General features: G+C 39.1%; 5 protein-coding genes across 11 annotated transcripts; 1 reads left to right on the top strand and 4 right to left on the bottom strand.

Annotated features, from left to right (window-relative positions):
* Positions 1-3,683: 3,683 nt before the first annotated feature.
* Positions 3,684-18,000, bottom strand: skor1b (SKI family transcriptional corepressor 1b). 6 transcript variants are annotated; one of them, XM_056254372.1, is made up of 9 exons: positions 17,930-18,000; positions 7,819-9,565; positions 7,106-7,193; positions 6,891-7,001; positions 6,736-6,810; positions 6,420-6,494; positions 5,687-5,728; positions 5,112-5,186; positions 3,684-4,127 (listed from the first exon to the last, which is right to left on the bottom strand). In XM_056254372.1, the coding sequence occupies exons 2-9, from the start codon at positions 9,553-9,555 to the stop codon at positions 4,030-4,032; spliced, it is 2,301 nt and encodes a 766-aa protein (XP_056110347.1). In that variant the 5' UTR covers positions 9,556-9,565; positions 17,930-18,000; the 3' UTR covers positions 3,684-4,029. The 6 variants fall into 6 exon arrangements, 4 of the variants coding, with proteins under 4 accessions (XP_056110347.1, XP_056110356.1, XP_056110363.1 ...); XM_056254381.1 differs by having other exon boundaries at positions 3,684-4,124; XM_056254388.1 differs by lacking the exon at positions 5,687-5,728.
* Positions 18,001-60,803: 42,803 nt separating this feature from the next.
* cunh15orf61 (chromosome unknown C15orf61 homolog) lies at positions 60,804-61,785 on the bottom strand. Its single transcript, XM_056254452.1, has 2 exons — positions 61,063-61,785; positions 60,804-60,982 (listed from the first exon to the last, which is right to left on the bottom strand). Exons 1-2 carry the CDS (start codon positions 61,403-61,405, stop codon positions 60,855-60,857), a joined length of 471 nt encoding a protein of 156 aa, XP_056110427.1. The 5' UTR covers positions 61,406-61,785; the 3' UTR covers positions 60,804-60,854.
* A 221-nt stretch (positions 61,786-62,006) lies between these two features.
* iqch (IQ motif containing H) lies at positions 62,007-97,680 on the bottom strand. Of its 2 annotated transcripts, none has more exons than XM_056254347.1 (21): positions 97,514-97,680; positions 97,240-97,362; positions 94,809-94,912; positions 94,619-94,694; positions 94,412-94,531; positions 91,640-91,757; positions 90,839-90,940; positions 88,682-88,869; positions 87,317-87,868; positions 85,970-86,036; positions 85,461-85,544; positions 85,201-85,379; positions 75,601-75,873; positions 75,330-75,524; positions 70,922-71,042; positions 70,289-70,575; positions 66,027-66,197; positions 64,104-64,229; positions 63,962-64,023; positions 63,443-63,551; positions 62,007-62,516 (listed from the first exon to the last, which is right to left on the bottom strand). In XM_056254347.1, exons 1-21 carry the CDS (start codon positions 97,562-97,564, stop codon positions 62,370-62,372), a joined length of 3,255 nt encoding a protein of 1,084 aa, XP_056110322.1. In that variant the 5' UTR covers positions 97,565-97,680; the 3' UTR covers positions 62,007-62,369. The 2 variants fall into 2 exon arrangements, with proteins under 2 accessions (XP_056110322.1, XP_056110332.1); XM_056254357.1 differs by having other exon boundaries at positions 90,848-90,940.
* Positions 97,681-97,853: 173 nt separating this feature from the next.
* On the top strand, positions 97,854-101,953 carry aagab (alpha and gamma adaptin binding protein). The gene is made up of 10 exons (XM_056254440.1): positions 97,854-98,054; positions 98,880-99,070; positions 99,160-99,256; positions 99,331-99,420; positions 99,518-99,601; positions 99,900-99,979; positions 100,405-100,495; positions 100,648-100,752; positions 101,263-101,312; positions 101,394-101,953. Exons 1-10 carry the CDS (start codon positions 97,961-97,963, stop codon positions 101,469-101,471), a joined length of 960 nt encoding a protein of 319 aa, XP_056110415.1. The 5' UTR covers positions 97,854-97,960; the 3' UTR covers positions 101,472-101,953.
* Positions 101,954-104,071: 2,118 nt separating this feature from the next.
* On the bottom strand, positions 104,072-124,123 carry smad3b (SMAD family member 3b). Its single transcript, XM_056254426.1, has 9 exons — positions 123,794-124,123; positions 110,251-110,444; positions 109,972-110,100; positions 109,040-109,114; positions 108,899-108,949; positions 106,727-106,939; positions 106,492-106,629; positions 106,181-106,325; positions 104,072-104,294 (listed from the first exon to the last, which is right to left on the bottom strand). The coding sequence occupies exons 1-9, from the start codon at positions 123,994-123,996 to the stop codon at positions 104,171-104,173; spliced, it is 1,272 nt and encodes a 423-aa protein (XP_056110401.1). The 5' UTR covers positions 123,997-124,123; the 3' UTR covers positions 104,072-104,170.
* Positions 124,124-129,873: the final 5,750 nt, after the last annotated feature.

The following is a 129,873-nucleotide window of genomic DNA, read 5'->3' as shown; positions in this document are numbered from 1 at the left end:
ACTTTTCATTGTCGATTGTGCGATTTTTGTAAACAGGCTCAAATGAGTTATTCGATGAAAAGATCCGACGACTCAAAGGAACTATTTGCTCACCAACATTGTTACATAGGCTACAGTGTAATTATATATTTAAATACTCAGTAATATTAATTAGCAACATAGGGTTAGGGTTTGGTTGAGGGTTAGCTGCTTGTAATTAAGCATAATTTACATGTACATGTAGTCTTACATATGTAACAAGGACACTGTAGAATATATTTGTTTCAGCGTGTAATAACATGAACAAAACTAGGCACTTATTACAAATAGGCTATGAAAAAGGTGTCCACTAGATGGCAGACTCGCACCTTTTTTGCAACTCCGTCTCCTTTAGTGGACGATTTCTTTATTTTTTCTTTCTTTCATTCTTGTAGTAAACTGCAGACAATTTGGGAGGGCATTTATTATTTTACGTCGTTTCTTTTTTAAGTTTTATCATTATTATATATTTTTGTAAAGTTTTTTTATTGTGCATTTATTTATTTATTTTAAATAAAGTCATATTGGGCACCTATAATTCTGCTCATCTGTGCTGGATAATTGCAACAAAAAAAATTTGGGGGAACACAGCTGGGTTCGATAGACTTCCAGATGCAGAAGTCTACAGAATTGGCTTGAAAATGTGACTTGAACACTAATAATAGGCATAACTGCACTGTTAGCAATTGATGTAATTTTTACAATAAATTTTACAACAACATATTGTATTCATGTTTTTATTGTAAATGCAAATGCATGATGGGAAATGTATGGACAGTCCTGTAATTTTATTGTAACTACACTGTAGAAGCATTATTTTACAGCCACCGCATAGCATTGTGGGATTGCTGCTGTTTGAATTTTGAAATTGCCCGGCGGCTGCCAACGGTACCAGAATCAAACATTTTAGGAAGAATCAGGTATGAAACATTACCATGAAATCTATTTTATAAGTCTATGGATATCCAGTCACAGCCTTAAAATCAGATAAAGATAAAAAGAAGACATTAAATCTCTGAAGATCTCAGCAGAGGAGGATTAAACAACTCCACAAACAGCATTACCAGCTTCACTTATTACTAACCAGACTGACTTTAATTCAGTCATAAGTCTATGTACGGAGGTTAGATGTCGATGTTTTAAAAGGTTTGCTCACCATTATGGTGATCAGTGTTTACTTTAGTTGGGCAGTTTGACTCTTAGCATTTTAAGTTAAATTTTGGTCTTTGTAACAGTGTTTACCAAAGCACATAATTTGTTACATAGGAAAACAAAACCAAAGGTGTTCAGGTGTTATAGTTTTCATTATTAAAAAAGGAGAATGAATCACTAATCTTATCCTGAACCCTGACCAAAAGTTGTAATTTGTTATTAATAAATAACTTTGACCTTACTTGACACAGGGTATTTTTGTATACATTTTTTGATTTAAAAAAAAAAAAAAATCATTATAATTTTTTTTATAGAAACAAACAGACATCAAGAATCACCATATGAATCTCAACAATGGTGACATGCTTCATGCTACAATGCATGCTGGGAGTTTTAAACTATGTAGCCTCCCGGAATGCATTGTGGCATAAAGCATGTCACCGTTGTTGAGATTCATATGTAGATTCTTGATGTCTGTGTGTCTGCCCAAATATTACATTCCCAATTTTAGAAAAAATATCAGCTTGATGTCTGATCTGTATAAAAAAATGTATTAATGACAAATGACCACTTTCGGTTGTTTTTTGTATTTTATTATGTTGTAAACTATACGCCTATCACTAGACCACTTTTGTTTCTGACTTTCTTTGCAACAAATGATGTATGATGACCATAAATTCACATAAGAAGTCTAGAGTCAAATTGCCCAACTAAAGGCAACACTGTTCACCATAATGGTGGCAAAAATTGTACAATGGTAAATTTTTACCATCGTTGTGTTTTTAATTGGCTAATACGGAACTTAGTAAATGTACAGTAAATTGTAATAAATTACAGCATTTTACTGTAATAATGCTACTATAATCACAGTAGCACTGCTGTATAAATACAGTACTTTATTGTAACAGTAAACAGTAAAAATCCTGTATATTACTTGCTGTAAATTTACTGCAATTAGTTGCCAGGAATTTCCTGTAAAATTACAATAAATTGTTAACAGTGTGCTCAAATCAATTTATGTGACCTATCAACATCCTGATGGGTTAAAAAATAGTAAGGTTCTAGAAACCTTTAATATTGAATACAACTGACTATAAAATATGAAGGCAGAACATTTATTTTTACCATTACTAAACAACTTGAGCTGATATGGGGCCGCCGCATATCTTGAAGTAGGCTACATGTTTTATGGAAGTTGATGGGCTAAGCGAAAAGAATCAAACAGAATCTCATCTCCAAGGTTGTTTTCAGACCCGCCACAAACCAGCTGAACCAAAACATTGAGATAAAAACTAAAAGAGCTATGTATATGTGGTGCTTCATTGACCTAGTTGGCCTTTAGAGACACAGTGATGCACACTCACAAAACACTGCTTAACAAAAAGCATAAAATGATGAGAACTAAAAACTATTTCTACTCTAAAAGTAGCTAATAATTTTGAATGTGTACAAATCAATAAATCAAATATAGGTCATCCGGTACTTTTCGCCTACTGTTTTTCGAATACTATGAATTCGGACATGCTACTCTGCTCGCGTACTGTTTTTCACATAGGCCTAGTAGGGAAGTATTCGATTCCGGACGCAGCTGAAGTGTATGAGTATTGCAATTGCCTTGATACCTACCAAATATAAAACCAAACAAAAGGCATGAAAAAATGCAAAATCTGATTAACTATTGATTATATAATCATTTTTGTAAGTAAATATATTCAACTCAAAGTCTTCCTGTAGCTCAATAGCATGGAGCTTGCAACACCAAGGTCACGGTTTCGATGGATAGCAAGAACTGATAAATATATATATCCTAAACGTAAAAATGTTAAATGTAAACATCACCAACACTCAAAATTTTGTGATTTTTGTTGCCATTAGGCTACTCAAAAACCCACACAAAAAAAGTTAATTAAATTCTAAGGCAGAACGAACAGTTTTAAAAAAAGTATGATATTATTAGTTATTGTAATGTAATTTTAAGTTATGGAAACTAATTGCAGCAGTAGTATTTTTTTACAGGGAATGGACCAAAATTAAAGGGAATAAAATGGAGAAAATTGTAAATCCACTCATATTAATACAGTATGAACAAAATAAATGATAGAAATTCAGAAAAGTATGATGATATTAGTGGTTGTATTGGTTTCCTCAAAACCCTGAATTTCAGAATATAGTTTCTAAACCTTTTGGATTTCTGCAAAACTGTCATAATGATAAATATTAAGGAATATATTAAGATTTTGATATAATTTATCATGTTGTTCTTTGTGACTCACACATATGCAAATGTAGCTCATTGTTATGGAAATAGATGAAATAAAGACAAACTCAAACAAGATCATTTAATCCACATTTCAGGGCTGCCAATTTAAAGTGCTTTACATCAATAATATACAAATATGCAGATGAGAATAAACAACCGACATGGACTTGGAATAAATAATATATACAAAAACATTAATTATCGTTGCATCTAATTGAACAAAATGTCCTAACCGATCACTAACAAAAAAAAAAAAAGGTATCACAGGATACATAACAAATATATGCATTGCACATAGCCACTTATTACCAGTGATTTCTACAGCTGATGATAATAATGTTTAAGTGGGATGACATTTTTTTTTTAATAATGCAATTTTCTAGAACTTTATATAAATTATACAGTACATACAGTGACTCTGAAAACACTCCTTTGCAAATGAAAATGACTTCATTACAGTGTATAAGCTAAAATACTACAATACACACTTGCTTATTCCAGGTCTAAAGGTTGACAGTGTTTTGCAGAGGAAGAAAAGTAAAGTTTTATTTGACACAGCAGTATTTCTAAAGAACGTGTACGTCTTGAATAGGTGTCCATCAAGGTGGTAGAAGAGGAGACTTGAAGGTGCAGGTCCCAGAGCAGTGACGGGGAGTCAGCATCTTACACGAGAAATGGTGTAGTGCGTCGTGAGCTTCTGGGAAAAAAGTGAATGAGTCGTTTAAAATAGAAGCGGCATACCATTATGTGTTGGTGTGTGTGTGTATAGAGAGGGAAATCATGTGTTCTAGGACGATAATTGCTACAATTCAGTACGGCCCAAATCTGAAATCATATATAAATGGTCTACAAGTGAACAAGAGTCATCAAGGTCGCACTTTTGAATATGGTCACACTGACCCCATTTACACCTGGTATTAAAATGCCATCTGTATCCAGATAAGTTATCCGGATAATAAAAAACGCATGTTAATGCAAGGTGTAAATACGTTGTGAACGGATCTTCCTGACCACATCTGGAGGTAGTCTGGCTCGCATTGTGTTCGGATCTTTACTAGGTGTAAACGCAATCCGTACGACGTGATGGCATTCGTACCTGCCAAACGTCTTTTTTTTTTTCTGGAGGACAGAGATCCGAACTCAATGTGGATAACGAGAACGCATTAAAAATACAAGGTGTAAACGCAAAGGTAAGATCAGAACGCTTATTATCCGGATAACTTATCTTGATACAGATCTCATTTTAATACCAGGTGTAAATGGGGTCACTGTGCCTGGATACTTCCTTTAGTCTTCTGAACGCTAATATTTGCTTGCCTTTGCCAGAATCGGTTAACTTCTGCTGAATAGCATATCGTGTCTTTCTCTCATGGTCCAACTCGCTGCACAAAGTGTCTGTGCAGGAGACATCTCAGGTGTGGATTTCCCCCCTCTCATCTAAACTGGTTCAGTTTTATGCATGGCCTTTTCTGGAATCCAAAGCTGACAAAAACCACCAGTTCCCTGTCTATGCAACTCTCTTACACGGCAAGGGAAAACTGCAGAAACATCCTGCTTAGTAGCTTATAAAAAGACTGAACAAACTCTTGTGAACTCCAAAAAGGACCACAGAAGGTGATCAGTTCTGATAGAAACAACAGTTTAGTGTTTTGTGTTTTGTCGTGTGAAGTCGAACGCTTACCTCGAACAATCTGGAGTTGCTGCACCATTTCCTCTCTGTAGGAAAGCTCTCTTTTCATTTGGTCTTGAAAACTGTCTAAGAAGAAAATGTGACCTAAATTAAATATCAAAATACATATCGCTATGTATACACGAAATCAAAAATGATACAGTGCTTTTGTCTGATTTACCCTGCATTTTATTTCTTTATGATTTATATGTGTACATATTTATATGTGAAGCTGTTTTATGTATTTTGTTTCTTTAAAAATAATACACAAAAATGTACTTTTTGCAAACATGTCCAGTCATGACATCTTTTGGGGTAATAACATTTAATAGCATTTTCCCCTGCGTTTAAATCAATGTCATTCTAAACTTTATCATGAGCTTCAGTATTTTGTTTCTGTTGCAGTATTTCAGCGTTTTCTGTAGCATCCATATCAATTTTTCAAAAGATGCCCAGTTTGTGCGGATTAAAAGCCATCCAACAGCAAGAATTATTCCCAAGCATTACATTCAACCAACTGACTACAAAATTTTTTCAATGTCATGAATTTTGTCAGAATTGTCCGTGTAATGCAGAACTCTTCTTACTGAGCTTTGATGGACTCTTTGATGCAGCTCTTGATAGACTCCCTACACATGACAAAATGATTCGTTAACTGTGAGGTTTTTAATATAGCTATAGCTATTTAATTTCAAATGGACAACTAATCAGCATTTTAAAGGTAATTCGTAATCCATAGTTGTTAAAAATGAATGATATTCAAATATATAGTATTTTTTTATTGCTCACAAAGTTACAGTTCTTAAACAGGCTACATTAACTAACAATAACTAACAATAAGCAAGACATTTGTTAGTGTGTATTAATCATTAGTTCATTATCATTATCATTAATGTTATTAAACATTAGTTAATAAAAATACAGCTGCTCATTGTTAGTTCTCATAAGCTCAGGTCTATTAAATCATATAAACAGATACTACTTTTGATTGTAACAATGTTGAAATTAACATTATATACAAATGCTTTAGAAATATCTTTCCTTATTCACGGTAACTAATGCAGTTAAATAATGATAACAAATGTAAAGTGTTACCTTCAATTTATTATTACTTATATTGTAGCTAATTATAGCTTATTTGACCAACTTGTAAGTTGGTAAAAAAAAAAAAAAAAAACTGAATAAAACAACTCATCTGTTTAGAACATTACGGCAAATGAACACTAGAGAATTAGTCAATGATCTGATCTTATTTTTGATAGCCTTGTATATGTTTAGGAAAGAATACATAAGAAAGAAAATTAACATAAAACAACCTACCTTTTAGATTCTGGAATTCCCGTTCTAACTTTTTTCTAAGCTCGACTTGTTCCACGAGTTGTTTCTGCAATTCCTCTGTTAAAATAAATAAAAGAGGCATTTATTCAAATGTTTCAAAATGACTTTGAATTACAAAATAATAACCATAATAAAAAAAAAAACATGCTCTATCATGGAAACAATAATTTCCAGAAACAACAAATTAAGGTTCTATTATGTGCCATAATTTTCCACATGATGTCATGATTTTCTCATCAGTTCTGCTAAATGTGTTGACTATGGTAATGTTCAGTCATGTATTGTTTTGTTTTGTTACCTTTGGCCATGTTCTCTATGTTTTTCTCAATCAAGGAGCCCCTGCTGCCAGTGTCATTGCGCATTGCTTCCTCGTCTGAACACACAACAAATACAGCATGAAGAAAATCAACAGACTGGTGTTGAATATCAGGAGGTCCAGTAAACGGTACGTACCATCATTTGGTTCCTTCAGGCGCTCCTCGTTGACGTTGGTTTGATCCTGTTGAGTTTTGGGTTCAGTCTCCTCCACTGTAGATGAAGGTTCTTCTTCGTGCACGTCTTTAACTATAAGTAAATATATTTATAACACAAATGCCGTACGCTATCTTTTTGTTTCTAAAAAATGAAGAAAGAAATGTAAATGTCCACATGAATGAAAATAGGCCTACCACTCTGTTCGCGTTGATAGGAGGTCGTTGAACCAAAATAAGATGTGCTCATTTGATGCACGTGCTCGTCTCTTTCACGCGCATAGACCTGTAAAATTGAGCAGACAATTATTGGCAATTTTTCAATTTTTATTTTTGAATGTGATTAGCACAATCCGAGTAGAACATTACTATATTTATATAATCACATTTTTAATGAACTAAGAAGAGCCATTATACCACTCACGACAAATTACCACAATTCATTATTACGTTTTAAAAGCATCGCGACGATTTGGATGCATTCACCTTGTTCACAAATTCGATTAGCTACATTAACAATAATTACCCGAATAATGTAAATTTGATTAAAAATTAAAATACACTGAATAAAATTTAGAAATCGAAAAGATTTACTGAAGAGAGAGAGAAAAAATTGCCTATTAAAAATAGATTAGTGTTTTTTAAAGACCTTTTTACTATGCCAATTTTTACCTGACAATTTTGTCCTTTATCTTATTATATGTTTTTATCTTTTAAAAAAACAGGGAATATTAATTATAAATGTCTAGAATGAATAGCCTATAATCATGAATAACTTCCTAAAAACAACTTATTTAGTAGGCCACCTTGCTTTTTAAATTAATGAGAGAATTTAAATAAAAAAAAAAAAAATCCGCAGGAATTATGCGCGGTCCTGTAGCCTATGTATTTAGTTAGGCTAGCCTACTCACTTCAAAGCGCGTCGTGTGTTTATTGCCGTTGCTCTCCAAATCAGACGGCCGCGTTTCACTTGGATTTGTCGAGTGTAGATCACCTATAGTGTGGATCTGGCTATTCTCTTGGTCTTGACCTTTAACCCCGTCACTCAGCGCTTCGGCCGAACTGTGAGGACTCCGCCGGTCATCCACAGACAGCTGCACACACTCCTCATCCTCGTGCGCTTTATGCGACTCCACATCCACATCCGGATCGTCCACGCTGTCCACGTCCGGAGACACCGACCTATAACTAGAACTTTCACTCAAGAAATCTGGTGACATATAGCCGGATCGAGGACCAGAATACGGGCCCCTATTGCCGTAAAGTTTCGCGATGCTCTCAACATCTTTAACAACAGGCCTGAATGCAGATATGTAGCTTATTTTTCTGGTGGCGGCTGGCATTCCCTCTATAGACCTGCTCTCATCCCCAGATTTATCCTCCTCGTTCCGGGTAGACTGAGTGCTGGAACACCGTTCATTATCAAGTAAACTGTCTTTAGGGGTGCTCGTGCTTCGGTCACTTTGCTCTGACGCGTCTAGATCACCATGTCTGGTGCATAACACGTCAGAAGGAGGTTTAGGTTGGGCATGGTGGTATGTCGGCATGGCCAAGCTGCCTGTCGTAGGCCAAAACATCGGAAAGGAGGGATATGCACTGTCCTTAGCGCTCGGCCAGAACACACCTGACAGGTTTGTCTTGTTTGGCTCTCCCATCACCACGCCGTCGTCCTTCTTTTGACACAATCCAAAAGCCGGGAAACCGTATGGATGTGGAAAGAGCGGTGGTGGAATTTTCTGTAACATCCCAAAACTCTTACTGGGCACCGGAATAACAGGGTAACTGCGGATGCTGCTCGGCATGGCCACGTTCCCCCGGTCATCCTCACATCGGAGAGTTTTGTGGGGCACCTCAGACGGTTCCCCCTGGGTCTGACCTCCCGCTCGTTGTGTACCATGCGAGGACGAACTTTCAGACCCACCGATTGGCAGCGTCCTCTTGCGGCTGCCCCCGTTAAACATGGCTTTGACATCTTCCCAGGCATGGGCCACGTCATCTGGTGAGTTCTTATCGCTCAGTTTTAAGTGTCTTCTCCACGAGTTGAAGTTTGCTGCGTCGGGTTGCGTGTATTTGGACTCCGGCGTGCGATGAGAGTGAAATATGAACTTGTTTGGAGAGAAATACATGTTGCAGAACGAACACTTAATGCACTTCGCTCTCGAGCTGTTGTATCTGGCTGGGATGAAATTGCCCCTGCTGCCCCACGCGCATTCGTGCGACACGTCAAAAGCGAAATTTTCGGGTAATTTCGGCGGGCTGTGGGCGCCCAGGAACGACTTGCAGAGCCTCTCGGCCTCTCGCTTTGTAATCATCCCGCAGCGTCTCGAGGAAATGGGCATTGCCCCCGCGCGCCTGAGAATCTCCAGCTGGACCGGGGTGCACTGCACACATGTGATGCCCAGGGCCACGCGCCGGTTGTGGATTTCGTTGTAGCTGTAGTGCTTCAGAAGGGTGTTGGATATTTGGGCTAGGCAAAGTCTCTCTTGACCGTCTATGACTAGTGAAACGATCGGTATTCCGTATAAAGAGGTCTCACTGACTTGGTTCGGCTTGAGTGTTGGACCAGAGTAAGACTGCAAGTCTTGTTTGGAGTTCGGCGAACAGCTGGAGTCTCTTCCAGCCGGCAGCTGATTTGGGATAGATTCCATTCCTGGAAATCTGCGAAGAGGGACAAAAATAATATTTTAGGGACACTATATTAAAGGCTATAGCCTAGGCTATTACAAACGGGGTGGAAAACTAAAACAACAACAACAACGATGCCTATTATTGTCTTTATTTCACAGAATTCTATAGCGATCAAAAATAATAATAACAATGAGAAGGAGAGAAGAATAAGATTGTCTCATGCTGAAAATTCAAAAGACTGCTACTTATGCCTCGATGGCCGCCAGGTTTAATTAATCCATATGAAAATAATTGATCTGTTTTCAAATCTGAGATACCGAGATGATCGTTTTAAGAGTATTAAATTTGACGTCCTTTTATTGCATCGAAATTCTGGACGTTCATCATATTTAGCCAATATTTAATTTATTTATGTTTGTTTAGGATACAAGTTTACTTTTTGTGTGCAATACAATAGACCGTTTTGAAATTCCAATAAAAGTTCCAATAAATTCCTTGAGCTTTGTCAAAGAGCTTAACAAAGGTGTAAGAAGCTTTAAGCCACTTTTATTGTATACTAAAAGATGAGCTTTACGTCTTGGATCTGTTGTTAAAAACCAAGTGAACGAGCCTATAATTAAGACAGGCTCCTTGTTTGCATTCTAACCTCTTTTTCCATTTACAATTTTAGTTACATTTAAAAATGCGCCTTCTTTTTTTTTTTTACAAATTGACTAATACATTTTATTTTATGTCTATATTGTAAAGAGGCTAGCCTATATATTGCAATAGATTTTACATATTTAGCCTGATGTTTTATTATCATACGCATGCATTTCACTTACAGTGTTCAATACACAAAGCAGTAGCCTATTATTAAGTAGCCTACGCTTTTGGATAAAATTGGATAGAGACACAGGCAGCGCAGCGTTCTTCGCGGTAATTTCTACCTCTGAACAAATAAAGAAACAACAATTTACATTGCAAAAATGGACAAATCTCACCTTTTTTTCCCAGAAGAACGCGAAGTGCCTTTTATATGTGGATGAAAATGCGTATTCGAAAATGCGTCTTGGAGTCCTTTGGATAAATGCGCTGTCCTCTATAGAGCGTTCTGGTAATCAGACGCCTTGGAATCCCGCCGAGCTGATATAAAATGTCCACGAGCGATTGTTTTTTGGTTTTCTTTCAGGCCTATTAGAGCGCGTGGACTTGCATCATACTCGGCTCTCCCGCGACTACTGTAGAGGTGCGCGCGGAGGGTGACCACATGCTAGTGCGGACCTCAACGACACAACCACTGAAGACATTCGACAGCGCTCAAGTGACAGCTAAACTAATGGCGAGGCACTCCCACTTAGCGCCAGCATATTTACATTAACTATTTGCCTTCGGGACCAATGGGGACGACAGTCAGTGCTGTCACCGAGGCCTGGAGACGTTTAAAGTTCACCACGTGATCTTTTAACACATGAAAGTGATTGCTTGTCTGCCAGTGTGCGCGGGGGCGTGCGTGGCATTTAGGAAGACTTTAGATTAGTCAACCCTGGTAGTCGTCTAAATGCTGTATGTAGGCTACGAAAAGGTTTGTTTAATGTGAAATACCATTTCTATGATGCGTTCTGAGAAAACGGGTAGCCAGTGTGTTGTTGTAGTAGCCTAAGTTTTTTTTTAATATAAAATAAAATATTTTCTCAAATGTATCTGCATAACGGTTAATATTTTTGCTGTCCCATGATTCTTTTTAAATCGCACCAAAACTTAACAGGCTACATAAAAATACAAAATAAGAAAAGAAAGAAAAGAATAGAAAAAAATCGAAGCAAGTGTCAGCTGATGAAAAGTCTCTTGGATTAAACCTATTGTTTACAAATAAAAAGGATTCACTGATTTGTTTTAATGTCTTTTACCAGGTAGACGGACACACACACACACACACACACACACAGACACACACGTTCTAGATAAAATAAATAATTTATTTTGTGCATAATTCACGATTTATAGGCTAGTTTGTTATGAAATGGAACGTGTTGGGAATTATATGAAAAAGAATAAAGTAAAAGAGTGCATAAACAAAAATTAAAAAGGGGATGGCCTCGAGCCTTTTCATCTATATTCAGTGTCTTTAAAAAAATAAACTATACTACTGTTATTGAAACTGCATGGTGCCGGGGGACTTATAGGCTAAGCAATGATTGTCTCCGGGGGCTATTTGGATCGGTGTGGGTTAGGGGTGTGCTGTTGCCCGCATATGTTTAAGTTCCCACGGGTTAGTTTAACTTTTAGGAGCAATCATTCTTATGAAGACAAAGCGCAATTTACAACGTTACGCTTTAAAGCCAGTTTAAAAGCCGCGTCTGCATTAAATATTTCAGATATAACGCAAAATCAAGTGGATTCTGCAGAAGCAATAATTAATAGGATAGCCTACTACTAATAAAAAATTATCACAATAAGAACTCTAATAAACTCTTAAATTGCGACTACAAAATTAAAATCGGGGTCCCCGTTACTTTAGAAATGCTTGGCACAAATGATTATCAATCAAATAAATAAAATGAAACCAACATATCTTATTTGCAATGCTTTTAAAGCGATTCCATGATTAAAGTGAAGAGAGAATTTGATCTATATTTCCAGCTTTTAACCGTTACCTCGCTAAGTTGAACTGTTCATGATAGTCTCTCCAGAACTCTTGTGATGTGAAAACGAGCGCTATAGCTTTCTGCAATATTGATAGCGGAGGGAGGTCCTGGGGAGGGAGTTTGGAGTAATGCGACCCAGCCCAGTGCTATTGACTTTCACAGGCAAGAGACTTTCTTTCTCGCCAACAATAATTACCATTTTGGACTGTAATTATTCACTTCTTTTAAATTATTCAGGGACCAAGCTGAATGCCATATTGTTATCCATCCATTATTTCTTTTACTCACCCATCATGGTTAAATTCAGGGCAGGTAGGCTACGGGAATCCGACACCTCACACGATATTTAATTTAGCCCTTTTGTTAATCCTTAAGAAATTAGAGACCCCATTCTAGAACAAAGAACACTTCATATGTCAGACGTATATCTTGTTGTAGGCCTACTGATAAATATATATAAAAAAAACCTGCTTAAAATACAACGTTAATAGCAATTAAATTAATAACAATCAAACCAAATAAATCAACAAAAATATGTTAATAATAATCATTAAATTAATAGCCTATTATTTATTATTATTTTAAATGGAAAATAACTGAGAAGTTCTTATAGGTTATTGAATGTCATCAACCAGATTTAATCGGTTAATGGAAGGGAAATAGTTTATTACAGTTTCTCTATTTAGCATTTCAATAGGCCTATACAAGTTTCAGTCAGTTAGGCGAGCATTGTTAGATTAATAGAGCATTAAACACGCAAATTCGTGTCCTTCCAAAACAGCTATTTAAACTAAGATTTGCCTAAATCACTAAAAGTCGAAGACGATATACATCAATAATATCAATAACGTATACATTCATAAAAGTCAAAGAATGAATAACCCTTAGGCTAAATATCAATCTAAAAATATTTAGGCCGTTTAAAATTAAAATGTTCAAATTTATGATTTTTTCTTTTCTCAAAATATCGGAGTAGGCTAATGCAACAAAAAACAAAACAAAAAAAAAGATGAAAAAAAGGAAAAGATGAAAAGCCCGAAAAAGCCAAACGCAATATTTCAATCTTAATTACTATTGGATTGCACGTGCTGGCATTTCGACAGATTAGAACAAGAACACGGAGCAACCGTGTTGTGTTGCTGTATAAAGCGGCAGGGAGTTTCCAGTGACCCCTATTCATTCCTGTTAGACAGCTCGTTTGGACAAGTTAATGGCCTTTGAAATAAAAGTGGACAAAATAAAACTTTCTTTAAAAGTTACATACCAAAACATATAAAATAACCATTAAATAAAATTCGCCTCAGAATGGAGCTTGGCGAGTAAACACTATATTTCTACAAGGTATCAGCATAAAACCATGACCCCACTAAATTTAATTTTAGGGACAAATCAATCCTCTTCTCCTTTATCGATCGCCACACTTGGGCTGCGTTTCATCGCCTTTTTGTTTCACTTCGAAATAGCATTTCGATTAGATCCTTTATTAAGAGCGGATTGCTCCAAAAGGATCGGTGTGGCCAGAAAATTAAATGGTGACATTTTAATTACTGGACATTGTTAAAGGCGGACGCGACGGTAATAGTTGTGTATGAGGACGCTGTGTGTCGACCCAGGTGGACTGAAAAGTGAAGGCTGTGCTTGTGCAGAACAGACCGCACAATACAAACGAGAAAACGCGCAACAGCTGCACTACAAATGAGCGAATGAAAAGGCTGTGCGCCTGCGTGAATGGCCAAGCAGAGACTCAGTGCGGGTTCATTATTTATATATAGTTATAAGTTGGATGTTTTAAAAGTAGATATTCATTTTACAAATATGCTATGTATAGGTTATATGTGTTTCAACATCATTTCAGTAACCACAGAAATTATATTAGGCCTTGCCAGAATTTGCTAAATACGCTCGCCTTTGCGATTGGTTAGCCTACAAACGCTAATAATAGCCGTCTAATTGGAAGGCTATCGACAAGACATTAGTAGGCTGCTGTCATTATTTGCACATATAGGCTATGTAAGACTAATAGCTATATATAAGCTAGCTAAATAAATAAATAATTCATTAAAAAGTTGCTGCCTTAAAGTACAATCAACTTGGATGTTTAAGTCATTCCAACTTAAATTACATTAAACTGACTTGAATGAGCTGAATCTTGTATAACTTATAAAAAAAGGTTGAAAATTGCTTAACTTATTTTGATGAGTTAAAGCAATGTAAAAACATATGTTGTCATAACTTATTGATCATATCATTTTTTACAGTGTATATATAGCATATATTCACTAAATATTGACAAATAGGCCTATATCAAATATATGGCTGTCACTGGCTGACACATTCTTACAATCTACATAGAAAATGAAGAAAATTAATGGAACGTGTAAGTGCACACAAACATAAGTTTGTATGCTACCTTGTGTCTGTCCTCTATAAGGGTCAGGGTAGGGTCACCTGATGATGTAATGAGGCTGCCCATTTGTGACTGGCAGCTGCGGTAATTTTACTTGTCAACTCAGAAAATTAGGTACAAAACAAACAAGGCTTTTAAAACGAACTTGTCACTCTTGGTTCCCTTGACACAGGGTCACTGTGCTTAGACTCCACTAGAAGATTTTAAATTGCAGAGACAAAAAAAAATACAAAAAAATACAAAAAATACAAAAATAAAACCCAGCAAGGTTAATAGTATCTACTTGGTTCACTAATTGGGTTGGTCAATCCTTGACAGTATCAAAACAGAAATAAACAAATGAGTAAATGAAGAGTGGTCTCATTCTTAACATTTTCAAACACACTAGTGTTGAATTATGAACTTAAATTCAATTATTAAATTAAAAGCTTTTTGGACAGAAAACTGAACTTTTAAAACGTTTTAAAGGAAAATCTACACTAAGCCCAAAAAAGCCAGCCTCTATTATCGCACAACGACAGCAAGAAAAAGAGAACGTTATTAAGAGATGAATCAGGAGGGTCATTATGTGGATCATGCTTACCTTTACAAGACTGAAGGAAAGAAAAACTCATTTAAGTGTTCCTACATTAATCACAGCCTGCACATCAAACTGCGATAATCACCTGAACACTCCATTAAAATAAAACTGCCAGCCCTAGGGAAATCTCACCTTACTCTTTAATTGTTTTGAGGCTTTGATCGGCTTTTTAATCCAAGATTAATTTATGCATTTTTAAATAACTCTACATATGATTAATAAGCTTGAAAATTAAAAGGAGTCTGAAGCAATTATAACAAGTGGTTGGTCATCACCTCATTAGATGGTGTTGGGAGAGAAAAGCGTGTGTTTGTGTGTGCGTGTGTCTAAAAGAGAAAAGCACGTAGATTTACATAAGACTGTCCGTACTCATATATTACAGACCGGAAGAATAGCAATGCAGCTGTTTATGTGCATTGCATAATGCATTACCGGGCTGTATGAATTAAGATATGACATGCACTCGATGAAAGGCACAAGCGGTGCTAAGTGGGGAAATAGAAGAGAGAGTAGATTGGCAGAATGAGAGTGGTAGCTAAAAGGGTCAGTATAATAATGGGGACTTTACAGATTTACATACTAATAGTTTTATTCCCAAGAAAGTAAAACACAGCTCAGAGCTCCCAGACTGCCGGCCATGGCCAATTTCAGTTCCACAGCACCGGGCTCGATTATTTTGGGAATAATGTCTCTTTTTAACTAATTGTGCTGTGGAGTAGCTTCTCCAAGTGTAGATTTACACCAGCCCTTCTTGAGCCATACAGTCTGTCAAGGTCAAACAGGAGACCAAAGCAGCTTCGGCCATGTGTGTGTATGTGTGTATGAGTGTCACGCTTGAAAGAAACAGCAGCAGACAGGGATGTTAGGGAAATCTTTGGAGTGTGATGGAGAGAGAGAATTTTGAGAGTAAAAGCAGGGTTTTTTTTCACACTGCTAATGTGTAAACAAGACATCACTCCACTCCTTGCCTGATGCTCATCTTCTTCCTTCTAGAAACCTTCCTTGCGCAGCTCTCAAACACACACATACACACACCTGCTGCAAGTAATAACACGTTATCTTGCTGTGTGTTTGAAACAGACTTGTGTCATTTTGTAAAATGCGTTTGTAGCATGCATTTATCTTGGCGATTTTTGAATTGATACCCCCGTATGGAAGTGGAAGGCATTATAGAGGTTATCTGCGACGTGCGTATGCGTGTCTGAGTCTGTTCACGACAGCCAAGAGCACAAGAACCCTTTTGTCACAAACGGGCCTCATCTGTCACAGCGGGGACCTGTTCTCAGGAGAGAAGATGGGAACAAAGGTGCTAAAAGGCAGTGTGACAGTGAGGGCATCCTGAGGAAAGGGGAACCCTTTCACACACAACCACAGCTGTCAATCATTCTTCAAATCACAAACATGCGCACAGCACGCTTGTCCAGAGTCCAGCCCGGATTGACTGACAAAGCTGACTAAAAGAAGCGTTTTACAACAGCTACAAAGGTTTTATAAGAGGGGTTTCACAGCAATCCCATAGACATAGAAGAACCATTTTGGGTTCTCCAAAGAACCTTTTAGTGAACAGTTCTTGAGAATATTGAATATGGTTATTTATTTATTCATGTCTTTCATCAAAATAACTTCACCTCCCTCTTGCAGCAACATGTCTTCTCTTCTCTGATGATGTGTTTACTGGCGCGTGGGCGGGACAACCTGTCACTCACATGACATCACAGCAATCAATTCATGATAGACAAAATCAAGTCCCACCCTACATTTGTTCTTGTTTGAGAAGCAGTTTCACTCGAATCCCTCACACTAGGGAATAAAAGTCGATCGCAACTTCCATTTCATGTCAACTTTAAAATACATTTTTTTTTATTAGTGAACAAGAAACAATTGAATAATGTGAAGAGCCTTTTATGCAATGGAAAGGAATTCCATGGATGTTAAAGATTCTTCATGGAACCATAGATGCCAATAAAGAACCTTTGTTTTTCTGGAGTGGAGTGTAGAAGTTAAAGAGGGAAGAAAGTACCGCCTGACCTCATTTCGACCGATTTTTGCAGGCCGCAGAAAATGCTTATTACATCCGAAAAAAGAGCATCACCTCAAAAAGGCAGTTCCATCACCTCAGCGTGTTAGCCAATAGTGCCAATCACAGAACGAGCCTCAGCCTGTGATAATGGGAATTATAGTAATGAAATCCGGCGCCTGGGCCCGTGCGCCACCTGAGGCGCTGGTATACTATAGCAGGGCATTAACATAAAGATGCGACTTGCTTGTTTTGCAAGGTCTATCAGAGGGATAGTCCACAGAGATAATAACTATTAGTAAAAGGACAGTGCTTTGCTGGATTCCAGCTGTGGAGGCTACATTTCCATACAGATGGAAAGGCTCTAGGGGGGTTATATGTATGCAGAAAGGAGCAACTGTGTGGGGTGATGCCATCGGCTATCTTCTCCGAGAGCCTTGATCTGATCTCCATCCTCATCATCTTTCTCTGTAGGAGTAGCAGTGAATTAACTCCTGCTATTAGAATAGTAAAAGTTCTGCTGGAAGAGGTGGGATTGAAGATATTTGGGGCTCTTTGGGGCCAATGTCCGAAGTGCTGAATTCAATAGTCTCAGAGGTACCAAGTGCAAACATCTTGAGCGATCTAGGTGTGACCATGTGCTTGACATCTCTAACAGGTTGGAAATGTGAGAAGCGAATTTCAGTGGCAAAGTCAAAGTTCTCTAACTCGTGTTAAAGGGAAAGTTCACCTATAAATTAAAATACAGTCGTCATTTACTCACCCTCATGTAATTCCAAACTTGTATGACTTTCTTGTTTTTCTTCTGAGGAACACAAAAGACGACATTTTAAAGAACGTTTCAGCTTTTTGTCCATACAGTGAAAGTAAACAGAGTCCAAAGCATAACATCAGACATTTTTTAAATGTTTTCTTCTGTGATCCTCATAAAAGTGGTATTTTTTTCCCCCTGTGCTGAGCCAGTATTAAATGTTATAATACTAATTGTTCATGAAACACAAAACGCTGACTGTAGCATGTATGGATCTTGAATCTTTTTATCACTGACCCTGATAAAAGGGTAATGTGATATGATGAAGAAGAGAGGATGAGATTTTAGGGTATATCCTGTTAGCATTTGATTAATTATGGATGTGAGGGCTACACTATAAATAGCTATGGAGAGATGGGTATTGGTCCTCTAATGATCAGGCCAATGTCATGCTTAAGGCAAGCCGTTTGTGTAAATAAGGCCAGCGGTCTACAAACAGCAGATGTTTCACATGCACACAATGACCTTCTTTGGTGCCTCACATTCCCCTGATGTCTAAATTCTAGTAATAAATAAATTTACACCAATCTTTTTTTAAACCATACTTTCAGTCCTCTCTTCTCATTCCACATTCAGTAGAGCAATATTCACCTCTTAACAGGTGGGTAACAGAAACTAATAATGGCAGTATTTAAATTTGCCCTTGATTAAGAGCTTAGAGTTAGTCAGAAACCATTATGTCCCTTCTGGGTTATAATCGCAGTCGTCTACATAATGTTTTTTTTCCAGCACCTGAACCCCCTTTGTTACTTGCAGACAATGGATGTAAAGTGTGCTACTGTAGAGAACAGAAGACAGCCAGACTGATTCCATCAGGAATATTCTGTGTTTAAGAGGCCTCAATAAGTAAGCAGTACTACATGAGTAAGAGTGCTGCTGTAGTGAACATCGGAACTTAATATCAAATAACAATTTTCGCTATTTCAGTTATATTTCCTCCGCCAAAGAAGAACCATTTCAAAACCAAAGCATGATCAACCTTTGCATATGCACTGTATAACTCCAAAACAAAAGCACCAGAGGATGTTTCTTTAATATGGCCCCATAAAGTCAGTTAGATGACGCTTCCGTTATGGGTAGGTTTAGGTCTGTGGTAGGGTTAGGGTTAGACCACTAGGAGGCGCGTCTCATATTGACGCTTAAGGGGTACCATGTGCATCGGCATGTTGACGCATGGTCAAAAGCGTCAGTTAGATGACGCCTTGGGATGAGAACGGGCTGTCCAGACGGGAAATAAGAATGTCATGGTCAATCATATCAAAAGCTGCGCTTAGATCAAGCAGCACTAAAACATCAACATGTTAATGATAACTGAAAATATAAAGTTTCAAAAACATGTGTATGTGAGGCAATGCACTCAGGATTCCATGAACATGATTCTTAGTAATCAGTGTTGGGGGTAATTGTTTATAGTAGTTATGTAATCAGATTACATTTTCAAGTAACTAGTAAAGTAACACATTACTTTTAAAATTGACAATAAAATATCTGAGTAACTTTTTCAAATAAGAAACGCAAGTTACTTTGTTTTCCTATGTATTGACTGACAACTCTCCGGTCCAAATGTTGAGAGAAATTGGGAGTGAGGGAGTGAGGTTATTGTAGTTGTGAGCATGTATTTACTCATCTCACTTGCACAAAAACAGGTTCAGTATTCCTCAAAATGAATAAAAACAGTGAAATGCAAACTCACTGAATATTACGCAAACCTGCAATACTTAAATGTTAAATAATACACTTTATGTACTTAATCTCACTTTGTTAAGCAATGTCGTTGCCGCTGACCTTAGATGATCAAATTCAAGCATATTAATAAGTAAAAATTACTTTAGATAAACATCACATTTGTGTTACGTTTTTGCTGTTTTTATTGCTTAAGTAAGAGTGTTGAACTTTCTTCTTCTGTGTCCTATTAGCTACACCATCTACTGTACAGGCGTGACTTTGCATTTCGTTTTGCATTTGCATATTTGGTTTGGAAGGGCCTTCACATTGGCCAAAAATAGAACTATTTTGTTATTAAAAAACAAACAAGAAAGCCTAGCACATGTGAGAAAAAGTAACACAACAATTACTTTCCATAAAAAGTAACTAAATAAAAAGTAACTAAAAGTAACACAATAAGCTACTTTTTTTTAGGAGTAATGCGATATTGTAACTCGTTACTTTTAGAAGTAACTTTCCCCAACACTGTTAGTAATTAACAGAAAAGAACTGATCTGAGGTGGCCAAGAGTAAACAACTCGCCTTCCAATTCAAAGCAAATTACGATCATGGCAGAGAGAGCTGTTCAATTCTGCTGTATAGCGAATACAGCGAGAATTCACCCGTGACATCAATCTCATTCATGTTACATACCAAAACAATCCAGGAGATGCTGTGAACAAAGCAACAATCACAACAACACAAGCGAAACACAGGGGCAATAAGTGCAAGCTATCAACCCTCACATGCGCAATCTAATTGAAGCTCACCAAACACCTCTCGGCTGCTTTGCCTGAGCCAGTAACCTGCCATAATGCATTCGGCCATTTAAATTAACTCACAACATTTCTCCTCTTTCTTTTTTTTTTTTAAGGTGAGAGGGGGTGGAAAAGCTGTGGCTGCTCAGATGAGCAATGTATCATTATCCAGAGTCCTGCATCCCCTCGTAACTGCAGCACCGCAGGCTAGGCAGTCTTGCGTGAGCTCCATCTACTGAGCCAGGCAATCTGGCCAGCAGACATGCATGTATTCATAATGGCAGCAGCCTTTCCTGTAGCAGAGAGAAATCGAGAGCGGGATGAAAGCTCTTTTGGAGGACACTAATGCTCATCATTACTAAATGCTACACACATAACAGCTTATCCCACCCACAGAATGTGACTAGTAAATACATATTACTACAGCGCTTCAATTGGATTTAAAGCAAAGAGGCTAAGAAGTAATTACTGTAAAGATGGTTAAATGCAAGGTACTTGTAATGTTTCCTCATTATTTGTTGTCTGTGTCATGACAGACAAAAGGAGGAGTGGATAACTGCAGGGACCGACACCCACAACATATTAGAAAAGTTTTTGGCTGAACATAATTCGATTGGACATTCGTTTCACACATTGTTTTTCTTCACTTTTACATTAAACTGCTTGAATACTGCACTGCAAAAAATGATTTGGTTCACTTTAATGACTGAGTAATAATAATTAACTAGGGTTATGATTAGGTTTTTATTTAGGGTTAGTTGCAGGTAATTATGCATCATTTTTAGTTTCTACAGTAATTGCATGTAACGTGAAGGACAATGTAAAATTAAATGTTACCAATGATTTTTTTCAGTACAGTTATCTAAACATTCTTAAATCAAGATGTATTCACTTTAGAAGCAAAGTGATATAAGTTTTGTTTTCTGAAAACATTTATTAAAATTGAGTGATTTTATGCTTAAAACAAGGAAAAATATCTGCCAATGAGGTACACCGTAGAAAATGATATGATCGATAAGTTATGACAACATGTTTTCACATTGCTTTAACTCGTCAAAATAAGTTAAGCAATTTTGAAGCAACTTATTTTATAAGTCATACAAGATTCAACTTATTTTTTTCACATAAGTCATTTTAATGTCATTTAAGTTGATTGTACTCCAAAATTTAAGGTAGCAACTTTTTTTTTACAGTGTTAGAATAATCTTAATTCAAAGGGAAAACAATACTTAATATCTTATGTCACTATAGCTTTTAAAGTGATTGCATCTTGATTTAAGAATGTTTAGATACTATTTATACATGGGGGGAAAACACTGTGGGTAAGTACATCTTGCTCAAAAATACATAAAATAATTTCTCTCTTCATCCAGTCCCATGCAAAATATGCTGAGAAATGAAAATTCCTTGTCCAGTTTTTGTAATACTTTAAAGTCAACAACAAATAATTTATGTATTCCCAAAAAGAATGGATTAGGTATGCACAATATATCGCTACCATATAATAATACTAATAATTTGATAATCTTTTTTCATACTATACAAAGGTATTTTTTACGAACTTAGCAAACGTATTCAACAATTGTTTACTGCTCTCTTTAAGTAAACAGAAGCTGCAGAAATCATTTTGAGTGTAACTGTTCTGTGTGACTCTCACCTCACACATTCAGGCTTACATTTTTCTCTTTTGTCTCTTTTTCCCCCGTCTCCGTACCAGAGAGTAAAAGCTGAACAGGATTATGACAGGAAGCTGTTCAGTGGGATTTAGAGGCTTTTCGTCCTCAGTGGAACTGAGAGTTTTAATTCAGTCCAGACCCATATTAGGCCGCTGGTCAGCTGAATATAGATGCTGAAATAGGTGTTCTCTAGCCAAGGGGGAAAGAGAGGGGCGGCGGCGCAGCGACTGATTTTGAATGATGCCTTTGCCGTCTGAGTAATGAACAGGTCAGAGAGGTCAACCCATTACAAGTGCAGCTACTTAATTATTAATTACACACTTCTATAAAGCAAAGGACAACTTCACTATGCTGTGTGTGTGTTGTGTAACCAGGGCCGTCGCTTGCAGGGCGAAAGGTTGGTGACGATTCCAGGGGCCCCGGGAACAGAAACAACCTGCACTGGGGCTCCAGATACCCCAGCGTGTAACCTGTACAAATGTCTGAGACCACAATAAATATCTGCGATTCAAAGCCTAATAGGATTTTGAAACATTTAAAATGAGGAATCATTATGATATACAATGATATATTTAAATTCTGCGCTATTTCTAGGTCACTAATTATCAAATAAGCAAATTAGTGACATTGATCATGTGACTTTTTGTGCAGAAGGTCAGATGATCTTGCTCCCAATGAAGCAACACACACACACACACACACATATATATATATATATACTGTATATATAAACAAATGCAAAACAGAAGTATTGTAAATGCTTGCAAATGCATACTGTAAATGCATGCAAAAGTGTGCACATAAGTTTACTTGTTTTCCAACTCTTTCATATACATTCACAGAAACTAACAGCAGATGAAAATATTTTATTAACACCATGTAGAAATGTTTCATGTTCAACAAGAGCTACATGAGAAGAGATGGATTTAACTTAATAATTACACGTGGTGACGGAAAACCACACTTGGCTCACACAGTTACTGTATGCAATTAAAATATTATTCATTACCTTTTAAATACAACACTGGTGCCGGAATCCCATTAAATTTGGGATAATTGAGTGTGTTTAATTATCAGCTGTGGCATGAAGTTAGTTTAGGAGAAAGTCGGTAAGAGAGAGAGAGAGAGAGAGAGAGAGAGAGAGAGAGAGAGAGAGAGAGAGAGAGAGAGAGAGAGAGAGAGAGAGAGAGAGAGAGAGAGAGAGAGAGAGAGAAACACGAGTGAATGGTGACCTAGTTAATGTCAGAAACATTGTGTTTTAAAAATGACCTTGCTCTTGAAGCTGGGCTCAGAATAACTCAGAATAACTCTTCTCTTAGACACTCAGGGCATATGAGAGTAATAATGTTCAAATGCTGTATCTTTTTTCTCTCACCTAGCAAAATTGTGTATTGTAATAATATTATCGTCTCAGGGCAGGCCATGGACAGTCTTTTCTGTAAGTGTTGCACTGCATGAAATGTCGCTGAGTAAAGGCTTTTTTTTGGCTCATAACCGAGAATTATTTTTCATGGAGATGACTTATGAGCTGTAAACTAAGCTTTGAGCAAACTGAGGGGTCACAACCCAAGAAAGAGGGTCGCAGGTCTGTTGGAATTGGAAAAAAACAATGCTAAATGCAAACAATAAAATACAACTAACCATGTAATAAAATCGAGTTCACTTTTTTCCGGCACAACTTCGTCACGTGGAAACAGCCAACCAAATCAGGTAGATGCCAACATGGACAAGCAGCGTGACATCCTTGAGAAAAACTGCAAAAAATACACAATATAAAAGAGAATGACTCAGCTTACATTAAACACTTGCAAAATGAGGGATCAATATTGGTCCTAAAGCAAAACCAGCTGAGAACCACCGCTGCATGTAATGACCAATTCATAAAATCAGCTGTTAAATATTTACATTAAGCCACAAATGAAAGTTTCTACCTATTTGTCTGCATGTTTTGTCTTGTCTGAAAGTGCCTCCGGGTAACACGCTGGGCACTGCCAGCCGAGCTCCCCTTCTCCTTAGGCCGGCTGTGCGGTTCTGCCTGGCCTGCCCGGTTCAAGCTCAGAGCAGGATGGCTGGGGGCAGTTGAGTCTGGTGTTACTGAGCGAGATGGAGTCGCTCTGCCTGCAACTCCACCGTGCTTCATTAGGAAACAAAATATAAGCTTTCCACCCCATTACCAATGACTTTAGGAGTGAAAGCACATAAGACGGCGACTCACCTCATCAGCAATGCATTGCAATAAACGCGCAGGCTTGAACAGGCTACAGAGACAAGGAGAGAGAGAGAGAGAGAGAGAGAGAGAGAGAGGGGAGGGAGAGCGGGGGCACAAAACAGCATTAGCCTACATATGATGTCTTTACAGTGGAACAGCGAGGAAAAATCATTAATGCAATAAAATGTGCCCAGATTAATCAAACGCATCAAACTCTTATGAAAATATCACAGGGGTAGAAATGTTCTATTACGTCTAATGGTGTCTAATCTAATACAGGCAGTTAAGGGCTTGGGTATTTCTTCATTGTGAAATGCAATTTGGGAAGTTTAAAGGGAGCCAGTGAAGCGTGGGTCTCACACTGCCGACAGGAACATGGGGCATGATGATATATTTTTTTTCCCCCTCTCTCTCTCTTTCTCTCTCTCTTCCCCTTTCCTTCAAACTCATAAAAGCTCACTATTAAAGATCCCTGGATGGAGTGAATTTGAAGAGCTGAAAAAAAAAAAACAGAGAAAAGATGAGAGGCAATATGTAATTAGCATGTCATAATCAAAACGACTCATTCGGACACATTATGATCACAGGGAGGAAATTATTGCATCGCTAGTGGCAATCTGTGGGCATGTGTTAACACCATTTCCATAATGAAAATACACAAATGTTAATAGCCCGCGCCTTGATTTGGAGGGGGAATACGGAAAAGAACGTTAATTTCACACTGCACTTTCACTAGCCCTTAGGTTGTTGGAGAATTGCAGGGTTGAAGAAACACACATATAGGCTCAAACCATTCGCAAATGTTGTTTTTCCCGATTTCTCTCTTACGACAACGTTCTTCTCAGGCTGAAAAGAAAAGAAAAAAAACAGCATCGCTCCCATGCCACACTTTTCCAGAGAGGCCCCACACAAAAATTCTCATTTTCAATTAAAAGCTCATTTAATTTGAAGTTGACATGAAACCATAAATGGGAATTTGCATATCTAGGAGCGTGCCGGAGTGTATGTTGTATATTTGACTTTAAAAATTGATTTTTAGCTCTATCCATTTACTTCAGAATGGCAATGATTGATGAGAACGCATATTTCTTTCTCAACACAAACAAAAAGTAACAAGTCCTGGCAGTTTTTTGTTATTTTTTTTTAGGATTGAACAACTCTTTAACTTCACAACAAACAATCATTTGCATGTCCAAAGATCATGCTCAAATGAAGTATCAAGGCAAAATGAGACAGGCAGAGGAAAGAGTGCAAATGCAATAACACAATGACATGTTTCCTCAGGGTTAAAAGACACACAAAAAAGAGGAGATGACTATATCCAATTTGTTTTTTCCTCAAAGAATAGATATGGTTAAATTAACAACATATTACTTTATGAAGTCAAGGTTTGCGCATGCTGAATCACTCTGCCCTCTATTTTGTACAGGCTATGACTATGTATGAAAAAAAATGTCTATGAAAGAAGAAAGTTAAGGACATGTCAAAATCTTCAAAACATTCGGTAATAATAATAATAAATGATATATATGAAATAAAATAATTAGGGCTGTCAAATGATTAATCACGATTAATAACATCCAAAATAAAAGTTTTTTTTACATAATATATGTGGGTGCACTGTGTATAATTATTTTGTATATATATAAACACACACACACGCATGTATATTTAAGAAAAAAATATTATTTATATATAAAATATTTATATTTATATATAATATAAATTATATATAAATCTTTATACAGTATATACATGAAAATATTTAAATATATAAAATTGAAATATTATTTAAATATATACAAGCATGTGTCTGTATTTATATATATAAAATAATTATACACAGTGCACCCACATATATTATGTAAAAAAAACTTTTATTTTGGATGTGATTAATCATGATTAATCATTTGACAGCCCTAAAAATAATAAATAATAAAATAAAGTAAAATAAAAGAAATAAAAAGATTTGTAATCTCACACAAAAGACTACAGACAGGAGTCAGAAGACACATTCGTAATACCTGGTGCATTTCCTGCTAAAAACATTAATGGGAGACATTAGCGATAAGCGCATTTCCTAATAAATTGTCCTCAGTATGTATAAAACAAGCAGGCCAGCAGAAGACGAGCTGTCCCTCTGCCAACCGCCAATGAAATCTTAGAATACTGAGGAATCAACTTGATGCGATTACGTAAGAATACAGAAAACAACTTTCAACAGAGTTAGGAATTCAGAAACTTTTGTTGTGTCTTGACTCAATCTATCAGAGGACAGGCCTGAGACACCACAGAGTGCCCTCTCTCCCCGATTGGGGCTCTCTTCAATGCCCTATTTCTGGGACAGGACACAGTAAATTACTTGCTCATTTTACAGGGCCTCTTTGACAAATCCACAATGCATTTATTGATTCATTCTCTAAATCAAATAAGCCCCCCCGTCCCCCTCGCATTAATACCTAGAGACCCCCTACCTGACACAATATCCATTCTGCTGCTGGAAAATGAAGTTTCAGTCGACATGGATAATGAATTCATCCTGCATTGCTAAAATAACTCTAATTGCCAACCACATGCCGGAGCAATTGGAAAATAATATTAATGCGCATTTGCTAGGTGTATTATCCATTTGTCCAAGTCAATAAGAACTGTCATTAAAAGCGGCAATAAAACTCACATTTCGCCTGCTTATTTATCTCACAGGGAATTCAAACTTGCATTTAGCACATTTTGCAGACTGATTACTTATCACATTACAATGCTTTTTGCATGTTAAAATTCAAATGAGATGTTTCTGGAATGAATGGTACAGTTTAATTTGCATATTTATTATCTTTATGGGTAAGGTTCCAGAGTAGAGTTTGAAAGTAATCATAAAAGCGCATATTTCCTCCTCATCGCACCATTTCTCATCAGCCGTATTGGCCCATTTCGACACTTTGGTTCTAATAAATGATTCTTTGCATTATTTTGTGAGCTGCATGTAAAAAGTTATAAATACATTACGTTTAGCAACTCTACGATGTGTGTCAGGCAGGGCGAAGTTGGAAAAAACAACTGATGTTGTCTTGGGTCCCTTTCAAATAATCCACAAACAGCCCTCCAAAATAGACCAAATCAACCTCAAGACCCGTCTAAATGACAGACCTTGGGGTCTCTGAAAAAAAAAGGGCGACTACCTGTGATCAACAGCTGCTTTTGAGCCCCTAATTCACTTCAGAAGGGAATAAGCTGAAGGAGGACGTTGGGTGCTGAGCAAGGGCATTTTGGCTTTGGTCTCCATGGAGATAAGAGTAAAGGAGGATGTAAGATGAGAGAGGGGGAGAGGAAAGCCCTCCGTGTCTCTCTTCACTCTGCCTCATTGTTATCAAAATGACAGTCCTGTGGGTGAAATGAAATCCAGGCGAGTTAGCTCCGTCTGGACAGAGGTTAGCACTCTGTTCATCTGTATGGGAATTATAGGCCGGCCCGATGCCGGCGGCACATGGGTTTAGCTGTGACCTCAGACACGGCCTCTCTCAGCAGAGGACACATTCTTTATCACGCCCACTTTCCGAGGACCCTACCCCAAACCCCAGCTTCTGGCACACACACACACACACACACACACACACAGTCAAATGCCAAGACACAAACACACGCACACACACCAGTATCAACAAATGCTGTGTAGTTCTTAAAGACCAGATAGACAACTTAATGTAATTATAACCACTAAACAGAACTTTGGCTGTGAAATATTCCCATTTTTACTGTCCTTCATATCACACATCTTTCAGGGCAAAACAATTCTATGAGTTCAAAGGAAAATTTTAGCCAAACACACAAATAAACTCAGTGGAACGTTTCCCTGAGAGCATGAGTGTTTGTACTTGTGTGTTTATCACTGTAAAAAGATCTTGCTGAAATTAACGTATTAAAGCAATTCTGAATAAAACGCAGTCTTTGTATTTTAATGTCATTTAGCAGAGAATCAGGCCTCGTTACTAAGTGCAACTTGCATTCAATGAAAAAATGAGGGGACTTATTGGGATAAATATGGATATGAAATTTTAAATGAAATGAACGTTTTTTTCCCCGGTGAAAATAAAAAAGACTGGAGTGATATGAGAGACATGAACCTAACAAAGCTATATAGCAAAGTGGTTGCATGAGACAATCAATTAAAACTTTAGGGAACATTATACAAAAATATCTACAATTACAAAATACAAGTACATCTGTGAAAGGGGCTAGTTGTCACATGGGGAGGTTGTTACACAAATACTTTTACTTTAAAACTATTAAAAACGTTTAATCAGCAAAGATGGATTATATAAATCAGTGACATTTGCAATGTTACAAAATATTTCTATTTCAAATAAATGCTGTTCAGGTGAACATTTTCAACATTGATAATAATAAGAAATGTTTCTTGAGCACCAAATCAGCATATTAGAATGATTTCTGAAGGATCATAATGACACTGAAAACTGGGGTAAGACTGGAGTAAAATATAAATAAAAACAAAAAACAGTTTAAATTGTAATAATATTTCACAATATTACTGTTTTTATTCCTGTATTTTCTGTTTTCTTGTAGCCTTTGTGAGCATTATATATATATATATATATATATATATATACACACACACACCCGTGCACGCACACACACACACACACACACACACACACACACACACACACACACACACACACACACACACACACACACACACACATAACTGCAGACAAGTGCTGAACTTCCTGTTCTCAGCTCATCCAGATGATTTACATACAACATATATAAAGGTGTCACTCTTTCCAAACACATCTTCATATTTATACATCATATATGCAACATCAAAACAATATTGGTATATGCAGATAGCACGCGCATAACGCTCTCAAAGTTGTATCATACTATGACAAATACTTTCAAACATAAAGAAAAAAAAAATGAGGGAGAAGAGGAAAAGGCAAAGAGAGAAAGCGAAAGAAACAATCAATCAGAAGGCAATTCGCTGGCGGCTGCATATGCATCAGATCATGTCTCATGTCTTCAAGGATTTTCAGAGCGAATCGTAAAACAAAACTCCATTACCTCCTGCCAGAGCATGCAAATGAATCACACCATGGGGTGAGAGGGAATTAAAGAGCCTTCTCTAATCAATGACAAGCCAGGATGAAACCCTCCCATCCATTCCTCTACTCTCCAGTAACAAAGAAAAGCTTCCCACATCTTCCCTATGTATCCGTCCCTCTGCCACAGGGCACACAAACACACACACTGAGCCTCAGATCCAGTGCAACATGCCTGTGTCACCTGACAAACAGGGTGCAGGGGCAACATAGCTCAACTGACCCCTGACATTTCAGAATCTGCTGCACTCAAACGTACGTTTACGCCATGTGTGAGTATGTTTGCGCACAGGGGAGGCCGGTCGGCACACACACAGATGTATAAATGACAGGCTGGGCCTGAGGACGTCTGTTGGCGTTTCCCGCTCCAGCCTGTCTCTCCTCTCCTCTCTTTTCCGGTCCTCTCCACCCGCTTCCCACTGCCAGCCTGCTACAGCCCGCAGGTGAGGAGTCTGTGGCGCCATATGGAGCGAGGAAAATTAACAACGAGGAGAAAATCTCCACAGCAGCAGGAGGCCTCTATACCCTCTCTCACGCTTTGGCTCTCTGCTCTACCTCTCCTCCAAACAAAATTCAAAGATGTAGAGAGAGAGAGAGAGAGAGAAAGGAGGGGGGTGATAAAATTAATGGGGTTCAACACTTTAACACAACACCGGCGGCAATATTTGCACAGAATGAAAAAAAAAACCCGAAAGAGAGAGATTTCTTCTTACAGTTCGGTCATATTGTGGTATTATAAATCAGACCCTGGCTTAAGTATTTTACGCCCCTGTTTTATAAATGTACATTAACCCCATTTGCCCCCCTCTACCTCCGGTAGATAGTCCTGAACGCAGGCAGATCATGCTGAGGGAGATTCCATTGTCCCTGGTGTGTCCTCATGTTTGATACCATCATGGAGGAAAGGTCCCCCATGGAGCCTCTCCCGGTCTGGGTCATTGATTACAAAGAGCCTCCTGGTTTTGTCTGACAGATGTGAATCTGTGCTATTTAATTTGGAGCGTTCCCCTCAAAGGGAGACCATTAGCCCATCCAATAGGAGCACAAATAGGATTCCATTAACAACTAGTGTTTCCGTAGAGCCAAGAAATGGGGGGGAAAGCTGCACTTTATGCTCCCGGAAAGATGAGGAGGCCATTTGCGTGGGGCGACCTGCATAAAGTGCGTAAACAATATAAAGCATAATCTGTGTAAAACATGACGTCGGGCGACTGACAAACGGCCTCTCATCGCGGGGGTACGACTGCCACGTGTTGGTGGGGAGAGTGTCCTTGTTTGGCACCGGAGGAAGGTGGGGTTGCTAGTTAAAATGTTAATAAGTGTGATACAATTTTAATTTAACAGCCTTCTGCATTTCTAATTAGATCAGTGTCTGTGACTAAATGAGAAATAGAGAGAATCTTTGGCTTCTTACACTCGAGCTACAGTTTGTTATGCTTCTGTTTGTTGTTTAGAACTCTGTTTACTGGTAAACTTTTCCTAAATATGATGATCCCACTTTAATATGCACGATATTATAAATGCACGTTGCTTCCAAAATTAAATGATTGACTTTTACTTTTCGTAATACATAAGCCAAAACAAATTAAAATCATTACTTGTACCCTTTTCTACAATATTAGGACATTTTTCATTGATATTTTTTGTGAAGTGCAACTTTTATATAGCACATAACAGATTGATATTTACACTTTAATTAATGAATATATAATAAATAAATATAGTTGTTTCCCACCAGTTTGAAAACCACTGATGTATTGATTTCTCAGCACGATAAAAGACACACTTTAAAATTAAAGTTAGCTCTGTCCACAATTAAACTGAGCGATAAAAAGATGTGGACAGCGAAAAGAGGCATTTTCCTACACGTTTCTGCAGTAGAGAAGCATCTCTGTGTGTAGCCTTGCAATAAAAGTGTGCATAAATTACTTTATGTAATCATACAATGTAGATTAGCATGATAATGGTGGTGTTAATAGATGCTGGGAAGCAGGGAGTGACAGCACTCTGAAACGAGACATGCCGGGGGCAGAGCGCACACGTACACACACGTACACACATGCACACGCACGCACACAGACACACCGCGACTGGGAATAGCCAGTCGCACAGGCCTCAACGCCATCTCTATGACTATGAGTGACAGAGTGTGGAGCCACTTCATCTGTTTTCCCTGAGGCAGGCACAGTGCTTTCACTCTGCCACAGGCTACGGGCCGCAGGGGAGAAGATGTTAATGTGGGCAAGTCAACAACTATCACTTATTCATTCAGGACGGAAGGTATTCAGTGGCAACATTGAGTTGCCACAGAATACCTTCTGAATAAGCTACCCACTGAGTTTTTTTAAGGTAAAGATTAAAGTCGGCATGATACAGAAGTTGCGATAATCTTTTTTTCCTTATTGTCACGTATATTCAATGCTTCTCGGACAAGAAAAAACGTAGGGCAGGAATTTTGTGTCGTTCGGTATTGCTGCGAATCTCAAGTGAGTGACAGGTTATCCCGCACTCGCACTGAAAAACACGCCATCAGAGAAGAGAATAAGTATCGCTGCAAGTGGGAGGAAGTTATTTTTGATTAAAGATTACGAGAGCACGTGTTTGCACGGATAAATCATTTATACTGCAATATTCTTTAAAAAAACAAGATGATTTCATGGTGACTTGAAGTGACACAGAAGACCACTTCCTGGTTATAATTGCGATATCTGGTTTCGGGATTGAACGGACCATGCCTTCTCTGCTCTTGGAAGGACTTTTTTTTGGGCTTTCAGTTTGAATATGTTACTGTTATCTATAAGCTAGTGTGCTCCAAAACAATGACGGAATTTACATTTACGGACATAAGCATTAACAACTTACAGTCTCTCACGTCCGCCAATATGGATAAATGATTTTGATGACATCACTCTGCACTTCAGTTTCTCATCAGATTTTCTGTCCAATCAAATGCTCCTAGAATCTAAAGCGCCCCGCCCCCTATTATAAAAAGACACGGAAGCTGCGGCTAAAATATGCCACTTGTTCACACATTTACTATTTTCTTGGTGAATGGCATATAGTGCACTATATAGGGGAATAGGGAATGATTCAGACAGTGTAAATATAGGCTATATAAAAAATAATCATTCGAAAACCTTCAGTAACCATTGACAAAATCGGCAGGTGTATGATGCCTAGTGTTTTCAAATCTGTTCCGATTTGAAGTCGTGTAGTATTCCGGCCTTTACTCAGCTCTGATGATTTAGTGAGCTTACACGTCAGCTTCCCATTCTGGGAGGTATGATGGTGTTGACCATTCTCTATTGGGTGTCAGGCTACCTGCTGCTGGGCGGACTGGCTCAGAGGCATGAAGAAGGACAGCTGGTTTAATCTTCTAATAGGCGTCCAATGGCTTTGAACAGACCTCTGCTCCCACGACCAGATTTCTCTTCTTAAAGCGCCACCACCATTAGTTAATCACCTTTTTATGGCCTCCTGCGGTGTGACTCAACGCAGTGACTACAATGAGCATTGGTCGGGCACTACATATATTAAAGCTAACATGAGCATTGGACCACTTCAGAGACAACATACAGTTCAAGCCCTGTTTCATCCTACAAAGACCCAGCAGGCCATTTCAGTATATCCAACACTCAAACAGCATGAAGGAGAAAAGACTTACTCACCAAGAGGATCCACTTCTCCACTTCCTGGGGCTTAATCTGAGTCGGGCAAAGTTCAAGACCCCTGCAATTTTGTAAGTCTCACGATCGGGCTTATCCACAGATGTCTAGGAATCAAAGTAGGCACAAATGTGGCCAAGAGGAACGCAGCTTAATCAGTGCAAAATCAAGTCATGTGGAATTTATTTCTCAAATGGTTCTATCAATTACCAATAAAATCAAGATTATGTCCCAAACTATCAATAAACGGCAACGGGAGGGATGCAAAGCCATTTGCGGTGGCCACAGGAAGTCCGTACAGACCAGATGTAGAATCAATAGTCTTAATCAGCTGAACACGGCTGCCATATTGAAGTGTAAAACGAGACTGTTATTTCAAAAATGGACTGCAGTGATGCATTGAAACACACATTCACTCAAGCTAAAGACAATACGCAGTCTCAGGGGGCCGGTTTCTTGAAACGGAGAACCAGAACCTGCCCTTCTGACAGCCATAGATGGGTAGATGGTTCCTTTCAGACTGAGATGTGGGGGTCTGCATCACTGAAACATCAGGAGATAGACGAATGAAAATTAATTAAAGTTGGTGCGTGTAGTGAATGACGCGTGGCTCGGGCAGCATTCAGAAAGAAGGCAGCTCTGCCCCGTGTCCCTGGTGCAAACAGCCCCCTCTACGCCCAGGCTATTGTGTGCCAGCCCGCCACTTGCCCAGCCACCAACAGCATATCAATGAAGCTGCTCTCTTGTTTGTGCTAATGGTAATTACAACATGGGCAGTTTTGTGCTGAGAGACAATGGGTGTGTGGCCATGAGGGAAAGCAGGGTGATGCAGTGTGGAGTCTTAATGACTGCAGGACTGATGGGACCACAGAGGGCAGGGAAAAGAATAGAGAGGAAGGTCTCTCGGTGAGATAGAATGGGAGGATATGCAGTAATGCTGTGAGAACAAGGCGTTACTAAATCTAACCGTACCAAATAATTACTCAAACCTTGCTACACTTATAATTAAGCAGTAAGGTGGCGATTGTCAGGAGTTTGTTAGTTCCTTTGAGTTCTAGTTTGGTTTTGTTCCTGTTTTCCTTTTCCCAGTCATTTCCTTTTCCCAGTCATTAAGTTTCCTAGATGACTGATAATGCCCTAGTTTGTTTCCATAGTTACCAATTAGTTTCACCTGCTTTTCATTTAGCTCCCTTTGTTTGCTCAGTGTATTTAATCCCTATGTTTCTGTTACTCCTTGTCGGTTCTCATTAATATATGGTGTCATTTTAGTGTCTGAGATTATTAGTGTGATTATTACTACTACTTCCACTACTACTAATAATACTCTAAAAAAAATGCTGGGTTGTTTTAACCCAACTTTGGGTCAAATATGGACAAGCCGTTGGGTTACATTTTTTAACTACATTTTTAACCCAATGTTTGGGTTTGTCCATATTTGACCCAAAGTTGGGTTAAAACAATCCAGCATTTTTAGAGTGTAATAGTAAAACACAGATGGAATGCTGTTTTGACCAATCAGAAGCCTGGGACTAGACTTTAACTATCCAAATTATAATTTCCAATAGTTCACTAAAGTCAACATTTTTACTACAACTGTGAGAGCCATTAGCCGTTACTGGTTTTACACCACTTCAGTTAATGCAAACATCATATTCTTCAGAAAAGAACAGAGGAGAGAGGTGTCAGAGGTCTTAAGCAGTCTTTATAGATGGAGAGTCAGACAATGCATTAGTAAGGCAAAAAGGCAATTTGGTTGCACTCAAAAATGTGCAACTATTAAGTCACTGTCAGGAGCCACAGGGGACTAAATGATCCCAGCATTTCTCGATGTTAACTACTGCCATTCCCCTGGTTCCCCACTCATTAAAAGCAGACTGCATCTGCCCATGTAGCTTTTAACACACACAAACTGACCAACGGTACATCTAACAGCTCTTAACACAGACATGTTCAAGCCGAGAGGTGTGAATGGATGGATGCCTGTGGATTTGTTAAACTGTTTCACATTTAGACTGGCCTTATCCTTGCACTAAAGGAAACTCCTTTTACTAAAGGCAAATCAAAGAAAAAGAGATAAAAAAGGCACACAAAAGCTGTCAGCTGGCTTGGCAATACCTTGCTTGAAAATACTATTTAATTAATAACCATGAAGTAGAAAAATATTTATGACTGACCTTGTGAAATTCTTGGATATTATATTTCATGCTGACATCTCCAGATAGAGGTAATAAAACTTGATACAAGAGACAAACGTTCTCTCATTGGAGTTCACTCTACAGGAGAAGACGTCGTGTCTACCTGTTGATTGGTCAAATCTCGCATGACGGTTCGTGTGGGATTCCAGTCAACAGGTAGACAGGAAGAGATGGGTTGAATTGTATAGTTAAGACTAAACGGGACGTCCAAAATCATCATACAGCATAAAAAAAAGATTAAAAACAGTATTTTTTAAACTCTTACTTTGAATTGCAATTATATTTCACAATATTACTGTTTTACTGTATTTTTGATAAATGCAGCCTTGGTGAGTATAAGAGAGACTTCTTCAAAACCATCTTACCGACCCCCCAACCTTTGATGAATTATATTCCAAAGCCATAATCCTTATTGGTATACTTTTTTTTATGGTTTTGGAAAGTAAGCATAATAAAGTATATAAATAAATTAGTAAGATACTGTATGTACATTTTTATAGACAAGACTGCAACACTCAATTGTATGCAATAACAACAAGGGATACCGGCTCAGTCTATGTATACTAAGGGGTCCTTAGAACTATATCAGCACTATGGACAGCACTATGGACAGCACACAAAGCAATAGAGTAGGAGAAACAATTGGACAGAGACAGAGAAAGAGAGAAAGAAGGTAAGGTACAGAGGTCATTCTAGGGACAAAATAGCTCTCTCAGCTCAATACCAACAGTTAAACAGTTCAATTACAAAACGTGCCTTTTGTGCTCACCTAACAATTAGAGAAGGACAATTACAATCCCCCCACTGAACACAGTAATTCATCACCCACCCTCTGCTGTATCTCTCTCCCCCAGTGGACCACACGACACCAGGGGCACGAATCACGATGACCATCACTGGCCACTACAACCTCGCAGAGCTGACTCGGCTCTCATGCGGTACCACTGATGCTTGTTTCCACAGAACCACGCTGAGCGCTCCGTGTTTTTTATCGACATTTTTATATAGGCCTATAGAATATCCACGGAAGTGTTACTAGTATCTCATACCACAGATAGCTTGTTTATGTTTTGTTTCTATATAAAAATGTCGATACGATTTAAAGTATTTGCCTTGGCTCTTGTTTTAAAATATTTTGTTCCGTTATTATCGTCTGTTGACGTTGTTTGTACAAGGAGAATGTGGCGGTTGGTCGGTGTTGTATTTTTTCCCGCTCCTCCTACACTGAGATCGGACGGCTGGGTAAAAAGTAACAGTGATGAGCGCTGCATTTTACCATTTTACTCTGAACATTAAAGAAAACACAAAAAAACTAAAACGGAAATAAATAAAAAAATTAATGCCAAAAATAAATATATCAAAAAAAAAAAAAAAAAAATCACAGTCGCATATATCAAAATTACTCAAACTTAAACTAAAATTAAAATATGAAAATAAAAGCCAATTCAAAATATTAATAAATAATTGAACACAATTTAACATATTTGTGTATTATTTGACTACATAATACACAAGTATGTTAAATATTGTTGAATATATTTAATATTCAACAATATTATTGAATTGTGTTGTACTACTTTCATGTTATCACTGTGAAGCTGCTTTGATGCAATCTGTATTGTGAAAAGCGCTATATAAATAAATGTGACTTGACTTGACTTGACAAGTTTGTGTTACTTTCTGATTTCATCACTTTATTATTATTATTCTAACAACATTTTGAAAAAGTAATAATCAAAAATGAATAGATGTGTCCAAGCTTTTTACTGGTAAAGTTGTATATGACATAACATTGCAGATTTATTCCAGCCAGACAGCTTAAGAGAATGAATGAGAGTGAGAAGCAGTAAATAAGGCAGTAAATAAAGGTGCTCCAGCAGTAAGTAAGCCTCACGGTTCAGAGATGTTCAGATAAGCACTGTCCGGGTGTTAGGTGGGCCAGCTTGGGTCTATGGGCAAGCTTCGCTGATCTATTCAGAGGGCAACATGGGCCCATCAGTTTGTCAGCACACGGGCCTCACTCAGTGTACTCTTACAAGATCCCAGAGTGCATCAGGTTACACGCCGATTAAAAGAGAGGGGCTGATGATTAAATTATAATGCTGGCTCACTCAGACTCTCAGATCAGATATCTGATAGAGTACAAAGAGTGACACACAGAGGGGGAGAGAGAGGGAGAAACACTACACAGACATTTACAGAATCCATGATGATCATTTAACATTTAACAAGCATTGGGGAGTGGAATACACCAGACAGGACATATCCTGTCTCACTGAAACTATATTGCTCTAAAAAACTTTATTATTGACACATCAGTAAAGTCCCAACTCTACCCGCATTCAAAGATGGCGTTTCTTCAGACAACTGTGATTAAAAGAATAGTTCAAACACTGACAATTCTGTCATCATTTGCATCATCATTTAAATTACACTGGCTACTCTTTTCTGTAAAATGAAAGTGAATTAGAACCATGTCATGAAAATGGTGCACATGACTTGCACTGTAAACCCAAATAATGTGGCAAATTATTTTTCTTTTTAGGTAATGACAAGTTGCATCAACATTTTTAAGGTAAGAAATTCAAAGTTTAAGTGGGCAGAACTGGCAGATTTGTATCTTATACTCAAATATGTCAAGTTGATTAATTCAAATGTATGAGTAGGCTAATTCTCTCTCTCTCACACACACACACACACACACACACACACACACACACACACACACATATATATATATATATATATATATATATATATATATATATATATATATAACTTAAAATTATCATGTAATCTCAACACATTTTTGTAGTGGAAACTAGGCTAACTTTAACTAACTGATTCAGTAAATGCTAACTTGCTAATTGGAAACACAATGCTTTGAAAGCATTAGCATTGCAAAACAATTGCTGAATGAATATGGCAATATAGAATATTTAGCAAAAATCTGGGTTTCACTTTATTTGGATGGTCCCTTTAACACATTCAGTTGACTATAAGTAACGTTGCACCTACAGGTCTACTAACTCTCACTATTAGGGTAAGGGATAGAATAAGTTGACATGTAGTTGCAAAGTTACTTATAGTCAGTAGAATGTCCGTTGGAGGAGCAACACAATAAAGAGTTGGCAGATATTAAGCAGAGTCTACTAATACTAATGAGAGTTAGTAGACATGTAGTTGCAAAGTTACTCCACTCGTCACCATTATGGTAACCCCCAAAAACCCCACATGACAGAAACTCTTCTAAATTGGCATAGCAAAACATTAAACACTACTAAATCTCACACTTGACATTTATCTTGCACAAAAAACCATTATAACACTTAATTTTAGCATTTACTCTCCATTTCGAGTGTCATGGCAAAGCATGCTGGGAAATAGAAATCCCAGCCCAGTTTCAGTTAATTTTAAGTTTGTCTGAATTAAACGAAACAAGTTCATAAACTCGAAACAATTCAGATTACATAAAATGTGTCAGTTTTGTGAACTCAAAAGAAAAAAAGTTCTAAATACTCATAAAAGTTAATTTGATTGAACTACTTTGTTTAATTTAAGTTTACCTGACTCTAATTAATTATTTTGAGCATTAAGGTTTACAGTGTGTGCATTAAAGTCTTCTGAAACCACATGATATGTTTGTATGAGGAACAGAATGAAATATAAATGGTTATTCAGTGAAAAACATCTCCTCCAGTGAGCTGTTGCAGTGAGCATGTGAGTTCTCAAGAACTTAAGAACCGGATCAGTCAAATCTGTGAACGAATCATTCCGAATGGTTTTGTAAACTGGGTTCATTGAAAAGATCAGATTTAAAAGAATGTTCACAAAAAGTTTATACTTCTCTTATAAACTTGAACGCACCTAGGAGCGCTAGTTCATCACACCTTGAATAAATAAATGCATTAATTAATACATTCTTTACAAAACCAAAATTAATTCAATCTTAATTATTTTTTAAATGGTGAGTATAAGGACTGAATAAAGAAGAGGAAAAAAAGATTCAATAAGTATCTGGCATACATTTAAAGAGGCTATATGCGTTTTTCTGAAATTTAAACTCGCGACTGACACCTGTGGCCAAAAAACAGAACTGCTCTTCCTTTCTGCTCGCTCTCTTACGTGCACAGTTCACAAGTCATCTGCTGCAAGGAGGTCAACATTATGTTTACAGAGGTAAGAACAGTCAAATACATATATTGTTTGAGATAAGTGCTGACAAGCGGTGGTGGCAGAGTGATCTGAAACGTTAAAACATGAACGCGCTTGACGTCACATCCGCCGACAGCGCGGGAAAAATCCGACCCGACAGAAAATAGGAAAAATAGGATACAGGCTTATAGGTGCACCCACTGTGAGCGGACAAAATGTCAGTATGCTCAACAGGAGATGTTTGAGTCATAAATGGTAAAATAAAAAGGCTATTGTTACGTTTATTTTGGGGAAAAAGTTATATATAGTCCCTTTAAAGACTGTTTAAAAAGTTAGTTAATAAGGGTGTTATAATTAAAAGAATGTCCACTGGTAATGTATAACTTCAATTTCTGTCTATTTCTCACACAACAATCATATGGCTTTTTAGAGAACTTCAAGTGATATGGAAAACTTTATGTTCTTTTATGACACATTTTGGAGCTTGACAGCCCCAGTCCTCATTCATTAACACAGTCTCATCCCAAGACGTCATCTGTCTGACGCTTTTGACCATACGTCAACATCCAACGTTTTAGGGTACCCTTGCTATCTAATCCTAACCCTACCCCAGACCTAAACCTACCCGCGTCATCTAACTGACGCTAAAGGTAAAGCGTCAGTTAGTTGACGCCCAAGGATCGTCATCTAACTGACGTTAAAGGGTACCCTAAAACGTCGGATGTTAACGTATGGTCAAAAGCGTCAGAAAAATCCACGATCTGTGAAAGAAAGTCAGTCCTGCGGTGTTCAAACGGCATGAGGGTAAGTAAATAATAACAGAAGTTTCATTTTTGGGTGAACTATCACTTTAAAGTGGTCATGTATGAGACCCCTATCAGATCTATTCACCTGATTCTATTGAGCAGAAGGCAGGGAGTCCATCAGTGTTGAAAGCTGTCAGTGTGAGGTTAGGTTTACCTCCACCTCTCACAGGGCTCTCTGCATTATCTCTTGAACTTCTAGTCAAGGGCCTTTTAGCACTGATGGGTTACATTTCCTATGAGCCACAATCAATACCTGTTAAGCAACACTTTCATTTCTTAATTAAATGAAGAGAGAGATATTAATTTTGAAGCGTAAGGAGCCTTATGGTGTCTGACAGTTTATAGTGATTACCCTCTTCCATGTATGCAAGCACAAAGGTAATTAGACTTCTGTCAGCACAAGATGTTTTTCCCGAGCAAAACCGATACAGCCTTTGAGCAACCGCGCCGTTAAGCGCTTCCGCATCTCTACGATGGCCTTCTGACACTTTTCCGCAGTTAGTATTGCAATCTTGTTGCCGGAAATTGATTTTCTCCATTTTTTTTCCACCATCATATGGCACGTGTGAGCACTTTGCTTTCTGTTTCGACAGAGTTATTCAAAGCGATGTATAATAACTAGGAGTCAAAGGACACGGATGCAATTTAAAAAAAAAAAAAGTCTTTCATCCCACCTTTCTGGTTAAATAGAGCCATCTTCTTATTAAATCCGAAGAAAATGACCCATGCCGCTGTGTATACCTGGTAACCTTGGGGAATGAATGGAAGATTTGACTGACAGCTCCTACCTACCCAGGCTCGTCTGACCCCTGCGACGGTGCTCCACTATCCTGGTCTTCCTGTATCTTATTTACAATCTAGTCTGGCCTGTAATGAAAGCTTGGCCATGCACTATTCATGGTCCACTCTAAAAGACCCTTTACTGCACTCTGAACGCCTCAGAGAAAGAGTGAGAGAGGCAGATCAGCTCACCATCAGGGTATGATACCATTTGGCCTCGGGTATCAAATCGGCCACCACGCTCAGGTCACAGCGCGGCTCTGAATCTACACTTATATATAAAGTATTCAGTATGAGGTAGTTTTAAGGAGCACTCTAAAGACAATAGGCACGGAGGAACATCCGCAGTTTCAATTACAGCAAGACCATAATGTTGGCTACGTCTAAATGCTTCTTTCCTTTTACCTTTTCATAGCTTCTCTTGGGCTTTAATTACAGAGTTAGAAAGTGATTAAACAGCCACATCGCCAACAATGGAAGTGTCAGGTTTCAAAATATCTTTGTCTCGAGCAGGTGGTGCGCAAATAGTAGTTGTGTGAGTGTATGCACTTGTCAAAGTAAAAGAAAAAAGAAAAACCCCACTTGTTATGGCCTTGTAATGACACGGGCTGGGAAAAATGCAGGTTTAAAGCCCCATAGACCAGTGGGTTGAATTATATTCCAAAAAGGCAATATAGGGCCATATCCCAGATGCCCTATTCTGATACAAATAACTGCATGCAAGCACCATCAGAGTGCTTTGTGTTTTACATCACAGGCAACAAGCACTCGGGTACAAAAACAAATTATAGCCCAGTCAAATGGCAACAGGGGTGAGCTCAGCCAGCGTCATAGAAAATACAGTACATCTGGCTCCATGTCAAGGTCTGACCTACTCAGGTATGCCACTCTCTGGAGGATCGAATGAATACAGAAAACTCACACACTGTCACAGAAAACGGTTATGATAACATTAAAATATTATTACAGTTATAATAATATTAAAGGGATAGTCATTCCAGACCACTATGCATTTCTGTCTTCTGCGGAACACAAAAGAAGCATGATATGAAGAACAGTTTCGGGTCCCACTGACTTCCATTGTATTTTTTGTCCATACAATTAAAGTAAATGGGAACCAAAACTGTTTGGTTACCAACTTCCTTCAAAATATCTTTCTTTCATATTCCACAGAAGAGAAAGGTTTGGAATGACATGAGGGTTAAAACAGTTTTTTTTTTAGGGTGGACTATCCCTTTAAAATGATTATACTACATGTAAAACAATAAGGAATATTCCAGGTTCACTGAAAGTTAAGCTCAACTGACAGCACTTGTAGCATAAAAGCACATTAATTTCAACTTGTCCCTCTATTTTTTTTTTTTTTCATAAAAGCAAAAATCTGGTTTACAATGGAAGTGAATGGTGCCAAATACTCAGTTTCTATTGTACAGCTACAACATGTGAACAATATGCATGTGCACATAACATGACTTTATTGTGAAAAACTGCTTACTAACCTTTTCTGTGTTAAGTTATATCCCATTTTACAATTTGCTGCCATGACAAAGTAATGCCTACAAGACCTAAAACAATTGTAAAAAATAAATTACATTACAGGTTTAACAGACACATTTCTTCTTTTAAATCTTCCAAAAATTACCTTGTATTTTTTATATAAAGAAAACAAGGTTTGAGTCAAATTTCTTTTTTTTGTATATCATGCCACAAATTCTGTCATTTAAGATTAACTATTAAATCCAGAATATTCCTATAATACTTTTCAGCACCATTATTTTCATATAAAATCTGTGAAATTTCATAGCATCATGTTTTAAGAAAAAAAGAAAAAAAGAATAATAAAATCACGTGAATCACTGCTTGGAAAGCAAGGCATTGCAGCTTTAAATGAGACAGGGTTATTTCTCACTGCCATAAAGGGACAGTGCTGTGCTGTATGGATTTTCTGTAGAGTTCAATTGAGTGAGAAGTTGTTTGGCTTGCAGTATTGACTTTCCCTGAATGCAGGCTAGTCAGGTGCTTCTGCTCATCTCCAATTATGCTGTCATAAAAACACCACGGTGCAATAGTGAGCTATGGTTGCAGGTCTACGACATTAAGCAGCAAGCTGAAATCCCTCAAGGTTAATTTTTCATTAATAGATGTCTGGTCCGTCACGTCTTAAGATTGCTGTTATATTGTTCATGGTAAGGAGGGTAATCAATAATTTTAATCGGAATAAAGCGCTTGAGATTGCCGAGATTCAGATGACAGGGTCTGACATGACATATAAAGTTATTAGGGTGTGGACATTGTTGATAATAGAGAAGGATGATCTGACCAAACTAAATCTGTGCATGTCAGGAAATGTGCTCATCCCTCAAACTCAAAATCAATATAAGAATTGTTCTGATGCTTGGAAACCAGAGAGAGAATTTGATAAGCATTTCACTTGCAGGGTGCATCTAGCTTCTCTTGGATAAATTTGCAAATCTGCGAATACTGTGTAAAAGATACGCAGATAAAAAAATAAAAAAATGTATACATTTAAATAAAAAGATTCACAATAACAAAGCACATAATTTAAGTGATTTTTTTTCTTGCATAAAAAACCTAGAGAACTTATCTAAGCACCAATCTTTTTTTTTAAAGCAAAACATCTCTATGCATTGCTGTGGCAATTTTTTTTCGAGCAGATGCAAATGTATTTTGGATGTACATGCATGACTATAAATATACTATATAATGACTATACGGTATAAGAAAAACATAGCAGTCATTGGAGGACTGTAATTTATTCCATTAAAAGGATAGTTCAACCAAAAATAAAAAATTCTGTCATCATTTAATCACCCTCAAGTTGTTCCAAACCTGTATGAATTTCTTTCTTCTGCTGAACACAAAATAAGATATTTTGAAGAATATGGGTAACCAAACAGTTGATGGTCCCCATTGACTTCCATAGTATGAAAAAAAAAAAAATTCTATGGAAGTCAATGGGGTCCAAAAACTGTTCGGTTACCGAAATTCCTCAACATATCTTTTACAACTTAAAGGATGACAGAGGAGTAAAGCAGTATCCCTTTACGTTATTTTTTCTGCATATAAAAAATAAAATAAAAAATCAGCTAAATGAATGTCCACTTCCTTATTTGCTCCAGATGATGGGATGGTCACAATAAGAAAGGAAATGTAGTGTACTGTAATTTTAAGCCTTTTTACTAAGTCTACCGTTTAGATTGCCAATTAACGTTTTGGCCTTTTTGGAGTTGGAAATACCAAACAGCAATTCTATCCAGCTCTTGCAAACCACATATCCAGACAGAACAACAGAGTCAAATGCAAGTGACACAGCTAAGTGAAAAATAAGAGAGTGTGACATATTACATGACCACAGACAGCCAATAACAAACCCAATACGCCACCGTGTTCCCGTTCCTACTGCCGTACCCTCCCCTGCGTCAGATGTCTCAAATAACCCATATCAATAAATCTCTTCAAGATGTGAGGTGGAAGCTATTTGCTTGCCCATCGATAGCTGATTTTACCAGAGGATAATCATTTTTTTTCTCCCAGTGGCCTGGCCTGATATTAAGTCGATATCTGCTGTCAGAGTTCATTTTGGCAACAGAGGCAGGAAAGATTGTGGCTTGGGAGAGCAGTGACGAGCCTTATCTGATGTTTTACGTGATTTCCTTGATGCGCGGCTTCAACGACAACATAATAAAACTGTCTATCGGGCCTTACTGTATTAGTTAAAACAGTAATAATATATAAACAGAGACCTATATGCGAAAACTTCGGGACGTATCAGCCCGGCTTGTGTGCATGTGCGAGACAATTCACATCGCCAATCAGTCAAGATAAAGATCTCCCCTCAGCAGCATGAAAGGGGAAGTGAAAAGCGCTAGAGAGAAAAATCAATAAGGAACCACTCATTGAGGAGGCCACATGTGTGTCACTGTCAATAGGAGTTAATAGGCCTGGGTCCATCTCAGCAGACTGGCCCGGCTCAGGCTCACTGCGTCCCCCTCCATCACCTCATAGTGACAACTTAATACATACTGATAGACTGACTGCTTAATGCCACACCAGCCTTAGCATCTAATAAACAGGCTTGTTTAATAGGCCAGCATTAAGAGGGAATGAACAAAAGACGATGCATTTTAGATTAAGGTCACCATCCTGAAAGTGCAAAAGGTGTAAACAAAAGGGTAATTTGATATAGGCGCCTCTTCAATACGCATATTCTGTGATTAGATCGGAGTATCGCATACTAGCTTGATCAATTTCAATAAGACCTTATAGGTTACAACTTATTTTAAGGTGTAGTTGCATTGTACTTACTCAAATATGTACTGAGTAATATTAATTAACTACATGTACATGTCGAATTACGGTTGAGTTAGGGTTAGTTACTTGTAATTATGCACAATTTACTTTGTAACGTGTAACTAACGTCACCTTAAAATAAAGGGTTACCAAACCTTATATTGTTGATCCAATGCAACACAAAGCACACTAGATGCAAGCTGCCATTATGAAATCTAAATTTAATGACATTTGTCCAAACAGAAGATAAATGGTAAAAAATTAGCTTGTTAATTGGGGTCTGCAGGTCACATTGTTTGGTCCAGTTACACATTCTCCCCCTCATTAACACCCATTAAGACCTCATTTAAGGGGATCCCATTTTTTTAATTGATTCTGGTTTAATTAATTTGTAATTAAAGAGGACCTCAGGAGAAGTTCTGCAAATTTTATGGCCCTTTGAAAAATTACATGTAGTCCCTGAGTTATAATATGAATGAAAAATTGTGCACTGATGGAAAATGCGAAATAGAAACAGAGCGAAGCAGAAAAAAAACCCGTCAAATACCTATAAGGTTCATTATTTAAAAATCATAATATAGGCTACCTAAAATACATATGTAACTTGCACAATCGATACTTATACAGCATTTAATCTTGGTTAGAGTTAATTTCTACATATTCTATTCGATTTGAACCATTTCAAGTTATATAAATGAAACATAAATGAGCAATACTTACAAATCAGGATTTATGAATGATAAGTAAATGATGAATAAATGCTGTGGAAGATTGTTGTTCTTTAGTTAATGATACCAAATGCATTAACTAAATGTAAAGAAATTGAATCAAGAATCATCAAGAATTACCTTGTGAGAGTCGTCAAAGAGTCAAGTACTGTTTGCACAACACCGCAATTCCTACCAATGAAAAATCCAACAACAGAAAAACAATGTCATAATATGTTAATTATGATCACTTCGCCTATGATACCCATATAAAAGCGCATTCCTTTCCCTCCAATATGAGTACAGAATAAAATAAATAAAAAAAAAGGTTTCAACTGAAAAGCAAATGTGAAAAACACAAACCAAACATCTGTTGCACTCTCCTTGCTTCAGGTCAGACACATAAAGAGGAAAGGAGATCTATACATTTTTAATGGAACATAGAAATGTATAAATAGAGAATGGTAAGTGTGAAGTCCTGGCTCCAATTGACATTTCAATAAGTAGAACACAGCGTTACCGATCCATTCCCAACTTTCCTGAAACAATTATTGAGATGGTACCTTCAGGCCATGTGTGCTCGGCCTCCCTGGAGCCCCAGTGGCTGAAACAGTAATTGACTAAATTGTAGAACACATCGGGGCCATTTACTGTACAAATGTGCTGAAAATGAATCGTTTAAAAAGAAATGAGGGTGACTCTCAAATTAGCAGGGAAAATGATTGAGATGTGGCTCAGGGAATTAGGAAACATGATTTAGAGGTCTGCTAGAGCCTGTGTGTGTGTGTGTGTGTGTGTGTGTGTGTGTGTGTGTGTGTGTGTGTGTGTGTGTGTGTGTGTGAGAGAGAGAGAGAGAGAGAGAGAGAGAGAGAGAGAGAGAGAGAGAGAGAGAGAGAGAGAGAGAGAGAGAGTTAGCGCGGGCCGTTTTACACACCACACGGGTCTGACTCGTATTTAAACACTGCAGCAGCACTCACACACACCTGACCTGTGCTTAAGCAATACACCATCATGATAATCATCTAGTGAGCGCACTGTCAGCTAAGACTGGATTGATAGATTCAGAAATTTATCCCTCAAGCCTAATCAACTGTCAAAGTTGCATTTGACCCCAAATCACAATACAGATTTTTTTTTCCCGTCTAAAACAATAATGCATTTGACCTCAATCATAACTGCAAATCCCATGACACCTTGTCACTTCTTGCTAATACATAATTTGTGCATAATTTCTGCTGGCTGGGGAGAGACCGCTAAAAACGTTTACCGCCACCCGGGATATTTCACCTACACATTTAAAAAAAGCTTAAACCAGGCAACGACAACAAAGGGCAGAGTCACAGATCAAAGGACACAGCCCAAGATTGGTTTCAATGTCAACAGCTGCGAGGTGTTACAAAGTGATCTTAGCTACACATTACAGAGTGTACCCATTTCCTAAGAACAATTCCAATAAATTACACAGTGTGGTAAAGGCGCTGACAGATTTGATTGATTGTCCTGCAGCCAGTGTTGATTTTTGCTTCTTGTGTCTTTTTTTTTTTTTTTTTAGCTCCCAGCGTTCTTTATTTCTTAATCATCCCTCACAGTTCTCTACCAATTAACTGTAGATTTGTGCTCCTTGGTGGCCTGTAGATCTATGTGTAATGATGTGTTTATGATGAGCACTCTGGCATTTTGGACTGCTAGCCAGATGAAACTACTGTCTCATTATGGTTATCCCTAGGTAGTTCAGGGTAAACATAAATGCACATTAATCTATACACACAACTATACATAGCTACACAGATCTAATACACAGAGCATGGGACTAATCTAAAAGAGACAGTATTACCCAATCTAGCAGTGTTGAGGAAGTTACTTTGAAGTTGTAGCTTGTTTGCTGCAAGCTATAAATATAAAGCTAATGACATAGGAGTTATTAAAGGGGCTTTATATACATACAATAAAAGGATAAAATGTATAATTTCATAAATTTAGAGATGTTTTTTTCCTCAATAAGGCGGAGAGTAACAAACTTGAAGGTAAATGTATACTACAACAGAATCACAACAATCATGGTAGAACATGCAGGGATTATTTTTTTTCCATCAGTTAATCTAAAATGGTTCTCCACAAGGGGGCCATCATTAAATTATATATTTTTTTAAATTAATTAAAACTTGATTAAAATATTTAACACCAAAAAAAGAGATTTAAACTGAACTCATATTTGTCCATACACCCCCCCTCTCTCTCAATAACTGTTATTTTTATTGAAAAACAAAGAATCAGGATCTTAAAATACAGAATCACAAAACGTAATTAATATATCAACACTCCCAGTTTCTGTTAAATAAATAAGTTTGAAAACACAAACCAATTTACTAGATTTAATTGGAATTTCAGAAGTTTACTGTACATAACCGAGTTGAAAACATAGTAGTAGGAACACGAATCAGTCCATCACTTTGTAATCAGTTCATTTACATGAAGCATAAAAAAAATACTATTCAGTAATTGAACTTTCATTACAAAGAGAGAGAAAGATGACCTGATTAGGTGTGTCTGATTATTCCTTTAAATCAGATATTAAAAACAGCCATGTACTGCTATGAAATATCATTGCTACTTTTATTTGTTACTCCCCAACACTAGTATCTAGCGTGTCACTCCGCCGTTCAAAATGTTGACCAATTTAAGTCTATCAGTGATGGAGCCGCCCCTGGCTATTTACAGCAATGTTCACATAATCTTTCTTTAATGGAAAATTTGCTGCTTATCGATCTATGCTTTGCAATGCCTGGCAGCCACACTCCAATTATGACAGCTGTCAAAAGCATTCAAGGGCTCTCCATACACCTGATGTGAAGTCACAGCACAGTTTACTGATCTGTTTATTTTGAAGTGATACTACTACAGTTTTTTTGGCATTAATAGTTCCATGAAGAATCTTTAACATCCATGGAAACATTCTAATGCACAAAAATGTTCTTTAGATCATTAAAAAGTTCTTCATACTAAGGGGGTGTTTACACGACACCGTTTTGAACTAAAAATGTATGTTTTGGGGGCTGGAAAAACACAAACTTTTGAAAACGGGTTTCAAAGTGCAAGTTTTTGAAAATGATACCGTTATCGTCTCCATGTAAACTACAAAAACGCGAATTTGTGAAAAAGGGGACGTCATGTTAATGCGTATTACGTGTTCAGTCTAGTGTTTCTGTGACATCGCCAACTACTGGCCTGGCAGCGTAATACAGCGTTTTAAAGGGATACTCCACCCAAAAATGAATATTCTGTCATCATTTACTCACCCTCAAGTTGTTGCAAACCTGTATGAGTTTCTTTCTTCTGCTGAACACAAAGGAAGATATTTTGAAGAACAATTGTTGTGGGGCACCATTGACTTTCGTAGTATTTTTTTTTTCTCCTATGGAAGTCAATGGTGCCAAAGAACTGTTTGGTTCCAATCGTTCTTCAAAATATCTTCTTTTGTGTTCAGCTGAAGAAAGAAACTCATACAGGTTTGCAACAACTCGAGGGTGAGTAAATTATGACAGAATTTTCATTTTTGGGTGGAGTATCCCTTTAATCGTTTTGACAATGTTGACGTCTGTTCATGAAAGACACAATGGAAAAACGTTTTCGTTTTAAGTACATTATTGTCGGGTAAACATTTAGAAAAAGATCGCTGTTCCTCTCTGAAAGGCTCTTTGGGGAACCAGAAAAGATTCTTCAATGGCAATCCTGTTCCTGAAGATCTACCTACCTGCAAGTCCAGATCCAACCCTGATCCAACACACCTGTCTGCAATTATCAAGTGCGTCTGAAGATCTTCATTCGCTGGTTCAGTTGTGTTTGATCAGGGTTGGAGCTGAACTTTGCAGGAATGTAGATCTCCAGGAGCAGGATTGGACACCCCTGTTCTATGGCATCGCTGCAAACGCCCTTTTGGAACCTTTATTTTTAAGAGTGTTTATTAGAACATATCGGCTTTATCAGAAATCCATCTAAAATTTGTGAAGAAAAAAGCTGTTTATATGTGTTTCGGCGTTAACTCCAGGCCAGAGCTGTGGTTCGCTGGCCGTGGCTATTAGGTGCTGTGATTTGCTATTCCGATCGCGCTCTCTTTACAGCCCATTTCCTCTCCAAACAATAACATAAAAGACCATTTTTGTTCAATATCAAAGACTCCAACCGAATAATCACAAGGGTGAAACTGTAACTATTTTACAGGTACCTCTGGGATATCCCCACACAACAGGGGTGTCAAAATCAGCGCTGGGAAAAGTTTCTGCAGGGCAAAGCCTGTTTTGGCATTTGTTCCAACATCTGCCTATAATTACTTAATTATCCCAATCAGTTACCAGCTTTGACATTGACATTTCACCAAATGCTAAATCATAGCCGAAAGTTGCCCTTTTCTATGCTGCCATGGTTTTAAAACGGATCATGAAAAATGCATAGATAATAATGTACATGGATACTTAACTAATTGAGCCAATTAAGGTGGGAGAATTGGTTTGAAAGAGAGCAGGGGAGACAGTGCCCTAAAGGAACCCGCTCTGACATCTCTGATATACTGCCGTGACTTTCGCTAGTCAGTCATTCAAGCCCCGGGTCATATTTCGGCAGACAAAAGAACTTGCCCTCCGTCTAATGGCTTGGTTAAAATCAACATAAAAGCAAGCAGCATGTGTTTAAATACAACAGAGAACTTCTTCAGGCCACACGCATGTATGAGCTTTAGAGATATAAATGGTGTAAAGACAGATAGACAGACAGATAGACAGACAGATAGACAGACAGATAGACAGACAGACAGATAGATAGAGCGATATTACGACAGAAAAATAGATAGATATAATGATAGATACATAGATAGATATAACGATAGGTAGATATAATGATAGATAGATAGATAGATAGAGCGATATTACGACAGAAAAATAGATAGATATAATGATAGATAGATAGATAGATATAACGATAGATAGATATAATGATATAGATATAACGATAGATAGATATAACGATAGATAGATAGAGATATAATGATATATAGATAGATAGACACAGACAGACAGACATATGATAGATAGATAGATAGATAGATAGATAGATAGATAGATAGATAGATAGATAGATAGATAGATAGAGAGAGCGATATTACGACAGAAAAATAGATAGATAGATAGATAGATAGATAGATAGATAGATAGATAGATAGATAGATAGATAGATAGATAGATAGATAGATAGATAGATAGATAGATAGATATAACGATAGATAGATATAATGATAGATATAATGATAGATAGATAGATATAACGATAGGTAGATAGAGATATAATGATAGATAGATAGATAGATAGATAGATAGATAGATAGACAGACAGATAGATAGACAGATAGATAGACAGATAGATAGAGCGATATTATGACAGAAAAATAGATAGATATAATGATAGATAGATAGATATAACGATAGATAGATATAATGATAGGTAGATATAATGATAGATAGATAGATATAACGATAGGTAGATAGAGATATAATGATAGATAGATAGATAGATAGACAGACAGATAGATAGACAGATAGATAGAGCGATATTATGACAGAAAAATAGATAGATATGAGATAGATAGATAGATAGATAGATAGATATAACGATAGATAGATATAACGATAGATAGATAGAGATATAATGATAGATAGATAGACACAGACAGACAGACAGACATATGATAGATAGATAGACAGATAGATAGAGCGATATTACGACAAAAAAATTGATAGATAGATAGATATAATGATAGATAGATATAACGATAGGTAGATAGATAGAGATATAATGATAGATAGATAGATATAACGATAGATAGAGATATAATGATAGATAGATAGATATAACGAAAGATGGATGGATGGATGGATGGATGGATGGACAGATAGACAGAATGACAGACAGATAGATAGATATAACAAGAGATGACAGACAGACAGACACATAGAACGACAGACAGAAAGATAGATAGAACAAGGGACAGACAGATAGACAGAAACAGATGGATGGATGGATGGATAGAGATAAAAATAAAAATATGATCAATTACTTAAACTACCATTGGATCTAAAATGAAGAAAACATAATTTACTGGTCATTAGAAATACAAAGAAAAGCACAAGCAATATTCACGCTGAATATGCAAGAACATGGATCTGCAAAGGGCCTTGATGCAGAAACACAAAGTCATTGGAGACCCGAGAAGAGATGAACGATTTGGTTGGGTTGAAAACAACACCCTCTAAAAATCCAAATCTGTGAAATCACCAGATCCCCCTCCCCCCCTCCAAAGAAAGACATATTGGAGCCCTACGGTTGTGATTTCCTTCTTGCTATAGATGCATAAATAAACAGAAATAAATACACAGAGGACACAGGCTGTGAGTGGCTGGCCAAGTGGGGCAGCTGTTATTAAAAGGGCTATTTATCACTGTCACCCTGCTCAGGTTTCATCCCTATCTGCCCGCCAGCGTTGTCACTAGGCCGCACAGGAACAATGAGGCTCATCCAAGCAGACCTAGCCCCACTGTTTGAACCCACACAATGCACAACCATATACATAGACTCGCTTTCTTACATGCCAAATTTAGGCTGCATGAAGGGACACATGGCTAGTGCAATAATATGAAATGAACATATGCAATCTATATCTGCCATAACACACCAAAAACCATTTCAGACCCCCTTCCTCACACAATTGCACCTTTTATTTTTACGCTCTGGTGACTTATCGATTATGGCAACAATTACCCACTAATCTCTGCAGGTTGTGATAAGTGAATTCCCCCTTTGTTGGACAATAACTAAACAAGGATGTTGTATAAATTCCCACATCGTTGCCTCGGGGTTCAGGTCTGCACCCTTCCAATCACATCATTAAATTTACATATAGGTAATAAATTAGCAGCCGTGAGACTCCACCCCTCAATTACTTTATCCCTGAAGAGGGACCATGATAGAGGTACACTTGGCTTTTCTGGTTAAGCTTTCATCCTGGTTAATGTCCTCATAGACACTAGTGAGGCACACCATTGATTTAAAGAGATAGTTCACCCAAAATTCTGTCATTAATTACTCACCCTCATGTCGTTCCAAACCTGTACGACTTTTGTTCATCTTCGGAACAGAACTGAAGATCTTTTTGATGAAATCTAAGAGCTTTCTGACCCTCCATTGACAGCTACACAACTACCACTCTGACGCTTCAAAAAGTTCAAAAAGAGATTATAAAAACTAATAATGATTAAGAGGTTTAGTCCAACTTTTCTGAAGAGACACATTTGATTGAAGAGACACGAACAAATTGAATTTAGGCTTTTATTCACATACAGTGCAGGTCAGAATTATTTGCCCCCGGTAAATATGATCCAAGGTGGCTGTAAAAAATAAATCTACATTGTTTATTCTTTTGATATTTTATTTTTTAAAAATGCAAAAGTCTAACCTTTTTATTGAAGTAAAATAATTGAAAGTGGGGGGGAAATCACATTACGAAATAAATGTTTTTCTCCAAAACACATTGGGAACAATTATTTGCCCCCTTTTATTAAATACTTTTTGCAACCTCCTTTTGCCAAGATAACAGCTCCGAGTTTTCTCCTATAATGCCTGATGAGTTTGGAGAACACCTGACAAGAGATCAGAGACCATTCCTCCATACAGAATCTCTCCAGATCCTTCAGATTCCCAGATCCATGTTGGCGCTTCTTCTCTTCAGTTCAGCCCACTCATTTTCTATAAGGTTCAGTCAGGGACTGGGATGGCCATTGCAGATGCTTGGTTTTGTGCTCAGTGAACCATTTTTGTTTTGATTTTGATGTTTGTTTTTGGATCACTGTCCTGTTGAAGATCCAAACATGGCCCATTATAAGATTTCTAGCACAGGCTGTCAGGTTTTGATTTTGTATCTGTTGGTATTTGATCGAATCCATGATGCCATCTGAACAAGACGTCTAAATTTTCTGCCTAATTTTCTGCCAGACGTCCAGGACATCTTGTTCAGATACATGACATCATGGATTCGATGAAAGGTTCGATGTTTGCTAATTTTTTTTAATAAAATATCAAAAGGATTAACAATGCAGATTTATTTTTCTACAGCCATCTTTGATCATATTTACCAAGGGGGCAAATAGTTCTGACCAGCACTGTATAAACATTCATCAACTCACACATCAGTTGTGGTAAACGGAAGCTCAAGCATGTCTGCTTGACGTGCGAGAACCAATGAGGTTCATTCTAGTGTGTGACGCAGCACGATTGAGCTTCAGCAAGAGGTTTATTCTCGCGCGTCAAGCAGGTTCAGTTGAGCTTTTGTTTATATTCGCTGATCAATGTTTATATGTGAATAAAAGCCAAAATTCAATCTGTTCTATATAAAGCGATCGTGTCTCTTCAATTTTTTTTTTTTACAAAACCGCTCAATTCGTATGGATTAGTTTTCCGATCTCTTTATGTCTTTTTTTGAAGCGTCAAAGTGTAAGTCGCGTAGCTGCCAATGGAGGGACATAAAGCTCTCAGATTTCATCAAAAAAATTAGGGTGAGTAATTAATGACAGAATTTTCATTTTTGGGTGAACTAACCCTTTAAACGTACAGGGGGGTTGTAACTTTCAAATTTTTTAGAGGGATGTGAAGCCAGATGCATCATATCCATTAGAAACTGAGGGCACACATGCTGAATATACACAAAAGGACATTTGCACCCTAATTTAAATCTATAACACTCGTTTTTCAGGTCTTTAATATTGGGATTATCAATAAATGGCTCCATTTGGAGGATCTATGAAAAATAATGCCCACAAATGCCATCACATGCCTGAGATTTCAAAAGGAAACCATGCTAAACAATAAAGGGGGGGAAAAAACGTCTTTTCTCTTTTCTTTTTTTTAGCCAATCATTATGAGAGTACATAGCATTTTAAATTTGATCAGAAATAGCACAAAACAAAGATGAAAATCTCATTTTTAGATCACAAAATAATTTTTCAAGGCATAAATAAAATAATAATCACTATTATAATCTAAAAATACAACAATAATTAACAATCACTAATTGAACAAATAAACAAACAAGCAATATTGTATAATGTCTAATTGGCCAAATTGAAGGGAAAAAAAAATGTAAGCAATCACCTCTGTCCAAGCTCTTTTGTCCTGTATAGTCACAGTCTGTGTCAACTTCATTCATGAAGCTGCTGGGCTGTGCAAAGCTTAATCAAGTGCTTGCTTAACCAACTCAATCCTCCTTAATTCCTATTAATTTAGCATAATAGCAATCCTCTCATCTGGAATTAGCGACAGCCCAGCAGAAACCCTTCGGTCTCTGCGGAGCAGCAAACAGTCCAGCCAGCACATTCATATGCAATTGGATATGTATGTACATACAAGTGTGTAGATGAAAATGGTTAAAATTCATAACCCTTGCATAAGACCCCCATCAAGTCTGCTTTACACCTGTATTACATTTTCCTCTTCAATCAGCAGCTTTTGGGTCGAACGTACGACTCGCACTTCCCATGAGAAGCAGAAAGCCATTACAGAGAGCCAGGGCTCATTTGCAGAAAGATTGGAGATCTAACATCACATCTGAGAAGAAAAAAAAAGAAAAAAAAAAAGAAAAAAAAAAGAGAACGAGTATCAAAGTGGATAACAGGAATGATTTATTTCACTTTCTTTCCTCCACGTTTTTCCCTTTGTAAAAGATTGCTTTTTGCTGCTTGCTCTCTGAAAAAGTGTATTTAAAGCGGATGGCTATTTCACTGAATTTCACGATTCATGCTGTAACTATGAGAATGCATGCATATGGATGTATAGAAGGCAGACACACACACATACACATTTCTAAGAGGAATACAACTGAACCTTGACCTTTGGTAGATGCCGTTGACCTCCAGGGGGAGAGATCGTGCCCTTGGAACAGCAGAACTTTGGCGATACACATTCGAGAGGACGATCAGTGTGAAAGAAGTGTAGCCTATAAAAAAAACAAAAAAACAATGCAAAAAAGTGAAAGCTAGACTGGACCGCAGAAACAAGCTTTACAAGATTCATACTACAAGTCGTAGCACCTCAGGTTACTTAGACTAGCGTAGACTCCTCCAGTAAAACTACAATAGTATCTGAATGCAGAATCAAAAACAAAGCATTAGTTCAGAATATTGTAATAATGCTTTTCTGAAGAACAGATATGATGTAGCCTGTGGCAACAAGGGCATCGCTGCACACTGGCAGGGGGTAAAAGACAAACTTGGGGCGGGGGGAGGGGGCCGTCTGGTTTTTAATGACCCAAAACTTTAAATACTGCATAATATATAATAAAATGGAGAGTTCATTTAACTCTCACAATAATTCATGGAGACACCATTAGTATCCATTATTCTAAATGTCAACACTGTAAACAGTAAATATGAGCGAGGCATCTTCCAAGCTCCAAGGGAGAAGCAAAAGCGAAGTTGTAATCAGCTGGAAGGAGAACCAAAAACAATGCATTAAGCTAAATGTTGGAAAATATCAAAACAGAAAACATGAATTCAGACGGGATACATTTACACGGATGTGTCATCAGTCAGATGATGATCCATTAACATAAAGCACGTTTTTATCACACATTCCTAAATAACAGCATCCGCACTTCAAATGAACAACTTTTTAATGAACTTCTGCATTAATTAATGTTGCATTTATTTTAACACGAACTAAAGAGCGCTACAGAGGCGGCCTTGAGGAATTGTTCCGCGCGAATCGTGAATCACTTGCCCGAATCCAGACTCGAAAGGGTCAGTGCTTCGCATGACTGACAGCACTGGAAACACCTGCAGCCTGTAGCTGAAGCAATACTGATTGGCACAGTGGGCATGCTGCCTTTCAGCTGGTCTTTCAAAAAAGAAGAAGAAGAAGAAAGGAAAATAAAAAAGAAATATACAGCCACTTGTCATCCCTTCCAATCTGCTTAGTAATGAGAAGGCTTTCCCCTCTGGGTAAAAAGATCTGCTTTAATAGATTTTTAATGGCTTTTTCCCCTCTCTATAAGAACCACTCTCAGCACCCAATAGCATGTGAAAAAAGCATCAAGTAATTCCAGCCTCAGTGGTGTGAGGTCAGCAATTATAATACACAGAAATCACTAAGGCTTTAACAATTGCACTAAATCCATTTTCATTTTTCAGTCTGATAATGCTATGCTAACATGATGAAATCTCCATTAAAATATACTTACTGACTATCAAAGGCTATATAGGGGAGACCAGAAATGGTTGTAGCACAGGGTCAGTTGTAACAACAACACTTGGAAAGTACGGGGATGAAATAACCATCATAAATGACAACCTTTATCCTGAGCTCAGTCAATATAAAGGATTTACATGACAAAAAACTATTTTGAGATGCAACATTTCACTTCTTGATTCTAATTTGATCAGGTTAATGCATATTAAATGACAAAATATCGTCCTCTGAATCCGATTCCGGTTTAATTTGATATATAGCATTTACTCAAAACCATGTCCTACTGTAAAACGCCTACTGTAATAACTTTTACTTATAATATAGTATATAATATAACTATAGTATCATTTATAAGCGGTTTTCTTCATGGGGACCTAAAAATTTCCGAAAAGGATTTCGGATACTGCAATATTTGTGGACACACAAATGGTTTTAAAATATATATATTTTTATTTTTTCCCCTTTTTTTAACTTTAAATGCATTATGTTTTCTAATAGTGTTACAACCCCTTCCACCTACTGTTACAACTCTCTTTGTACTTCACATTAAAGTACATAGTTTAGAGATAAGTTCAATGTTTTAAGACAACTTTAACTGCAGACAAATGTGGGGAAAACTATTTTTAAGTTTAACACAAATGGCACAAAAAACAATCCGAGTTGGAGATATTAAAGCAAAAATTGTTACCACCATTCAGTTTCCTCTACTATATATTATAGACTTAATACAAAGGCATTTGTGCATTGAACATGTGCAACTAATTGTGAGTTTAAATAATGCAAAAAGAGCTAAATAAACAGATAAATATTATTATTTTTTTCTACAAGAGATTCACATGATGGTTTCATTCGGGATGAAATGACATTACACTAGTGATCCCTGGCCTATTCCATATAAGAAAATCATTTTCCTCGCTAAAGTGAATTTAATCAGAATTCAGGACTGCAGCCAATACTGTAATATCACGAGACACAAATGCAATTAATACATTGGCAGATTTTTGACATTCTTGAAGATGTCCTCATGAATGTGATTCAGTGAGCTATAATTGCTTACCTTGGTTTGTCACCATCATTTAATGACTTATGACAACAGAAGTTCAATTCCAAACCTATTTGTCTCAGCACCTCTGCTGACACGAAGATCACGGAAACACACGACACAAACTGTGATGCGGCTGACATTCCCCTGCTGATGGAGAACCCTGCGAGACACAGGAGCCTGTAGTTGGTCTGGGAGCTCAATGATAACCTTCACAGAATTAGCTGCAGGGGTTATTCATACAATAATTGTTTCTGCCAAACACATACATCTCCATGTCATCCAAAAATTAATGTGATTTTTCTTGCTAAATAATAGATTATGCGCCACGTACCTCTGATTTCCCCTCCTCATATCACAATCATATCCCGCTTTCACATTTTCATTAGTTACCTAAGATGTAAATAGTGTTTGTATTTAAAGATTTTAACTTGGGTCTCCTTTATTTGCATGTAATTGAACTTGTTAATACAAGTGCTTAATCCTTTGTTGATTAGTACCTTATATTCAAGAGAGGGTAATTTAGACCTCCAATTACAAACACGAGTCTTGATTGCAAGGCCCTTAAAACAAGGCACTGATCTCTTAACATGACGCCGTTAAATTTTCCGTTACTTTACAGTAGCCAATTTGCTGCTCCGTTATCCTAGACCGTTGACCGAGGTGAGGTGTAAGCGATAAGCACCCGCTCAGACTAATGTCGTCTCCTGTGGCTTGGCACCACACTCGTGGAACAGACCAAAAACAGGAACACCACGAACACCGCGACATCGGCTCGGGTTTCTCAGGGCTCGCGTCAGCCTGTCAAAGCCACAAAGGCCTGGCCTGTCACCACGCGGTGACACTCTAATCCTCCTCCAGGTCTGCTACAGTATCAGCGACGGGGTAAAGGTCAAAGAGTCAATGAGGAATTAAGACATGCTTGCCTGAGCATTCCCCATGCAGCAGTTCAACACTCAAAGATGAAAAGGAAGAGCCAGCCCGTTCAGGCTAATAGTGCTGATCAGATTTCGCTGGGTGTCTAAATGATTTCCATTAAGGCCAATTAGCCCCCTCACTGATGATGTAATATAGGGGCTGCCTGCCTGTATATACACTGGGAATGAGGGGGCAGGTATGTAACGCAGTCAAAGAAACACATTTACGTCATTTGTGTTTAAATTGGATGAAATTCTTAATAAGGGCTATTGGCAATTCAATACAGCCCTGATGGTTTGAAACTGCCAGTATTCTTACAAGATTTAGTCATCAGACAATGGCTCAATCTAATCAAAATCACTCGGAATTAAGATTTGCAAGACAAGAGCCAAGAGGTCTATTGATTTGCATGTAATACATGATATTATCACATCGCTGCTGCTACTAAGAGAGAAGGCGGCAGGGCCAGAAAATCGAGGCCTCTGATTAATGTGCCCGGCAGAAAGCTTTGAGAAGTCTAGAGGATCAATATGGTAGTTTGTCAAAGCCGATCTCAGAGGTAATGTGACGAAAGATCCTGCAGAAGAGAGCTGGAGTCAGCAAAGCACATTATCAGAAATCAAAGCATCCGAGAATGACAGGGGGAGGGGGTTAGGGTGGGCTCTGAACGAAGGCCACACTTCCTCTATTGTAATTAAAAACCATTTTATCAGACCTGTCCTCCAAACAATCCCTCTTGCTTCCTATTGACAATATGCCAGGCAGGGCGTGGGCTCTAATTTGACTTTAAATAAATGAGCTGAAGGTATTTAAAATTCTGCATTAGCTTTAGGGAGGAAAACAAGTGGGAAAACGAGGAGTTGCATAGCTTGTAAACGTCAAAGAATACATCGAGATGCATCATAATAATGCCTAATAATCTGCATCCCATGTTTGACCAAATCATTTAATCAATTTTAAAAAAAAAAGACTTCTCAAAAATGTCAAATTTCAAAATAAGCTTGCCTACTTGCAACAAACGGATGAGAAACACAATTACCAATTTAATAAATAATAATAAAAGACATGTAATTAAGTATTTTACCTTGGAAAGAAAAGATGTTCTTGAATAATCTGGTCAAACTTTTAATCAGTGGTTCTAAATTTTGCCCCTCAATTTTTGTGGGTTTTATCTCTTTTATTATTTATGCAACTGGTTATTTAAAAAGCTTCAATTATTACTCAAAATTTGGGGGGAATATCTTGCTTATTATTTTAGGCAATACTATTAATAAAAATAATAAACATACTATTGTTAAATAATGTTAATTGAGAAATACGTTTTTTATGCTTTTTTATATTTTTAGTTATCAATCTGATATTTACAAATCAATACAAATTGTTATACTGAAAAGAAAACTCAGAAGTTGAAAATTAATCATTTTATTTTTTTTTGTGCAAAAGTGCATTCCAGGGCATTTCATACAATGCAAAAGTGGATTCCAGGGCATTTGCATACTGTATGACAAATATTGGCCTGTGAAACTCAAGTCATTTTCAAATAGTAGAATATTAGAACTGAGCACCGTCCACCTCCTTGTACGCAAAGTAAACGGTGACAGGTCCTGCAGATGTCTGAACCTTCTCTGTCACACCAACTACCATCCATGAACCCAAGCCATATGCCAAGCATGGGATACCTTGAAGAAAGAGAGGAAAAACATAAATGCCTTTATTTTTTTTAAATATCAGATAAAACGTGTAGCCCATTAAAACTTACCAAGATTAACGACTTTCAATGCAGCAAAAAAACTATTTTCAAACTCCAGGTTCTGAGGAGGTGCTTTGGTGCAGTGGTATTTGATGAAAGGGAAAGCACCAGTTCTAAGGATGTGGTAGTTCGCTCCCTGCACCTGCCAGTTGAAGTTGGACAGACCGAACTGGTCATTGATGACGTCACGGTAGCGCACGCAGAACGAGGTCCAGGGCGGGAGTGCGCGCTGCGTGAGGTGACATGTTAATACTTCAGAGGCGGCAGGACGAAGCGCTTTATTCCCAAAGGTGCTGGGGAACAACACCACTTTTAGAAAGCCGCTGTGGATTATCCGCAGAATTTCTGTCATTTCTGAGTAAACCCTCAAGTCTAATATTTCAAGAGCTTCTGTTGGTGCGTCACATCATTATTTCGTCATGAAAAATAAATTAAGCAACGTGACAGCTTACAAAGCCACGAGAAATAAAGAGCATCAAACCCCAACTAACAGCTAGCTTTGTGACTTTTAGTCAGTACAAAAGTATCGCCTAAACATTCTGTGATCTTGAATCCTAGTCCCGTTTCGGTTGTCAGTAAAGGCTAACGTTACACAACTTACCGGAGCGGCTTTAAAACTCGTCTGACAATCATTTATATTGTTACCTGGACGAAAGTACGATTAATATGTTAGTTTTTCGCAGAAATTATGATGCGTTCAATATAACCTTCAGTGGTACGATACATATCTTCTCCGGGAAGAAACAACCAAGCGCTTTTTTTGTTCCCATTTGCTCTAGCATAGCAGTGTGTATAGTGTCATGGATCTTTATTCTCATGCGCACTTAACTTCCATTCACAATTGGAATTAAACATAAAATACAATATAGTAATATAGCATTAGTTATACAATACATTCTAACAGTAAATGCACAATATAGATTTACATTTATAATGTATAGTACCTATTTAAAAAACTATCAAAAACTGCTTATTTTTTAGTGATTATAATTTTAAAGAAGATTTAATGCAAAGTTATGTTTTGTGTTCCTGGAACATAATTCAAGGCGGAACGAATTAAGCAACTATCCCCAGTTGTAGTCTCACCCTATGATGAGCTAGGAAAATGTCATGAATGGCACATCCTTTTCGCATTGTTAATCTTTACAAACAAAAACAAAAAAATTGCACAACATTTTAGATCACTATAAAAATGAAACCTAAAAAGGCCATGGATGAAATGTTACAGTATGTATTATATAACTAAGTTCTGTAGAAATGTTTCTTGACAGCAATTTATAACTGAATGTGCAAATGCTTTTGATGATATGGTATAACTATGTTGATTTATTTGGGGTTGATCTGTGTGGTTTATGAGGTGATAACTGTTCGCTTCCGACTGCAGGAATCTCCTTTTCTTCTTGAGATGTGGTTTGGTTTTGTATGGTCATGCCCAGGATCTCCTCGATGTCCTTGATAAGTTCCTTATAAAAGCAAACAATAGCAGACATTCAGTATATGTCTGACAACAGATCTTAACCTCTAACCACTGAACAGTGAATAAGAATTCCATCAAATTAAGTAATAGTGTGTTGAATGCAGTAATTCAGCAAGTGTCAAAGAATCTCCAATTCACTCACAATGTCCACAGTGTTCTACATTTGTATGACTTCAGCTGCAGATAGTGGTCAGAGATACAGCCTTCACTTTAATAAATGCATAACTTGTGTATTGTATAAAATGTTAATATGACAGGCAAGTGGCATGCTTTTTCAAAAATAAATGTGCTCAAGTAAAATTTTCTCATCTGAGATTGACCAGTTCACTTCTCTTTACCACAAAATGTCTCAGTGAAACTTTGGTATAATGATAGTTTAATAATAAACTTTAGTTTAGTTATAATACGGACAATATATATTTTTTTAGAATAACATGCTTAGACAAAATTGTGACATATTTTTGTGCAAACTGTAAACCTGTTTTTCACTATGGGCCTGTATACTCACCATTTGCCAAAAGTAATATGCTGACAATTGTTGTGTCATAACTCAATTTGAAGCATGACGTTTATTATTACTAGCATTACATTAAGGTTTTGCAGAGCCTTTTGGAGTAAATAGTGGAGTAGTGGACTCCTCTACTGAGTGACTGATACTTACTGCTGTGTTGTGGATATATTTTTGTTAATTATTTGTTTGTCAGGTCATTCTTTGTCTTTGTAAAGTCTCTAAAACCATTATTTTTAATAGGTGAAACTGTCAAAAATCCTTGTGATTTCTGTCCTAGTTTGTAGATACATGACTTGAACGTGAAACATCTATAGTGTTTTTTGATGACTAAAGTGAAGCAGAGAATATCCCATTAGCATAAGGACTTTTAAGCGCAGGGTCCAAAAAATACATCCGCATACCTTAAAATTGTTTTCTCCTTGCATATTTGGAGCTGATATTTCCTGATGAATGACTGACAGGTTGCGAGCAAAGGTCAGCAGTGCTCCCTGGAGATTCTCCGAGATTGTTCTGTTAACGACACACAGAAACAAACGAGCTTACTAATGATCCCCCAGAACCATCATCAGAGAAAAACAAAAAAACAATCACCTTGTTTGGCTGTGGGGCTGTAAGGAGCTTAATGAGAACTCTCAGCCTTAAAGAGTGTGCTATTCTTTAGGGAGAAATGAGGAAGGAGAGCAGGGCTTCGATGTGATGGGTATAGGATTTATGTGACAAATGCTTTTAATTCGACTTGGCAGTATTTTGCACTCTGACACATTTCAGGTTGAGGTATTCACTACATAATGTTTAATCTGCTCTTGGGAGTGTGCTCAAGGTCTAGATATATCTCTAATGGTAATGGGGACAGAAGAAGGGAAAACAAAGCTGGAGAAAGACAAGGGTTATGCGTCTGCCTGCTTCATGTGGGAACTCACAGCATGCCAAGACTCCTTCTATCTCTGCTGTCATGGGGGGCGAACACAGTGCCTTGCCTTGCCTGAAACATTAGCAGAAGTATATAAAAACACTTGCTCTGCAATCAAAGAACACCAGTTGTATTAATGGGAGAGGTTATACCTTGACATCATAGCCTATGCCCTGCGCTTTGCACATCAGAAAAAATGTGCTGTAATATACCAAAGAAAGATTGGTGTGGAGAAGTCGGGTGCACATCACTGCAAAGCGACTGGTCACGGAGGTTTGCTGAGAAGAGCACATACGGTACACACAGAGTTAGACAAGAAATTGCATGTGATTCTGTTGCTAAAAAATTGACCAGTACATCTAAATGATAAATTGACCTCTCGGGGATGGCAATAACCGCCACACTAGAAACAAATAGAAGAGTTTCGAAAGCCCGCATGGAGAAAGGGGGCTTTAGTTTCACAGTCAAAGAGGGCACTGGGGAGACCGAGTCCGGTGTTATTAGGTTATACCGCTGCAGAAAACAGAAAGGTTTCCTATAAAACCCAACGATGCTCACAGACACGGCAGATAAAAGATGTGTCTAAAAGAACGCCACAGGAGCGGATTAGTTAAGAGTGGCAGGACTCGCAGGACTCGTAGCGGGCATGAGGCATATTCTCAGTGACAGATATGAAGCGGAGGGTAAAGCCCTTGCACGGTGTGCGGGGCATGAGTAATTCCCTTCTATGGAACTCTGTTTTCAGCTGTCAGGCACACTATCCTCAAACAACAATAAAAAGCTTTTCCTGCAGGGTTTTAATTGTGTTTGTAATATTCTAGGTTTAAATGATGGCCAAAGCCGGAGCCATTAAGACAGGCAGGCGGGAGCCGGGCGATATGAGGGCATACAAACCAAATGAATGTTTGATAAAATAATACAAGTCGCAGATTAACAAGCGTAAACTCCGGTTTGCCGCTAATAAAGGAACTCTATTGTTTAGGGGCTGGCATCAGGTTGATGAGGTGCTCAGGCATGCATACACATGCATAATGAATATGGTATGCATTATTTATGGGCTGATTATTTAGACTCATCTATCAAAATGATAATGAATTCAGCTTCTTCTAAACACCAATCAGGTCGGAAGCGTAATTACAGCGTTTAGTTGTATTTAACCAAAATAAAACAACAAAGCTTAGCTGGATCAATCTTTATGGATGCAGTGATTTATCGGGATAATATCCAGCAGAGGACTCTTATTGCTCTTTGGTCCAGTCTCAAGGAACACATTCTGGATAATGGCATTCTTGTGCTTTAAAGAGCTAAAAGCATTCCAAAGTGTTTAGCATTAACCTTTAAAGTGATAGTTCACCGAAAAAAAAGAAAGAAAATTCTGTCATATTTACTCACCCTCATGGCCCATAGGACTTTCTTTCTACTGTGAAAATAAAATGATTGTTATTTATAGCAGGATGTACAAGCTGCCCTTTTCCATGTAATGAAAGTGAATGGTGACCACGGCTGTCGAGACAAAACTTTCAGTGAATAATGACTTCAATTTCAGTCTTTTCCTCACACTATCATACGGCTGAAGAAGATTTGGAATAAAACACACAAGTTGCATACACTGCTTTTATGATGCATTTTTGACAGCCCATAGTTTCCGTCCACTTTTATTGTATGGATGAGAATGGCAACATTAAAACTTGTGCTTCCACAGAAGAAAGAAAGTCATATATACCACGATAAAAAAAAAAAAAAAAAAAGAATTTGGTAAGAAATTGTAAGACTGGAAGAACTGGAAGAGAGGGCTACTCTCTGAGAAAACAAAGGAAATTAACATTTGAACTCTCTTGCTATATTACCATCCCCTTTTGAATGGTATAGTAGGTTTAGAACAACATAACGGTGAATAAATAACAGATTTGTTCATTTTTGATCTCTATGAGGTTATTACTAAACTATTCCAAAATAAAGTCTTGAATATCTGACAAATGTTTTTATACCATATTTCAAATCCAGTATATAACAATCACATCTTCTTAATGCCAATAGAGTGAGTGGATACTTTACTTGAAATTAGAGATTCTTACAGCTCTGATCTTTATTCCAGCATGGCGTACGGAAGACTTCACATCTCTGACTAAAGGGGAAACCTCTAGTTTACTGGTGTGGCAGTCCAGCGTCCCTCTCGTCATCATGAGCATCAGCTGGGTCATAGCCAGCTGGTTACTGTAGCCCAGGTCAAGATCAATAGCCCATACCTAAATACAGTACAAACCAGCATACACAGACAAGTCTGGAGGTCCAACACATAAATCAACGTAACTATTCGCTTATTTTCAAACAGCAAGTAGACAATGACAAAAATTTCACAACAAACAGACAGATGAATAACTGTATTTGCAGGGGGAAAAAACAGAGCTCAGATTCAACAGACGTGTGTGTATGAGAGAGAGAGAGAGAGAGAGAGAGAGAGAGAGAGAGAGAGAGAGAGAGAGAGAGAGAGAGAGAGTGTGTTACATACTGTGTCTAAAGCCCAACTGGAGACTCTTCACATCTGTATGGTTAATGGCATCATTATAAGGATATTAAGGGGTCAGGCCCAGTCGTGGCCTTATGCTTAAACAGGGCTAATTTTCCCTGATAATAATCTAATAGCTATGCCCTCTCTTCAAAAAGTGGCAAATAAATCACCACTGAAGGAGTTGTTAATAACTAAGTGGCAGTTGGCTGACTCTCCTGTCGTCCCTATTTGTCAACCTAAACGCTGCTGCCAGCAAATGCAAATGGTGGCCCGGCTGCTGAAATCACTTTCTGATCACAGTATTGTGCTCAACGTTCACATGCAGAAATATACAGTGCGCTGAATCATCATCTTACACCGGCTTTAATTCAATTGCAAGCACAAATTAATTTCAGTATATAATAACTACTAAAAAGAAAGAAAATAAAGGATTAATTATTTCATATCTGTTGATTTTGTCCAGAAAAAAAAAATATTCCTTTGTGTTGTAGCTACAGTATATAATAAGAAATGTTATGATGTCATCACAGTTAATTTTTTTGCTTGCGAAAGTAGTTAATTCATACAAATTTAAAGCTCTTTAAAGACTAAGCACAAATCCCTGTCCGAAATAAGCCCTTGTAAAGGAATCAAGTAAAGCAATGACCTTTGAAAACTGGACTCCGGACTCAGTATAGAGTATAGAGCTGAATTCATCCAGTAGTCATACTTAATACCTGTGCTTGTGGGATAGGTGGGACCATTTAGCCAGTCTGTAGAATCAGCCAAGCCTGCTTCATTGTCAACCTCAACAAAGGCGCTTGATATATACGCCCAGATTGTACCTGTCTTCTATAGCCCCTTCACTTTCATTAAAAACTGCAATCTTGCAGCTGAGCCTCCCTCCGCACACAATGTGAGGCAAGCCTGCAAGGGCAAACACATGCGACCCACCTCTCCCCCACACATACAAAAAATACAGACTGCTTTTAGCAACAGGTTTAAATGTAAATTGATGTTTAAATAGAGACAGGTTAGCACTAGTCTGGCAGATCTGTCTGCCTCTGTGCCAGGAGAGATCGGACAGTGATGTTTGGATTTATCTGCCTGAATTCCTTTTGTCAGTTTTAATTGTGTGTGCAGTTTATTCTCAGTAAGACACGCTGAATAAAATTCATCCCGTGCCTCTGTGAATTCACAATATAGAGAATCCTGGTGCTATTCAATCAGAAGAATGTAGGAATTACTTTCATTTGCAGGACTAAATGGCATTCTATCGGGAGTGTATATGAGATTCAAGTGTGAGATTTTCTGTGGAAAAGTATATTCCACCTCCATGAGTAATTTATCTAAAAAAATCTGCTGTTCTCTGCCTTCCAAAGTCAATCATCTATTTTAAAATCACAGCATGCCAACTGAGTCGATGATTAAAACAGCGGTATATGACATTCATTTGAAAATATATCTGTTCTATAGCATTTCATACTAGACCAACCCTTTCAGAGTGATAAATAGTATGTGCATAAGTAGCTGTAAAAATCAACCACTGACTCAAAGGGGGCTCCAGGCTTTCACTGTGTTAAGTAAATGTCATAAGCTATTTTTCTGAGCTCTAACATTTCAAGCACATACATGAGTGATTAGAACACTAGGATTTGGCTTACACCAAAACCACTGTCCATCTCCAGACAGGCCCTTCAACAGTAAGAACAACTAAGAATAGGTTTTCTTTTTGAAATAGTGATCGATATAGTGAATTCAATGTGAGTGTGTTCTGACACCCTCTAGTGGCAGTGGAAATTGGATCGCTAAAAGAACAATGTGACAAGACACATTTCCATCTTAGGCCTGCCAGCAAGAATCATTGATAAAAATCACAGTACTCTAATTAATTATGCATCATGTTGCCTAGTTATATAATCACTCCTTTGCTCACTAATCATTTGCACTATGTATAACATTTCCACAGGGGATATTAACATCCCATGACTTAATAAACAGACCTAGATTTAGAAACACAAGTTTTGAAAAATGACTAACTCAATATCTAACACAGTAAGGTCAGTGAGGTCAAATCCATTTCATTTTTTCCACATTAGACTTAAATTTATTTTAATGTATCCCCTCCCTTTTCACCCACAGAGATTTTTCAGTTGTCATGTCATTTGGCAGAGATGCAAAGCAAACCATGCACGGTCTGAAACGCAAGGAATGCTAGTTAGTTAGCCTCCTACTGTTAGGGGTGTCTCAGCACTGTAACAAATGTTTATTTAGGTAACCTTAAAAATGAGCTTCATGAGGTCTACATGAACTGTTTAAAACCTATTAGCTTATGCAGGTATAAAAAGCTCTTTAGATAACTGCATACCGGTATATTAATTTTTAAAAGTACATTAAAGTACATAGTCCGTAAAATCAACTCAATGTAGTGTCTTACTGTATTTTTTGCAGATATTGAAAAAAGATGGGGAGAATCTTGCAAATAAGCAAGCCAAAATGTTCTTTTTCTATTTATTGTGCTAGAGAAAACACCACATTGTTCGATCTGTCTTCGACAGTGACCAAGAACCCCAACGTCTGAGGAAAAGACACTCCAGCCTGACCTCCTGTCTGACACCAGTACATAGCTGGGGTGTTGTAAGGTCAGGGGGCAAGGCCTTAAAAGGCGAATTAGTTTATTGACACAATAAGACCTGACAGTTTATTAGATTGCCTTTTGGCACATTAGCCACCCTTCATTGTCTCATCTGTACAGCTCCTAAGGGGAACCTAGGAGTGATCTTATAACATCTCAATAAGAGCCCCGGGCCAGTAGATTGAACCCTCACACTATCTATATTCTATAAGGTGAGAACGGTGTTACGTGCTCTGACAGAACAGTGCCACATGTCAGATCCCATATCATTTTCAACAGCTTCTTAACATGGCAGGTTCTGTTTTCATAGAGCTGTAAAACACACCACTGACATTTAAGGGTCAATTTGTTTCTGAGCGAGCTTGTTTGATGAAAGATAGATAGAGCTGAGTGCTTCCATTGTTCCTGTATCTCAAATGGAAGAACATGGCGCTAGCAATACCAAGGTTGTGGGTTTGATTCCAGAAAACTGTACTAATAAAAACGTATACCAATTTTCTTTGGATAACCGCTTTCTTTGTCTGATTAAAGTGGATATGTTACATAATGTATAATAGTTTCAAAAGCATATAGTCTACTGTACTATGAATGGAAATGTCATACCTATACATTTAACCTTAATCTTATCTATATTCATACTCAATTGTACATTAACGTGACTACTTTTATAATGCTTCATATCTGTAAAGTATAAAAATATAAAAAATAGAATATATATAAAATATACACTACCATTCAATTAAAAAAAGTATCTTATGTTCACCAAGGCAGCATTTATTTTATCTGAAATAGAGTAAAACAGTTATATTGTGAAATATTATTACAAATTAAAATACCTGTTTTCGATTTTAATCAAGTTTAAAACGTAATTTATTCCTGTGATGGCGAAGCTGAATATTCAGAAGCCCTTGCTTCAGTCTTCAGTGTCACACGATCCTTCAAAAATCATTCTAATATGGTAATTTAGAGCTCAAGAAACATTTCTTATTATTATCAATCTTTAAAACAGCATTTATTTTAAATAAAACATTTTGTAACGTACATTTTTGCATTACAATTTATTTCGTAATGTAAAAAAAAATAATTAATGCATCCTTGCTGAATAAAAGTATTCTTACTCTAAATCTTACTGAGCCCAAATATTTAAAAAGGTAGTGTAAATATAAAGTGGTTCATATTGAGAAGTGTTTTAAAGACTTAGTTGGTTCTCTAACCTGCTGTTCCAGGTTGCTGGGATCCAGAAAGGTGACTAGATCTATGGAGAGGTGTCCCATGATGAAGCGCTGCTGACAGGCCTGTCCTATACTATTGCAGATAGTGTGCAGGACGTCAGGGCAGATGGAGGACTGGGGTACAGTGCAGCCCACCACTTCCAACCCACTGGGCCCACGCAGTTGATCTCCACAGGACAGCATGTGCACATCTCCACCCGGCTCCACCAGAAGATCCACCGTCAGACATGTCACACTATCCGAAGGAGGGAAGGCTTCTATCACTCCACCTGAGGAAGGAGATGGATACACTCTCAAAAATAAAGGTTCTTCATGGAACCACAGATGCCAATAAAGAACCTTTAACATCAGTGGAAACTTTCCATGGCTCAAAAGGTTCTTTATAGTGGAAAAAAAAGGTTCTTTAGAATATTAAAATGTTCTTCACACTAAAGGCGCTTCCCAATTTGTACTATTCAATGCCATTTTGTAGTATAAATAGTATGAGTAATGTGTTCACACTGAAAATTCCAAAAAGAAGATGAATGTAATTAACCAAAAAAAGGTGTTGGAATGTAAGAGTGTACAAAGAGAAAGTGTCTGATCTGACAGGTTTGAGGTACTTTGCAAACTTACCTTCCCTGAGGAAGTGTTCTAAGAAACAGGTCCATGTAGTATAGCAGGATGTGTTGGCCGGCCGGGCATATGACGCCAGAAGATGAGGAACTTCCTCTAAGAACTTGATCATGACCGGCTCCTGCACCAAAAAATAAAAGATAAAAGCAAAGTCGGTCATACTGAAAATCCTCCAAGCTCCAAAGAACGACCTAAATAAAACTAATATCTCAATTTACGTCATTAAGCAATTTCTGACCATGGTGTCTGGGTCTGATGTAAAAAAAAAAACATATAGCACTACATAGTGTCGATACCCCTGATGAAGCAGTAACTACTGAAGTGTGTCTTAATTTGACATGCCTTACAAAAGCACAGAAGGTGGTTGTGTATGGGGGTGGGGGACTTTGATTGACAGCCCATTGCCACGGCATCACAGTAGTCTAATAGCTTTAACTGAAGGCAATAGTAACTGCACCTGTCCCCAATAAGAACTGACACATGCTGGCAGATAAATACCTATGCAAGCCAATCGATCAAGAGATCAATCAGGGTCTGTTTCTGATCAATACAGCCCTTGTTTCTGTAACTAGAAAACACCATAATGGCTTTGACACTTAATTATGTTGTTAATTGCAATGTTTGACTTTCCAGGAGTGCCTCTTAAAACCTGTTGGTTAGTAAGATAAAGAATATCACCTTAAGGACCTCTCAAAACTGAGAAGAATGGACCGAGCACTTAAGGACAGCCACCACAAGCACATTAAGTACATAATTTATGTACTTCCTACTGCAATGAGATAGAAAACAGTTTTTACTTAAGCACAACATAAAAGGATAAAGAATCATTTTGGTGGGAAACTATTTAATGAAATATCCTTTTCATTCTTAAAGCGCATATAATAAGTCAATAGGTCCCGTTTAACAACCTTGAGAAGTGCAGGTTGTGCTCTAGAAGATGGTAAGGATGAATTATTTTCAATCTCCATTAAGTCTATAACCTTTTCAAGTACATTTATAATATTCAAACATATGTGACCACTGACATCACTGAAGAAGTTTCAAGATGCGGAGATATGATGCTGTTGATATTCAAGTCATGAAACAGCCATCATCATATTCAAGTACCAGAAGAGCCAGGGTCAATCGCTGCGCAGTGATTTCACCCCCGACACAAGCCATAAAGCACACAATGGTGCGGCAAAAAGTGTAAGGAAACGGCCTTCGTTCCCCGCGAAAGAGCAGGCACGCTCTGAGAATTTGCCAATGCACTTCACACAAACAGCGGGGAGGGAAGGAAAGCGAGAGGGAATCATTTTTGCCATTCTTTATTTGGACTTAAACTGCGAACTGTACTGTGAGAGAGGATTCGGGCCTTGCTTGGCTTCCACATAAAGATGAGCTATTTGAAACTATATAAATAAAATAAATGTCTCCTGTGTGCTTTGATTGCTGTTTGATCTCTACATTAGAAAGAGTGACATTGCAGTTGCAAGCATATTCAACAGCATACCTCCTAAGAGGGATATGGGGCTTTTTCAAAGCTTTCCTTAAAGGGATATTTCACTTGAAAATGAGCACTCTGCCATAATCTAGTACATTTTCATGTCATTACAAACCTGTCTTTGTTCTGTGGAACCAAAAAGTAGATATTTTGAAAAATGTCTTACTGTTTTTTGTCCACGCAATGTCATGCAGTTGGGTCCAATGTTGTTTTGGACCCCATTGACTTTCATTATATGGACAAAAACAAGTGAAACATTCTTCAGATATTTTTTTTTGTGTGTGTTTTTTTTTTCTTCGTAAGCCATCTGATATAACTTTCATATACATGAGATGTTAGACATACAAATATAAAATACAAATATAAAGTGATGATATCAGGTAAATGGACATTTTGAATGGGTTTGAAAATAAAGCCTGGTTATTATATGGACATATTTGCGGATTACTTCCCAAACGCAACATTAACCAAAGGGGAATACAGAAAGTGTCGTTACATTCAATATCTAATAAAATAAACATGGTACAACACGTAATCCCACATGCATTGAATAAAATAAGTAGGAGACAATCTGTCTATCTGTTGATGCTATTAGTATAATGCTCCCTCGTGTCTAATGACCCATGTACTGGCAGAACGTGCATGTTTGTAATGTGTAAAGTGTTGCGTGTACGGGTCCACCCAGCCGTTGAATAGAGTGAGATCCGCATGTCTTTAACCCATCTTCTCTGAATAGCTGATAGGCTCGCCCCGGGCTGAAACACCCCTCTGGGTTTGGGCCTCCTAAACAAACTGCAAAGAATCACACAGTCTTTCTTCACACTGCCTCTAGGTCTGTTTTCACACTTATCTCTGTGGCTGTTCCTCTATAGGGCCACATGGGTTCTTGTATTCTTCCCCTTGCATTAGAAAAGGCTCCTTACAGAATCAATAATTAAACAATGTGCACACAGTAAATAGGGTAAATAGAGGGGGAGCTCACCATAGACCCGGGCTTGACGGGGGAAATTAAAGGATGCATTATACTAAAAACAGCTCCCTAGAGAAGCAAAATAGCATTTAAACTCCTATGACTCCTATAAATAAAGCCAAACGCAAAACTTATGTGAAGCCACTGAGCACTGATAATTGTGTTCTGATAATTACAAAATCATTATAATAGTTTTCTGGTCCTTCAAATGGACGTTTTAAAAAATTTAATTGCAAATATGTAGCAGGCATCATACATACAAATGTTTTGTACTTAAAGAACAAAAGGCAATATTTACCCTTTATTACCTACTGCAATTAAAACATTACACTGATAAATCTGCTCTACAATATTTCCACATTTGTTGCTGAATTTATTAGCTTGAGTAATAAAGTGCAATGAGCATGACAAAAAGATAAATAAAACGAATGACATGCAAATACGCAACCGTAAACAGAACAGTGAGCATTTAGCAAAAATCAGTTATGAGGGGTGCTGCAGAATGGCAAAATTGGCACTAAAAGAGTGAATACAGATTTGTAGAAAATGAATGACACGCTGAAATAACCTCTGTGCTCTCCATTCTGTTAGCAGAGCTTGCCATTGATTAAAAAGGTTGAAGAGGTAGAATAAAGGCCCGTACTGGCTTCCATATGGCCCAGAAGCCCTAAGGGTGCAGGCCAGCTCATCAGGCCCCAGCTCCCTCTCCTCTCACTGGGACCCCAGCTGGTGAAGAGCCCCCATTTAAAGCTCCTTCACCGCCATCACCATAATGGAGCTTGGCTGGGCCTCAACCGCTTACCTCTGTAATTAACAGCGCCAATGCCACTACAATTACAGCCCCAGATTCCTCTCTCGGCCTCAGTGTAAATTAGGGACTGAGCTAATAGCTTGGAGGTTGGACACGTGGCCTCCTATTGCCCCCGGGATAGAAGGTTACAATAAAAGGCTGGAATAAAAAAAAAGAAAGAAAAAAAAAAGCTAGGTCTGATTTTGCACACAGCATCGTATGATGATAACCCTGTAATTAGTTTATACAAAGCTCACGGTGTAATGGCAAAACACTGTATTTAAATCAAGGGCCAAATTATCGAGGAGAGGGTTATGAACATGATTACCGGCGGATAAAACTGATGTGTTTTTTAAAAAACACAACAGAGTGTTGAATACATCACATTTGAATTAGAATACATAAATATGCTAAAATTCTCATTCTCAAGACTCATTATTAATTTCCCATGTATTTGAGTCATAAGCACTCTCATGGCATCAAAGTTTGGCCTTGGTCAATAATGACAGGCTTGCCATTGAGACAAGAGTGCATTTTGTACAGAATATAAATATAAAAACCAGGCAAAGCGGAAATTCTAATGAACAACGCTTGTGACTGAAGTGTAGCTGCATTTGCAAAATAAAAGAAATGGCACATTTCATTTTGCATTTAAAAAAACAAGCCACTTGATACTTCTAAAGTGCTACTGTTGCACAATAGGCACGCACTCATGCAGACTGTGCATTTGAATGGTCTGCGTTTAGGACAAATCAGAACAAATGTTCTCAACAGATTTATTTTATTCATTTTAAAGGCAAAATCACTGGCATCTACCCAGCCTTACCAAAACTTTGTTTTTTTTGTGTGAAATGTTTAGTATTATCACTATTGTATTAAGGATTTATTAAACATAATGCTAACACATTACGGTATTTTAGAACTGAAATAGTTCAAGGAACTTACCGGTATATTCAATTTAAATTAAATGTAAAAAAAGATCAAATATGATGTGTATAAATTATCCTGAAAACTATAATTAAATGAAACATAATTAAAATAATGAATAATAATACAATATAAATATTAAAATGTATCCTTTCTCAACAACAACAACAACAACAACAACAAATAATCCAATCGTATAACTGAAGGTTATTTAAAGTTAAAAATAAAGCAGTCCTACCCTTACTTGAGGGAGTGACGTTCTCCACTGTTTAGGCCCGTGGCGGATAAACTCCTGCTGTGCCCATGGGCGGCATTTTAGGTAGCTGACGTCACAATAAGCCGTTCCCCGTCCACCCACTTCGCTATCTATCTTGAAGAGCCATCGCTGGACTTCCATGTGTTCTGTCATCAACTGGGCCAGACCTTCATAAAGCTTTGAGAGAGACATATGAATTACTCTTAATATTATATCATAGATGGACGGACAGATGGACGGATGGTTCACTGACCTGCTCCAGGGTGTATATATCCCACTTTCCAGGAGGCACATCGACTCCTGCGCTACTGAAGATCCTTCTTCCTCCAGATTTAGTGCCGTATAACTGGGCCACCGCAGGCTCTGTGCCCAGAAGAGGAACTTCTAGCTCATCTGCCACAGCCAGGTCATCAATGTGGGTGACACCGCCAATCATGTAGGCCTGCTTCCCCTGGATCAAATTCTTGATGCGCTTTAGTGTTCGTGGGCTGTACTTCAGGAGCGAAGCTAGACACATGCTTCTGGTCTGAAAGAGGAATATAATGCACTGTTGTGAGTCAATTTGAAGAGCACAAAAGCTGCAGAATTAATCCTTTATAAATGTAACACTGTGAATATATTTGTACACATTGATTTCAATATATTGTAATTTTTATTTATTTTTATTTGTATAAGACAATTATAAAATTGTATTCTGAAGTATTTTGAATGCTAACCAATGAGTTGTTCCATTGAGTTGGGTGTATGGACTATCAGCCAATGAGAGGGGGGGAATTGGAGCACGGAAAAAAGCAGCGGGTTTTTGTTCCCTTTCGAGAGGTCTCTCCTATTGCGTAAGTAGCTTACACTATGGGAAAACTCCTTTCTCGAGAAATATTGAAGTCTTTATGTAAAACGCATTGCAGCTGCACAGCAGACAGCAATGAGCGAGGCAGCTCGGTCATTGGCTGTGCTGCGGCAACTTGCTCGAACCAATGACGGGGCGTCAGAGCCCGCCAGGATGGGCGTGGCCAAGAGCTATATATTGGGCGCCCCGTCATGGGAGTTCTTTAGATTTAATCTCCTTCAGCGAACACCTTCTTCGCTGGATCCTCCGGATTGTTGAAAGTCTTCGCCGCCGTGGAAAAGCACACCAGCGGGATTGCTACGAGGACGTCGGCACCTTCAGCCGCCTTCGAACGCCATCCTACTGAGCCATCCGGCGCGCTACGCACGCAAGTATCCTTTTACAGCTGTTCGCCCTGCGACGTTCGTAAAAGAGCAAATTTCTAAGGCGGTGTTTCAAATGCCTTCCTGCGCATCGTGTAGAGACCTTCTCCCGGACGGGGATCGTCACATCATCCGCGCTCGCTGCCTGGGCCGGGACCATGCAGAAGCTGCCTTGACCAAGGGCGGATGCCCTGAATGTGACGACCTGGGTCTCTCCGCACTACGCGCTCGCCGCCTTCGCCGTGAGCGAGCCCACCGCCTCCATCCCTTTGTTTGAGCCGCGCAAAAAGAAAAAGCGCCGCTCACAAAGGCTTCCTGAACCTGAGCTCAGTGACGTCACGCCGAGCCAGTCTCCGCGTGCTTCACCGCCGCTCTTGACTTCCCCACCGCCGGTTCAATTCACTCAGTCGGACCAACACCCCTCCAACAGAGCGGTGGGCCTTGTGACTTTCGGCGCGTCCGAGGACGACGGGGGAGGAGATGACAGCTTATCCATTGACGCTGCATCTGATGACTGGACGAGTGGTTTCTGCAGGGGCGCCAACAGGCCCCTCGGCAAAGGCCTTTCTTCCCGGAAGTCCATGACGAACTCACTAAGTCATGGAAACCCCCGCACTCTGCACGCTTGAAGCCTTCTTTTTCTTCTTCGCTCTCCTCTGTGAAAGAGGCTACAAAGGAACGCCGCCCCTCGAGGAGGCCGTGGCCAATCATCTCTGCCCGCCCTCCACCACTGGATGGAAAGCCAAGGCTTCCCACCCCTCGAAGCCCTGCCGCACTACTTCTGCTCTCGCCGGTCGCGCTTACGCCGCCGCCGGCCAAGCTGTGTCAGCGCTTCATTCAATGGTGGTACTTCAAGTGTTCCAAGCCAAGCTTCTCCGCTCCCTGGATGAGTCTGGCCCCGAACCCGAAGCGTTCAAGGACCTACGCAGCGCAACTGACATAGCCCTGCGAGCCACGAAGGCCACCGCCCAGTCTATTGGCCGCGCCATGGCTAGTTTGACTGTTCTCGAGCGCCATCTGTGGCTGACTTTGAGTGAGATGAAGGACGCAGATAAGGCCCCGTTTCTCGACGCGCCTATCTCCACCAGCGGGCTGTTTGGACCGGCAGTTAAGGGTTTCGCCGAACGCTTCACTGAAGCCCAGAACGCTTCACAAGCTATGCGCCATTTTCTGCCCAAGCGCTCCAGCTCATCACAGAGCAGACAGAGACCGTCGCAGCCGCAGCGGGCTAGAACAGCCCCCACCGCCTCTCAGCCCGCACCTCAGACTGACGCTCGACGCCGCTCGCGTTCCCACAGCCGCAAGCCGCCTTCTGAGCGACGGGGACCTCGGCCCAAGATTGCGCTGAACCCTGAGCCTCGTAAGCCTTCCTAGCCATTGGAAGAAAAAGAGAGAGTGCGTGTCTCGCAAAAGCCGGACCACTCTCTCTGCAAAGTCACAAACATTACCCAGTCCCCTCACAGGCGGCTGGAAATGTCCATACAGCAGCCAATGGGCCAGTCACAGAGCTCGCTCACCAGCAAACAAACGCCGTTTTTACGGCGACACACAGAAATCACAAAGAGTCATTTTCTGCCTGTGTCACTAAGGGTTCACATGTCCACAAAGTGTGCATTCCCAGAAACTGTCAAAACAGTGCCAAATTCATTCGCAGCTCAGGCTGGACGCCCCATAAATGTAGATCACGTGCCTACGGTCATGTACGCACCACTACACACAAGCACTGTTCACACGGTTATAAATTCATCCCCAGTAAAAGCGGGAAACATTATAAAGGTGACGCGTGTGCCTACCACTGTTTATGGACCCCCACTTATAAGCACTGTCCCTACAGTGTCAAACCCAGCCCCAGCTCAGGCTGCGAGCGTTACAGACACAGCGCGCGCTGTTGTAATCACACACGCGCCCATACACTCAGCTGCTCAGCGCGCGTATCTGTGCATGCAGCGGCATGGGAAAGCATTCCAGATATGCCGAAATGGGTGTTGAACATAATAAAACACGGATACTCGCTCCAGTTCACTCGCAGACCACCACGTTTTACGACTGTGGTCGAGACGAAAGTGAGAAAAGAGTGTTCACATGTTCTACGCACCGAGGTGCGCAAATTAATAGAAAAGGGTGCTGTGGAAACTGTTCCCCCCTCAATGAGCGAGGCAGGTTTTTACAGTCGCTATTTTCTCGTCCCGAAAAAGGATGGCGGTCTCCGCCCCATCCTAGATCTCAGACACCTGAACAAAGCGCTAATGATTCGCTCGTTCAGAATGTTAACAACCAAACATATCCTCGCGCAAGTTCGCCCAGGAGATTGGTTTCTCTCAGTGGATCTGAAAGATGCTTACTTTCACATTCCAATAGCGCCTCATCACAGGCCTTTTCTGAGATTCGCTTTCGAGGGACAGTCCTACCAGTACACAGTACTTCCGTTCGGCCTGTCCCTGGCTCCCCGTACATTCACGAAATGTATGGATGCAGCACTTTCCCCCTTGAGGCGGCAGGGAGTGCGAATACTGAATTATCTCGACGATTGGCTGGTCCTAGCACAATCAGAGAGTCAGTTAATAACACACAGATCTTGGATTATCAGCCATCTAGAATGCCTGGGTCTGAGAATCAATTTTGCAAAAAGTATGCTATCTCCCAGCCAGAAGATTTCTTTCCTGGGAATAGTTCTAGACTCGATGCAAATAACAGCTCGTCTCTCATCAGAGCGCGCGCTCACCATCCGGCGCCTTGCAACATCATTCAAGGCGTTCACCCGTCAAGCGGTTTCAGAGGATGCTCGGTCTCATGGCCTCAGCATCGGCCGTACTCCAGCTAGGATTGTTGCACATGCGCCCTCTCCAACGCTGGCTCAAGAGCCGCGTCCCTACTCACGCGTGGCGTTCGGGCCACTTTTTAATCAGAGCGAACCACGGCTGTATAAAAGCCCTGACGCTCTGGAAGGCCGGCGTGAGTCTGGGTGTGAACACAAGGAGAAAGATGATCACGACAGATGCCTCCAAAATAGGTTGGGGGGCCCTTTATGAGGGCAGGCCTGTCTCCGGCTTTTGGTCAAACCCGGAAAAGCGCCTACACATAAACTGTCTGGAGATGAAAGCGGTCGCTTTGGCTCTCAGAGCCCTGCTTCCACATCTAAAAGACGAACACAGCCTGGTCCGAACGGACAACATGACGGTAGTGTCGTACATAAATCGCCAGGGTGGACTCAGGTCGAGCTCCATGCATTCGATGGCCAGGAGACTCATCTTATGGTCCCAGCACAACTTGCGCTCGCTGAGAGCAGCGCATGTGCCAGGCGCTCTGAAGCAGGGGACGGACATGCTATCCAGAGACAAAATTCTCCCAGGAGAATGGGCTCTCAACCCTCAGACGATTCAGTGGTTATGGAAAATCTTTGGCGAGGCAGAGGTCGACCTCTTCGCCTCCAAGGAGAATGCGCACTGCCCTCTTTTCTTCACGAAAAGCACGGACGCGCTCGCCCAGAGCTGGCCGAGCCGCCCCTTATATGCTTTTCCCCCGATCGCGATGCTACCACAGGTCATCAGTCGGGTCAGAGAGGAGAAAAACGCAGTGCTCCTGATAGCCCCTCTCTGGAAAAACCAGACATGGTTTCCAGAATTGATGCAAATGCAATCTGCACCACGGCCAATTCCACTGAGGCCAGATCTCCTCAGTCAGGCCAGCGGGATGATATTTCACCCCCGCCCGATCTGTGGGCCCTTCATGCATGGCCCCTCAACGGGTTCCCAGGAACCTCACGAGCGGAGCGCTAAAAACCATCGCTGAGGCGCGGGCGCCCTCCACGAGACGCTTATATGCCCAGAAATGGAAAGTGTTCAGTGACCGGTGTAATACCAAGGGCCTGAACCCTGAAACATGCGAGATTACGAACGTACTCGTTTTCCTACAAGGGCTTCTGGAGGCGGGCCGCACCCCCTCCACGCTCAAAGTATATGTGGCGGCCATTACAGCGTCACAAGACCCTGTAAAGGAACGTCCATTGGGAAGAAACGACCTAATTATTCGTTTCCTAAGGGGCGCTAGGAGGATGAACCCTTCAGGCCCACCCTCAGTGCCGATCTGGGACCTGACCACTGTCCTAGACGCTCTTAAAGGGGCCCCGTTCGAACCACTCTGAACCGTGCACCTTAAACAGCTCTCGCTCAAAACTGCGCTCTTGCTGGCACTCGCCTCAGTCAAGAGAGTGGGCGACCTGCACGCGCTCTCAACAAGCGCTGCCTGCCTAGAATTCGGACCTAACGACTGCAGGGTTGTCCTTAGGCCAAAACATGGGTATATTCCTAAAGTGCTCACCACTCCCTTCAGAGCACAGGTTATTTCCCTAACCGCGCTATCGTCCCCAGCAGACGAACGCGACGCTAATCTACTCTGCCCCGTTAGGGCTCTCAGAGTGTATTTGGAGCGTTCTGCCCTATTCAGACAGACAGAACAGCTGTTTGTATGCTTTGGCGGCCGCACGAAGGGTTTCGCCGTTTCAAAGCAGAGTATCTTTCGCTGGATAGTTGAGGCTATAGCGCTGGCTTATGAAGCCAAGGGACTTCAATGCCCCTGGGGGGTCAAAGCCCACTCCACCAGGAGTGTGGCTTCTTCCTGGGCATGGTCGAGCGGGATACCGATCGAGGATATTTGTGCGGCGGCAGGCTGGGCCTCACCGTCCACATTTATCAGGTTTTACAACCTACAGGTCCCGACATTGCATTCCAATGTACTATCGGCATGATGCTAGTAGAACTGTGAGTTCATATCTAGATTGTGTATGTGCTTGTGTCACACTGAGCGCCTTCTGAGCCGCTCTGTATTTTTTCCCACATATAAAGCTCGCCTCGGCCGGCTAGTTGGATGATAACTTTGCTTTTCAGCTCAGGCACCTGCCTCTGGCTGTCATAAGGCGAAGTCAGCACGCACGACGTTTTGCATGGTGTTCCCATAGCGTAAGCTACTTACGCAATAGGAGAGACCTCTCGAAAGGGAACGACTCGGTTACTAACGTAACCTCGGTTCCCTGAGAGGAGGGAACGAGTATTGCGTAAGCTGCCGTGCTTGTGCTTGGTTAGTTCGCTTCAGTCGTTTTAACCTAAAGAACTCTCATGCCCAATATATAGCTCTTGGCCACGCCCATCCTGGCGGGCTCTTTGGTCGCGCGTTCAGAGTCGCCCCGTCATTGGTTTGAGCAAGTTGCCGCTGCACAGCCAATGACCGAGCTGCCTCGCTCATTGCTGTCTGCTGTGCAGCTGCAATGCGTTTTACATAAAGACTTCAATATTTCTCGAGAAAGGAGTTTTCCCATAGCGTAAGCTACTTACGCAATACTCGTTCCCTCCTCTCAGGGAGCCGAGGTTACGTTAGTAACCGAGTCGTTTTCGGAGGAGGACAGAAGACGGAACGGCAGGCTGTTAAACTATATCCATCAACAGTGTTTGTGTCCTAGGTCACATTTAGATATTAATATATATATTGTGACATCGGGAATGTTTTCTGCATGTGTTTAGAGTCTAAATGCGTTAAGTCTGTGCTGATCATTGAAGCAGCCGCCTGAAAGGACTATAGTGTTTCTCTATTATTTCTTTGGATTGAAGGACCAAGAAGAGTCAAACAGCATCGGAGTATTTTCAGGCGGTTGTATGCTGAAAATAGACATTTCAACGTGTAAAGGAGAGAGAACGGCCGTTTTCGTGTGTCTGATTCGTCGGCCATTTTCTGTGGTGTGACGCATCACTTTATTTCAGCGTTGGACAGTTTTTCCTGTTCGTGTAAAGGAGACGAGGACAAAGCTTCACGTAACCACTTCTCTGTGTCCGTTGGAGAGTTTCGCTGTAGCAGAGTGGAGTAACTGAGTGAGTAACCAGGTTGACTGTGTACTTTGAAAACTGTGTCATCCGTTCATGACTGTCCTTATGTGCACCACCGAATTTGGGCCCCAACGAAATCTTTTTTAAATACCAGAGAAAATCCATCCAACTCACCATCATTTGCTGGAGCCCAGGTCTTGCTGCTTTAAGCGCTTTTAACAGTAAGGTTACATAAAGATAATAAGCTCTAATAAAGAGAATACATTATGAAAATGCATTTTTATTATGTATATTTTCCCCACGAAGGTGAAATCTCAGAGATCTTTGTGTACATAAATAACTGTCCTTTCCACTATAGCTCTAAGGTCTTACCCCTCCCTTTGTCTATGGCTGTAATATATGAACACGCGCAAACACATTGAGCCCATTACGTGCAGCCGGAGGGGTCATGACCTCTCCTGTACTCCAACACGTTAAATTGATAAAGGAGAGTCAGGGGAGGGCCGTAAACCTCTGCAGCCTCTTGTCTTTACTATGTGCTTAGTGATGGGCTCTGTGGGGAAAGCACTAATTACTCCACATCTGTATGTTTGATCCAAGCAGAATTGTCCCGTCTGTCATTGGCATGCCACGCTGGCAGCAACGGCTAACAGAGATTTATCCTGATGACACGTCTGGCAGAGTTTACACACAGAGAGGAATCGACAGGGAAGAGGCAGCGCGTGCCACTCGTGCACTATGCGGCAATAAATAAATAACGTGTTGTGTTGCGCATGCAGTCAGTCAGGCCTACAATAATTGTAGAAACAAATTTGTATAGTGTTGCGAAAAAAACTCTCCTTGCAAAGTACAGACTATATTATCCCTCAGTCTATCTATCTATCTATCTATCTATCTATCTATCTATCTATCTATCTATCTATCTATCTATCTATCTATCTATCTATCTATCTATCTATCTATCTATCTATCTATCTATCTATCTATCTATCTATCTATCTATCTATCGATTCTTTCAATCAATGTATATATACATTTAGTTTTGTACAATATCAAATGTTTATAAATGTAGAAAAATACTAATATTTACGGTGGCCGAGACAGCTTAACGCGCTGCAACTGAAGCACATGCAAATAGAGAAAAACGTGTGCAAATAGAAAAAAACGCATGCAAATAGAAAAAAACACATGCAAATAGAAAAAAACACGCGTGCAAATAGAAAAAAAACACCAGCAAATAAAAAAAAACATCTTCATCAGTTTCACAACACACGTGTGCTCCAAATAAGGAAACGCGCTGCAAAAGTTCACAACACAACCAAATACAGAAAACGCGCTGCAAATAACACAGACCACAACGGAAATGTTTCCAGGGGAACCAAATAAGTGACGAACCCGGCTGAGATGTGCTTATTGCTCGTGAGCTTCCCTATGCCATACTCCCTTCGAAGGGTAGATTGCAGAGCCCTTTTGGAGTGAGCAAAGGCTCTAGTGGGCTGTTAGGCAGCCGTGTGGAACGCACTTGATGAAGGGAGCAACTAAAGACAACGTGGGATGTTCCCATGACAACGCAGCACGGCGTCCATCAGCTGGTCTTACGACAGAAATATGATGCTGTTAACATAACGGATGCAAATACATTTTTATTTTTAGTTTACAAAAAAAGCTTAAAATATGCGTTATATATCTGTGTCTCAACTTTAAAATTTTGGACCCTACATTACCTAACATTTCTTACGAAACTTTTCTTTATGAAAATGTAATAACATGAAACAATTTGTACAGTGTAACTGATGTATAGATAAATATCTTTCCTTCATGTTTTTCTTCTTTATCTTTTTTATTTATTTATTTTAGTTTCCAGCTCATTGTTCTTTTCTCATTTGTATTCTGATGACATTGAACATATTGTTAATACATTTTGTACATTGTATACAAGTTGTATGTCATAAAAAATGTAATCTCTGTATGTTTTGCACAAACAAACAAACAAATAAATAAATAAAGTATAATTTTAAGCTGTAAGCACCAGCACGCATAGATTTATGGATATCTATGCCAGCACGTCCCAGCCGGGTTCGTCACTTATTTGGTTCCCCTGGAAACATTTCCGTTGTGCTCTGTGTTATTTGCAGCGCGTTTATGTATTTTGGTGGTGTTGTGAGTATTTGGAGCACACGTGTGTTGTGAAACTGACGAAGATGTTTTCTTAATTTGCAGGTGTTTTTATTATTATTTGCACTTCTATTTGCATGCGTTTTTTTCTATTTGCATGCGTTTTATTTTATTTGCATGTGTTTTTTTCTATTTGCACGCGTTGTTTTCTATTTGCATGTGTTTTCTTCTATTTGCATGCGTTTTCTTCAGTTGCAGCGCGTTGAGCTCTCTCGGCCACCGTAATTATTAATCCAGAGATCATTGCATTAAAGCCTAATCATTCATAGGAGATCTGCTACACAGGGTGCCTCTGTCACCCTCTACAGGTGAGAAATAACACAACAAATTCTTCTATACAAATGATTTACAAATTTATGTTCACCACCATATTTCAGAAACCACTTTGAGGGGAGACAAAAGGTCTGTGTGTGAACACCTAGGTTTGTGTGTGTGTACCTACTTAACTATATTTTGGGGACAAATATGTACCCAGAATTGACCAAAACCTGACAAAATCTACAATGAGACGTCGTCATTTGTAAATCTGGTATAAAAATAAAGTAATAAAAGTTTGTTTGTTTTTTTTATGTAAAAATGCAGAAAGTTTTGTTACATGGGTATGTTTAGGGGTAGGGTTAGTGTGTGTGTGTGTGTGTGTGTGTAGAGCACCATACTGAAAAATATTCCGTTGCTTCTGGCATGAGGATGGTGAAGCGTTTGGCACAGTTGGACTCAGGCGCAGAAGCATCACCCAGCTCAATGGCTGTCTGCAGGCCCAGCAGGTGAGTGTAGTACTGGAGAACATCCTCTCCCAGGCACACCGGAGACACGTAGATGACCTCGACATTCTCATCTGTATGTGACACAAACAGTACTGTGTTAATTTTCATGTGTCTTTTGTCAATCCAATTTCATTTGTGGTTAAAATCCTTACCTCTGATGTCACATAGTCGCCCCATTTGGGTATTCTGAAGTACATCAAATCCCCTGTGACTGAGTCGCTGATGCTGGGAATATCCTGTCAAACAAATTAAAATGATTTGAAATGAGATTTTATCAACAAGTTAATGACTCTATTCTAAGTCAGGACACTCAAAATCCTCAAAAAGACTGCTAGAAACGAATCTCTATAATGAAATGATTAAATGTATGCAAACTAACAGAGCGAGGCAATAAAAACAATAGGGTTCAACTTCTTAATTATCCGAGCTCACACGGGCCTCTCCTCAGCCACCCCCAGTGCAAAAATCACACTCCATCTGCTGGTGATTACAATTCAACTCGTCATCATCATCTCAATAGCCAGTGCAGGTCTCAATGATTTTGACAAATAAATTTGTGTTTATTTTTTGCCTTTTCTGCAGGTACACCTAAATACATAAAATTTTTCCCTTAAAAATATTATGTGACCAGGAGCCATCATAACAGATGCAAAGGAATTACCCAATGATGGGACGTGGATAATAGTCCTTTTGGCGGAGGTGATGTGTTTCCAGTTGGCTGCCAGACTCTGTGAATCACAGCAGAGAATAAAAGTGATCAGTGACAGTCAGCACCCACCAGCACACGGATTTATCATGTTGTCGGCCCACCGATGGCAGCAAAGTGAGGGAATTATGCTTGTCTTTCTCCCTGGGTCTCATGGAGACAAACCAAGCATAAATCACATTAATTAAATCAGCTAAGTGCATACTTAGAAACATCTTCCCTCTATTAATTCAATTAGCAGGCTACATGAAGCTTTCTGCCAGGGGAAGATTAAGGCTTAATTAAAAGGATGTGAGTGTTTAAAGGGTGGAAACATACACAAGCTTGTGTCTCCTCTCACAGTGAGTGACGCTGAGGATAAATGAACATGTGGGCACTAATTAAGAGACATGCTAGATTCATAAAGATGTTACAGGAATGACAGCACAGATGAAACATCTGTTCTGACAAATAGAAACTTAATCTAAACGTGAGCTTGTGCTATCACAATTACTCTTTGTATAAGCACCTCTGCATTGAAAGTTCAATTCTCTCCAGCTCTTTATTAATGCTTGAAAGATGTTCTTTACAGGTGTGTACAGCCTGATTTTATACAACACTTTAGCGAACAAGAGTGTCCCAGAGAACTTCTTGTGAGAGGAACTACTGCTCTTTCTTATGCCACGGATTCAGGATCCACAGCAGAACAGCTGCAACACTTATTTTTGCACGAATTGGTTGATTTGATTCAATTAACTCATTCATAAAGAAAGTTGCAAATGAATCAGTTTTTTTAATGAATCAGTTGAATAATGACTCACAAATAACAACAGTTGTTTCGTTCCTGAATTAACCAATTGGTTGAACAATTGAATGACTCACTTATAATAAAGACCTAATAATTACCATCCAAATATGTAAACTCCTCTACTATATACTAGGCAAAAAACTGTATCTAAATTCATAAAACAGTAGGTGAAAAGTACCCGGATGCCCTACCATTTCTGCCGAGATTCTGAAGTTCGCATCCAATAGACACTTTACTATCCCATTATGCCACTGGAAAAGTTGTTGTTAATGGCAGTGACACAAGACAAAATGAACATGGTGGATGTAGTATGTACACACATTCATACTTGTTCCTCGTACATTGTTCCTAATCAAATTTTAGACTGACAATCCGGAATGTGCAAAAGACAAGCATAGCGAATCTATACAAACAATACAAATTCCCCATGTTAAAACATTATATCAATGGTTTTGCAATGCTGTTCGACCTATCAGATTTGAGGACCAGAACTAACTGTTGTGTATATAATTTACCTCTGCTCGGGTGCGGTAGTTTTCCAGTTGGCGGAGACGTGAGGCCTGCAGACTCTCCTTTAAATGGCCCAGTTTGGCACGTTTCAGCAGAGACATGGCAATAATTTGTGCCGCCCATTTGGGCCTGAGTTGGAGCAGGTAGGCGGTACGGGCAGAGTAACGCCTCCAGCAGGTCTGGATGCACACAGCCGCTGCCTGATGCCCCCCGTTGCCTTTGTAGCGCTGGCCGGGCTGACGGATCTGATCCCATACCTCATCCCTGTTCTCCAGCACCGAGAGCAGCTTCTCCACATGGGCGCACCGGCCCCTGCTGCCTCTCCAGTTGAGCTCACCGCTCTGCGCGCAAGCTGCCAGCCGCTCCCCGCACACCCGCGCCAATGGCACCGCAAAGTCCAGTAGCATCCGCTGCAGCTGGTCCAGAGCCTCCACAATTGCAACCCAGCACAGACAGTACTGCTTTTTAAACCTACAGTAGTCAGGAGCATCCGGGTCAATCTGACCCTCAACTACGGTGAAAGGATATTTGCTGACAGCAGCTTGCACTGGAATGCTCTAAGAAGAAAGAAATGCAAATGGTTATTGCAATTAATAAAAAAAAGGGTTAAGAAAACTAGAAATGTGTCTCAATTTGCATACTTATGCACTACTCTATGCCGTTTTCTAGTATAAATAGTGTGCTTAGTGCATTCACACTAAGAATTCCAAAAAGAAAAAGTGCACTTCAAATACCCGGATGATGCACTGAATTAACAGGGAAAAAAAGTGTGGAATGTTGAATGACAATTAATGCGTCTCAACTGGCTATCAGACTCTGATGCTGAATGACAAAATAACCTTATAGAATTCATACACTAGACTAGGTTGAGTACATAGTGCATAGTATAAGTGCACGGTGTATAATATGTAATTTGGGACACAACTTTTGTCTGTAACATAAAAGTCATAAATAAAAACAAAAAAATGAAATCCATTAACTGAATAGAAAGCAACTGTAAAAGCTTATTTTTATAAATCCGAAAGGCCACTGGCTTGCAGAGGGTGACCATTTCAAATCATTGCCCATATCTACCCTGAAGCCATTCCTGACACATTTAACATTACATCAGGGGTAAAAGGTCACTTTAAACAGAAAAGGAAAATTGATTATCAGTCAGTAAGCTTTCATGACCAGATTGCATGTTTAGTATATGTTCACAGGCAAAATACAACATAAAATAACGGTCCTTTTGAGAAACAAATGATTATTAGAAACAGAAGACACATAGTGGGAATGGAAAATGAGCGTTTTGCCAACTCAGCGAGCAGAGCACACTATATATCCTTGTCATAAATAACTTTATGCACCTCAGTATAAATAAATAATACCTGCAGGTTAAGTGGGGTGAGTCGGGCTAAAGCATGAGTCAGTACTCTGTTGTCAGAGCTTGCAGAAGCAGCTGAAGGAGGGGGAGTTCGCATGTTCCTGGATGTTGGACTCTCGGATGATGATCTTCCAAGAGCCATTCTGTCTCTGCTCACATCCATCTCCCGTTTACAAGCCTTTTCTGACTCATCTACCATTAACCAGATAAGAAGTGCATACCGCAGTCACATGTCAAAGACTGTATGAAGTATAAAAAGTATAACAGATATAATAAAAAGTATGAAAAAACAATATATAAATATATGTAAGATTTATTTAGTTTTTTGATTGAAGCAGACAATTTTATAATATTATGATTAATATATATATATAAAAATAGCAATTAGTTACTTTTTAAAGAACACTGTATATATGTGTATTATACATGCATTACTTAGTTACTTTTTATGAAAAGAAATGTGTTGCGTTATTTTTGCGCTACTAGCTTTTCTCACCTGGGTTGGGCTTGCTTGTTTGTTTTTTACTAACAAAAAAAGTCCTATCCTTTTGGCAAATGTAAAGGCCCTTTCACACCAAAAGTTAAATGAATAAGCCTCAGGCTGAAGGAAATGCAAATTTACGCCTGTACAGTAGAAGACGCAGCTCTAACAAACCTTTCAGCAGTGCTGCCTTTCTGGACTGCAGAAGAATAGCAAATAAGAAAGTTCAACACTCTGGCTGCGTCCGAAATCGCATACTCTCTTGATTATTTTGAATAAGTAACTACTTCACGACCGCTAAAAAAGTATGTTCTATATAGTATGAATGTAATCCGGACATACTACATTTGCCATGTTGTCATTTTCATGTGACCCATAGACCTAATAAATACATATTTATTATGTCTATGTGATCTACCAGCGTCAGTTACTGTACGTTGCTTCACTGCCATTCATAAATCCTCTCCCGTGGCCTCATGGGATAGTAAAGTGTCCATCGGATGCACACTTCAGAATCTCACCAGATGAAGTAGGTCATCCGGGTACTTTTTGCCTACTCTTTTATGAGTACTGTGAATTCATACATGCTTGTTTTATCACATACTGTTTATCGCCTACTATATAGCAGGGAAGTATGCCTCTTAGTGTCACGATGTGGGTTCATGTCTTGTTCCTGTCTGTCTTGTGTTCCCCCCATTATTGTGTATTTGGTTTAGTCCTTTCTAGTTTTCCCGCTCCTCGTTTGTGTTCATGTTTTCCACCTGTGTTCTTAGTTAATTGCCCAGCTGTGTCTTGTTTCACTCACCCGGTCCTCTGTATTTAAGCCCTGTGTTTTAGTTCAGTCCTTGTGAGTTCTTAATGTTGTAATGGTTGCTTTTTTTCCTGTTTTCCTAGTCTGAGTTTCTTTTGTTTGTTTTATTATTAAATGTGCTTGCAATTGGATTCATCTCTCCGCTTCATTCCTGCCTGCTTCGTTACACTTAGCCTCTTACTTCAGCAATAAAAAGTCATTTTTCCTTATTAGTATCTGGTTGAATTGGATGATCAAAAGTAAGCAGCGAGGACATTGATTAATAAAGTGAGATTAAATGCATAAAGTATATTTGTGTCATTTAACATTTCATTATTGCAGGTTTGCGTAACATTACGAGTTTGCATTTCACTGTTTTTAATGATTTTGAGTAATACTGAACCTGTTTTTGTGTAAGTGAGATGAGTAAATAATGCATGCTCACAACTACAATAACTACTGTATAATGTTTTCACAATGGATTTGAAAAACAAAGTAACTTGCGTTACTTATTTGAAAAAGTAACCTATATTTTGCTGTAAATTTATAAGCAATAAACTTTACTAGTTACATGAAAAAGGGAATCTGATCATGTTAAGTTCTTTGTAATGCATTACCCCCAACATTGTGTATAATTTCAAAAAGTACTAAGCGCATGACTGACACTTAAAACAAGATATCACAGATAACAAATCAAATGTTAATTTAAAAATATATATATTTTTGTTCTTTTGTCCCCCAATGAATTCAGTTTACTCTCCATATGAATGTAGATTGTGGGAATCCAATACACAAAAAAGCAGATTTTTTGGATACATACAAATTGACCTTCAAACTTTAAATGTAGGCCGCAAGCAAACTGTGTAATGACATTATGGAAATAGACTGACCCGTCTTACTTTGGCCACTGTCCTCTCTCTGGAGCACATGGACAGCTTTGGGCAGTGGTGAAGTTTGCACTGAGGAGAGGTCATCTGCAGAGGGTTGCAGCGCTGAAATGCATGACAAACCAAGTCTCATTAAAATCTGCAGAGAGGATCTGTACACAAAATATTTCAGGGTTTTATTGTGACTGCAACACATTACTCATGAAAACAAAAAGAGCACAAACAAACAAATCTAGGCATATATACTACCATTCGAAAGTTTGGGTTCAGTAAGATTTTTTTCTTTTAAAGAAAGTAGTCCTTTTATTCAGCAAGGCCATATTAAATTGATCAAAAGTGACAGTAAAGACATTTTTACATGTTACCAAAAAAAAAGTATATTTCAAATAAATGCAGTTCTTTTAAACTTTTATTCATTAAAGAATCCTGAAGAAAAAAAAACATCAAGGTTTGAACAAAAATATTACACGGTACAATTGTTTTTAACATTGATAATAATAAGAAATATTTATTGAGCACCAAATCAGCGTATTAGAATGATTAATAAAGTACTGACTCCTTTGCCATTAAAGGAATAAACTACTTTTTAAAATATATTAAAATAGAAAACTGTTTTTTAAATTCTAATAATAATTCACAATATTACTGTTTTTACTCTATTTTTGATCAAATAAATGTAGCTTTGGTGAGCTTAAAAAGACCTCTTTCAAAAACCTTTAAAAATATTTACTGACTCAAAACTTTTTGAACAGTATAGTGTTTATAATGCATGAAGAAATATCAGTTGTTCCAAGAAGTTTATACCTGCATTGGTGTGCTCACTTTCGGGTAGTGATTTAGGGTGCAGTTGTTTAGGCAGACCTCCATGTGTTGCAGCGAAATTCCCTAAAGCGGGACCAGTGACCACTCTTTGAGTCCCAACCTAGAATAACCAAGGCAAGCACATTTCCATTACATAAATACACACTATACTCTTTCTAACCATTGTGGTTTACCTTAGCTGGAATATAGTTATTTTTAAAGAGCTAAATCTGTTATGGTTTATTTCACTGTACTTGATGCTTTAAATTCATAATTTAGCATTCAAATCTCATCTGGATGTTCAAGTTTGTTGTGTTACGATCAATCAAGACAAACATGGTCACAATTCACTTTAATCAACAGGGTAAATGGTAACAGAATTCAAATTTTCGGGTGAATTAGCCCTATAGGCTTGGATGAACTAGCAAGGAGAAGTAATGGGAATGTCTTCAAAAGGCAATAAAACATTGTCCAAATTTGGAGGAATTACTGAGCCTCGAATGATAGCTCTGTGGTCGAAGGTCAGAGGTATTGAAAGTGACAGAACAAAGGGTATTAACCTACTGCCCCGTCTCACTGGGCCAAAAAGACCTGCCTGCAGGCTCTAAAGCCACCATTCACCCAGTACTAGGAGAAGAGAGAGGGAACATACTTCGCTCAGTAACTTGCTCATGGAGAATGCTATTAGCTTCGGGTCACTGATCAGATTTTTCCCCTCCAAACAAAACTTTGTTGTAAAAGGCTGAGACGACTATCCATTAATCAGGCTGGTGGCAGCTTGTAGATGTCAAGAAATATGGTTTCTCTTTCTCTCTGTTCCGCTGGCTGTTGCGAATCACAAGTGCGTGCACATTTGCGAGAGAGAGCGCGGTGATGTTGTGTGATTACAACCAACAGATTTTCTGCATTCATTAAAATAAAGCTGGAGCTAAAATACAGGCAGTTAATGACATTGTAAACTGGCCAATAAGCCCCTTCCCTGAAGCAATCAATCACAAGCTGGCAATGCTTTCTGGATACTTTGAGCACGGCTCGGTTTATTTGCCTCGCACCTTCTCTCAAGTGAACAGCTGTTTGAAATCTTCTAGAATTAAATTCCATCAGAGCAATGCCTAAAATGCTCATACCTCCTCATTATCATATAATAGTTCCTAAATCAAATGAAAGTCGTGCTCCACATTCCACAATAAAATGGATGTACTGCGACAATTAGGACTTTCGCAATAGTCATAAAGCGACTAATATAATTCACCATTAATTTTTACAATCATTTTGATAAAAACAAGCACCAAAAGTCACAAATTACTCCCGAAGACACATGATGTCACAAAACGCCCAATAAAAACGTGTTATCTACCGACAATTTATAGCCTATTAAAAGCAAGATAAACTTTTCTTGGTGTAAAAACAAAACAAATGCAACGAGTTGGACGTGCATTAATCATAGCACACAAAACATCAAAGAACAAGGTCGGTCACTTCTCCATGGCCGAAAAACATATAATGGAGAGCACACTGTGAGTTTGTCAAGTTGTGGGCACATGCCAGACACAGCCCTTCTGTACTCTCCTCATCCTGCTGTTCCGGATTCTCCCCCTGATGTTCTCTGGCCTGTCTGTTGTCACACCACTGAGCTCTCTGACAAACCACGAGCACCAGCCAGGTGTTTGGAGTGGTTTTGAGGCTTGCAGCTGTTTAAGTGGTACAAGGGGACATTTGTAAAAAAAAAAAAAAAAAAAAAAAAAAAAAAACAACAGTGGGAGCTCCTTTGGAGACTCAGCGGAGAACTAGCCGACAGCATAGAGGTATTGACGCAGCAGGCAGAGAGCCAGCGAGTGCCAGTTGGGTAATCCATGGCTGTCTTATTGGCATGCAGGAACAGGTACCAGTGCCTGTCCTGAGACAGCTGTAAAGCAGCAGCCCATACAACTGCAATCAGGCGGTGGCCGTCCTCAGAAGAATGCTGATGTGCCGCAATCTGCGTCTGTCTGCTTTCGGCAGCCAAGTCTCATACCTTCTTCTCAACAACATGACAGCCTCCTCACGAGTGACAGGCAGAGGATGCAGGAGATAGAGGAAGAACCGCAGCGGAAAGAAGAAGGGGGGGAGAAACAGAGCACCAAAACAAATGGTGACCTTTCGAAAGATTAATTTGTTTACCAACAGACAGATTTAGCTGTCACTGCCAAACCAGGTGACCTTCAAATCCGCATCTCCTGTTTGAAAGCAAAGTGACTGGAGTCATCTATTATTACACGCCAGTCACACTCACATCCTTTCTTTTCGTGAGGCTCATGTGACAGACGCTGGTGTTAAGGTAACAGTCAACGCTGGCCACCATATAATCAACACTATAAGCCTTAATCATAAAAGATGCTAGGTTCTAATGCAGCCACACATGTAAAATAAAGGAGCGAGAACACTATAGTGTTAAAGGGATAGTTCACACAAAAAAGATAATTCTGTCATTATTTACTCACTCTCATGTCATTCCAAACCTGTATGACTGTCTATCTTCTGTGGAACATAACAGAACATTTTCTGAGAAATGTCTGAGTGTTTTTTTTCTGTACAATGTCAAATGGTCACACAAACCAACCAAGTATCTTCTTTTGTGTTCCGCAGAAGAAAAAAAGTCATACAGGTTTGGAACAACATCACATGAAAGTGAGTAAATGATGACAGAATTTTCTTTTTTTGGTTGAACTGTCACTTTAATAGACCTTTTTAAATAATAATAAAAAAATAATAGAATCATTCCTGTCCGAAACTCACACTGGCCCTGTTTCTCTTGTGCAGGTGAGGAAACTGAATCCCATAATTTTGTTGCATGAGCTCCTTGTTCTTTGGGTGGCAAGGGTTATTGAGGAGACGCATGATAAATGCTGACTTGTGCTGTGTGGGAGATAGAAATATAGAGTACAGAATACAGATATTTTTTTTGGCTTAACAAATGTCATGAATAAGTGTAAAGATGGAAACCTTTTCCCCAGGTGATGGACCAGAAATCTGGATTTTCTGAGGACGTGCATTAGGTATTGTCTCGTATGTTGGTTGCCTAGAAAAATGTTAGACAGATATTTTAGATTTCATACAATTTTACATTATGCAATTGAAATACTTCTGTAGATTTTTTATTAATTTATATTCGTATAATAGTTTTTTAAAATACCATTTAACAGGTTTGGCATGGGCAATCTTCTTTTCAGGCTCTTCAATACAAGGTAGAGTCAAAACCTGATTGTTGATAGTTTTCAGATAATCCTCTGCATGCCTCTATGAATCAATAAACAGATGACATATTTACATACAGTACATTATTCTTCCGATATACAAAATTTCTTCATGAAACTCTATGGCCCGGTTTCATGGATAGGGTTTAGACTAAGCCAGGATTAGGCCTTAGTACAATTAGGGCATTTATAAATGTGCCTTAGAAAAAAACATTACTGATGTGCATCTTGAGACAAAACAATGACACTGACATATTTTAAGATATGTCAGAGCAAGTTGCTTTCAGTTAAAACAGCTCAAATATGCATTTTAGAATGGGACTAGGCTTAAGCCTTGTCTGTGAAACGGGGTTAGATGCCGCAGGCTGATAGGTCCTTGCTGTGCAAATACATCTACTGATGCTATACTGGACACATCTTCAGTGATGTTCCTGGAATCATTGGGTGTTTCGGGTCTCTCAACATCATACACCCTCATCCAGGCGACCCAGCTGTGGCTGATCAGACCCCAGCTTGTGTCCAGTTGGCAAATCTAGCTAGTCTCTTGAGCCATAGCCATCTTGAGGCTTTCTCTGCCGCTTCAGTGGTATTGCGGATGGCTCTTCTCCTCCGCACTCCATCAATGGCTAACAGACTGAAGGCTCTGGACAGGGATCGGGCTATAAAGCCCCTGCATCCTACCTCTATTGGAAGACACCTTGCTCTCCATCCGGCTTGTCGACACTCGCTGACTAGTCCCTCGTACTTGGTGAGCTTCCTCTCAAAGGCCTCTTCCAAGCGGTCTTCCCAAGGGACTGTAAGCTCCAACAGAACCACTTGTTTGGTGGACTCAGACAAGAGAACGACATCTGGTCTTAAGGAGGTGGTCACAACGTGGTTGGGGAACTTGAGTTGCCGCTCCAAGTCCACCAACAGCTGCCAGTCCCTCGCAGTGGCCAGTATGCCTGCAGATGTTTTTGTGGCTGGTTTTGGCTGCTCTCCAGCTCTGACGAAGGTGATGGCTTGTTTGGAGGGGCGGGAGCGCTTTGCCCACTCGACTCCTGTAGCAATGGCTTCAGCAATGGCTTTCAGTACCTGGTCATGCCTCCACCTGTACCTTCCCTCTCCCAGTGCCTTTGAGCAGCAACTTAGAATGTGCTCTAGCGCTTGGAGCACAGTGGGCATGCTGGTGACTCCACTTTGCCCCATATGTGAAGGTTTGACGGGCTGGGAAGCACATCGTATACTGCCTGGATAAGAAACTTGATCCGATGTGGCTCTGCCTTTCCCAGCTCCGCCCATGTCACCTTCCTCTCGATCGCGACTTAGTATGTTAGCGATTGCATCGTTATCTGCATAGCACAGCTGATTGGTCGCTGTGGCGTCAGCAGCCAATGAGCTTGCAGCTCAACCATCAACTACTTGGGATTGTTTGCTGTTAGGAGTCAGTAGCAGTGTGCTTTCAGAAACCCTCTACCTTCCCCAGCTCCACCTGTATAGATCTGCTACAGGGGTTAATTCATGTAGGTTATATGTGACCCTGGACCGCAAAGCCAGTCACAAGTCGCACGGGTATATTTGTGGCAATAGCCAACAATACATTGTATGGGTCAAAATCTTTTATGCCAAAAATCATTAGGATATTAAGTAAAGATCATGTTCCATGAAGATATTTTGTACATTTCCTACCGTAAATATATAAAACAGTTATTTTTGTGAGTGAATGCAGCACAATCGCGAACATAAATGGACAACTTTAAAGTCGATTTTCTAAATGTTTCGATTATCTGGCACCCTACGATTCCAGATGTTCAAATAGTTGTATCCTGTCCTATTCTATCCTAACAAACCATACATCAATGGAAAGCTTATTTATTCAGCTTTCATATGATGTATACATCTCAATTTCAAAATTGTGACCCATGTGACTGGTTCTGTGGTCCAGGCAGGGTCAGATATGTGCAGCAGCAGCAGCAGCAGAATGTCTGTGAATGTATTGGAAAGAATGTCTGTGAAAGTCTCAGGTACTTGCTCTGCAGCAGCAGCAGCAGCAGCGTAGCAGATCTATTCCACCAAGACCAAACACATAACAATGCCACATCCATTACCATGCCAATCTCTCCAAGAGTTGACAGAACCACATTACACTTATTTGTATGTTTTACTGCACGAATCTTACAAGCCAGGGATGCAAGATGACCTAAATAGATTTCAATTTGGTTAAAATAAAATAATAAAAAAGTTGTATTTATTTATTTTGCAATTTTATAAACTCCACAGTCTTTGCACCCCCCAGACATTTTGTCACGTATGCTGTGTATTTAGGATATACAGACCTCAACTATACAGATATACTCTAGTCAAGTTGTCATAAAGTCGTGATTTATTTACCCTTATTCCATTTTCTGTCCTGCTAATGGCCGTATCCAGAGCTTGAATGTCCAAAACTTCCCCGTCATGTTGGACAGTCATTCGAACAAGATTCTTTTTTAGTTGTCTCAAATCATCCTGCACCTAACACACGAGAAAATCCACTAGAGTATAGTCTTCAAAACGTAACTATGTCATATTCAATTATTATATAACGTTAATGTAACTAACGTTAGCATAGTTTTATATTTAACAGTTAACACTTAAACAGCTGTCAGCCTTCTTGTTACATTACCTGTACTAAAATATGCCCAACTTCATCCTTATTGTTAAGCACGTCGGCCATTTCTCAACTAAATAACTCTTTTGGGTTTTCAAGACACATTTAAGTAACGTTACAAGTCTTAGTATTTTTCTGAACAAAGGTCTGGCCGTAACTATAGCAACACAACGCTCTGTGAGAAACAAGGGCAGGAAGTATTATTATTTTTTATTATCAGTTCATTATTAAGTAGTAGTATGTATCACCGACTGACTTACGCTATTTCTAAAGCTATTCATTGAAAAGCCGCTTTACTATAACTCTTAAAGTAAACTTTAGATTTTCTATTCCACACACGACACGCGCAGACACGGAAGTAAGTTGAGGTTAGAGGTGAAAGGTTTTCTGGAGGAGGTTGACAGCTGTTGCTAACGTGCTAACTTTCATTTGGAGCTGTTTTTAAGCGTCTAAACGCGTAAAATGGCCGATGATCAAGGAGATGAAGTACTTACTCTGCCGTCTATCTTAGTCACAAGTTGTGATTCCAGCTTTAAAGAAGAGGAGCTCATTAGACGTGAGTACAAGGGGGGAATTTATCCTAGAGTCGTTAGCCTTGCAGCTATGCTAACGTTAGCTGTCAACAAGAAACATCCATCGTAGTGTCTCCTAATTGCAAACGCGATAATAACTGTTTAATTATCAATTGCATTAAATGTATTGTGCATTAATGTATTGTGTAACTATAGCATAAAGCAGTGTTTTTTGTAAAGATTTCTCAACTGTCATCTTACAAATCTACATCTGGCTCTTTGCTCGTTTCATGTAACATGCAGTGTTTCATTTAAGTCAAATTGCTTTCTTTACACGTTTGTCTGTCATATTGGTTTTCTACAAATACCTTGCTCTTAGAGTATTGATACAACGTGATATAACGGCAATGAATGTGTGAATCATTTCTGGTATTTACTATTCTTTCTTGATACAGTGATACACTACATAATACGTGTGCAATATAGCATGACACAAATATGATGTATGTTCACACTGTGCATGTATAAAATCCTGTAAAATTGGGTGATTAAGGTGTATTCTTGTCTATGATGTTTATAATCTTTATTCTAATAATTATTATCTATCTATCTATCTATCTATCTATCTATCTATCTATCTATCTATCTATCTAATATGTATAAGTTAGTGCTTACTTTTAGTACATAAAAAAAAAAGGTGGTGATTCTTTATATCCATGTTTTTTGTTTTTTTGTCCAGCATGCGGCAGTGTTGGGCTTCATTTTTTACTTCTAGCTTATTTTAGTGGTTGTTTTCCCTGCCAGTGTTTTTTTTTATCCATTTCAAATACACACTTGGCCAATAACAATTTTGTCTATATTTATTCCAGAGATCTTGGGCTCAGAATCACTGCCACAAGCTACTAAAATAGAGGAAAGAGTGTCTTGGTTTCCATGGACAATTAACAACAAATACTACACAGCAAACGTCAGTCTATGTGTTGTTTCAAGTAAATTTGACATGAATGCAGAGGTTGCCCGGTCTATGCAAGCATTCATCGTTTATTTTGACAGCAAAACTGTGAGTGATGGACAATTGGACATATTGATCATTTGACAATTTCCCCATTTTATGCATGTGCCCTTGATTCACCTCTTTATGTATTTCAGAAAGACGCCCTTAACAATGTCAACTCCTGGTTATCAGTAGTGGAGGAACTTGCTCCAGAAGTGCTGATCCTAGTGTGTGACCATGTGTGTGACAGCGGTGAGTATGTGTTTGGTATCTTTCATCATTCAGTAGTTTGTTTTGCTAAGTTTGGTGTGAATATACCGTTGCAGGTGTTAGCAGACAGGAAGCCCAGCAATGGTGTCTGGCTCACGCATTTGAATTAGTAGAGCTCAACCCTGAAGATCTACCCGATGAAGATGGTGAGAGAGAAAACATAGTGAAGTCATGATTATGCACTCAAAAAAGGTTTTGTTTATAGTCTTTTTTTTTTCTTTTTCTTTTTTGCGTATCCTGTAGATGACTTCCCAGAGTCCACAGGAATAAAAAGAATCCTGCAGGCCCTAAATGCCAACGTGTGGTCCAGTGTCGAGATGAAAGATGGTGAGATTGTGCTGCCCTAATGCCAAATGTACAATGTCAAGTCACCTTTATTTTGTATAGCACTTAATACAATAGAAATAGTTTCAAAGCAGCTTCACAGTAATAAACAGAAAGTAACAGAATTTATGATGCAAACTTTATCAAAGCAGCTCACATTATTCAGCTCAGTTTAGTTCAATAACTGTGTAAAGATCATTCATTATGAAATACCAATGCCATCTACAACAAACCATATTCACAGGTTCATTCTAAGCAATGTTAATCACCTTTTCTTTTGATCATCATTTATTCCCCTCAGTACATAATCAGGGATTTGGGCTAATGAGCAGCCTGGTGGCCTCGCATCACAACAACCCACGGCCCAGTCAAGAGACACTGGTTAGTCTTTTCTCATTTTCTACTATTTAAATGAACATTATTTAGCTTTGTCTGTGTATGTTAGAGTCTTAAAAGGGATAGTTCACCCAAAACCCAAAATTCTGTCTTCATTTACTCACCCTCAAGTTGTTCCACACCTGTATGAATTTCTTTCTTCTGCTGAACACAAAGAAGATACTTTGAAGAATGTTGGTAACCAAACAGTTAACGGTAGATATTGATGAAAATACTATGGATGTCAATGGGGTCCGTCAACTGTCTGATTACCGACATTCTTCAAAGTATCTTCTTTGTGTTCAGCAGAAGAAATTCATTCATACAGGTTTGGAACAACTTGAGGGTGAGTAAATGATGACAGCATGTTCATTTTTGGGTGAACTATCTGTTATCTAGTTGTAACAGGCTGTTTTTCTCCCTGTTATTAGTCCTCTCATTCCCCATCCAACAGTACAGATGAAGGCACTGAGAGCCAGAGAGCAGAGAATAACCAGAATAATGCAGTGGACACAGTAGTTGGTATGTATTTTTGCTAATGGCAATATAGTCATTTTGGAGGTTAATTAATGGTAAAATATCATAAAAAGTACAAATGGAACAAGCTATTTTTAAAATATATTTGAATGTACTTCTGTTCAGTGTTTAATGAAATATTTGCCAATCTGCCACAGATCCCATGATTGACATAGATATCCAAGAGTTGGCAAATCTAACAGCTGGGGATGCAGATGTGGAGAATTTTGAACGACTCTTTACAAAATTGAAAGAGATGAAAGGTTAAAAGGACTTATTTATACACTACTGTTCAAAAGTTTGGGATCAGTAAGATTTTGAAAGAAGTCTCTTATGCTCACCAAGGCTGCAATTATTTGATCAAAAATACAGTAAAACAGCAATATTGTGAAATATTATTACGATTTAAAAGAACTGTTTTCTATTGTAATATGTTTAGCAATGTAATTTATTCCTGTAAATGGTAAAGCTGGCCATTACTCTAGTCTGACTTGGTGCTTAAAATTATTATTATTGTAAATGTTGTAATTTGTTTATACAATTTAATTTGTCCTTGCTAAATAAAAGTATTAATTTCTTTTTTTAAAAAATAACTTGCTGATCTCAAATTGTATATATATATATATATATATATATATATACAGTATATATATTATTGAAATGTATATGTATTTACTGTATGCATATGTTAAATTGAAACATTAAATTCAATTGAAGGCCTGTTTTTTTTTTTTTTTTACAAATAGTATTCACTATTCTTAAATTTCTTGTAGACAAGGCCTCTTCGTTGCCACATGAACAGAGGAAAGTGCATGCAGAGAAGGTAGTATTCTGTAATTAACACTAATGTTAATACTTTTTCAAATCCGAAACTTGAACTAACAGTAGATTTACCCTCAAACAGGTTGCTAAAGCATTCTGGATGGCTATTGGTGGAGACCAGGATGAGATTGAGGGCCTGTCATCAGGGGAGGAGAGTTAATGCCCCAGCTTCCACTGTTGATACTCATCCAACCCTTCGAACCCCATCATCCCAAATCTGCTCAGCCCAGCCCAGTCCTGTCCTGTCCCGCCCGAGAAACCAAGATCCGGCATGAGGAACATGCAAGAATGCGAGCAAAAACAGCAACTGAGATTTTCTGCTGTTACTATAATATAAACATCCAACACCTCAATAAGGCAGTACAGCGTCATTATGGGCTTTTGGCTTTAAACATTGTAATCGAATGGGTTGCAGGGGGCAAGATTGTTATCTTGTCTGCTCTCTGCTTCAGTGCAAGCCACATACAAGGATGAAGCCTATGGTTCTGTCAAGAGTTGTAAATCATATGACAGATGAGCTGACAAAAACGGATTGTTTTTAAACTTACTTTTCCTTGTGTTCTTGATACAAGTCACAATTACGGACTATGCTTGAGCATGTCATTAGCTCTTCATCAATTAAAAGAATCATCTGTCGAATCAGTTTAGATGTTCTTTTGTTTTGTTTAAAAATAGATTTGACGTGAAATAAAACAATTCTTTACAAAAGAAACAAAGGCAGTGCAAAAACTGATGCTCTTAAAACATTTTATTATTAAAACGTACATAAAAGTCAATATAACAGTGAATGCAAGAAAAGTGAAGTCTTTGTGAGTGTACGTTACATAAAAGCAAAAGGGAAATTCAGGGAAAACAAGAATTAAGCACCAGTTTAAGAATATGAATGAATTAACTGACACTATTAGACAAAGAATGTTGTATTTGCTTCCAAATCAAGAGTGCAAAGAAAAGAAACAGGATATAAGCAATATTCCAGCAAAAATGATAAATCTAAATAATATCACCAGTCCATTGTGTGCTTTGGCCCTGTTAGTCAGAGATGAAGAGCCGGCAAGATTCAGAGCAAAAGACACAGCTTAGGGGAATTGAACACAAGCATCAGTTGTTCCATGAAATATCAATTTGATTTTCAAAATCAAGCAACGATTGTCAGGATTTTCATGAGCAATGATTCAGTGCTTATTCCTTGAGAAACTAGAATAAAATGAGAAACGCTTACGGACTGCTGATTTCTGACCATGCATTGAGTTGGATGTTAAATGTCAATACTAACAAATTCAGGGATTAAACAACCTGAAAAGCAAAGTGTACACATAAAAATCTAGCCATTTACACTATTCTCTTGTGAAATCAATCTTTATGTAAAAATACAAGCTTTCCAAGAGCTGCCAGCAGTACTTGCCCTCCATTTTTTTTCTAAATACAATGGCCATTTTTTTACCCTCTCAAAAATCACTGTAAAATAGTGTAGTATGTAGAGATATGAAATGCTGTTGTTTGTTAGATGACTTCATGAGCTCAAAAATCAGTTTAATGGATTGACAGTCCTGAGTCTAACACATCTCTTTCATGCACCAATCATACACAGAAAGAGAATCGATGAAAGGACAATGAAATCAAGTGAATGTTTGAAAGAGAAATGTGATGAATAATGGTGTGGTCACATTTACCACTGCAAAATCCAGTCATTTTGATATGAAATCCACACGATTGTGAATTTGCAAAAGATTTCCCTACAGGTTCTAGTTGGTCACATGGATTCATACATTTACATTTATGCATTTGTCAGACATTTTTATCCCAATCCTTCCATACCATTGAAATCTTGCTAACATTTTTACCCCCGAATTTTAGCACAAATGTGACCTTAAGGGTGTCCATTTTTCTTCAAATCCATGTATAATATGACAGTGATGACCTGCAGATCTGGGTGATAAATACTTTACTACACAATCTTAATTACAATACTCTAGGGCAGCAGTAAAAATATACTTTCGCGATCTTCATTCAGTTATTATGCAAAAATACTTTTACAAAAATGTCTTTGCTGAGCAAAATTCAAATGGTAACCAAGTTCAAGAAATATGGCACTATTAGCATTTGTCGTCGACAAATTTCCAATGCTATTTTCTTGTTCACGGCGTCATTGGGTTGTAAAAATAAGTGCTATTCATAATCAAGGCAAAGTAACTTTTTATAATTTTGACACACTCAGGTCCTGTCAGAAGTATAACCTGGTCGACCGTGCATTTGAGACAGACATCAATCGCAATCACATTGTTTTGACCTGTCCAGTGCAGTGCAATTTACTTGAGAACAACTAGACAAAGACATACTGTAACAGTTCACACACGACCCCTTCACTGAAGGTGGTGCAAACAAAACACTCTTCTCTGAAGGCTTGTCTGGTTCTGCACTAAGTCGCCAGAAACGTCTACCACAGGACATGAGGACATTTATGATTTTGAGCAATCATATTATGAGCCCATGATTCTAATACCTTAAGATCAAATTAAATGCGTGATACACTTCTTGAAAAAAAACAAAAAATGACAGAATCATAATTTCACTATCACATTTAAATTCACAATGAGGAAAATGCCTCATATTAAACTCATCACACTGAGGAAATATCAGCCATGTTCCATGAGTGTCATAGTTCAAAGTGCTTCAACTGTTCGTGTCAATTTTTGCCCAGAGCAAAACACTGGGATCTGTAATTGATAAAGTGAAACTGAGGAGTCCAGCAGGTGTTTTCTCCCCCGTCCTTGATTTTGCTCTGTTTGTTTGCTTGGCATTAAGCAGCAATAGAGGGTGGGTCCTGGATGTCATTAAATGGTTATGGGCTGAGGGTTCGTCCTATGACACGCTAGAGCAGCGGAGGTTTGGAGAGCCCATCTGAGTGAGCACCTTGTCCAGCCATTGCAGGGGGCCGTTGAGATGCAGCTCTATCCAGCAGGGGGTGCTGGTCACTGTCTGCCTCCTGCAGGAAGGAGAATCTGGGTCAGTAATGTGCTTCCATGCCTGCCAAGCATTTTTAACACACTACAGAGCAGCTCAGAATAGCTGTTTTACATAACCAAGGGCAACCATTAGCTTTTTGTGCGCTACTGTCACAGAAATAAGTGATTAAATTCCATTTGTGTGTGTTTTTATTCAGCATTTACGTGTACAGAGTAATTTTGAAAGTGATGCAGATATGAACAACAGATTCAGAAAATCTCTAAGCCGGTTCTGCATTTGCATAAGCAAATTACATTTTAACCCTTTACCTGTCACCCCTTTTGATAATTTACATTAAAATGCACTATACAAACTTAAATGGTTGTAATTCAAGAACGCTTTGGAATATAGACCTAAGTTTGGTCTTGTTTTAAAGAAAACAATCAGCAGATTATTACTAAAGTGAAAGCACTTCGAAAAATTAAAGTATGAAAAAGTTATGGAAGTTATAATTTACAGTAAATCAAATATACTTTATTAATATATATTTTTTTTAATATAAAATAAATATTTTACAAAATATTTTTTACTATAAAATGAAAGCTATATATCTAAGTTGTGTTCCAAATTTAAAGTTGATATCACAAAAATTGAAGTTCCCATGAGATTTTGTTTAGGCGTTATACCAAAAATAGCCACCGGGTGCCATTGAATTCCATTGAATTTAATTGTATGCATTCTGCCATAACAAATTAATAAATTTCTATCCAAATATCACTTCTGTCACTAAATATGGAACCTTGAGACTCAGACCTTTCTGACAATATGTGTTTTGTCAAGATTAGAAAAGGTTTTGATAATAAATTATGATGCCCAAAAGGGGAGGGGCCTAATAAAAAATACCGTTTCTATGGTAACGCAACGTCCAATTTCAAAACGGTTTTCACAGGATGAATTCTGAGTTCGTAAGCTTTCAAATGATACCTAATTTATGATAACTACTAAAATATGTGATATAATAATAATAAAAAAATTATATATATATATATATTATACTTTTTAGAGGACTTCTTACTTTACTTTTTAAAATATAATTTTATCTTTTTTTTATTGACAAATACTAGATTATGTTTTATTATGAACTTTAAGCACTAAAAACCAAAGTTCCAATTATTAAAAGTGTGCGCGTCGACTTTTTGTGACAAAGGTCAGAAACTCCTGTAATGACGTCGATTTTTTTTGAGGCGCACTCTTGTCATAAATTCATATATTACTGTTCATTCATAATTTGTAAGAAAAAAACAGCGCTAAAATATCTATTTAGGAGTCTTAGACCTTTCCAACGATATATAGTTTGTCATGACTAGATTAGGATTTAATAGTAATATAGTGAAGTAAATTTAGGTTGCCCGTATACGGGCAGGTGACAGTTAAGGGGTTAATTCATACACACATACATAAACCAAATATAAAATAATATTAAAAACATAGGAAAATACTTTTCAAATATCATTTATTCCTGTGACAGCAAAGCTCAATTTTCAGCATCATTACTCCAGTCTTCAGTGTCACATGATCCATCAGAAATCATTCTAATATTTTGATTTCTTGCTCAAGAAACATTTCTTCTTATTATAAATGTTGAAACATGTGCTGCTTGATATTTTTGTGGAAACCATGATATCATTTCTTTCAGTAATTTTGGATGAATAGAGAGTTCAAAATATGCATTTATTTGAAGTAGAAATCTTTTGTAATTAGGGTTAGGTAATATTTAAAATATCTTCACTGTCATTTTGATGAATTTAATAATAAAATAACAATAAAACAGAATAAAAGCTTTAATTTCTATAAAAAACGTATTGACTCCAAACTTTTGAACGGTAGAGTATATATTTAATTATATAAATATATATGTGTGTGTACCTGTATTCTGCCCCCCAGCCTTTGACAAAACTCATGCGAATGGTGCACATGCGGGTTAGCTGGTACACGGCCTCGAATCCCTGATTCACTGATTGGGCCAATAGAGCTGCAAATTCCTGATTATTGAAGATCTTCAGATTACAGCCTGAGAGGAAGCAAAAAAAAAAAATCACACAAGTATGTATGCTTGAGTGCTTCTATGGAACATAATGAGGAAGTCTGAAACTAGGACATGCCTGAGTGACTCATAGGATGTATATATACACAGCTGCACATTCATCCAATCACAGCGCACAGACGGACTGACTCACCTGGAGGAATCTTACACACTGTGGCGGGGTGCCAGCCATACCGCTGGTTACAGTTGGGACTCTGGACGAAAATAGCACTGTCGCTCAGACACTCAGCAAACACCTCACCGCCGATGTAATACAAACGCACGCCTCGGCCTGGGGAAAGGTTATGAAGTTTAAGAGCCAAAACAGATTCGGTTCATTTCAGAATCTCTAATTCCAGTATTTTTCTTAAGTTAAGAGCTGAATGTACCAATGTGTCTGCGCGTCAGCTCCACGGCTGCGTTGCGGTTGACGTTGGACAGCAGGCCCAGGCAGAAGCGCTCAGCGTTAGACGGGTCCGTGAAGCCATCCACGGTCAGAGACGGTTGCGAGGCGTGGAAAGTCTCGCCCACACGCTGATTCAGCTCGTAGTAGGAAATCGAGCACCAAAATGCGGATTCACAATATGTTACCGGCTGTAGATCTAAAAGACACACATATATGGGCATGAGAGAGGATCAGAGAAACAAAACAAGTGCAGAACAAAGTGTGAAACAACAGGAAAGGCACTGGACTTTGGGTTCTGGTGTAAAATCCGTGTGTAGTGATCACACTGTTGACAGAATGTGGCCCTTTGAAAACAGCAGGCTCCTCATGTGGAATTGGTTATTTGTTATTTTTATTACAGGGCCTCCTGGTGTCTCACTGCAGAGGTAGAACAACCCAGCGACAGGATATTATTATTATTACGTTATCCTGGGCTGACTGAGAGGACAGAAACAAAGGCTTCTTTTATATGAGGTTTCCTTTTGCACAACTGAGAGGCAAAGCCTGGGACACAGGGTTCCCTAACTATTATACACAAGACTCCATTCAGGGATGGGTTGACTGTTAGCTTTGTAAATATATCTAAATTCAATATTTATAGTTAAATATATGTTTTGTGAGAAATGTTTGAAATAGCAAAATAAGTGTTATTTAGATTATTTAATCATTTAAATAACTAGCTATTTATCCTGTTTACTGTATATATACACATCTATATGCATAGGATTTATAAAGTTTTTAAAAATATATACTTTTATTCATCAAGGAAACATTAAATTAATTAAACGTGACAGTATAAAAGACATTTATAATATTTCAAAAGATTTCTATTCCAAATAGATGCTGGTCTTTTGAACCTTCTATTCATCAAATAATTCTAAAAAAGTATATCATGGGGAAAAAATGTATTATGGTTTCAATAACAAAAATAGTATAATAATAATAATAATAAATATTTCTTGAGCAGCAAATCAACACATTTTGAAGGATCGTGTGACACTGAAGACTGCTGAAAATTCAGCTTTGACATCACAGGAATAAATTAGCATACATTTTAAAGTGTACTAAAACACTAGAAAACTGTTATTTTCAATTTGATAATATTTAGCCATATTACTGTTCTTACTGAATTTTTTATTAAATAAATGCAGCTTTAGAGAGCATCAGGCTTCTTTCAAAATCTTTAAGAAATCATATAGTGTGTAAACTTTTGAAAGGTAGTATAAATCCTTCAGAAATGTATCTGACTGGTGCTTGAGAACATGACCCTATGCCAGCACCATTACATCACACTTCTTAATATGACTAGTTGTTCAGAGAACCACCTCAACTAGTTGATTTTGAAAATATATGCACAAATCCAATTTATATGGCCAAATGATCCAAACAGCTAATGGGTATAAATAATATAAAAAATACCAAAACATTCTCTCTTTTTTTCATGCCTTGCTATTGTTAACAATTGTAGACATGCTTAATGGAGATAGTACAGGATGCTGGAGACATTACTCATCTGTTTTACCGGCTGTGACTCGCCCTAGTGTTTTCTCATGGGCTTACTGAAGCAGACTTCCGTTCTCACTAATCACCTCACACAGGACCAGGCAGGCAGACCAACGTTATGGAGATAATATGTCAGAGATAATCTAGCCAGATTAAACTCCGACTCACAGTGGGGTGGGGAGTACTTACAGAAATGACTCTCCGGGGTTCCCATCACAACAACACTTTTGAAGGAGATGATTGTTTTCATAGAACAAACCAACTACACATCCAAGGGAAAGGGTGCCGAAAGTAAAAGCCAAAGTTGCCGCCTTTTGCAACAAACGGTGCGTTTTAGATTATGCGTGGCACATCCGTTTGGGGGAGTTCCACTCAAAAAGACTACAATTTCAAATTATAAAAAAGCATCATGGGGCGCAGGACAAAGGTGGATAAGATGGCTTCTACAAGATTTGTTTCAAGTTTCAAGTATAATTCCTAAACTACATTGTGTTATTTTATTAATTTGACAACTTTACTATTACTATTTTCCACATGTTAGAATAATAGTAAAGAAGGAGTAGATGTACAAACGTTTGGTAATCTAGATCACTCTTACAATCTGGAATCTTACCTAGGTTGCTGTTTGCAGGAGAGACAGGGTTGGGTGAAAGATTTGGGGAACCTGAAAAATAGAATTAGAAAATTAATAAACAAATATATTCAGCTCTGGTATCTAATAGTAACTGCTTGTTTGTGATCCCAGGGCTCTAACCTGTGTCCATGCTGTGGTTCATTTGGTGGTCACTGGTTTCCCCATCCTCACTTAGGTAGCCTGGAGGAGGGGTCTCTGAAGCATAAATCAGACACATAGTGTTATTAAGCACCACAAATACACCAAATGTACAAAACAAGACATAATTTGGTCTCCCTGCAGAGCACATATTTAAAGATTCACCCTCATGTCGTTCCAAACCCGTGAGACCTTTGTTCATCTTCGGAACACAAATGAAGATATCTCTCGGATTTCATCAAAAATATCTTCATTTGTGATCTGAAGATGAGCGAAGGGCTTACAGGTTTGGAACGACACGAGGGTAATTAATTGTAAGAAATGTAATTAATGACAGAAATGTCATTTTTGGGTGAACTATCCCTTTAATTATCAATCGACATTGTCGATGGTCATGGTACCAGAGGCTGAAACCGTATCAAAGCCAAAATCGTGTGGATCCAACAATACTAGTTGCAGAATTAAAATATGAAAGGGTGAAAGCTCTCTTTGTAGCATGAGCTTGGCTTTATCAGGAACTTTACTCAAATGCCACAATGAAAATGTGTCCAATAGTGAGAAGGTCTGCCTGGAATTTTTTATTTGTTTTCCTCAAGTCATGTGAAACACTTAACACCAATAGTCTTGAGCATCAATATGATGTTACCAGTCATGAGATCAGAACTTTGATCTCTCCTTGTCTTATTCTCTTTTACCAACTTCATTAAGACGCCAGACTAAATGCTTTGATTTTGACAAAACAGCTCAAACGAACTGAGACACGACAAAATCAACTCAAACAGATGTGGCTATGAGCCAGTGTGCGTGTGTGTGTGTGTTAGAGTGAGTAATGCCTGTTGTGTAGTCCTGAGGGCATGTCTGGGTGAAAGTTAATGTGTGATTTTTAGAGAGAAAACAGAAAACATGTTTGTCACCCGGTATATAGTTGCTCGGAGGCTCAATGCCCGCTGGGAATATGGTGTTCTCAGGGATGGAGTAATCATCCAGCGGAGGGAAGTCTGTGGGGATATCAGCATGCCGAGGAACCAGGACCGGAGGCAAAACTGCACACACACACATACACACACAGAGAGAAAAACGAGAAGAAAAAAATGAATTAATCCCAATAAATAACTCAAATTAGTTTCATAATATGAAAAACTGATTATGAAAGTGAACAGTCATTGAATGACTGAAACACCTTCGGGACTTACCTGGTGTCTCCACACGTTGGTAGTGGTAAGGGTTCACACACACCTCGTCCTTCTTCATGTGGAAAGCAAACTCACACAAGTCTACGGCACGCAGTTCATGGTGGGACTGCAGGTCAGGCCAACGCCACAGCCGGCAGTAGATCACATGGGGAAGGCCTTTTCTGTGAGATACCTGTAGACGGCCATCCAGAGACCTGCACATACAGTTCAGGAGACAATAATTTTTTTTTTTAAAACAGTCTCATGAAAGTTAACACAATAATCATTCTACCTTCTTAATTCTGACAGAACACTAAACGTACAGCATGACTAAAAAAACAATGACTCTTATGAGCTGTTTTTTTTTATTATTATTGGACATAAAGACACATATTACTGGTTTGAATTTATTTAATGAGTCACTTGCTCACTGAATTACTAAATTGAAGTTTTTCAGTGAGTCATTTATTAATGTCCAATTCAAACTAAGACCTGTGCAAGCATTATGTTTTACTTGCGGCCCATGAGATCTAAATCAGTGTAATTATTAACGGTTTATGATAATGTGTATTTAAAAATAAATATTCTGAACAGAGTTTTGTTGTAATAAATAGTACTCTAGTTAAAAGGGAATACTTAGAAATGAGTCAAAATCTGCTAAGGGGTAATAATGGAACAACAGTTTTAAAAGTGATTTTTCACTATTATTTATAACAGGCTCTGGATTTTTAAGGGTTTAAATAAAATATATTTGTTAAGAGGCAATAAAAACATAAAAACCAGACCTTTCCTGGTATAAAATTAACTTGATTTTCAAAGGTCAATGAATTTGAAACAGCTGAATGTAACATTTTTGACGAGCCAAACATGTCAGTCTCGGAGCAACATGGAATTTATTTAAGCCACAAAATTAACCTCATTCCGTAAAATAAGTAAAATGAACTATGCAAAAAGCATTTGAAAGTCTCCAGCACATTTTATAATTACCCGTGTTATAATGAACATATCTTCTCACCCCTAATGCACGTTATCATGTCCGTCAAAAACTTTGTCTGGCTGTCGGTTGGAATACTAGAACTAAAAACATTGACATAACACAGACTCTCATGGCTATCAATCACTTCACTGAATACTTGCCGGCTAAGAAATAAATAAGTATTACCTTATGATCCATCTGTTTTCAAATCCACATAATTTAAATATCACAGCATCGATGTCTGTCAAAAAATAACGTGCACAATACGCGGTATATTTACTGTACGAGAAGCATGAGGTGCAGGGAGTACAAGCATTTCCTGAAAAACCCACACTACCAGATGTTTTGACCACGTCATCGCTTTCCGTGAAGAGGGAGAAAACGGTGGTCTGAGCGGCTTCAGCATGCTGTCTGTCCGAGACGATAACGTATGTAATACATAGCGCACGCGAGTAGCCTATACATTTTTTCTTTACTTGATGAAATTTAATTGGAATGATCAGGGAACTAAGTGAAATATTTCACACTGCATGCTAAAGAGCATAAACGCCAATCCAAGTTAGTGAACATCATTCAACGTGTTGGTTTTGACTGACATCTTTTATGCACAAACCAATTAAAATAACACACTAATTACAAGCATAGATAAATACAATATAACAAAGTTACACAGAGTAAAGTCTAACAGTAGTATTCTGCTACAGAAATGCAATAAATGTAAAATAACTTAGTGTTCACTGTATAAATTAAAAATAGATTAATCTTTGTTAGCCTAAATCTTTTGTTGTTTGATTAAAAGTAACAACAGGTATTTATAGGCTGCTGTCACTTTAAGAACTAATATACACATCCAATATTATGATACACATCCGTTTTCTTTCTCAGCTGTTTACGTTCACATCCGACTGCATTTACTAGAACACTTGCTGAGATTTTGACAATTTTGTTTGTGTCCATTTAAGTGCAAGGTACGGTGACGAGAGAGCTCAACGTGCTGCAACTGAAGAAAACAATGCACAGAGAAAAAACCCCAGCAAATTAAGAAAACATATTCATCAGTTTGACAACACGTGCTACAAAAGTTCACAAAGCAACGAAATACAGAAACGCTCAGACTGCAACAAAAATGTTTCAAGGGGACCCCAACAAGTGACGAACCTGGCTGGCCTGGCTGGGACCGCTTATTTTTCAATGTCTACTCGTCAGTGGTGTGGTCGATGACCTGAAAGCTACGTTTTTTGGTTGCCTTAACATCCTGATCGTGTATGCGTTGCGATTATTTGCAGTGCGTTTCTGTATTTGGGTGTGTTGTGTGAATATTTGTAGCCCGTTTCTGGGTGCGTCGTGAGTATTTGCAGCACATGTGTTGTCAAACTGATGAAGAGGTTTTCTTTATTTGCAAGTGTTTTCTTCAGTTGCAGCGTGTTGAGCTCTCTCGGCCACCGAAGCAAGGAGACCCGAAAGAGGAATCAATTCACAGTTTTCGCGCATCTAAAACGCACCTCTCTGTGTGACTGTGAGCGCACTTTGAGAGTGTGCGGATAACAGCGCACGTTCTCTTTCGCCTCTTCTTGCGCTTGAATGGTTTAAAGTCGCCTGAATGTGTAAATTGGTCAGACAAAACACGTGCAAATTATACATTTAATTTAAACTTTGCAATTAATCCGCGAATCACATTTGTGCCGAACCGTGGGGCCAGATTCGTGGGATCAACTGCGTCACCGATCAACCCCTAGTATATAACTGCAGAAAACAATTCAGTTAAAATGTTATAACCTCACTGTTTCTAAAACATAATGTGCCTGATTGCACAATGTACAACGTTATTAAAGTGAAAGCCCTATAAATCTTGCCCTGAGAGTCTTTTAATAGCCTTGCAACGAGTCATTCATTTTTCGCAGAAGTCAGGATATTCAAATGGTGCAAGAGACCTGTAGGTCACCAGCTGGAGTGCCCTTGAGAGCCACCAGAGGGCACTCCACATCAGACTATTGTCATTCCCTCACAAACTACATCTCCCATAACTCACTGCCCGGACTCTTCACCCATTATCACATTCACCTGTGTCTCATTATCTTGTTTAGCTCACCCCATATAAGGCTGGTTTTCTCATTCATTATCTGCAAAGTCTTGTTTAGTGTTACACTGCAATTCCGAGCATTCTCCTTGGTTTCATGTCTCTTGGTTTTGGATTTCTTGCCTGTTCCGTGGATTACTCTTTTGCCCGTGTTCCCTGCCTTGTTGTGTTTGTTTGTATGGACTGCCTGCCTGTGTTTGACCTTGCCTGTACTTTGGATTACGTCTTTGGATTACCCTGTTCAATAAACACTGCATTTGGATCCTCAACCTTCGTCTCGGAGCAGTTCGTGACAAGACCCTTTTAGTGGAAAGTGAATCAGGCCTTATTTTCATACAGAGGGGAGAGGTCACCGGCTGTGAAAAGAGAAAGCTGCAGAAAAAGCATGAATCATCCTCATGCTATTGTGGTCTATACACCATGGCAGCCATTGCTAATGAATTTCATCACAATAATGCATTTTCACCCTATATCGGGATTATCCAAATTCTTTAAAAAGCTCAGAGGACTGACATTAGATGAACAGAGAAAGCGAGCGAGTGAATATAGAGCAGTATCTAGCTTGAATTCAGAAGGAGGGGAAAGACAGCGTGGCAGAGCAGACACTGAGACGAGTGCCGGCGCACTTTTCCAAAGTAATGTTTACCTATTCATTCAGCTATGCACCAGCAGTATGAATGCCAGCATTCTGCACTAGAAATGTCTGTATTTGCCAGACAGAGGAAAAATATCAACCCAGAATTTTATGTGCTGCTGTCTATCATCTTTTTACGTAATATGTTTGTGAATTTAGCTTTAACCCAATAGCACTTAAAACTTGACTATGAGTTTTATAATGGTGGAAGCCTATAAATAGAGAACAAGCTGACTGATGACTGACACTGACACAGAATTCCCTGAATTATTTACATCAGTTTGTTATTTTTGCTTATAGAACAAAATGTAAAACAATGTATTTAAGACATATGAATTCTGAAAAAGTAAAATTCAGCTTAAAATTCCTAAATTACAATATTGTGGAATTAATTGGTCAGCCAATTAAAATGTTTAGCCAAAAATGTAAAATGCTTTCATTATTTAGTCACTCTTATGTCATTCCAAAATGGAATGCTGTATTTTTTTTTGTCCATGGAGCACAAAAGGAGAATTAGAATTTGTTTTCCATAAAACAAAAGCTCATAGGTGACCACATTTTTCAAGCTCTATGAATTACAACAAATACTATGCACGACCATCACAAGTCCTCAGAAGAAATAGGCTGTTTTTGTGTAAAATTTAAGTCACTGCAAATCTTGCCCTCAACTGTAGCTTTAAAATATGGAGCCTTTCAATGGATTGCATCAGGTTGGATGCCAATTACATCATTAAACCATATTGGAGTCGAGAACTAGAGAAGGGAAGATTTTAAATAAGGATATTTGGATCCTGACTGTCACTATAAAGCTGCCTGATTATTTTTCAAAAATGATCTTTTTATGTATCGCAGGAAAAATAACAACATGCCTGTTTTGAGTGAACTATTCCTTTAATACTGCTCTTTAAACATCTACACCAATCACACATTTAAAGAAACAAGTCAGACAACTGCATATGCCTTGAATGCAACATCAGACAGGGCACAACAAGCTGTTGACCAGACCCTCTGTGAGTTAGCAACCTGACAAAGAAAAGACAGATTATCATGTTGTCTGACTCAGTCAATGGAGACAAAGCAAAGTCCTGGAGAGTCTCCCACAGTCGCCACCACAGCTCAGCTGAAAACAGACACACAATTTCCATTCCTTCTGTTCAAGTCAAACTGACCTCCAGACTGACCTGAAAGTCACACACAGCAGAACTCATTCACCCTTCTGTCAAAGCCAAGAGCAGCCGTCTTTCCGTGCCACCCCCTCCAGTACACACACTGCCTCTCTAAAATCAACACTGGAGTCATACACGACAACAACATGACTAAAACCAGATATCAACATGGTAAATAAATCGGGTGTTTTCAAATAAAAAAAGGGAACCGGAGAGAGTTGAGGAGGGAAGACGGGGAGTGTGTGGCTCACCAGTAACCTCAGAGCTTCCTCTTCGAGCAGCAGTGTTTGTTGTCTACTCTCCCACATAGGCCTACCTCACACAAATTCACATCTGTGGAGTCACACTAAATCCATTAGTCATCATCATTGCCCCTAACCTGACCTCAATTCTAACCAGTTTTGCCACTGAATTTTTATGCTGTTGTGTTGACTACTCCATTTACGGAAAGTGTTTCATAACTGTCATTGTGCTAAATTATCTGAAAGTGAAAGATCTGAAATTACACTACACAATTGCATTGTTGTTGTTAGGTCACACTTAGGTTTAGCAATTTCCTATCCCATAGTATTAGAGATGCGCCGAAAATTATCGGCCAAAAACGGCATTTTGGGAAAGGGAAATACGGCCAGGGAAAAAAAAAAACATATATTTAAAAAATGTATTTCAGTGCATCCCTACTTAGTATAAAACTTCAAAGTTTGTCCATATCATTTGTGCCATGAAAATGAGAAAAATCAAAACTTATAATACAAATATTACTAACAGATAGAACGAGATGGATGGATGGATGGATGGATGGATGGATGGATGGATGGATGGATGGATGGATGGATGGATGGATGGATGGATGGATGGATGGATGGATGGATGGATGGATGGATGGATGGATGGATGGATGGATGGATGGATGGATGGATGGATGGATGGATGGATGGATGGATGGATGGATGGATGGATGGATGGATGGATGGATGGATGGATGGATGGATGGATGGATGGATGGATGGATGGATGGATGGATGGATGGATGGATGGATGGATGGATGGATGGATGGATGGATGGATGGATGGATGGATGGATGGATGGGTGGGTGGGTGGGTGGGTGGGTGGGTGGGTGGGTGGGTGGATGGATGGATGGATGGATGGATGGATGGATGGATGGATGGATGGATGGATGGATGGATGGATGGATGGATGGATGGATGGATGGATGGATGGATGGATGGATGGATGGGTGGGTGGGTGGGTGGGTGGGTGGGTGGGTGGATGGATGGATGGATGGATGGGTGGGTGGGTGGGTGGGTGGATGGATGGGTGGGTGGGTGGGTGGGTGGATGGATGGATGGGTGGGTGGGTGGGTGGATGGATGGATGGATGGATGGGTGGGTGGGTGGGTGGGTGGATGGATGGGTGGGTGGGTGGGTGGGTGGATGGATGGATGGGTGGGTGGGTGGGTGGATGGATGGATGGATGGATGGATGGATGGATGGATGGGTGGGTGGGTGGATGGATGGGTGGATGGGTGGATGGATGGATGGATGGATGGATGGATGGGTGGATGGATGGATGGATGGATGGATGGATGGGTGGATGGATGGATGGATGATGGATGGATGGATGGATGGGTGGATGGATGATGGATGGATGGATGGATGGATGGATGGGTGGGTGGGTGGGATGGGATGATCCAGTGAGTTTGTTTGTTTGAACATTTTATTACATGGATGTTTCAGAAACTCATGACCTACATACTATAGACCAACTCAGACAGCCCTATATATTAAAAGACATTTTCAGCAGTTAGCATATCTCACTTAGGGTAGTGGCTCTCAGAATATCTGTGCTCTATTTGAATAAGCGAGTGGAGCAGGAAGTAAGTGGAGCAGGAAGTAGCGTAACCTCAGAGAAGCCTGTGAGCAGGTGATGATTTCCTGCTCTTGTTCTGTTGCACACATGTGCAGTCTCCCTTTGCCACCCAGCTGGCCACTAATGTGTAGGGACTAGGGAGCATCAGGACCTCACAGATTGCATGTCTCCATTGAGTATATTAAAACCAGCCTAACGCCAACCTTTTACACGCAACCACAATCCAGAACAACCCACGCCCTCCACAGACCTTACACTGCATTCTTGATCTCTGAATAACCATGCCACATAGTGTGTTAAATAAACACACTCTCAGCTGTGTTTAAAGTACAGAGAAAGTCTGTCTGAGTTTGAGTGTGAGACATCCAGGTGAATGTTTTGAATGGTGTATTGTGGGTATTTGCTTACTATTTACAGGAGATGTCAAAAAAAAAAAATACCATGAGAGATGACAAAGTAGTTTGGAGGTTTGCTTGACAGAGGAGTGAAAACAAGAGAAGAGATGCAACAGAGAAGCATACACACTAATTTCCTGTGTAAACGCTCCTTTAAAAGGGGCAGGATGTATGTGGTCAAACTGTAGAGTGCCAAAATTTAACAACACGGGCGCTCATGTCAGGCACTGCACTCAACTTCACAATCCTCCAGACACACTTTTTTGAAAGTAGCTCAAGACACTGAAAATACACATGCTGCATAAGTGACAATTACCAGAGTAGATCGCAAATAATACATGTCAAGTCCTAAAGTTCAAGAGTGGTACAACAATAATGAAATTGAATACATTTCTGAATCTATCACAGTGAAAGTAACACCTGCCACTAGCCAAATGCAGGTCATTTTTTGCACAGGTGACTTGCAAGACCTGTACGTTTTCAAGTTCTGGGGTCTCAAGACTTTTGTCGTAATTGAGGTTCACTGACTTGAATGAAAACATCTGCACTTTTTTGGGGGGCATTGTTCACTTTATTTTGGCATTGTTTAATTTCAAATGTTGTGGCTAATATTTGTTTAAAAAATTGTTGTTGTATAAAAAAATTACAACAAGAGTTTACATAAAAGATCCCAAAAGAGACGGGAGTTCACTTTCAACGGCAATATTACGCATCTTCTGAAAGAATACAAAATCTCAAGATCAAAAAAGACGCAGCAGAAACAAGTACATGTAATACATTATCAAATATTAAACAGCATCAAAACTGCCTAACGTTGCTGAATGAAATGTCGACCCATGAAGAGGTACAGGAATGTGAAGCTTTGGGGTTGTTAATGGATTTGATCTACTCAATCTATGTTTTGATCATCGTTCTGAATTCGATCCGGACATACAGTAGTCTTTGAAAAAAAAACTAGATTTTTTTATTCAAAATGTTGTTTTTTTGATGAATCTTACCCACATTCAAGTGTTAATAAAAATGCATGAAGCTAGAATAAACCCTAATTTGATCGGACAAAAATGTGTGCAATGAAAAATAATAATACTAATACTGACATATTGGAATTTGAGAATCAATATTTGTTCTGTTTTTAAGTACACTAGAAGACATCAAACAGATTAACTAAAAGCCTCAAAGCCTTTAAGGGGCAGTGCTGATATCATTCCTGAACTTTGCCAAGCTGGAATGGAGGGATGCGTGAGGAAACCAGAAGCCAAATGAGAAAAAGGTGAACAAGAACATATCCCAGTGGGATCCAAGGCACACAACGAAACGATTAAGCAATTCCAGCTGACCTGCCATAATCTGTGATCTATAAATATGGAAAACAGCTAGAAAATGAGATAAGATACGAATCTCTGCTCTTATCGACACAGATGGTAAGGTATACTAGCCTGGATGCCAGACCGAACCCCGCCCACAACATTTTTTGGTCGGGAAGTTCGGTCTGGACTTGATCCGTTGAGGAGTAATTATGCTCGATCCAGAAATGTTCGGGCCAATCAAATTGCCAGGGCGGGCTTTATACGATGATGGACAGATGATCAACAGTTACGTAATCATCCACGTCACCAAAGAGCGTTTGGGTTGAATTCACACTTACAAATAAGTCAGATAGAATAAATGCGTATATGACGTGCTGTCCGAGGAGAGGGCTCCGGGCTCGGTATTCGGCCCAAACCCAGAGTACTCCCTCCGTATTCCTGGCTGTGAAAGAACAAGCCAAGAGTGAGGAGTCGGGGTGGTGGAGGGATGCTGAAAAACTGTCAAGGGGTGTTAGGTGAGTTGACAGAGTGAATATGCTTCCTCCCATGCTGATAGGGTAACGTTAGAGACATCGTATTGTTTAATGACAAGTTAACTGGATTGATTATTTGAACTTGCTCCTCCCAAACTTTGTTTATGAAACATAATTTGTAGATTCCGCCATCGCGTCTGTTAGGCTATAGAAGATATCGACAGCGCATTCATTTTAAAGGAGGAACAGAGAACCGCGATCAAGGCATTTCTCGATCGGAAATATGAATGAAGAACATGCGTCATTTACTCCGTTGCTCTGATTGGTTGTAGGTCTATCCAATTGAGTGCAGAGGCATTTTCTTTACTGGTTCTGTTGAAACATGCCCCAGCAGTATCAGACTCACATTCTGACTAGAATCTGAGTATGAAGAAGTCAGGCTAAAGGTATGCACTTACATGCTCAAGTATGTAACCTCAGGATCAAATGCCACGTGCTGATATCACCTCTATTTATTAACTCCATGTTAGTCACCAGGGAATCACACTGAGATTTCTTGAGCTGATTCTCAACCATTAATGTTTACACAGACCTCTATGGACTGAAAATGTTCTTAGCAAGACTTTTCGTCTTTGTGACATAATTTGTAGCACTGGGCAACTAGTCAAATTTTATTTTAAATTACTGAAAATAATTGGCTTGGCTTCTAATGAATATGAAAACAAGATAACCAAGAAAATACAATTATTGTATTTTATTGTATTGTATTGTATTGCGCTTTAAATTGCAGTGGTGCACTTACGTCCCTCCCTAAATATTATATGCGAGTGTGCATGTGTGTGTGTCTATGTTTTATATTATATATATATATATAATTTTTTTTATTATTATTTATCTATTTATTTATCTGTATTTCAGTTGAATTATATTTAATTATGGTATATTAATTATATTTAAAATAACATAAAGTAATCATGTTTAACCATGTTTTTAGAATTGATCAAAATAACAGTGATTATCAATTTTCCTTAATCAAGCAGCCCTATTTATTAGTAACATAAATGAGGCTGAGGATGTGGAAGTCTAGTTCTCTAACCTGTGATAAACATTATTTTTATGTATAAATAAATCCCTATGCCAGCTTAATGTACAGAGAAAGCTATTAGTAAGCCATTTGTAGGTTGATTTTCCAAAACACTGCTGTTTACCGATGTTAATCAAAGAATACCTACCAGTCAAGTCAAGTCAAGTCAAATATATTTATATAGCGCTTTTCACAATACAGATTGTATCAAAGCTGCTTCACAGTATCAATCAAAACAACCTAAGAGTGTTTGTTTATTACTGGAAAAAAAGACATCCAAGCTTGGTAGAGCTAGTCAATGGTATGATGGGTCATTTAATTTGAAAATCCCCAAACTGAGCAAGCCAAAGGCAACAGTGGCAAGGAACCGAAAAACTCCGTCAAGTGACCTGATGGTGTCCTAAAACTCCATCAGATGACCCGGCGGAGAAAAAAAAAACCTTGGGAGAACCCAGGCTCAGTCGGGGCCAGTTCTCCTCTGGCGTTTATGAAGTAGAGGCCGAATTTACAGTAACTGTAAGATAAAAATTTTATATGAATGCCTGACTAAAAAGATGCGTCTTTAGTCTAGTTTTAAACTGGGAGAGCGAGTCAGAGCAACGAACAATATCAGGAAGGCTATTCCAGAGTTTTATGCTCTCCCTCCTTTGGTGGATCTGGATATCCTAGGAATGACCAGAAGCCTCGAATTTAGTGATCTTAAAGAGCGCGGTGGATTATAGGGCGATAGAAGATCCGTTAAATAGACTGGAGCTAAACCATTTAGAGCTTTATAGGTCAAAAGCAAGACCTTGTAATTAATACGGAACTTTATAGGTAACCAATGAAGTGATGATAGAATCGGTGTTATATGATCATATTTTCTTGATCTAGTAAGAACTCTAGCGGCTGCATTTTGGACTAACTGTAGCTTATTTATTGAAGATGCAGGACAACCAGCTAATAAAGCATTACAGTAATCTAGTCTCGAGGTCATGAATGCATGAACTAACTTTTCTGCATCAGAAACTGATAGCATATTACGTAGCTTAGCAATGTTTCTAAGGTGGAAAAAGGCTGTTTTTGTAACATATGAAATATGCTTTTCAAAAGACAGGTTGCAGTCTAATGTAACACCCAGGTCTTTTACTGTAGCGGATAAAGTAACAGGGCATCCTAATATGTTAAAGTCGTGCTGTGAAAGGTTTTGTGGACGGTTTTTAGAACCGATAAGTATTACCTCTGTCTTGTCTGGATTTAATAAAAGAAAATTACGCGTCATCCAATCTTTTATATCTTTAACCAGTGGAGACCAGTGGAGACAACAACTTTGAATCAAACAATGGCACGAGTTTGGGGCGGGACTATCTGTTTGTCTGACCAATGGCATACAGAGGGAGTGATAAGAGAAACATGTTTGATAATAATTTTTTCAAGAAAGTAAATGATACATTATAGCTACAGTCCGCAGTTTTTCATCTTTGTCGCCATCTCTGTTCGAAATCTGCTATTGCAGTTATTCGCGGAATTATCAACTTTACGTGGGTTGTGTCTCGGCACGACACTGCGTGGATGAATCCAATGTTTTGAGGAGAGTGTGCGGCTGTCAGTCGCCACGCCGGTGTGGATACTGGCATTCGCAATCACAGATTATACTTTTTGGAAGTATGACCAATTTAATAATTTTCACCGGAAAATGTCATCTGAACAAGTAAGTAACATCCACTTTTGTCCTGGTTCTGATATTGCAGTAAATCACGCTGATTAAATCTAACAATCGCTTATCATATCACGTCAAACCGTGTAAAATATACTTTGTTGCAGTCTCTTTTTTTCTGTAGCAACTCTTTTGCATTTTACCACGGGTTAATCTCTAGTTGTCACTGGTGATTGTCGTATGAACCTTTCTGGATCCGCCATCAAATTAATAAGTTTAATTATATCAAGTGCTGTGAGAAAAGGCTATAAATCTTCACCTCCAACATCCTCACACGCAATATAGCCTACTAGCCGAGACTCCTTCTTTATGTGTACAGATGTGACGTAATGACGCAAAGACATGCTCGAATCTCCCGCGGAAATCCACCAGTGCCACTGGAATTAAAAACATTATTACAAGCTTACCGTTTTGAATCGAGCTAAGGCAAGCAGATTGTTTTGAACACTGGCTGGTTATGTATTTGCTCAAAAAATTATTTTGGATAATTTTTAACCCAAAAAAGCTACCAGTATAGTATAGACAGTATAGACAGCTTTAAAAGCCACCTATGTGAAGCATTTTTTTAAAATTAGCAATCTCGATATGATTCTTCCACTTTATCTTGCTATTAATGGATAAATTATTGAATAAAAATTACATGTACTCTCCATATAAAACTTCATATGATCAAGTAAAAATGTGCATATCGCTGTTCTCAACAGCCACAAAGGATTTGCATTTTCATCTGTAGGGCTATTACTAATTCTCCAAATCCTTTTACCCATGACAAAATGTCCTGAGTACAATTGGATAGAACTACCACAGTGGTTATGATATAACAAGATTTACACTCCTCCATCACCACTTTAGGGCACAGAGCACTGTACACTGATTTACTGACAAATTTAACAACACTATCAAGGCAGAGGAAGATGTACTTTAAAGTAACACTAAAAGACACAAAACAACAAGTAACATTAATTAAAATCACCAAATAACAATCTGAATCAAATTGCATCACATAGTTGCAGTTATTTGCTTTGATAGTCTTTAACCTCACCACTGGCTAAACATTCTCTGAATAACGTTACTTCAACATTGCCGCTAATTAATTATGGTTTGATCTGTAAACAGTAAGTGAATGCGCAGTCCAACTCTCAAAAATAATATTTGTAAAAAAAAAAAGCCTCAGTCTGGCCCAGATATCACAGACTGTTATATAACAGCTTAGCTTGGCACACAGAGGTGTTTGGCATTTTATTCACTAGTACGAGCCTGAACATTTAACTTTATCGCAGCCGCTTAAACTGTCTGTCTGTTATGAATATAGATGGGTGAAGTTTATGGTCATCCATATAAGCTTTCAAAACGAACCCCACAGTTAAACGTAACGAATATTTAGCTAACAAGTGCTCGTATGAATGCTAGCAAACTGAAATTGGTAGGCTAAATATGAAAACGTAATATATTAACCAAAAACATTTTTTCTTCTCTCGATACTGTGTCAAACGAGATATGACACTGAAAAGCAACAATGCAAAGCAATAATGGCTTTAGCAAGCTAGCAAACTAACGGCGCGCTCACTTCAGTGTGATTAAAATTAGATGGTTTAACTGACAAATGAAACGTCATAAACGGGTGACAGAAGTACTCAACGCATTAACAATTTAAGCAGTGTTAGAAAAGCCTGTTAAAAGGAGAATACCCGCTGGCTTTCGCTGGTTAGCAGCGTTAACGTTAGCCGCACAGTTCTTGGTTGTATATGGATGTACAGTATCTGGGGGGGAACAAGCGAGCTGTCTACATAGAGACCCCTTTTACTTTCGGAACGTTCAGAATGGCAGAATACCTACCATCTAGGTAGGCAGCTCACTATATTTTAAACACAGCCTACAGTGTGTACCTCGGTATAGTGATGCATTTGGTGTTGATGTTCTGGGTGGTGATGGCCTTCTCCAACTCCTCCAGCTGTCCTGTCTTCTTCAACTTCTTCACCAGACTCTTCACTGCCTTCTCACACCATTTCTCCTCCTGTCCGTTCTGCTCGCCCTTCTTCCAGCCCAGAAGTCTCTTTACAATCGGTGGCGTGAAAGGCAGTATAGACATCTTTAGTAAATCAACAACAGCTCTAAATATATTCCTTTTCAGGGGACTACAAGTCTCTATGCTTTTAAAGACGTGGCGTCGATGGACCTGTTAAATGGCCAGATCAAAAAGAACAGAAAGGTTTGTTTATGCCGGATTATGAGAGATGTTCAGCCCCTCATGTCTGTGGAAAGTGAACAGCACACACATGAAATCCGGCGAGACGCAGCGCTGTCTGGACCCGCCCCTCCTCCTCCTCCTCTTTACTTTAGAGCTTTAGACTTTTGAGATTTAAAAAATAAAAACATTAATATCCTATGTGTTTAACATTCAATCATTAATTTATTAGGAAAAATAAGATATAATACATATTGTTTAAAAATTATTTCTATATTATATTACATTACATTACATTATAGTATATTAGTATATTAGTCAGTATTAACATATTAAGAGTATTTGCAAATTATATATATGCTAATTATCTTTTAGAAATCTGGAAATAAAAAACCCATATCCATGTCAAAAACCCATATCCATGTGCTTAACACATTTATTTATTTAAGGCAAAATGAGATACATTTAGTGTCAGCTTTAAAATGAATATTTTTTATATTAAATTATCCGCAACCCTATTTTGGAAATGAATGAACACTATATTATATATATTATACCTTATATTATATTATATTTAGTGCTGTAAAATCAATTAATCATGATTAATCGTATATTTAACATAAAAGTTTGTTTTTACATAATATGTGTGTGTATATATAGCCTATATTTATTATTATTTATACTGTGTACTTTATATATTTATGTGTGTTTGTGTGTGCACATACTGTATATACACACATTTATACAAATATATATAAAAAAAATTGGTTATGCATTTACTTTTATTTTATTAAGCAATATGCCTCACATTTAATGCAATTTAATTCAATTCCATAAATATGCTATTTTAGGTTGTAACACAAATCAAACTGATGGAATGAGTGGATGCTGGAAAAAAAGACATCATTTTTTGAGACATCATTATTTGGACCTGCAGCTCTGGTTTAAGTTGTGTACAATGGTTCTGGACTCCAGACGGGGGTGGGAGGGAAGAGCAGTCCTGTGTGCACTTGCATACATATTCAGGCCTGTTGCAGCTTGCCCTCTCCAAGCACATACTGGGAATGTCCCGAATCAGTTCACGTTCATTCAAGACGAAGGCTGTCAATTCAGGCCAGCTGGAGGGAGTACAAGGGCTTTGATTCCATAGAAATCCATCTTTGTCTGACACTGTCCTCTGTGATACATTAATCAAGACATTTTAAAGATCACATCTATGTTTGGATGACTCAATTGGCCAAAACGGATAAAAAAAATATGACCAATTTTATCACAATCACTACTTAAATAACACCTGTTATAAATAAATCAAATAACTTTAACTGAGAATCCCATAATTCTTTCAACATTCTTTCAGTAGTTTAAATATTAAGCAAGACCAAATTCCCTGAAAACACTGCCTTATCACCTAGTGAAACAAAAACAGGCTATTTTTTAAAGCCATGTGAGAGCAACGTGCAATCTAGCATATAGTAAAGAGAAACGGCATGTTGGTTGCCCCAGCATGTGAAGTGTCGACACATTCCCTGTTTTACAACCCACAATGTAAGGTCCTAAAATAGAGGACACCTCTCAGGCTAACCCTTTGATCCCCCCCCCCCCCCCCCCAATAAAAGCGATTTCATTTCACCTTGAATGCATCCTGTGGAAATTGTTAAGGTGACATGGGGTGTGGGTATTTTGATCTGTTTGTGGGCTGTTATTCATACTGGATACCATCCCCCTCCTGCACTTATGATATAAATAACTCTACCCCCAGAGGCCCAAACTGATAGTCCCCCTTTTCCTTTTATCTATTTTTATCTTGCCATCAATGGACACCATGTAATAATTTAATGCTGGGCTCTGGCACGATATCATTCCTCTTCAATCAGGTCTAAAGAGAAACTCTGAAGTCAATTAAAAAGTATATCCACTAATCCACAAGATGTAAACAATAGGATTGTTAATAAGATATTAGTGTGGGGGAAAAAATCCCTTACTAACCTTTTCTGTGCAAAGTTGTATCCAGTTTTACAGCTTCAACAACGTAACACATACAACACAAAACGACCATAAGTGCACCTCTTTACAGCTCAAAGAATACACAAGTTTTAATAGAAGAATTATTATTTTTATATAATACTATGTGCTGCAAAAACATTTCTGCTTCTAATCCTCCAAAAATTGTCCACATTCACCTACATTGTAAGTACCTCACCGTAAACTCAATTTTGGCCTTTTTTAAAGAAAACAAGGGATGAGTCAAAAATATTGTTTTGTGGTAATCAGCATTATACCACAAATGCTGTCGACTGAGCAAACCTGGTGTCATGATTACTGTCTTGTTGTAGACTCTTATTTTGAAGTATAGTTTTGTTCCTGTGTTCTGACTTCCTGTGTTTAGTTCCTGTTTCCTTTGTTTCATTACCTGCCTTATTAGTTTATGTAGTTACCCTTGTCGGTTGCCATAGCAACTAATCACCTTCACCGGTTCCTTGTTAGCCCTTGTTATCTTGTGTTTGTTTTCCTGTCAGCCGTCCTTGTCAGTTGTCCGAACCAGGTGAACCGAGCTACAAGTGTGAACATACCCTAGTCCTGGTCCACTTAGTGTTCACATTGCCATTTTAACACCGAACCTAAAGGCATAGTATGTTCACAACCTGATTGGTCGGCTTTTATTACGTATGTTTCGCATCCCAAAAAAAAACATTGCTGTGTGCTGGGATAAATGTGCTTGTTGTATTGTGCGTAGCCTACATATGATTGTCCGCTTGTTTGGTGCGCGCCAGAGTTCGGATGGCAGCGTTCACACTTATTCAAATGAACCGCACTAACAGAGCAATTGCACCAGGGTCCGTTTTAATCGAACCAAACGTGCCAAGTGTGAGCATACCAGGAGCACTTGATAACAGAGATCCGCAAACTTTTGAATGGTAGTGTAGTTCCCTTTCGTTGTCACTCCGAGTTCCGTCGGAGGACGACGAATGGGGTTTTTGCATAGAAAGCCTATCAACTTCGACTATTACAAAACGAGCCAATGGCAAAGAAATGCCATGGGTCTGCGGAATTTGCATAGCGTATCTCCGCCCCACCTCGTGGGTATAAAGCGGAAGACGCCGCAACATGCAGATAAGTTTTTCACTTCGGAGCCAAGGTAATCCCTTCGCTCCACAAGCCATCTCTGACTGTCAGCTTCTACAAGACGAGATTCTCCGGTGTTGGTGTGACGGCGATCTCCCAGCGAGTGCACACTTTCCTGCTTATCTGTGCAGTGGTTTGCCAGTGAGTGTGTTTCTCCCTGGGCGCTTCAATACCGAGGTTTCCTCTCTAAAAGAGCTTGCACGCGGCACGTCTTTTTAAAGATGCCTCGCCCGTGCACTTCTGGTTGCGGTGGATTCATGTCTGACTCTGATGGGCACGAGCGCTGTCTAGTGTGTTTGGGCATTGATCACGCTAGATTAGTGCTCGTGGATGACTCATGTTCTCTCTGTGGGAACATGACCAACGCGTCACTACGGTCGAGACTCAGTGATCTCGCTAGAGTGAGAGTCCCCTCATCCACACCCCGATCTACTGACTCTAGAAATAGAGCTAGTACTTCGGCTGGTGGCCAGGGTGACCTGAGGGTGACGTGTGGAACAAAGCGCCGACTATCAGTCCGTGCTCTGCACCTACCCCTCCCGTGACGGTGCCCGTTAGTGTCCAGGGGATTCCCGCGGGCCCATCTTCGGATGCCCCGCGTGTTTCCTTTGGTGCTACAGAGGAAGACGCGATGTCCATCACAGCATCACAAGGTGGGCAGGATTCATCGGATGATGACTCGACAGCGCTGCCTCCTTCGGGTGCGCAGTCATTTGCAGAGTCGGATCCTGAGATGACTGCCATGCTTGCCCGGGCGGCCGCGAGCATCGGGTTGGAGTGGACTCCTTCACCCCGTCCCGAGCGCTCGCGGTTAGATGATTGGTTTTTGGGTGCGGCTGCGGATTCACGTCCGCAGCCAACCCCAATTCCTTTCTTCCCGGATGTGCATGATGAGATCTCGAAGTCCTGGAAGTCTCCCATGTCTTCTCGTGACCGCTCGTTGATTTCATCCGCCTTTCCTCCCCTCGATGGAGCAGCTGCCCGTGGGTACACTGGGCTCCCCCCGGTTGAACGCTCTGTTGCGATGCAACTGTGTCCTCAGAGTACTTCTTCTTGTGGCGAGCCTAAGCACCCATCCATAGCCTGTAGGTACTCGTCTACGTTAGTGGCGAAGTCCTACAGAGCGGCGGGACAGGCAGCTGCTTCGCTGCATGCTATGGCCACTCTGCAGGTCTACCAGGCCCAGATGCTCAGAGACATGCACGAGGGTAGGACAGACCCAGGGCTCTTTGATGAGCTGCACGCCGCCACCGACCTCGCTCTCCGGGCGATGAAGGTGGCCGCGCGCTCCCTGGGTTTGGTGATGTCCACAGCCGTGGTCCAGGAGAGACACCTGTGGCTGAACCTGGCTGACATGAAGGATGCCGAGCGGTCCTGGCTGCTCGACACCCCCATGTCCCAGGCCGGCCTCTTCGGCGGTGCAGTTGAGGACTTTGCCCAACAGTTCTCGACTGCTCAGAAACAGACTGAGGCTATTAAGCACATACTGCCCCACCGACCCGCTGCTGCCTCCACCCAGTCGGCCGGGCAGGTCACTCAGTCTGTTCGCCACCGAGGACGCCCTCCTGCGCCTCCCGCCCCTCCCACCCGGCCCAAGCAGCAGCCTTCACCCGGGCCCGGTCGTAGAGGAAGCCGCAAGAAGGCGTCCCAGCCCTCTCCAGCCCCGCCCCCCCGCTAAACGCCGGGCCAAGCGGCGCTCCTGAGACGGGCTGCTCAGGGATGTTGACGGTTACTTCTCAGGAGGTGGTAGCAGGACCACTCCTTCCCATGGCACACAGAGTTCTCGGACGACACGGAGCGCCGCCCCCGGGCCGTGCTCCCCTCGTCCTCCTCTGTCCCAGAGCCAGATGACAGTGCGCACCATCCCCGAACCGTGCCACTCTCATCCCCCTCTGTCGCCAGCCCCCTGGCAGAGCAGACCCCCGTGGAACGTTCGTCCTTCCCTGGTCTACTCTGTCAATGACTGTGCCCCCACATCGGGCCGCTATGCCGTCCACGTCTGGGCCAGTCATTCCGCCTCGCTGCACCACCGGTGGGAAGTCTGTGGTTCGTATGACCCCGCTGGTACAGTCGTTGGAAGCTTGGCTAGAGCTTCCCAACCTGTCCCGCTGGGTCGCTCGGACGATCAGGCTCGGCTACGCGATTCAGTTCACGCGGTCTCCTCCCCGCTTCAGGGGTGTCCGCTCCACTATGGTCGGTGGCAGTGCCCCTGTCATGAGAGCGGAGATTGCTACCCTGCTGGCGAAGGGTGCGATCGAGACTGTCCCTCCAGCCGAAATGAGGTCCGGCTTCTACAGCCCGTACTTCATTGTCCCCAAGAAAACCGGTGGGTTACGGCCAATCCTGGATCTGCGCGTTCTAAACCGCTCCCTTCACAGGCTGCCGTTCAAGATGCTCACCGCCAAACGCGTTTTCGAATGTGTGCGGCACCAGGATTGGTTTGGAGCGATCGACCTGAAGGACGCCTACTTTCATGTCTCCATCCTCCCTCGACAAAGACCGTTCCTGCGGTTTGCTTTCGAGGGGCAGGCATATCAGTACGCGGTTCTCCCTTTCGGGCTAGCCCTGTCTCCTCGCGTCTTCACGAAGGTCGTCGAGGCAGCCCTTGTTCCTCTCCGGGAACACGGGGTTCGCATCCTGAACTATCTCGACGACTGG

This window comes from Rhinichthys klamathensis, unplaced genomic scaffold (assembly GCF_029890125.1).
Source record: "Rhinichthys klamathensis goyatoka isolate OS25496 unplaced genomic scaffold, OSU_Roscu_1.1 h1tg000005l_1, whole genome shotgun sequence".
Classification (NCBI taxonomy): Eukaryota; Metazoa; Chordata; class Actinopteri; order Cypriniformes; family Leuciscidae; genus Rhinichthys; species Rhinichthys klamathensis.
This window is presented reverse-complemented; position numbering and strand designations above follow the sequence as displayed.

Bases quoted from the DNA above. Each gene is read 5' to 3' on its own strand.
- skor1b (XM_056254372.1), bottom strand. From the start codon at position 9,555: ATGGAATCTATCCCAAATCAGCTGCCGGCTGGAAGAGACTCCAGCTGT. The intron at 6,811-6,890 runs GTACGTACCGTT...TTGTGTGTTCAG, and splicing joins CCTGAAGGAACCAAATGATG to ACGAGGAAGCAATGCGCAAT. The intron at 6,495-6,735 runs GTAACAAAACAA...TTATTTTAACAG, and splicing joins CATAGAGAACATGGCCAAAG to AGGAATTGCAGAAACAACTC.
- cunh15orf61 (XM_056254452.1), bottom strand. From the start codon at position 61,405: ATGACAGAAATTCTGCGGATAATCCACAGCGGCTTTCTAAAAGTGGTG. The intron at 60,983-61,062 runs GTAAGTTTTAAT...TCTTTCTTCAAG, and splicing joins ATTGAAAGTCGTTAATCTTG to GTATCCCATGCTTGGCATAT.
- iqch (XM_056254347.1), bottom strand. From the start codon at position 97,564: ATGGCCGACGTGCTTAACAATAAGGATGAAGTTGGGCATATTTTAGTA. The intron at 91,758-94,411 runs GTGAGTTTCGGA...TGGTTATTCTAG, and splicing joins ACAAGAGAAACAGGGCCAGT to GTTGGGACTCAAAGAGTGGT. The intron at 66,198-70,288 runs GTTAGAGAACCA...TACTGTATTTAG, and splicing joins CCAGCAACCTGGAACAGCAG to GTATGGGCTATTGATCTTGA.
- aagab (XM_056254440.1), top strand. From the start codon at position 97,961: ATGGCCGATGATCAAGGAGATGAAGTACTTACTCTGCCGTCTATCTTA. The intron at 99,071-99,159 runs GTGAGTGATGGA...TATGTATTTCAG, and splicing joins TTTATTTTGACAGCAAAACT to AAAGACGCCCTTAACAATGT. The intron at 100,496-100,647 runs GTATGTATTTTT...AATCTGCCACAG, and splicing joins TGCAGTGGACACAGTAGTTG to ATCCCATGATTGACATAGAT.
- smad3b (XM_056254426.1), bottom strand. From the start codon at position 123,996: ATGTCTATACTGCCTTTCACGCCACCGATTGTAAAGAGACTTCTGGGC. The intron at 109,115-109,971 runs GTGACAAACATG...TTTATGCTTCAG, and splicing joins TCCGAGCAACTATATACCGG to AGACCCCTCCTCCAGGCTAC. The intron at 106,326-106,491 runs GTGAGTCAGTCC...GCTTCCTCTCAG, and splicing joins AGTGTGTAAGATTCCTCCAG to GCTGTAATCTGAAGATCTTC.